Raw genomic sequence first — 142,586 nt, 5'->3', positions numbered from 1 at the left:
CTTCAATTAGGCTAATTAGGAGCCCCTTAGGGTTTCAATAAAATAAGGTTCCAAATAGTACAATTCAGACTCATTCGGTCATTCCATATATATATATATATATATATATATATATATATATATATATATATATATAGTTAAGGCCCCAGTTATGATAAAAAGTTAGTCAATTCTTTCTAATCAAGGCTCCAATTATGGTAAAAACATTATTACCAATTGAAATATAGAAAAAAAAAAAAAAAAAAAAAATTCAATGCCTAAGATATTAAGAATTCGAGAAAAAAAGAAAAGAAAAAAAGAATAATGGATAGTAAGTCTTAAAGAGGCACAATCTCATTCAATTAAAAATCTCTCTTTTTATATATATATATATATATATATATATATATATATATATATATATATAGCAACGCTGAGTGTACAACGTATATATATTATTATATTACAATGTTAACAAAATACTTATATTCAAAATACCTACATCCATTTAACATTTTAGCTATTTAGTTTTACTTTTGTATTTAAAATATTACTTTTTATCTACTTATCCTATTATCAAGAAAGAGAGTTACACTACTCAGCAGCAGCAGCTCAACAAATTTTTATCTATTTTGTTGAGTTATATGTAGAGTATTTTTTACTACAAACTTAACAAAAATAGCTTTTAACTATTTTCTTGAACCCATTGTAAATACTCTTATAGAATATAGAAGTATAAGTATACAAAATTACTCATTATTACTCATTGGGATATACTTGCTTGGCACACACATGCACAACCAATGAATCCATAAATTAAACCATGTGAACAATACTGTGAGACTTTCTTGATTTGTGAACCAGAATGGGGAGTTAAATGGAGATACCTGTCACAAAGCATAGCTAGCTATTTTCACGTTAAGCATAGCAACCTAATAACTAGTGGAGGGAGGGACGTGATGCTGCATAAATCTTCAGGGACAGGAGGAAAGTAATTATTTTTAATGGTAGGATGATGTGAAATCACTTTTGCTGTGCATTAAATGGCTGTTGTCTTTTGTCTTCAAAATAATTAAAGCAGTGAAATTGGAAGAGACTGGCCGGTGGTGGTGGTCCTCTCTCTCTCTCTCTGCCCTGCCCTGCCCTGCCATTGCAGTACAGTTTAGTAATTTACAAGTAGCCATCGCACCATTCTTGTTCATCACCAATTGCAGAGAACTTCTTCATTTTCCTGCATTCCCAATTGACAGAGGCAGGGGTGGCACCTGAGAAGCCAAAGTGGGGAACTCTCAGAACAACTCAGAAAACATCCATGAGCTCTTGTCATGTTATGTTCTTCCTCTACTTGATGATGCTCATCATTGCATTGAGCAATCTTGGAGTACATTCAGGTACTATTCACTAACAACTTTCCCTACTTTCTTCTTACTATTTAATTTACTTTTCAAAAGCTCATGAGTAATCTTTGGCAGCAGCTTCTACTAACGAGTTTGCACATTCACCACTCCATGGAGATAACAACCATTCAAGGAAAGTAAATATGAAGTCAGGAGTTTTGGTACATGGTAAAGATTCAATCCCATGCAAAAATTACCTTTTGTTTTTCTTTTTGTAAACTGTTATTTAATTACTATATTTTTGTTTTTCTTTTTTCATAAGGGGGTTGCTCGAACAGAGATTTAAGCATCTCACAAAGCAGAGATTCCACATCTGGAATCCCACGGTACATAGTCCAGATACTCAACACCTGTGTTTCCGGGTGTCCTCTTTCAGACATTCATCTCCACTGTGGTTGGTTTGCCTCTGCAAGAATAATAAATCCAAGCACCTTCAAGAGGCTCTCGTATGATGATTGCTTGGTTAATGGAGGAAAGGCATTGAAGACAAGCCAAATAATCAGATTTACTTACTCAAACTCCTTCATGTACCCACTTGCATTCAAGTCTGCCAAGTCCTGCTGAGCCGGAAATGTTGGAAAAACATGCACCATGATGAAAAATTCCACCATTTCAGGACCCCCAAAGAAAAAAAAAAAAAAAAAAAAAACCCCATCATTGTAACAGCTTTTTCAAACTCTACTACTAATCCTTGTTGGCTTCCTTATTATGATACTCTTGTTGCTTTCAAAAGTGTTGTATCATCCCTATCTCATATTCTGAAAGTCCCATCACTTAGAATTTAGACTTCCTGAGTCAAAAGCTACTCTTCATATGTCTGCATGGCGCATGGCAGGTCTGAAACAGATGTGTAGTCATTCTCACATCTGTTTCCCTTTTACCAAAGAGAGAGAGAGAGAGAGAGAGATTTTTCTCTTTATTGCCTTTTTTATTCTAGAGTTGAAGATGTGGGGTCGGTTGTGTTTGGCAATGGAATGAAAACAAAAAAAAAGGAGTGGAAGGTAACATATTTGGTTGATACGAGAGAAAAAATGTAAAAATATTTCGAATAAAAAAGTGAAAAAATTTATTTTGTAGTAATTTTTTTACTTGAATAATAATAAAAAGTGATTAATGTGATATAAAAAATAAGAATATTAAGATTAATTTTAAGAAAAACTTTTTGGGGAATGAGGCTTGGTTCGGTCGAGCCTCTTGACAAACACAGCCTGCCAAGGATGATTGGAGCAATGCAGAAGTGTCAGCAGTGGCTGGAAGAAATCACGAAATGTAGAAAGGGAAAAGCAGTGGCATAGGAATCTCTCTCTCTGTCTCTCTCTCTTAGCATAAAGGGTTACAGCTCCAGAACAGACACTGTACGTAGTAGAACACAAGAAGAATCCTGGTTATGAACTATATATGTTGTGCATTGTTGAGCTAGGTTGGATGTGTGCGAGTGGTAACCCTCTAGCTTGCTACAGTTTTGGATTGAAGAGCACATGGTTGGTCCAATGTTAGGGACCGAGGAACAGTCCTAACCCGAACACAACAATGCAAGTAATAATAACCACAAATTAAGAATTTTTCAACATAAACAAAAAAATCAATCTCACTTCAGACAAGCTGTTACGCATAAATCCACCAAGAAGACCCATGGCCAAGGATCCGGCATCTCCTGGAAACCCAATACACTCATATGGGCTTTGTGGGTGCGGTCTAATACGAAGTCCATACATACAGCGTCGTCTCCCGAACGCCCAGGCTACTTGCCCAAATCTGAGAGTACACTGGACCAAATCTTCTATACTTAATGACCATATATATATGTTATAGTTATAACGTGCTTTGACTATATGGACAACTCACAGGTGTCGAGATCCTCGGAACGGTTATGCACCATCCCCGAAAATGTTATTAATGGCCATTATGGTTTCATATCAACCATAACAGATAGGAAACATGAATCTTATCTCCTCCAGCCGTTACGCCCAGATCCCAGATTCTTCGCTCGGTCATCATAGCTGCACCAACATGATCAGCTATAAAAGACCGCATCTCCGAAGAGACAGGTACACACACTGAATGTCATACTAAGCTTTATACTAAGTTTACACAAACACTGATTTAAGCATCGGAGGAGGAATCGTCGGCCACAACCTGGTGCATCATCTTGACGTGTGTTCTTGTTTACAGGATCAAAGGAAAAGCGAACAAGAGAGAATCTTCGATTTGCCCTTGGGTCCACCATACCGGAAACTGTTCCAACAGTTTGGCGCCGTCTGTGGGAACGACTAGTCGCTCTTACAAAAATCAAAAATCCGTAGTAATGGTGAACACAAGGTCAAGAAGCCGAGCCCGCACCAAAGAACCGCCAGCCCCGGCCAATCAAAGGCCACCATTGGCACACCAGAACGCCGGAGACAGGGAGCGTATCGCATCCTTTGAAGTACAAGTAGCGCTCCTAATTCAACGAAATGAGGAGCTGCGCCGCCACTTCCCTACGCAATCACAATCAGAAATCAATCGGAATGGACATTCGGAGGAACAAGAAAATCACAGCCACCGTTCTGAGGATCGCAGCCAACAAGGTAAGAGTCATCACCACTAGCACATCAACACCTGTAGAGGTGAAAACTCCCAAAAAACGGTGGAACCTAAAAAAGTTCAACCGATAACTGAGGACCAGAAACGGTCAACAGTAGCTCTGGAAAGTGAAGTAGACAAAGCCTTAGCGGAACTAAAGATGAAGCTTGAGGCTATGGAAAAGAAGGAAAAACACAAAATTGCATTGGTGAACAAACTCTTCACCAGGATGGAGACGCCCTTCACCAAATAGGTCATCGATCACCCGCTCCCCAACAAATTCAAAACACCTCAGATCCTGAGTTATAGCGGGGTTGGGGATCCAATCGAGCACCTGGAGAATTACCAAATGCATCTGGCATTACATGCCACACTCGACGAAATTGCGTGCAGAGCTTTCCCTACCACACTTTCAGGAAATGCCAAGGAATGGTTCTGGAGTCTGATGCCTAACTCCATAAGCACCTTTGAAGATCTTGCTCGGATCTTTCTCACCCACTTCTTAGGATCCCAAGAATGGAAAAAGCCTTCTGGATACCTCCTAACACTCCATCAACAAGAAGGAGAGAGCTTGAAAGAGTTTAAGATGCGATTCAACACTGAAAAGCTGAAAGTAGAAGATCCAACTAAGGGCGTAGTATTCTCTGCTATTTACAACAGCATCTCTCTAGAAGACCAGTGGGGAGAAAGATTGCGCGGAGACAACCGAGTAACCTCTAGAAGTTATTAGATAAGGTGGAGGAATTCATCAATGAAGAAGAGACTTTGAAGGCAATGAAGTCAGCTCGGAAATTGCCAAAAGATTCGAGGAGAAGAAGAATAAGAATCATTAGGGGTCAGACGCTTCGAAGCCCTTCAAGAAAAAGTTCAATGATTACAACTTCACTCCGCTCAACGCCAACATTTCCAAGGTCTTAATGGAAATTAAGAAAGAACCGGAATACCGAAAACCCCTAGGGGTTCCACAAAATCAGAACTCGAATCGTTATTGTGAGTTCCACGAAGCTAATGGAGACTACACAGAGGGCTACATTACTTTAAGGCACCTCATCGAAAAGTTTATCAGGAATGGTAAGCTCGTTCGATTCCTAGGAGAACAAAGAAGAGTGGCCCCTCCTAGGGAAAACTACGTCCGAGAAGTGAATTACCACAATCCCGGAGATCACCGACACCAGGAACGTTATCGAAGTAAAAGTTCCAACCGTAGAAATCGGGACAAATATCCTCGGGAGAACAAAGCAAGACAAGATGAGCCCAGAAGAAGGCATGCTCGCCCAACCCGCAAGCCTCAAAACCGAGCAAATATTCTAGAAATTCACACCATAATAGGTGGATTTGCTGGAAGAGGTGAGTTAGGAAGGGCGAGGAAGGCGTACGCCCGACACTTGGAAAGTTCCCATGAAGTCTATGCTATAGGAAGACCAATGAAGCAGTCCAGGAGGAGTGCGATGGTGATTGGTTTCTCAGATGACGACTACGTAGGCATATCATTTCCACAAACATGCGCTTTGGTTATCACACTGACAGTGGCAAACCACAATGCCCATCGCATCTTGGTGGATAATGGAAGCTCGACAGACATCATTGGTCTGCGTTTAAGAAGCTGAATCTAGGACAAGAGAAGGTCGTCCCAACCAGCTGCCCCTTGATGGGATTCATAGGGGAACAAGTGCAACTAGTCGGATTGATCGAACTACCGGCCATAGTTGGATTGTATCCGAAGCAAGTAACGGTGATGATACGTTTTCTGTTGGTCGACTAGCCATCAGCTTATAATGCCATCATTGGAAGAACGACTCTCAATGAACTGAAAGCCATCACGTCAACTCCCCATCTCAAGATGAAGTACCCAACGGATCACGGAGTTGGGAAAGTAAGGGGCGATCAATGAGCTGCCTGACAATGTTACAACATCTCTATGAAAAAGTTTCCTAGGACCCTAGCCCAAAGGAGCGGCTATAAGGAGGACAGATAGCAATTAATGGGCGGTGAACCAGTCAAGGATCTTGAGGAATTCTCGGTTGGCAAGCCAGACAGGGTCGTCAAAATTGGGTCCCAGCTGAACCTAGTTATGAATGAAAAGCTTGTATCTTTCCTCCGTGAGAATTATGACGTGTTCACTTGAAGTCATGAGGATATGTCGGGTATATCGCCTTTGGTAATGGTGCACAGGTTGAATGCTGATCCCAGTTTCAAGCCAGTACAGCAAAGACGAAGAGGATACTCAGCTGAGAAGAGCAAGGCCGCTGCCAAAGAAGTCAAAAAGTTATGCGAGGCCAGATTCATTAAAGAAGTCCAGTACACCACCTGGTTGGAGAACGTAGTGTTAGTAAAGAAATCAAATGGAAAATGGAGAATGTGTGTCGACTTCACCAAACTCAATAAGGCGTGCCCCAAAGACAACTATCCTTTGCCACGGATAGATCTACTTGTAGATTTGACTTCCGCGCATGAATTATTGAGTTTCATGGATGCATTCTTGGGGTATAACCAGATATCCATGCACGAGTCCGATCAAGAGAAGACAGCCTACATGACAAACACAGATCTATACTGTTATCGAGTAATGCCATTCGGATTGAAGAACGCGGGGGCCATATATCAGCGGTTGGTCAACAAGATGTTTCAGGAGCAAATTGGGCGGAATATGGAAGTATATGTGGATGATATGCTGGTGAAGAGCATACAAGCGGCTAGCCACATCACAGACCTAGCCGAGGCTTTTGACACACTAAAGCGCTACGAGATGAAGCTCAATCCTTTCCAAGTGCGCAATCGGAGTATCCTCGGGTAAGTTCCTTAGATTCGTTGTCTCCCAGAGAGGAGTTGAAGCCAACCCCGAAAAGATCAAGGCGATTATGGACATGAAAGCACCTTAAAGCACAAAGCAGCTTCAACAATTGACGGGAAGGATAGCGGCACTAAATCAGTTCATCTCTCGCTCAACTGACAAATGCCTTCCTTTCTTCAAAATATTGAAGAAGGCCTTCTCCTGGAGTTCGGAATGCGACAAAGCCTTTCAAGAGTTAAAAGAATACTTAGTTAGCCTGCCACTGTTGAGCAAACTGGTGGAAGGGGAAGCCTTATACCTATACTTGGCAGTGTCCCCATCAGCCATAAGCTCAGCTTTAATCCGAGAAGAACAGGGAGTACAAAAGCCCGTCTACTTTACCAGCAAAGCTCTGCACGGAGCAGAGGAACAATACCCTTGGATTGAAAAACTAGCTTTCACCTTGGTCACATCCGCCTGAAGATTAAGGCCATACTTCTAAGCGCATACCATCAAGGTACTGACTGAATACCCTTAAGGAAAATCTTGCAAAAGCCAGACTTATCAGGAAGACTAGTCAACTAGGCCATAGAACTCGGGGAGTTTGACATAGAATTCCACCTGAGAACATCTTTGAAAGGACAAGCATTGGCTGAATTCTACGATTCCCCCAAAGAAAAAGAGATGCACCAAGAAGAAGCATGGGTAGCATTTATAGATGGATCCTCTACTCGGAAATACAGCGGGGCTCGGGTTGTGCTCAAAGGACCCAGTGAAGAAGAATTTGAAGTAGCTGTACAGCTGAAGTTCGCCACCACCAACAATGAAGCCGAGTATGAGACCATAATTTCCGGAATGAATATGGCTTGAGAAATGGGAGTAAATAACCTAGAGGTTAGAAGTGATTCCCAAGTGGTGGTCGGACACGTTAGAGGAGAATACGAGGCCTGAGGAGATAAAATGAAGAGGTATTTGACAACAGTAAAGGAGGTCATGGAGTTCCTTGACAAGATAACTTTCACGAAGATGCCTAAAGAAGAAAACTCGAAGGCCAATGCCTTAGCTGGTATGGGCTCGGCCACCGAGGAAGAAATCCCGGTGATTGGCCGTCCGATTCAGTAGCTAACCGAGTCTTCAATTATTCGAGTGGATCATGTTGCTTGTATAGAAGAAAAGTAAGAATGCCTGGAATGGGGTCATGATATAATGCTATTTCTAAAGGAGGGCAAATTACCATCCGACAACAAGTTGGCCCGGAAAATTCGAATCTAGGCCGCCCGCTACACTTTGGTCGACAAAGTTTTATATCGAAGAGGGTATACCCTCCCTTTACTCAAATGCTTATCAAAATATGAGGCCACTTATGTACTCAGAGAAATTCATGAAGTTGTATGCGATAGCCATTAAGGAGGAAGAATGCTGGCCCACAAGGCCGTTCGGGCGGGATACTACTAGCCAGGGATGAACCGAGATTCCCATTAAATGGTCAAACACTGTGACAAATGCCAGTTTGACAAAGCAATGACCAGCCCTCCTGAGGAACTTAGCCTGGTGTCAGCACCAAGGCCTTTTGCACAATGGGGGGGTCGACCTAGTAGGGCCACTCCTGATAGGGAAAGGAAGATGCAGATTCATCATGGTTGCCATCGACTACTTTACAAAGTGGGCAGAAGCCGAAGCATTGGCAACCATATCTACCGGTAACATAAGGAGTTTCCTTTGGAAAAGCAATTGTCTACTGGTAAGGTATCCCTCACGCCTTCATAACTGACAACAGTAAGCAGTTTGATTGCCAGCCATTCCGAAGTTGGTGTGCCGAGCTTCATATCATGAACTACTTCTCATCCCCCGGCATCCTCAAGCAAATGGTCAGGTAGAAGCGACAAACAAAACCTTGGTAAAACAATAACCTTGTCTTTCTTGACATGTTACACGATACTATTAATCACAATTAACCTTTACATGTATAGAAATGAAAATATACAATCACATATATATATACCAGGTAAAACAATAATGCGTATTCCCATTGTTCAATAATAAATTTAGAGAATAAACAATATTATTCAAACAACATCCAATCAATTGGAGTTTTGGACACTAGTTCCAACAAATTTCCCCTAGTCCCATGCATGCATCATTCTCTAGGAGAGTGTAATACCCCGAAAATAAATTAGGGTTAAGTACACTATAATTATGATGCTAGGGTTGGTTCTTATTTGGTAAAGTGTAAGACCTTAGACTTTTAAGAATTTCATCGAACGTTCAACAGAGGTACCGATACCTGTAGTACTAAAGAATCATCTTATACATGATAACCAATGAGTATAGGATTGATTACGGTGTAAAGGTTAAGGAATAATTCCTAAAGGACAAGAAAGCATTGCAGACACTGTCTTAAGAGGGAAATCTTAGATTTTGAATCCAAAGGAGGCACTCAAAAATATTTGAATGGTTACCATGACCTTCTCCTCCGAAAGAGCTTTCCTAAATGGGGTGCATGCGCAATTCCGAGACCGGTAGCAAAAGTTGTGCCCGTTTTACTAAACATTGAGCAATTAGTCAAACTGCTGAAAAGTCAACTGCGAAGCCGAGCGCTCGTTGATTTGGACTTCTGGCTGAATGCTCAAGTGGGGGACCACACGAGCGCTCATGTGGGGACCAGGTTGAGCACTCGTTGACTTTTATGAACCGCCAGATAAGGACCAAACGCCTTACAAAAGCTGTGAATAGTACACGAGCGTTCGACATTGTAGTACACAAGCACTTGCCCCTTTTCAAGACAATTCTAGCAGCTCCCACAGGCTTTCCAGCCCTATAAATACCCCTCCCTACTCGACCCTTAAGCCTCATTCTACCCCTGTTGCCCTTTAGAAACTCTACTTGAGTGATTTTGTGAGTTGTGAGTGTTCTTGAAGGAGAAGGAGAGATTTCTTGGGGGTTTTGCTTCAAGGAGGTAATCTTCTAAGCATAGCTTGTTCGTTACTTAGTTGTTATGTTGTTTAAGTATTTTTCATAGTTAGCTTAGTTGTTGAGTTGAGCTTCTAATTAGGTTGTTGTCTTTGATCTTGACTTAATCTTGGTTTAAGTATGGGTTAGCGTTTCATTTTTGTTGGGCATATTTATTTATGCATGGAGATGTTTTTTTGGGTTAAGAAGTGTTAGAAACCCTTTTTGTGGCCTTAAGACTAGTTGAGAAGGCTTAAGAGAATATTGGACCAAATGAGGTTCCACCTAAACCTCTCTGGCTGAACGCTCGCCTTAAGGGCCGAGCGCTTGCCCAAAGATGTCTCAAGGAAATGCCATCTTGGCCTGACATTCTATCGCCTCTATTTTATGTTCTAAGTTCGTTTTAACTTTTAGAACTAATGATACGTCTTTTTTCAGTATTCGAGGTTATGGAGCCTCAATTGGATTTTATGGAGGAGCCTTACAACCCAAGTGAGTACAAACTCACATGGATACTTGTTGTTACTTTTCCCGTATTACACGACTATTTTATGTATATCAAACATGCATATTTACAACTCTCACAAAATACATTTTGGAACTACTGTGAACTCTCTTTTGTGAAAACGTATGTTGATTAACAAGTTAATGATGAGACCTGTAAAACCATGCATGTAAAAGAAGGATAAGATTAATTGCATCGTATGACATAGTACACGGGTACGTGCAGGATAATGGCCATTGGCTTACTATACAGGTTAACTGTATGGTCAAATGTGTGTGTGTTATAGGGGCATTGGATCCAATGGTTGATCACTACAGGACGTACATCATTAGTAGCGTGGGACATCTGAGAGTGGACTCGGTCAGGCTGCTAGTGATGAACGGTAGCATACAATGGTTGGGGCACCGATATTGTATTACAGGTCTCTCTGGACAATGCCAACTCTACCGGGAAGGGGTAATATCTTGGGTAGACCATATTGTTGAACTATCATTAATGCTCATATTATAGCATATACATTATATCTATATTGCATACATGATAAATTGTCACCTCATAATGTTGCATGTGCCTTATAAATAACTCAGTTCACCACTTAATGATGGGTACTTCATGTGCGTTTATACTCACTAAGTCGTCGGACTTACCCTTGTATTATTTTCCTTTTTCTCAATATGTACATCTATGCTGTTATAAATAGTTTAGAAGAATATGGATACCGCAAAGCATTCGGTTATTGTGGAGGATTCGATCTGGGAGATGCTTGAGGACTTATTACAAGTTTAGGAGGGTGCTCATGGTAACAAGTACTTTTGGGTTATGTTGTAGACTTAAGAGCTTTGAGGACTTATACCTTAACATGCATGGTTGCATGTTAAGGTATAGCATAGCTCCCTTGTAATGATGATATGTATAGTATTTCAGCTACTGTGATGATCCTTGGTAGATGCGCTGGTTGTAATGATTAATTTTCATAGAATCTTAATGTTTCCGCTGCTTAGTAACCTCTCTTTTTGAGAAGTAGAGATCCTTGAGTCTTGTTCCTCATTGAATAAGAGTGAGAGATGAGCCGTTGAGTTAATTACTAGTTAATTAATATATAGGGCGTTACATGGAGGGTAGGGTTTTCCTCGCCCTAGTTGTCCACCTCTAGTGCTCGTCCCGCATGGATTAGTTCTCTCACCTTTCGTAGTATTCCATGCCTATAAATAGAGAAGCTTGGAGCTCTTGCAAGATACATCATCACTATTGTTCTTTAGTATTTACTAAAAACAAATATTCTTGAGTATTCTCGAAAATAAGTTTAAGTTTTGAAGAGTAAGAGAAAAGCTAGGTCACACTCTTGGTTATTATTAGTTATTGGTGAGAAGATCTTAAGGTTTTATAATCCTTGAAATTACATGTGTTCTTCGGAGGAGCAAGAAATAAATTTTTTTTTCCTGAAAGCCACAGAGTGGTCATAATCTTCAAGTAAGTAATTCTTGTTTTGCAGCTTAATTTTAAATAGCATCGTTCCATACCTGCTCTTCTTAAAGTTCGATTTTGGTTTGAGAATTTTTATTTTTCACTACGCAATATTGTTTTGGCACTCATATTCCTAACACACTATAAAATGTGTACTAGGACTTAATTTATGTGATCAATTCTATTTAATCACCTCAAGGAGATATTTATATCGCCAACAGAAACTATGAATCTCATATCAAGAATAAGGGTTCTCCCAATACAATGGAGCCACCCAAAATACTGAGTATTGACCATGTAAGATCTCACTGTAAATAACATTTTATGTTGAAATCCACTAGTCTCTAGCATTAACCATTTACTTGGTGTTTTGGCCATTCCTTGGCTTTTAGGCAAAATCTTTTCTTCTTGCTCCTCCAAAGCATACGTGCAATTTGAGGGATTATGAGACATTCAGATCTTCTCACTAATGACTAGCAATAACCAATAGTATGGCCTCCTCTCTTGATCTTCAGAACTTAAATTTACTCTCGAGAGTTAACTCAAGAATATTTGTTCTTCGTAAAAACTAAATAACTGTAATGATGGTGTATTTTGCAAGAGCTGCAAACTTTTCAATTTATAAGCTTGGAATACTAGAAGTGGTGGGAGAATTAGTCCATGTGGGAGTACTAGTAGGAGTGGCACATGGGCTTGTGGATTTAATCCCTAGCACATGCTCCTAGTCCTAACCCAAATACTTGGGCTTTGGTTTTATCCCAAGCCCAATCACTTATACATGTGCCTCATGTATTGTTTCTCTCTAGCCCATATTTTAATAAATGAAAACAAGCAATCCAATAAATAAAAAAGTCTAAGGGACCCAATTGGAAAAAATAAAACTAGGTTCAAATAGTCCTGACTATCTCAAGTTACAATTTAATTACAATTGATTCAACTAAACAACTGTAATTGTACTCTAGTTTATACTTTTTTTTATTAAATCAATCAATTCCTTAGACTTGCTTAATATTGACTTTTGGTTCCTCATTAAAATCTTGCGTACTAAAATTAAAGCCAAAGACAATACCACTTTAATTCTCTACCTCTTTATCCTTGAGTCATTGATTTTATTATTCTCATACTTGTGAAAGCCTTATTAAATGTACATTAGTATTTCGATATTCCATACCAAAATGCCCTCGTCAAGGACTAAGAGTAATATAATCCATAAAATCTATCTCAAGGAAAAATTTCTTATCCTTCTTAAGAAAATGACTTGAATTCCTTTTTGAGATAATCTTTCTCAAAATGCTACATATGATCACACAACGTACCGAGAATGTTGACCACAGTAAAGTCTCACTCACAAATATATCAAAGTGATCTCCATTTCACATTTGAGTATACAATCCTCTCAAGATTTAGAATCAATATCATACGAAGTCTCAGGAGTTACAGTCTTTCCCATCAACAATATTTTTTGTGAAAAAATAACTCCCATGGTCCGTTCAATGCAAAACACCTACATATCAACCCGAAGTCCCCAACTTCGCTTGATTAAGATAAATTATCAAGATTGATGTGTAACAGTCTTTGCAAACGAAATGCCCAATTCCATTATCTACTGCGAACAACTCAAGATGTAATACTACAAGGTTTATGGACTAAAACCTTATGTGATAACTCCATTACTCACACCATAGACCATATTCTATATAATCCAATGGCTTTTCACATGCACAATATATATAATCATAGTAAGCATGAAAAATATCATATTCCATATGTTCAAATAATTTAATCAATAACATCTTATATTTATTACAAACTTTAATGTTAATTGATAAAGCACGAGGATCGTGTTCCACCCCCAAATAGAAAATGCACAAGCAATAATGATAAAGATTAAAACTTGCAACGTGGAAATTGATCATCACAACCATAACACAAAAATTGGTTACGAAGTGGAAAAACTTTTGAATGAATCAAAAGTAAAAATCACTCAATGACAGCCAAACCCAAAAAATCACTATACTAAGTACCAAATTAAAAATAGTAGAAAATACTCACAAAATCTTACAAGTTTCTAGACATTGAAAGACAATAAGCTCCCTGCTTGCCTCCTAGCTAACCATCTTCATGAAATGGATCTCCTTACTGACCCTTCAGTAGACTTCTTTGCAGATGAAGAGTGTAAGGTATAGATGGTGAAATAATCAATACATCAAGAGTAGGGGTGAGCAAATACCCACCCATCCTACCCCGCCCCACCCATTTTCTCTAAGAAAAACGCAAATCTGGGTTGGTTTCTGGGTTACCCGCACTAGGTAGGTCGGATTGTGGGTTGTCCCGTCCCGCCCATAAGTAACCTAACCCTAAAACCCCAAAATATCTCCCTATTTTCTCTCATCTCACGCAACACGCCTCTTCTCCTTCTTTCCCTATAATTTTCTTCTCTTCTTCTCCTCCTAATCAAAGAAAGCAAAAGCCCTAACAACGACAACAATCCCATCAGAGTTCTCAACGACAACGAACCATGGATTGGGTCATATAGATCAGAAAAGGTCTTACTCAGCCGGTAACACAAAAAAGGTCATACTTTTCTTGTGGATGCATAACCACAAGAACTCTTCCTGGTGATCATCTCTTTCCTCATCTTCTTCTGCATCTACAAAAAACCATGCCCATAAGACAACCTGGCCCGCCCTGCACCGTCCAACCCGCCCTGCCTTACCCAAAACCCGGATGATATGGAGACTTGAATTCGGGTTCCGAATAGGGTTTTCCAAACCCGATAGGTTTGGGCCAGGTAGTCAAAAAGGCCAAAACACACCCCGAACCGACCCGTGCCCACCCCTAATCAAGAGAGGGATAACTTGATACTTTCTCAACATCCTCTCTTGGAACCAACAACTGAGTACTACTTGCTTAGGAAAACTATTTGAGACCTCCAAGAAAAATTCTCAAAAGTCTAAAGTCAATAGTAACATGAGAGAGAATATATACTGGAGGATTTTTCAGTCTTCACGTCTTAACGAAATTCAAGTCAAGTTAAGATAGGAAGATGAAAATATCTCAAATATGATATTCTGAAAACTTTGCATCTTAACGGGAGAAGAATCATATCAAGACGTAAGAAGTAAATCCTCAACATTTGTAACATCCCCAGCCTGTTAAGGCTGAGTTTGCCACTTTTCTTATTTTACAACAAAAGTTTTTGCAAAGATCTATAAGGTCTATCAGAGTACTTGATTTTAGAGGATATGATAAATGTATAAAACATTCTTCAAGAGATTTTATTACAAGCGAAATTAAAAAACATTAAATTTTAGTTGCAGAATATCATATTATTACAATAACTAATATGAAAAGGCTTTGAAAGTTAATAATTATTCTCGCCCCCCATTCCGGCCTCCTATTCCAGCGTCCTTTCTACCTGAAAATAAGAAATAAAACTGAATGAGCCCAAAGGGGCCCAGCAAGTAAAGTCCACAACCATAAATAGTTTACTCATTGTCCTCAGTTTTGAAAAAATGTTTTCACAAATATATATACAACTAGCCATAATAATATATGTATGTACGGTTGCATCTCCCGTAGCATATGCATACTATTATATTTAGTAATAAATCATCGTCATAAATCATCATCATAATGCATCATTATAAATCATCATTGTAAATCATCATAGTATATCATCGATGAAATTATATTATCATTTTCTCATATTATGGCCCATGTACACTGTTACCCTTGTGGACGAAGGTTGCGGGTCCTTATGACCATGGCACTGAACTGTGGCCTCAGCCATGCCCGACCGTCAATTAACTCTTTCTTGGTGCACTCAACGGTCATGTTGATGGAATACCACCTTTTGACATAGCCTCCTTCAGTGGTTTCGCCTCCATTCGGGTATCGGTACCGAACTCCTCTCATCCTTACTTACATTGGGGCCAAAAAATACTCTCCTCCATATATGTGCCCTCATTTCTTGGACTCATCTTTGTACTTCTTTTGATTCATTTTTATCATTATTCTTATTTCTTATAATCAACATCTTTTCACAAAATTCTTTTTCTCAAATCTTTCATGCATACCACATAACTTCATAATATGTAAATAAAAATGAATATTTACAAAAATACATAAATTGCATGACATGATAACTTTAGAAGGGGTAATGAATTTACTTACCTCTAGACTGAAGCTATGAGCAGTCTTTAAACTGCTAATTAATCATCTTAAAAAATATCTTGTTGTTCCATTCTGTTTATTCACAACAAAATTAATAACAATTCACGAAAATCAATTAACTCCAATCTACTCCTTTAGGGAAGTTAACTCATTAAAATCCAACCCAAAACATCTTATAACTCTGCCCAAAAATAGAGAATCAACTCCCAAAATTAATTCAAAATCTTCAAGAGTGAAACCACTCAATATCATCCTGATTAAATCAAAAGGTTCTCATTTAAGACCCATTACTCAACTTAAAATCAAATACCCATAGTTAAAGGAAGAAGAATTTTACCTTTGAAGAACCCTTTTTTTTTATTATTCTGCAAATCTCTCTCCTGGCCATCTTCTCAATTTCTGTTTCTCCCCCTCAGTATCTTACCCTCTTTCCCTTTCTCATGCTTCTCTGTCCATCTCTCACTTTATTGCAACATCTCTCTCCCCCTGTCTTCTCTTTCTTACATCCGTAAAGCTCCCTCTCTCTGTCTTCTTGTTTCTTGCTCTCCGTTAAGTAATAAAACAATGAGAGTAGGTGAAGTCAAGAAAATGAAAAGGAAAGTCTGGTAAAAGAAGGAAGGAAGAAAAATGAAAGGAGCAATGAGTGGTAATAAGTGGCATTGGGGAAAGTGGGGGAAGAAAGGGGTTGGTGTGCTGGTAGAAAATAAGAAAGGAAGAAAGAAGGAAGAAAATAAAGTGGATGGGGGCCTCATGGAAAAAGAGAGATGAGTGTGGAAATAGAGGAATAAATAAATGAAAAGAAAGAAAATTGTGTGAATTATGAATGAAGGGTCCGGTCCTATATAATAAGAGATGAGCATTATTAACAACACCTTGCCCACTCCTTATTAAAATTATATCTAATCTCATCTAACCATTCTCACACCCTTCTTCGTTTGCTAACACCAAATCAACTATCCCTCAAAGCTAACTTTCCTTCAAATGTATAATATGTATCATTATACCATCATATCTCTTAAAGTCACCAACTAAATTATCAAGCTATAATCTTTCCTAAATCCTAGGATGTAATGATCTCAAATAAAAATTCATTCCTATAATACTCATATAATCCATAAATTCTTCAAGAACAAATCTCATTACTTAATATAAATATTAAAATAATATTATCTTCAAATTAATATCTTTAAATGAGGATTTTAAATTTGGGACACTACAACATTCCTGTCATAACGATCAACCAACGAGACATCAAATGGGGAAGGAAAAAACATTTCGTCACGTTCGCATCTTAACGCGCCATCCAACGAGGTAGTCAGTAGCTTCTTGTTACATCTCCATTTTGACGCCTCATCCAACGGGGAAGGCGAAGAACACTTATGGTACATCCTGTTAATTCTCCATTAAGACGGGACATCCAATGAAATTTTCCTTGTGCACTTAAATGCTTACAGTCTCACACAAAGGTTTTAGAGAAAAAAAAAAAAAAAAAAAAAAAAAACAACTCAACTCAACTACTAGCAAGGAATTTTGCATTGGATAAGGCCAAACTAAAACCTAACAATCTCCCACTTTGGCCATTCAATGACAAAACCCTAGACAACACATTAAAACCGAAGATTACAACACAAGCCCACAAGATTACAAGAATACAAAAAAAAAAAAAAAAAAGCCAATCCACAACCAACCTAGGCAAGATTTGCCAAACAAGACCCAAGTATGCAAGGGTAGCCTCACAAGAACAAAACGAAACCTATTCATTGAAAAACATGAGCAAACTCATTACAAGCATCTAAAAAGACACGAAGCAAGGAAAACAAGAAAGGAGCACAACAAAGTAACAAATACCAACTGATGTGGTTTACTTAAGTATATCAATAATAAAATCCACTCGCAATAATATGAATCTTTATAGGATATGACTATATAGAGGGTGTCGAACCACAAGGACTGAGTTGGTTTTGCTATTAAGTCTATCAAGATCTATTCAAACTGAATTAAAAAAAAAAAAAAAAAAAAAAAAAAAAAGATGTTTATTTTTTCTTTCGAAATTAAATGATGAATTATAAATGTAAAATAGAATTCAAATAGAATGGAGTAAAGGATAGGGATAAAGGATAAGGAGTTGATTTCATCACTAACCTCATAACGATGGATAATTGTATTTAACAAGTAAATTTCATTCTATGCATGATATGACTTGTGTGGCAACAAGCACACATCGATGTCGTCAAGAAAATAACATCATCAAGGAATAAGCATAATCCATCTTCGGTTTGCACGGATCGTCCACCCAATCACTACGATGCAATACAAATAGTCTTCCTAGGCATGGACTATCAAATCTCTTGATTTGGCTACACACAATCAAGGAATAAGCATAACTCATCTTCGGTTAGCACGAATCGTCTACCTACATTACACTAAACTAGGGTGTAGTATGATTCGTCTTCTCTAGGCATTGCTTATCAAACCCTCTTGATTGTGTGTCAAAGAAAACTGTTGCATAACCATCCTTCTCATAATCACAGAAAATAAGAACAATTTGAGTTCAATCAAGATAAAAAGCTTTCTAAAACAAGATAAGAATTTCATCAAAATTGAATATAAACATTAAAACTAAGTACGAGCGTTTGAAATTCTCTAGGTTATGCAATCATCATACATATGCAGAAAATCCTAAAGATAAACGAAATTAAACCATTGTTCTTTGAATAGGGCAACATCAACACCCTAGAAAGAAGTTAATTGCTCATGAAGGTGCTGCAATGAGCTTCTACCATGGACATTTTCTCTCCCATCTCTCTCTCTAAAGAACCTTTTTTATGTGAAGCACCAACCCCCTTCTTTTGGCCGCATATGCATCATATATATATATATATATATATATATATATATATATATATATATATATATATATATATATATATATATATATATATATATATATGGCAAAATAGAAACCCTAATGGACTTTGTACACTTAGAAACGCCTCTCTTTCGTGATCTACTTGAATTAGGAGACTAGAGTTCTTTCCTTTTTTTGTCTCGGCTACTAGTGTCTGATGTATGCATTAAAGCCCTTTTCAAGTGTGCTTGAGCCCCTTTTAGGGGCACTGAAGCCCTTTTCCTTCACCAATTCACTAATAAGTGCCGAATATTATATATTCGAGCCCCTCGCACATATTAATCCCTTAGTTACGTTGTAATATAATGTTTTGTGTTCTTTCTTTTGTTTATAGTTATTTGCAGGTTCTTAAGGAGAAATACACTTAATTCCTTTAAATTTGGGCTTATAGAGATAATGGGCCTTGCTGTACTTTTTTGACTATAACTCTTAGTTTGAAATTGAGATTAAGGCAAGACCAAATGCATTGGAAAGACGACTCAAAGAGTAAGAATTCATTATTTCACGATGAATACCAAATTATTACGTATTGAGGGCCAAAACCGAGGTCGATGTAAAGCTATGCGGAAAAAAAAAGAGCAAGAGGAAAAATAAGAAAATAAAAATGGACCTTGGGACTCAAACAATGGAAGCACCATGTGCTGAATATAGGAAATAAAGAGTTATTGGCTCAAAGGTCAAGTGGTGGTTGGCAAGTGGTGGTTGCCATTACTTTTTGAGAGTTTGGGTGAATTAAATAAGGCTCATTTAATAAGGGGACCTCATATGGCTATAAATAGCCACGTATTTCAAGTCTTAAGGGCATCCTAGAAGAGAGCTTCATCAAAGAAACACTACACGAGAACTCTCTACACTTCACTTCCATTTTCATTTATATCCTTTGGGGGAAGCTAGGAGGGGAAAATGGGCAAGCTTTATGCTTGTTCCAGCACCCTAATGACTAGCTAACCATCTCCTTAGGGTCTTGATGTAGCCCTTTCCAAGTAGCATGGTTTTATTGTGTTTTTTATTGGGAATTTCTGCATATGTGTAATGGTTGTATAGCTAAGAGGAATGCATTTGTATAACACTTGTGAGTAGCAACAACCATGAGTGTGATATATTGTGATTGATCTAAAATCTTATTTCAAATCATTCTTATTTTATGTGATTTTGAGTGTTATGGTTATGCAACGATAATCTTTGACACAAAATTAAGAGGGTTTGATAGGTCATGCCTAGGAAAGATGAGTCATTCTACACCTTAGTTTAGTGTAATGTAGGTAGATGATTTATGCCAACCGAAGATGAGTTATGTGTATCCCTTGATTGAGAGTAACCACATTGAGAGAGGTGATACTGCATGCCTAGGGAAGACGAGTCATACCGCAATTAGTGGTTAGGTGGACGATCCGTGCCAACCGAAAGATGGATTATGGCATGAGCTCTTGATCATGGTATTTTCTTGTCGACTTTATTGGGTGATTGACAACCACACACGTGTCATATTATGCATAGAATGAGATTCCCATGTTTAATATGATTAGCCCTTATTACGAGGATTGTGATGAAATCAATTCCCTACCCTTCATCCTATTTCATTTACTTTTTATATTTCTATATTTACATTTTGTTATTTATATTTCAAAAACCCAAAAACAATATATTTTCCTTGAGTTGAATTAGTGTAAGTATTGATAACCTTGACAACAAAACCAACGCAAACCCTGTGGGATCGACACCCTCTCATTAGACTTATCCTACAAAGATTCGTCCTATTGCGAGTGATTATTTTTAGGGAAAAATACAATTTACCCCCCTGAACTATCCACCCATTTGCACTTTGACCTTCAATGTTTAAAATGTGACACTTGACCCCCCCCCCCCCCCCCCAAACTTTCAGATTGTTGCAATTCAACCTTTCTGACTTTTTTTTTTTTTTCCAAAATGCCCTCATCCCAAGTTATAAAAAAATTAAAAATTAAGGGGTGTCCGGTTTGGGGTGGCAAAGCCACCCCTAGGCCCAACTAGGGTGGCCGGCCACTCATTATTATTATTTTTTTTCAACTTGAAAAAAAAAAAAGAAAAAAAAAAAGGTCAGAATGGTTGAATTCAACAATTGGAAAGTATTTTTTGAGGGGGGGGGGGGATGGGGGGTCAAGTGTCACTTTTTAAACATTGGACGTCAAAGTGAAAATGGGTGGAAAGTTCCGGGGGGTAAAATGTATTTTCCCCTTATTTTTATTATTGATAAGCCATCACACAAAAAGGCCACATCACTCACTAAGATGTGTTCCAAGCCCGAGATCAATGGAATTACTTGCATTTTCTCTAAGAACCTGAAAATACTAAAAAACACAAAAACAAAAAAAATAAAAATAAAAATAATAAACAAAAAACAAAAAACAAAAAACAAAACAAAAACAAAAAACAAAAAACAAAAACGAAAACTTATATTATAATGAAATTAATCAATTAACATATTCGAGCTAAAATACTTGAATGTGCATCATTCGGGACTTATCAAAAACTCTCCCCTTTTTTGTCATAATGGACAAAGGGATGATAAGCGCCGAATGTTGCACATTCAAGCCCCTTAATTTACATATGTTAATTCCTTAACATTGTTATTTGTTTGATTTTGTTTTGTTTTTGTGTTTCAGGTCTTATTTGACAAACCATTGAAAATTGGGCTTAAAAGCACACTTTGAGAAGACCTTGAAGATATGATTAAGCTTAACCAATCATGGTTAAGTTTAATCAAATAAAGGAAGGGATTAATTTGGAATTTCGTAAATTGGAGTCAAAATGAGATTGGATTCAAATTTGGATTCTGCATATGTCCTGGTATTTTGGCCATAACTTTTAGTTAAAATATCCGATTTAGGTGATTCAAGTGGTACTGGAAAACTAACTCAAATTTATACAAATCATTGTGAAATAGCATTTTCCTAATTCTGAGCGCCGCAATTCCAAAATCGCCCCTCAAGATAGGAACGCAATTCTAGGAGAATCCTATTCCGATTTTGATTTGGTTTTCAGTCTCCCAATTGGACTGGGAGACTGCTCTCCGGTTTTCTAGGGTTTTAGGGTTTTCCAAATCCCTATAAATAGGGCTCTAAACATTGTAAACAGACACACCGCTTCCTAGAGTTAGAAATCAGAAAATTGTCTTTGGAGCTTAGAAGAGTATGAGCGGCTAAACCCCTTCGTGGGGTGTTGATGTAACCTTATCCAAACACAATGGTTTGATTGTATTTAATTTCTAGATTTTCAATTTATGCATGTTGATTGTATAACTATGATGATTGTTACAGTTGATTTATGTTCTTCATATTAAATGCAATTGTTCTTAAATTCCAAAATCAATATTTGTGAAATTCTTCTCTTGTCTTAGAAAGTATTTTACTTTTATTGATCTCAAATCATTCTTGTTTTCTGTGATTATGAGAATGATGGTTATACAATGGGTTTAATTGACATATGATCAAAATAGGGTTTGATAGGCCATGCCTAGGGAAGACGAATTGTACTACACCCTAGTTTAGTGTAATTTAGGTAGACAATTCATGCCAACCGAAGATGGGTTACACTTATTCATTGATTATATGTATCCTGTTATAGAATTTGATAATTTATACCTAGGGAAGACGGGTCGTACTGCATCTTAGTGGTTAGGTGGACGATCCGTGCCAACCGGAGATAGATTATGCTTATTCTTTAATAAGGTAGTTTCTTGTTTATTTATAACATGCATAGAATGAATTTCTGGGATTAATTATGATTAGCCATTGTTGTGCGAATAGAGGTGAAATCAATACCCTACATTCTCTCTCTTATTTTATATCTCTTTTATTTTCATGCACTTTAGTTTTAAAGAAAATCAAATCAAATATCTTTTTAATTAAGTTAATTTTAATCTTTCAAATTTTGATAATAAAACCCCTGCAGTCCTTGAGGTTCGACACCCTCTCTATAACCGTATCCTACAAAGATTTGTCCTATTGCGAGTGGTTATTTTTATTATTGATATTTTTGGACACAAAAATACCACATCAATTTTTGGCGCCGTTGCCAGGGACTGCTTAACGGTTTTATTGTCAAAATTTAAGGATTGATTTTAGCTTAATAATTTATTTTTCTGCTAATTTTAATTATGTTTTGTGTTTGATTTTTATTATTATTATTATTATTATTTTTTTTTTTTATAGAAATTGCAAACAGGTCCATAAGCAGCCTTCTCTGTGACTGCGATCGAGCGCAGGTCGTGTGCGATCGAGCGCACAAACGCACTCCAGCAGGATCCAAGCCAGCAGCGCTTGAGCCCCTTACTCCTGCGCTTGCACCCATCTGCGGCAGTACGCTCGAGCGCACCCTGCCGTGCCGATCGAGCGCACTTGCGGCATCCTGCATCCAGAATCCTAAGTGCACACTAAGGCCGTTTGTGAGCTTTGTTTGTTTTCTGTTTTTTTTTTTAGCTTATTTCTTTTCTGTTCTTTTCAAATTTCTGTTTAGTTTATGAGAGGTCGTCGTTCTTTGTCTTTTCCATTAATTTCTTGTGACCTTGAAATTGAACGCACCCTTCGACAAATTAGATCCCAAAAGAACTCTAATTTGCTAGAAGAGCATCCCACTAAGACCATGGGGGATGGTAACCACGTAGCATTGCAAGATCACTATCTTCCTACCACTTACACTACTCCCCCATGTCTACGGTTGCCGGAAATTACGGCAACCCATTATGAAATTAAGCCTAGCACTATACGAAGTTTACCTTCCTTCTTAGGGCTTAGCACTGAAAATCCTTATGAATTCCTCAGTGATTTCGAAGCAATATGTGAGACCACTAAAATGAATGGATTCACTGAGGATGCCCTAAGGATGCGTCTTTTTCCTTTCTCCCTCAAGGAAAAAGCCAAACATTGGTTTCAATCCTTAACACCTAACTCTATTACTTCTTGGGCTCAACTGCAGCAAGAATTTCTTAAGAAATATTTTCCCATAAGAATGACTAATGATACTAGGAGAGTCATCACTACCTTCTCCCAGTATGAGGGAGAAGATTTTCATGAGACTTGGGATAGGTTGCAGAGCTTGCTTAGATCATGTCTACACCACGCTGTCCCGAAATGGCAGCTAGTGCAATGTTTTTATGATGGCCTAACCGAGTCCAATAGAAAAATGGTGGATGCATCATGTGGGGGAACTTTCATGTTAAAAAGTGAAGATGAAGCATGGGCTATGTTTGAAAATTCGAGTAACAATTCTCTTCAGCAGGTTTCCACCAGACGAAGGGCACCAGCACCTAAAGCACTCAAGACAGAGAGTTTGTATGAAGCAGGCCATTCCCCAAACATAGCCAACCAAGTAGTTGAGGCTATCACCAAAAAGCTAGATCAAGTTTTGATGACTGCTGGTTTTGTTCCTAATACTGCCCAAATCCACACACCACATGAATCTTGCTCATTTTGTTCAAGTCCTATGCATCATGTCAATAACTGCCCTCTTGTTGGAAATTTTACTGATGTTGCTAATGAACAGGTTAATGCAGCTTTCTCCAAACCGGGTAATGATCCATACTCCAATACCTACAACTTCGGGTGGAGAAATCATCCAAATTTCTCATGGAAGAATTCAAATTCGGGCAACTCAGCCCCAGGGCCATACAATCAAGCTCAATCCAACATGCAGCCTTACCAACCTCATTCCACTTACTGGCCTCCACAGCAGCACTACCAGTCTCCATCAGAGTCTAATTTTGAGGATCGGATTCTAAAAGCAGTGAATGAGCTGACTAGCGAGATAAAGCAGTCAATCAAATCTCAAGAGGAAAGAGTAAACTCACATACCCACTCCATTGCCAAGCTAGAAGCTCAAGTCGGACAACTTGCCAATGCCCTCAACAGATGGGATGAAGGAAAGCTTCCAAGTCAGCCAGTGATCAACCCTAGGGGACTATACATGGTAGAAGAAATCACATCTCATCTGGAGCAAGTTCAAGCCATCACCACATTGCGAAGCGGAAGACTGGTTGACAATCATGTGGAAGAAAAGAAGGATGAGCAAATTGAGGCCCCACAAAATCTGCATCAGGACAAGGGTAAACAAGTAAGCATTGAGGCATCTTCATCATCTGCCCCCACTCCTGAGGTACCATATGAGCCTAAAGTCCCATTCCCAGAGCGGCTTAAGGCACCCTCCCACTTTGGGAAACAAGGAGAGAAGATACAAGACATGATGGAAACCTTCAAACAGGTTCAAATCAACATCCCACTCCTTGAGGCCATCAAGCAAATTCCAGCCTATGCAAAATTTTTCAAGGACTTGTGCACTCAAAATAGGAAAAATCAAAAGCACATTCCCAAGAAGGTCATTCTCACTGAGCAAGTAAGCTCTCTGATTCAGCATAACACTCATCCAAAGTTCAAAGACCCTAAAGCGCCTACAATTTCATGCGTCATCAGAAACACTGAGATTGAGAGAGCTCTCCTCGACTTAGGAGCTGGTGTTAATTTGCTTCCATACTCGGTATATCAAAAACTGGGCCTAGGGAAATTGAAACCGACAAGTATTGTCTTGCAATTGGCTGACCGCTCGATCAAGAAACCCTGCGGGATTGTGGAAGATGTCATTATCAAGGTGGACATGTTCTACTATCCACTTGACTTTATAGTTCTGGACACAGAACTGGTCCCAAATCCAGAGAAACAAATTCCTGTCATCCTTGGGCGTCCTTTCCTCGCCACAGCCAATGCATGCATCAATTGCCGGATCGGAGTAATGAAGATCTCTTTTGGGAATATGAAGATCAGATTGAACATCTTCAATGCCTTCCAGAATGCGCCAGATCAGAATGCATGTTTCTTCTTGGATGACATTGGAGAAACTGTTGAAGACCCACTTCCTGATCCTCCATCTGGAGCTCCATCATGGAGAAACCCACCAGAGCCTATGTCTCTCACTTCAAGTACTCCACCACCTGATGACAACCCCACAGCGGACATATTTCATCCAGAGGTTGCTGAAGTGGATTTCATTGGGGTGAAATTTTTTTTGGCAAATTCCCTAGCTACCCCAGTTTTTGAGAACTCCTATAGAGACAAGAGGTTGATCATGAAACCAGTTCGGGACAAACACCCTGAACATCGTCATGGGGAGCATCAAGACCTATTAGCTGGGAGAAGCAGTTTCGGGATGTTAAGAAGAATCATCTTCCTTGTGGAGTGCTACATGATCATAAAGAAGAAGGGATGGAAGAGCTTGATTGGACTTCTGAAGGATCGAGGTAAGATCCTTCGGGACTCGGAATTACATTGAGAAATACCTCATAGGATCAAGCGCAAGCCCTGTGCGCTTGACTCCTCATTCCACCAGGGTACATGATCTCCATCCAGGTTTACTTTATCCATTGTTGTTTCATTCCTTAATTATATTTTTGCAACAATGTGTCCACTTGATTGGTATTTGGTTGGAGTATCACTTTGTTTTTCAGGACATGTGTTTTTGCATTCAAGTTTGGGGGTGTGATAAGCGCCGAATGTTGCACATTCAAGCCCCTTAATTTACATATGTTAATTCCTTAGCATTGTTATTTGTTTGATTTTGTTTTGTTTTTGTGTTTCAGGTCTTATTTGACAAACCATTGAAAATTGGGCTTAAAAGCACACTTTGAGAAGACCTTGAAGATATGATTAAGCTTAACCAATCATGGTTAAGTTTAATCAAATAAAGGAAGGGATTAATTCGGAATTTCGTAAATTGGAGTCAAAATGAGATTGGATTCAAATTTGGATTCTGCATATGTCTCGGTATTTTTGCCATAACTTTTAGTTCAAATATCCGATTTAGGTGATTCAAGCGGCACTGAAAAGCTAACTCAAATTTATACAAATGATTTTGAAATAGTATTTTCCTAATTCTGAGCGCCGCAATGCCAAAATCGCCCCTCAAGATAGGAACACAATTCTGGGCGAATCCTATTCCGATTTTGATTTGGTTTTCAGTCTCCCAATTGGACTGGGAGACTGCTCTCCGGTTTTCTAGGGTTTTAGGGTTTTCCAAATCCCTTTAAATAGGGCTCTAAACATTGTAAACAGACACACCGCTTCCTAGAGCTAGAAATCAGAAAATTGTCTTTGGAGCTTAGAAGATTATGAGCGGCTAAACCTCTTCGTGGGGTGTTGATGTAACCCTATCCAAACACAATGGTTTGATTGTATTTAATTTCTAGATTTTCAATTTATGCATGTTGATTGTATAACTATGAGGATTGCTACAGTTGATTTATGTTCTTCATATTAAATGCAATTGTTCTTAAATTCCAAAATCAATATTTATGAAATTCTTCTCTTGTCTTAGAAAGTATTTTACTTTTATTGATCTCAAATCATTCTTGTTTTCTGTGATTATGAGAATGATGGTTATACAATGGGTTTAATTGACATATGATCAATAGGATTTGATAGGCCATGCCTAGGGAAGACGGATTGTACTGCACCCTAGTTTAGTGTAATTTAGGTAGACAATTCGTGCCAACTAAAGATGGGTTACACTTATTCATTGATTATATGTATCATGTTATAGAATTTGATAATTTATACCTAGGGAAGACGGATCGTACGGCATCTTAGTGGTTAGGTGGACGATTCGTTCCAACCGGAGATAGATTATGCTTATTATTTAATAAGGTAGTTTCTTGTTTATTTATAACATGCATAGAATGAATTTCTGGGATTAATTATGATTAGCCATTGTTGTGCGGATAGAGGTGAAGTCAATACCCTACATTCTCTCTCTTATTTTATATCTCTTTTATTTTCATGCACTTTAGTTTTAAAGAAAATCAAATCAAATATCTTTTTAATTAAGTTAATTTTAATCTTTCAAATTTTGATAATAAAACCCCTGCAGTCCTTGAGGTTCGACACCCTCTCTATAGCCGTATCCTACAAAGATTCGTCCTATTGCGAGTGGTTATTTTTATTATTGATATTTTTGGACACAAAAATACCACATCAAGGGATAGAGGATTAACACACACAACAGATGTAGAACCACAACAAAAAGAAGAACCAATAAGAATCCACTCACTAGGAGATGCAAGGGATGTAACTGAGATATAAAGAAACCAACATAGACGAAAGGGAGACAAGGGGGGCAAAAGGTGAAATACGTAGTTACTAGGACAAGGTAGAAAAAGTAAGTGTGTAACACCACCAAATCTGTCCTTGACTAGTCTGGTAGGGTTACTAGCAATTACCTCGATTCGGCTAACTAGTAGCTAACTGGGGAACCGCCCCTCTTCAGCATAATCAGAGTAAATGCATAAAAATGTAAAATAAATCTGAGGAGTCTAAAATCATCACAAAAACATGTATCATCGAGCATAGACATGGAGCTATTAATCGAAATACAAATATTCTAGTCAAACTTGATTACACAAGGTAGGTCTCCGACTCATCTTAATAACCCGGAGTGGCGGTTTTGTCACATTCCTTATATTAGAAAGAGTTTTCTTACAAGTTGTAATAATCGTGTAAGTTTAAAGACTTAGTAAGTAAACCTCACAGTTGGATATGAAATGAGCTAGTTATTGATGAATAGAAATAAACGTGCATTTTTAATAAAAATTTAAATGAGGTGTTGTCTCTGTTAATACACCATAAATTATTTGAAATGAAGATGTATAATTCCAGTAGCAATCACCTATAAGTTTTAATGTAGAAAAACTAATGTTTTAATAGGTCGTAACTTCTACCCAAAATATTACCCATTCTCAGCAAGGTTGGCGCTATCCCAAGGGACCTGTAGTACAATTCTGGTGCCCCGGCCATTGTATGCTACCATCCATATACTAGTAGTCCAACCGAGTCAAACCTCGGGTGGCCCACCCTACTAATAATATACGTCTTGTAGTGACCCACCAATCATGGTTGCGCTAGTCACGAAACAACCATTGGATCCAAGACCCATATAACACATTCACACACATTTGACAATAGAATCAAGTATATATAGTAAACCCATAACCATTATATCGCACATACCGGTGTACCATATCATACGATGCATCTTATAAAATCAGTTATTAGGACAATTACTAGGTTGCGTAAAAGGTAAATATGTTCATATCACACGCATGCTCGGTCAGTTGACATATCAAACGTTTTTAAGTAAAACAGTCGTAAGTATTTACTTACCTCATACGCTCACTCGAGTCTTCCGACATTCCGAATCCCTGCTATAACGAAACATGGCTTTTGTTATACGCAGTGCTAGAGGGTTTACTAAATATACAAAAGGTCCTAACCGAGTAGGTCTAGCTAAAAGGTCACAAAACCCTACTTTCATGCATTCTAGGCTCTGATCGAACATTCTGTCCAAGGAGCGAACGTTCGGGCAGAGTAAAAAATGCAAAGTTTGGGCTTCTATCCTCAAGTCACCCTCTTACAACTACATCGTAAGCTCTAAACAAGTTCATAGCAACATAGTAAAGCATGATATACAAGGAAACCAAGTAAACAATAAGAGCTTCTAAAACATTTGAAATCCACTCTTTTCTTCTAAGGAGAAATGGTACACAAGTCATGACATCTTTAAAAACTCAAAGAAAACAAGGATAATAACAAGATAACATAAAAGCTTGATGAAAGGTCAAGAGTTACCTTGAAGATAACAATAATCCCCCAAAACCTTCTCCTTTCCTCTTAAAAAAATCTCCTCCCACTCTAGGGTTAGTGTTTTTGGTGTAAGGGAAGGCTAAGGGACGAAGGGGTGGTATTTATAGGGGTGAGGAGGCCTGCTCTCTTCTACAAATGTGGACAATAGGTTAAAAATAATTTTCAGACTGTCACCGAACATTTGGGTACTATAGGCGAACGTTCGGTGTACTATTACACAGTGGTTCTAGGGTTGCAGGTGGAACGTTTGGTCAATACCCAGTGTGTTCAAGTTTGATCAACGAACGTTTGCTGTGGTCCCCTACCGAACATTCACACTAAGGACATAGTCGAACGTTCAGTGTGGTCCCCTACCGAACATTCGGCCAGATAGTTAAGGTTGGGTTTTTAGGGCTATTTTCAAGTAAGGGCTTAATTAAGGGTTACAACATTCATTTGAAGGTTTTAAAACGAGTTTAATAAGCTCAAAGGTTTTAAAAAGAGTTTAACAAGTGGCAATCTGTATTGGCGTGATGGGTTCGAATTGTGTCAAGGCATAACTATAAAATTATGAGAAATGCTACTGTTTTTCTTGTGGTTTCTTCTGGTGCATGTTCTTCTTATCCTATGTGGATATTGTTCTCTAGAAAGTATATTTAGAAAGTAAGACTAAGGGTTTTTTTTTTTTTTTTTTTGAAGAAAACAATATGTATGTATGATAAGGAGAACCACATGAAGAACCGTAGCATTTTTCTAAAATTATATACGAAAATTTTAATTTAATCTATTTAATTAAATGTGTCAAACCTCTCAACTTCAATTCGTTAATTTCATGTTAGGCTTGCTGGTTGTGTCAACATTTGTCAACTCTTATATCACATGTTGAGTTGCGTCATATCGAGGCATGGCTATAAGTTTATATATGTCAACTTTAACCTGATCTCTTTAATTAAATACGTCAAACGTCTCAATCATAATTCGCTTATTTTGTATTTAGTTCTGTTGTATTCAGAAATTGCATTAAAAATTTAGCCCGGGTTAATAACTTTTTTGGTACCTCAGTTTTCACTTTTTTATTTTTTCCCCCCTAAGTTTTAAAACATGACAAATTTAGTACCCAACCTATGGGAAAAGACAAAATCAATACCTCCGTTAGTTCCGTCAGTCCCATTTAACAGAATTTCCACGTGTCGCTTTCAAAATATGCCACATGTCTTAAAAAGTAAAAATAATTAAAAATAATAATAAGAAATAATAATAAAATAATAATAAAATAAACTAGCTGGACAATGGGCGTGCTCCGGCGTGAACTAGCCGGACAGCGCTGCCGTGGCCATACGTGGGTCATTTTCTGCTTCTCCGCCTCTCTCTCTCTCTCGCCTCACTGTCTCCGTCGCTCTCCCAACTCTCTCTCTCTTCCTTTAGGTAAGTTTGAGAGGAACCAAATGCTGAGGACATGTATGGTATTAATCTTGATTTCCCTTTACTGTAAGTGCAGACAATACCCAAACCGTAAGTTTGGATGAATCTTCTTCTTCCTCATTCCTTGCTAGTGCAGACAATACCCAAACCAACATTCCAACTCGGCCATCTGGGTTTACAGAATCATTTTCGTAGAAGCTTTTGTAGAATCAAAAGTTTGCAGAATCATTTTCATTCTCATCCAAACAAGTACACAACCAACCAGACGACCCACAAATCTTTAACCACCATAAGCCATTTTTCCAAGAAAACCCAACATATTCTCAAATCTCAATTCAGCCACCTACCGAGAACTACCCAGAATTCAGTCATGGCAGAGAACATAAAATCAAACCCAAAGTTGAATCAACAACAAACTCAATCTTCGACACCCATTCGGCCAAGAATACCCAGAAAATCAACAAAGCACCCAAAACAGTAAGAAACAGAGCAAATCAACCCCTTAGAAACCCAAAACAAGGCAAATCCACCACAACCAAAACAGAACAATCGACCAACCGACCAAAACACCACAAAAAAAAAAAAAAAAAAAAAAAGGACAAAACCCAACCCAGAAAATCAAACAAAAATAACCCAAAATCAAGCCTCAACTTCAACCGGCTAAGACTCGCCTAGGTTACCGGCGTGGATGAGAGAGAAAGAGGTGACCCACCGGTGTTTTCCATCCTATGTCAATCCAGTGGGGGTGGGTTTGGCCGGTTGGGTGATGGGTTTTTCGGTTGCGTTCGCGGTATCCGGTGGCCGACCGTCTCCCGTCAGTGAGGGGGAGAGGGAAGAGGAAAGAGAAAGGAACAAAGACGAAGAAGGCAGCTCGTGTGTTTTAAAAAAAAAAAAATTAGGTTTATTTATTTATTTATTTATTTTAATTATTTTTACTTTTTAGGACACGTGGCATATTTTGAAAACGACACGTGAAAATTCTGTTAAATGGGACTAACAGAATTAACGGAAGTATTAATTTTGTCTTTTTTCATAAGTTAGGTACTAAGTTTGTCATGTTTTAAAACTTATGGGAAAAAAAATAAAAAATAAAAGAGTAAAAACTGAAATATCAAAAAAGTTATTAATCCAAAAATTTAGCCCGAACTAAGTTGTGGGCCCATTAATTAGGAAGCCCACAATAACAGTTGAATTCCCTCCGTTAAACGGATAAAAATATCTCTCGCTCTCCCACTCGCTGTGTCTCTTCTGGGTTTTAGCCTTTGGGATGGCTTTGAGCTTTTCCTGCAACTCTAGAATCTTCCCTCAGCATCAAGGTCGCTTTTTTCTTCTTCTTCTTAATCATTTTTCATTCATTCAATCATTCTCTTTCTGTCTAAAATCTCTATGGTTTTGAAATTCAGTGAGAGTGAGTCCTAAGAGCAACAAATGCCTTGACAATGTTAGAAACCTCGTCAAAACAGTTGGGATTCCTTCAGTTTCGTCTTCTCCGCTTGAATCTCTCCGAAAGGGCAACTGGGTCAAGCTCATATGCGGTGCAAGCTTCGAGGTATCTACAAAACCCTCAAACCCCACAACCATTTTCCATTTATATCGCCCTCTCACACTTCCTTTCCTCTCTCTGCATAGGATGTTGTTGATATCAGGAATCTTTCCCTTGTCTACACTCTAGCCGGAGGTGAAAACTATTCAAAAGTGTTATCTTGCTTTGGGGTCGCCAATTGTTAGATTAATAATGGTTTTTTGATTGAAATCATTGTTACTATCAACACGAGAGATATTGTGTTAGAATAATGGCTCAGTGATTAAATTTATTGTTTTTCATCGGCTTAGGCATATGGGACAAGTGATAATTATCACCTACCAATTGTTTTTGTGTGTGCGTGTGTGATATGAAAGCAAATTTGAATTACGTATTTAGACAAATTGTTGTGCAGTGGATTGCATTGACTGTGCTGCTGATGCGGCAGTGGTGAGTGCGGTGAATGATGGAATTGAAGCTGCTAGAGGGATCGTGGGCCTAAGAAGACCTTGGGTAATGATCAGTGTCAATGATGACGATGACCTTCACTTCCGAAAGGCTGGTATATATGCCTCCTTTCTTTAGTTTAATTGGTATTTATTTTCATCAGCATCACCCAATTAGGAAGGGAACCAATGTGGTATAATTTTATACTATGAAGTGTGCTGTCAGTCTTTAATTTATTATTGGATATGATTTGCATGTCTTTTTCTACATTATATATACCCATTATCGTATCATTTCACAATCAGACTGGCTTGATACAGAAGATTTTTGGCTGATGTATTAATTGATTCGGGAATAAAGTAAAATTTCAATTCAGCTCTGTCATGAAGAGTCTCATCTATCAAAATGAAGACAATACTTCTCTTTATTCAGTTTTTGACTATACGAGCAAAGCAGTAGGGTCAATGAATTTAGTGATGTCACGGGTCCAAATATATACAGATAAGATAAGAGGGATATAGTATAATTTTGGTTTATGCATACAGTTTGAATAAAGGAAAGCCTGATCTATGAGGTTGAGCTCAGGTGTTCAGCAGTTGGGATGAACTTTGAGTTGGTCTTGGTGGGTGATAATCTTATCAGTTAATAGAAGAGAAAAAAGGCCTAATCTGTGAGTTCTCTTTGCAACATTGTTTGAGCTAACCTCAGGCAACCCTTACAGAATTTGATCCAGAGGATTGTCCGCTTGACTGTTCAAGGCCTTGTGAGGTTGTTTGTCCTGCTAGTGCAATATCACTAACAGAAAGAAACTCAACAGTTGAAGTTTCCTGTGGTACCAATACACCTGGATTTAAGGTAGTTTACTTGATTTATTTCATTAGGCTGAAAACCACACACGCTGTTGTTAGTCATGGATCACATTTGGCATTTCTAATCAACAAAAATGTGCAGGGTGGAGTTATAACTGAACGCTGTTATGGCTGTGGTCGTTGCTTTCCAGTTTGCCCCTACGATAAAATAAGTGGGTGTTCTATTTCTTTGTCTCGGTGCTTCTTTTCCTCTACGTTGGCCTCTCTTTATCTTTTCTATGTTATTCTTTCTGAAGCCTCAGTGAAGACTCCAATCCAAATTCCATTTCAATTCATAAATGTGTATTTGTCCCTCTTCTAGAGTGTTTTTAATTCAGATCTCTTTCGTTCTTCTCACGCCCAATCTGATAAATTTGTTTAGGGTTGGTTTCATATATAAGAGATACTACTGCTACTGCTGAGCTTATTAAAAGAAATGGTATTGATGCTTTGGAGGTACATACAAATGGAAGGTACTCTTTCATTATTATATTAAACAAATGATAATACAAAAAAGAAGTATAGAATTTTGGTTGACGAGTGGAGAATAGGTATGGAATCTAGCCGTTTTATTCTTTCAAGCATTTGTAGCCAAACTGTATCCTCTTTAGTGGCTCAGCTAAAAGAATGGAAAAATATCCCCTCAAATATACTTCATAGCAATTCCTTGTGTAGCAGAAAGCCCTTTCCCCACCACACCCCCCACCCCCCCCCCCCCCCCCCCCTCAACTTATTGTGCATATCCCAATGTGACTTTATTTAATTGAGTTTTATTCAAATCTAGGCATTCACATCATTCACACCCTCCCTGAACTAACCCATGTTTTTCTGTAGGCAGACTGCTCTTTTTAAAGAACTTTGGGATGGATTGGGAGATTCAATTGCATGCCTTAGACTAGTAGCAGTAAGCAAGGGACCTGTCCCCTGTTGTCTTAAGCTATATTAATGTTAGATGCTGAGCTGTAGAGCATTTTGATGTTGAGTATCTTGAGGATTGTGAATCAATACTTTCTGGCTCCAGGTTAGCTTACCTGATGTTGGGGATTCAACCATATCTTCGATGAACACCATGTACTCTATTATGCAATCTCATCTCAATTGCTTCAATTTATGGCAGGTCTGCCTCTCTTACCCAAAACCCATTTGAACGACTTGAATAATTTTCAAATGATATCATCATGAATCCAAACTATAGTTTCTCTTACAAACAATCCATCTATCTAATATGGTTCATGAACTGAAGTTGGATGGCCGCCCCATGAGTGGAGATATTGGACGAGGTGCCACAAGGGAATCAATTACTTTCGCCGTTCAATTGGCTGCTGTAAAAGAAAGGCCTCCTGGTTTGAATGCAAATTCTCTTAAAAGTTTTTATTTACCCTTGGTATGGCTGCAGTTCTTAATTTACTTACTCCTTTCAAATGGTAGGTTTTCTTCAATTGGCAGGCGGCACCAATGCTCACACAGTCGACGGGTTGAAGAAATTGGGACTTTTTCAAACAACATCCTTTGCTAGTAATTTTATCACCTTGTTTCCTACATACTTTTTTCTTGATGAGCTCTATAAGTTGTTTTCTCTTTCCTTCTTTTGACCTTTCCCTTCTATTCCTAGAGAACTCAAAGGATGAAAAACTTACAGCTGGTTCGCCTAGTTCATTGCATGCTTTAATCGGCGGCATAGCTTATGGTGGCTATGCAAGGAAGGTTGGCCATATTTATATGCAGTGTCGTTTTTTTTGTCTTTTTCTTTCTAGTTCAATACATTTTCTAAGCTCTCTTTAAAAGCTTTGTCTCACTGCATAAATGAGATAACTTTTTCTATTCAAAATTTGGTAAAATTGTTTAGTATCTCTGTTCAGATTGTTGGAAGGGTCTTGAGTTCCATGCAATCACAGCACGGTGCTACTCATATTGAGGATTACCCAGAGCATCTCTTGGAGGCACTTAGTGAAGCCCTTGCTTTAGTTGGAACTGTCAAATGTTATGATCCATTCTAACACTCATCAGTGGTATTAATCCTTCTTCCTATTATTATTAGTATCTGGAGGCTTCAGTGTTACTTCAAAAATTCTTGTCAATCTATGAACCAAAATTGAAGAACAATGTTTGTTATCTATTTCTTTTTTGGTCCAAATGTATGTTGTTAGAGTTGTTATTCTTATAGCTTAAGAGTATTCTAGTAATCATGTTATATTGAAGAAAAGAACAATCACTGTGAGTCCATGACAAGAATAATCACTGTGCTATTAAAATTATTCCAACCACTTTTGTCACTTCTACCAAAAATGATTCCAACATGACGGCAAAGTATCTTGACCTAAATCACACCACCTTTATAACTTCAACACCAAACTTTCCCTCACCCCAAAAGCCATGTCCAATCCTCTAAGCCCAACCTCCAACTTCTTCTTCCTCATCTACACCTTAACCATCCTCTACGTGGCCTACACCTTCCCAAGGCTCCAACCCAAGCAAACCAACCTCGTCTTCTATGTGCACGACTACTTGACCGGCAATGACATGTCAGCAGTCACTGTGGCAGGCCAAAGAGGACCCACCTCCAGCATCCTACACTTTGGCACGATGATAGCTGTCGATGATCCAGTAACCGTGGGTCCCAGCATTGAATCGAAGGAGATAGGCAGGGCTCAAGGCATGTACGTTAACTCTCAGTTGGATGGCAAAGGGTTGCACATGGTTTTCTGTCTGACTTTCACTGATGGAGAATTCAAAGGAAGTAGTTTGGAAATTCAAGGGGCTGATATTTTTTCAATGAAGGAGCGAGAATTTGGAATTGTATCGGGGACGGGTTATTTTCGGTTTGTGAAGGGGTATGGGATCATGGAGACCGAGTTCATGGACATTGCTAATCTTAGAGCTGTTCTTAAGCTCAATGTAACAGTCAAGCATTTCTAGAATATAAATGATATTGTTACTAACGATTGAAAGCTATCTTAATATAATTTTCATCTTTTACCCTCCAACATGTATGCTATAATACAAAGAATGATGGAAGGACTTAATCAATTATTTTTTCTCCCTAATTGTGGGGTTGACAATTTAAGTCGCGACCCGCGAAGCCGACATAAATACGATGCGTAATTTTAAGGTTAGGGTTTAGGTTAAACAGGGTCGAATCATAAATGAGTTAACCGTTTAATAAACGTGTCGTGTTCGAGTTGACATAAACGAGTTAGCCAGGTTGACACGAATTCGACACATGAACCCATCTTGCTAGCCCTACCTAATTGTGCCATAAAATAGTTGATCGGTTGTAATAATGGATGCTTACAAAAAAATTAAATAAATAAAATAAATCTTGATCTGATGGATGCAAAAGGGTTGCTCTACTAAATTGCCACGGAAGAGTAGAATTGTTTTGTAGCTCACGTCATGCAAAATACAATTAAATAAGTAATTTCAGTCGCATCAAGAGCTTAATTGGGTGCTAATCTTGTTTTTCAATGATAAATTTGAAAAGAAATAGATGGAGCTTGAGAAGTAAGATTTCTCTTTCCACAAGCACCAACAAGTAAGTCCATGAAAATGGATGAGGATATTGAAATGACTCTCTTGCTGTTTTGACCAAACAGTAATTATTGTTTGGTTTGGTAAAGCCGAAGCACAACCTATTCCTAATTGGACCCTAGCACTATTTAATTCATATTTTTTTTATAAAAAAAAAAAAAAAAAAAAAAAAAGTGGTTAATTTGGTAGGAGAAGTGCTAAAGAGCCAAATAAATAAACCCAGAAAAATTTCTAAACTGACATGATAAGGGTTTTTTAATCCCTTGTCTGTCATTCACGATTTGCCACATCTGTTTGGAAATTTTTTTATGTTCATTTGTTTGACTCATTAGCACTCTCATTTGGTAGTATGAGGTAGGCAGGGTCCATTGGCTTGAATAGTTAAGCACATCCTAGGACGGCTTGACTAGAATCTTGGTTTATAGCCATAAATTACATCGCCTTTTTTTTTTTTAGGTCAAGTTAAATCTATTAATATCTCATTATATAAATTATACTAATAATAATTAGGTCAAGTCATTTTATGATGATTAGAGCTATTTTAGTGATTCAATTTGGGTCTATATTGTTATATAACACATAATTGGTACAAGAGGTTAAAGAAAGCTAATAATATGTAGCTTTAAAATTACCATTACATTTATGATAATATTAAAAGTCACATGTTAATAGAATACGAGAAAGACATTTAACAGTACTCATATTATGAATAGTAAAACAACAAAACCTACAAAAGTACCTCATCCAAGCGACTACCAACTAATGAAGGACCCATAATGCTTATAAACACATCCATCTCTCGCTCTTTAGTTGATGTGGGACGAAGCCCCTTTTTATTCTCTTTCTTTTTTTTTTTTTTTTTCCTAGACAATACTTGAGGGAATGAGTGAAAGGAGAGAAAGTGACATTAGAGCTGAATATGAAAGGATATGATTATAAGCAGGACTCACAAAAATACTCAATTCAAATAGTTACTGACGGGAGAAATAATAATAATAATAATAATGGATGACGAGCCATAAATTGAGTATTCACATATGTTTCATTGACATAATTAAGTTTAGTCTTCATCAAAGAAAACATATATAATGGAATGAAAATGGCAAAATGCTTTACACGCACTTGTATAATTGACTCATATTTGTTTGTGAGCGTGTAAAAGCTAAAGGAAGACGCAGCCAATTATGAATATGAGAATGAATAGATTGGGTGTGGATGTGAAACATGCATTTGAATACGACTGTGCAAGTGGGTTGATTTAAGCCCAATGCTTTCTTTCACCATCACTAATTCCAAAGCTTCAACCAAACTAATTAATTAAATAACACCTTTAAACAACAAATTCATTCCTTCACTTCAACTACTCACTCCTGCGAGTATAATGGGCTAAATCAAATTTATTATCTACTTTTCTATTTTCCTTTTTCCTTTTAAAAAATAAAAATAAAAAATAGAAACTATTTGCCAAGGGATGGTGGGCTACCAAGTGGCTAGAAAGGGTAGAAGTTTTTTCTTTTTTCTTTTTTATATAAAAAAAAGAAAAAGAAAGAAAGTAAAAGAGAGTCGGAAAGATGTGACGGTTGACGAAGAAAAAAAGAGTGAGAGATGTGAATGCCTGGTGAAGAGAAAGAGTGAGGAAAGGGAATTAATTAGGATCCTCTCAATTTCATTTGAATTGAAGAATATCTAATTAGTTATAGTGGAAGAGTATTTTTGTTCATTCAAAAAGTGAAAAAACAAAAATACCCTTCACTATAACCATTTGAACTAGAGAGGATCCTATTCCGAGGAAATGTTTCTTTTTTGGTTAACAATGCCATGCATTTTCTTAAGTCTAGAACTCTTTTTTTTTTTTTTTTAACGTTGTTTTGGGAGTTTTTTTCTTCTTTTTACCCACTTTTCAGCATGTTGAACACCCCTCCCCCTATAAATACCACATCTTGCTCCACCCTTCGGCCTTCATTCATCACTCTCACATCCCATCAACCCTAAACCTAGAAAGAAAGAGAATGAGATTTTGAAATTGTTTGTCATTCCCAAGGTAAACCCATCTATACTAAGCTGATTTTCATGCTCCTTATAAAAGTTTTAGATTGCCATGATAAGTATGTACTATTATTCTCCTTAGAAAACAAAAAGGTTTTCAAGTTTTTAAAACACCTATTATTTTCTTAGGTTTACATGTTGTTATGGTTATTATATTCTTATGAACCTATTAGGAGCTTAGGGTAAGATTTCTTAAATGATGGTTTAGAAATAGGAAGCTTACATGGATTATCGCATTTTGACCGAACGTTCGCTCTCAAGTCCGAATGTTCAAACAGTGTTTTGAATGGGTAAATTAGGGTTTTATAACATTCTATCTAATTTGCCTCCCGGTTATAACTCTATGTATTTACAATAGGTTCTCTAGTACTGCGTGTAATGTTAGACTATGTTTTGTTAGAGCAATAACTCGAAATGTCCAAGGATTTGAGAAAGCCAATGAGGTAAGAAAATACTTATGATTGATTTCAATAAAAACGTGTGATATGTCAATTGACTGAGCACTTGTATGTTATGAGCCTTATATTTATTGCTTAACTGGGTAAACGATTTAATAATTGATTATTTGCCTATTTGTAAAATGAAATTATGTACAAATGAATATCTTCTAGACAATGAAAATTGCTACGAGGAGCTGATTAATTGAAAATTATCATAATAATTAATCAAGAAAAATGCTATTGCTAGCAATTAATCAGCTTCACTGTCAGCTTAATACATTTCTTAATAAAAGATTTGGTACCCATAACATTTATCACAACAATGCAAAAAAAAAGCAGTTTCTCATTATTCTAATTTGATAATATAGGTTGGTTTGGACAAATAATAATATTAGACAATCAATCAGAACAGTGGTTACTTGATTTGAATAATAATATATATATATATATATATATATATATATATATATATATATATATATATATGATTTCAAATTCTTTCAATGAAGTCAAGGTTTAAGGCTTGAAGATAATAGTAAATAGATGCTTTAGATTAGATATTAACATTTGATTTGATTATGAGCTCATTATTCCAATTTTTTTTCCAATGCGGAACGTACGCCCAATGGGGCTTGTTTGATAATAGTTTTTAGAATTGCTACTTAGGGCTTCTTTGAAATTGTGTTTGAGTGACTTAAAAGTGCGTTTAATACTCAAAAAGTCCGTTTGAAGAACAAAGTATTCGTTTGGTAAGAAAATTAAAAGCGCTTTTAAGGGTTCAAAAAGCCTAAAAATTATCAAAACGCACTTTGACAAAAGCTTAAAAATGAGGTTTTAGCCCAAAAAAAAACTTTTTAACTTAAAAACTCTATTTTTCAAACGCAATCTCAAATATATTTTAAGTTGTTTTAACGCTTAAAACAATTTTTACTTTTATGTATGTCACAACTAAAGGTTCTAAAACCTAACATTAAAATTTGAGTGGAGTGTTAGGTACAATGTCCCCTTAACGTTGGTTACCCGGCAGTTAGACCAAAATTTGCCCTACGCCTTGAACACGACAGAAACAACGGAAAAGTGTCACTTTTAACTGACGTTGGGAGTCTTTGATCTCACGAATTTCTTTTGTTTTTGTCAACTCCATTTCATTTTTCTCAGCTATTTTTGGTGCAATATATAATTCCTTGTCTTAATGGACTCTAGAAGAATTTTTTTTTTTTTTTTTTTTTGTTATTGTGTGTGTTTTCATAGAGTAACAACAAAAGAAAACAAACGAAGCAAATTCTCCATTACGCTCCATTTGTTTAGATTTAAAATATTTTTATATGTAAAAAGTTTTCAGTCGTAACCATTTTTCAAAATTATTAAAAAAAAAAAAAAAAATTGTTAAAACAAAAAAAAAACTTAAAAGAAAAACGAGATGATCAATAATTGAGAATCTCCACATATGCCTAATTAGTATTAAGCGCCTTGAATTCTCATTGATGTCCTGGTGGGGCTGAGTCAGGATATGGCTCAATTAGACTTAAGGGAGCGTTTGCGGTTTCCACCGTCTATGTCCCTCCTATGCGGCTCCCAGCGGGTAGGTGCTACTATGATCACACCCGAGGAGGATAGCGACAATTAGTCTCTCTAAAATAGCCTACCCTTTTTGCTCAAGAAAAAATGGTCTCTCATAGTACGCCTAAAAATATGTGACAGATACGCAACAGATTCTTAAATCTCTCAGAAGATGGTAGTGTCTACATGTACGAAGAGACGCCATACAGCCGCCCATTGGCTAGCTCAGGTGGCAAAACATAATTTCATGGATAAAGTTTGGTTGGAGGATTCTCTTGGTTGTATCCTACACTTTGGCACGATGATAGCTGTCGATGATCCAGTAACCGAGGGTCCCAGCATCGAATCGAAGGAGATAGGCAGGTCTCAAGGCATGTACGTTAACTCTCAGTTGGATGGCAAAGGGTTGCACATGGTTTTCTCTGTGATTTTCACTGATGGAGAATTCAAAGGAAGTAGTTTGGAAATTCAAGGGGCTGATATTTTTTCAATGAAGGAGCGAGAATTTGGAATTGTATCGGGGACGGGTTATTTTCGGTTTGTGAAGGGGTATGGGATCATGGAGACCGAGTTCATGGACATTGCTAATCTTAGAGCTGTTCTTAAGCTCAATGTAACAGTCAAGGATTTCTAGAATATAAATGATATTGTTAGTAACGATTGAAAGCTATCTTAATATAATTTTCATCTTTTACCCTCCAACATGTATGCTATAATACAAAGAATGATGGAAGGACTTAATCAATTATTTTTTCTCCCTAATTGTAGGGTTGACAATTTAAGTCGCGACCCGCGCAGCCAACATAAATACGATGCATAATTTTAGGGTTAGGGTTTAGGTTAAATGAGGTCGAATCATAAATGAGTTAACCGTTTAATAAACGTGTCGTGTTCGAGTTGACATAAACGAGTTAGCCAGGTTGACACAAATTCGACACATGAACCCATCTTGCTAGCCCTACCTAATTGTGCCATAAAATATTTGATCTGTTGTTGTAATGGATGCTTAAAAAAAATTAAATAAATAAAATAAATCTTGATATGATGGATGCAAAAGGGTTACTCTACTAAATTGCCACGGAAGAGTAGAATTGTTTTGTAGCTCACGTCATGCAAAATACAATTAAATAAGTAATTTCAGTCGCATCAAGAGCTTAATTGGGTGCTAATCTTGTTTTAGCAAAAATAATACAAAGTTAATGAAAATGTTAACAACTGGTATGTGATGCATTAAAATTTGAAGCAGGCTTATTGAGTGCAAGTGCAGCTATATATTGAAAGAAAACATAATCAAATGGAAAATAAATAATACAAAACATTTTATGTGGTTTAATTTATGACTTATGTCAATAGGATGAAGCCTTAAGAACTACATTATGCTTTTATTCCGTTGATGAATTTATAATACAAAAGATTTTATGTGATTCGGTCTATAACTTACATACACAAAATAATAATACATTCAAATCTGATTTGATTTGATTACAATGAATGCTATAAACAAACCTTAATAGAATCATATCTTGGAATATATTCCACTTAACTATACTGAACTTTTTTTTTAGTAATCTCTCATTTATTTATTTTTTAAAAAAAATTGTAGATTCAATGATAAATTTGAAAAGAAATAGATGGCGATTGAGAAGTAAGATTTCTCTTTTCACAAGCACCAACAAGTAAGTCCATGAAAATGGATGAGGATATTGAAATGACTCTCTTGCTGTTTTGACCAAACAGTAATTATTGTTTGGTTTGGTAAAGCCAAAGCACAACCTATTCCTAATTGGACCCTAGCACTATTAAATTCATATTTTTTTTTTATAAAAAACAATAGTGGTTAATTTGGTAGGAGAAGTGCTAGAGAACCAAACAAATAAACCCAGAAAAATTTCTAAACTAACGTGGTAAGGGTTTTTCAATTAAAAAAAAATGCAATTCTCTCTCTATTGTCTGCAACTCACGGTCTGCTACATCTGTTTGAAAATTTTTTTAGATTCATTTATTTGACTCACTAGCACTTCTCATTTGGTAGTATGAGGTAGGCAGGGTCCATTGTCTTGAATAGTTAAGCACACCCTAGGACAGCTTGACTAGAATCTTAGTTTATAGCCATAAATTACATGGCTTTTTTTTTTTTTTTTTGGTATAAACTAAAAATTGATAGGTTCATTTTAACGTAGGTCAAGTTAAATCTATTAATATCTCATTATATAAACTATACTAATAATAATTAGGTCAAGTCATTTTATGATCATTAGAGCTATTTTAGTGATTCAATTTGGGTCTACCTATTGTTATATAAAACATAATTGGTACAAGAGGTTAAAGAAAGCTAATAATATGTAGCTTTAAAATTACCATTACATTTATGATAATATTAAAAGTCACACGTTAAAAGAATACATTAAAGACATTTAACAGTACTCATATTATGAATAGTAAAATAGCAAGACCTACAAAAGTACCTCATCCAAGCAATTACCAACTAATGAAGGATCCATAATGCTTATAAACACATCCATCTCTCTCTTTAACGGATGTGGGACAAAGCCCCTTTTTTTTTTTCTCTTTTTTTTTTTTTTCCTACACAATACTTGAGGGAATGGGTAATAGGAGAGAAAGTGACACTAGAGCTGAACATGAAAGGATATGATTATAAGTTGGATTCACAAAAGTACTCCACTCAAATAATTACTAACGGGAGGAATAATAATAATAATAATAATAATAATAATGGATGACGAGCCATAAATTGAGTATTCACATATGTTCCATTGACATAATATAAGTTTAGTCTTCATCAAAAAAAAAAGAAAAAAAAAGAAAAAAAAAAAACATATATAATGGAATGAAAATGCTTTACACGCACTTGTATAATTGACTCATATTTGTTTGTGAGCGGTGTAAAAGCTAAAGGAAGACGCAGCCAATTATGAATATGAGAATGAATAGATTGGGTGTGGATGTGAAACATGCATTTGAATACGACTGTGCAAGTGGGTTGATTTAAGCCCAATGCTTTCTTTCACCATCACTAATTCCAAAGCTTCAACCAAACTAATTAATTAAATAACACCTTTAAACAACAAATTCATTCCTTCACTTCAACTACTCACTCCTGCGAGTATAATGGGCTAAATCAAATTTATTATCTACTTTTCTATTTTCCTTTTTCCTTTTAAAAAATAAAAATAAAAAATAGAAACTATTTGCCAAGGGATGGTGGGCTACCAAGTGGCTAGAAAGGGTAGAAGTTTTTTCTTTTTTCTTTTTTATATAAAAAAAGAAAAGGAAAGAAAGTAAAAGAGAGTCGGAAAGATGTGACGGTTGACGAAGAAAAAAAGAGTGAGAGATGTGAATGCCTGGTGAAGAGAAAGAGTGAGGAAAGGGAATTAATTAGGATCCTCTCCATTTCATTTGAATTGAAGAATATCTAATTAGTTATAGTGAAAGAGTATTTTTGTTCATTCAAAAAGTGAAAAAACAAAAATACCCTTTCACTATAACCATTTGAACTAGAGAAGATCCTGTTCCGAGGAAATGTTTCTTTTTTGGTTAACAATGCCATGCATTTTCTTAAGTCTAGAACTCTTTTTTTTTTTAACGTTGTTTTGGGAGTTTTTTTTTTTTTTCACTGAAAATTGTTTTTGTGTTTGAATTATTTGTTAATATTTTATTTATAAAAATAAAAATAAAAAATAAAAAATCTTTCGAAGTAATGAAGTAGATGCACTTCTTTTGTCTATTGTTCAGGCCACGGGGAATGGGACAAAGTTTTCCTCCAAACTAGGTTAGAAGAATTTCTTTTAACCTAGTCTATAAAGATGATATATGTTCTTTTTTTTTAATAACATGTGCGATGCACATGAGTTTTTAATAAAATCTATTCAAACTTTGTCACTGCTATTGAGATAGATATATGTCATTTTTATAGACTAGGTTAAAGAAAATTCTTTCAACCCAGTTTGAGGAAAACTTTGTCCGTTAAAGGGGCATTTTCTTTCAAGGTGGGCAAACTGTCAAAAATCTTAAATATTATATTTTGGGTAATAAATTTTTAGGCAGACCAATAGGTCATTTGCCTCCTCTTGATCCTAGCCCTTAAAAGTAAGCCAATATATATATATATATATATATATATATATATATATATATATATATATATATATTGATGCAGGTAGTGTAGGAAAATGAAGTCACTCAATTCAGAAGTTGCTAGATACGTAGTAAACAAGCTAACAATGGAATTAGGATTCCACCCGTCATGGAAGCTGTTAGTGATATCTTTAATTACAGCTTCTTTATGGCGTGTGTCTATATATATATATATATATATATATATATATATATATTCCAAAATGATTAGCGTGTGTTGAGGGTTTTTTTTTTTTTAGTTTATAAAAGTATTATGATTTGAATAAAACAATAAAAAAATTCAACTTTTGGCTTCTGACCGAACCTTTAACCCTGGTTGACTACCAAACGTTCGAACTTAACCCTAGCACGAATGTTTGTACTGCAACCCTAAAACTATTTGGTAATAGTACACCGAACGTTCAAGCATAGTACTGAGTGTTCGATATCAGTCTAAAAAATAATTTTAATCCATATATTACCCACTTTTTCAGCATGTTGAACACCCCTCCCCCTATAAATACCACATCTTGCTCCGCCCTTCGGCCTTCATTCCTCACTCTCACATCCCATTAACCCTAAACCTAGAAAGAGAGAGAATGAGATTTTGAAGTTGTTTGTCATTCCCAAGGTAAACCCATCTATACTAAGCTGATTTTCATGCTCTTTATAAAAGTTTTAGAGTGCCATGATAAGCATGTACTACAATTCTCCTTAAAAAACAAAAAGGTTTTCAAGTTTTTAAAACACCTATTGTTTTCTTAGGTTTACATGTTGTTATGGTTATTATATCCTTATGAACCTATTAGGAGCTTAGGGTTAGATTTCTTAAATGATGGTTTAGAAATAGGAACCTTACATGGATTATCGCATTTTGACCGAACGTTTGCTCTTAAGTCCGAATGTTCGAAAAGTGTCCAGAATGGGTAAATTAGGGTTTTATAACATTCTATCTAATTTGCCACCCGGTTATAACTCTATGTATTTACAATAGGTTCTCTAGTGCTGCATGTCTATGTATTTACAATAGGTTCTCTAGTGCATCATGTAATGCTAGACTATGTTTCGTTAGAGCAATAACTCGAAATGTCCAAGGATTTGAGCAAGCCGACAAGGTAAGAAAATACTTGCGACTGATTTCAATAAAAACGTGTGATATGTCAATTGACTGAGCACTTGTATGTTATGAGCCTTATATTTATTGCTTAACCGGGTAAACAATTTAATAATTGATTATTTGCCTATTTGTAAAATGAAATTACATACAAATGAATATCTTCTAGACAATGAAAATTGCTACGAGGAGCTGATTAATTGGAGATTATTATAATAATTAATCAAGAAAAATGCTATTGTTAGCAATTAATCAGCTTCACTGTCAACTTAATACACATTTTTTAGTAAAAGATTTGATACCCATAACATTTATCACAACAATGCAAAAAAAGAAGAAGCAGTCTCTCAATATCCTAGTTTGATAATATAGGTTGGTTTAGACAAATAATAATATTTGACAATCAATCAGAACAGTGGTTACTTGATTTATATATATATATATATATATATATATATATGATTTCAAATTCTTTCAATGAAGTCAAGGTTTAAGGTTTGAAGATAATAGTAAATAGATGGTTTAGACAGATATTAACCTTTGATTTGATCACTTTATGAGCTCATTATACCAATTTTTTTTCCAATGCCGAACGCCCAGTGGGGCTTGTTTGATAACACTTTTTAGAATTGCTACTTAGGGCTTCTTTAGAATTGCGTTTGAGAGATTTAAAAGTGCGTTTAACACTCAAAAAGTCTATTTAAAAAAAAAATTACTCGTTTGGTAAGAAAATTAAAAGCGCTTTTATGGGTTCAAAAAGCCTAAAAATTGTCAAAACGCACTTTGACAAAAACTTAAAAATGAGGCTTTAGCCCAAAAGTGTTTTTTAACTTAAAAGCTCTATTTTTCAAACGCAATCTCAAACATGTTTTAGAGCATGTTAGAGATTGCGTTTGAGGGACGTAAAACTGCTTTTAACACTCAAAAAGCCCGTTTGAAGAAAAATGTTCTCGTTTGGTAAAATAATTAAAAGTACTTTCAAGGGTCCAAAAAGTCTAAAAATGGCTAAAAAACACTTTTGGCAAAAGTTTAAAAATGAAACTTTTGCCCAAAAACTTTTTTTAACTTAAAAACTCTATTTCTCAAACACAATCACAAACAAACTCTTAAATTGTTTTATCACTTAAAACAACTTTTACTTTTATGTATTACACATCTAAAGGTTCTAAAACCTAACATTAAAATTTGATTGAAGTGTTAGGTACAATGTCCCCTTAACGTTGGTTACCCGGCAGTTAGCCCAAAATTTGCCCTTCGCCTTGAACACGACAGAAACAACGGAAAAGTGTCACTTTTAACTGACGTTGGGAGTCTTTGATCTCACGAATTTCTTTTGTTTTTGTCGACTCCATTTCATTTTTCTCAGCTATTTTTGGTGCAATACTTCCTTGTCTTAATGGACTCTAGAAGAAAAAATATTTTCTTTTTCATTTTTTTTTTTTTTTTTTGTTATTGTGTGTTTTTCATATAGTAACAACAAAAGAAAACAAACAAGGCAAATTCTCCATTATGCTCCATTTATTTAGATTTAAAATATTTCATATGTAAAAAGTTTTCAGTTGTAACAATTTTTCAATTTTTTTTTTTTTTTTTTTTAAAAAAAATTATGTTAAAAAATAAAAGCTTAAAAGAAAAACCATATGATTAATAGGGAGAATCTCCAAATATGCCTAATTATTATTAGCCGCCTTGAGTTCTCATTGATGCCCTGGTGGGGCTAGGTCAGGATATGGCTCACTTTGACTTGAGGGAGCGTTTGTGGTTCCCACCGTCTATGCCCCTCCTATACGGCTTCCAGCGGGTAGATGCTACTATGATCACGCCCGAGTATAATAGTCACAATTAGTCTCTCTAGAGTAGCCTACCCTTTTTGCTCAAGAAAAAAAAAATGGTCTCTCATAGTCTGCCTAAAAATAAGTGATAGATACGCAACAGATTCTTAAATCTCTCAAAAGATGCCAGTGTCTACATGTACGAAGAGACGCCATGCCACCCATTGGCTAGTCCCCGGTGGCAAAACATAATTATATGGATAAAGTTTGGTTGGAGGATTCTCTTGGTTGTATCCACAATGTAATTTTGATGGAACAACTCTATCATTGATTTGATATATGATAATCCAATTTATTCTCGAAAAATATGCTAATCAATGTCCACATAAAAAGTGTGAATATAATTTTATAAGAAAAGGTATTTTAGAAAAATCGGTTAAAATCTAATTCTATTCCAGCATCTTATTATGTTGTACCAAACCAAACTGTGAAATGCATATTAATTAAGGATTCAAAAATAAATAAATAAATTTAGTTTTTCTTTTCTAATATATATATATATATAAGGCTCTAATAAATGGTAGGTACAAAATATGTGAAATTGTCAAGTACTAAAGATATGAATAGTAACTTTCAAAAAAAAAAGAAAAAAAAGAAGACATAAATAGTAATCAAAGAAAGGTTAAAGTCAAAGAGATCGCCGTCAATGCATTCATTGATTCATAATACATCATTCTTTTTTCAGATTTTATTTTGTTTCTTAGGTTCAAAAGGAATTCTATTTTTTGTTTTATTTTTTTGAAAAAATTACAAATTACAAACTAATATTACCTCTTATTCATCAATTGAATAAGAGCATAATCTAACATCTAGGGCTTTATCTTATACACGTAAGTTACAGACCGAACCACATAAAATTACTTGTCTCTTTTATTTTTATTTCCACTATTCTCTTTTTTTTTTTCTTTTTTTTTCTTTTTTCTTTCAATGTCGTCCACAATTTGTCCATATCTACTCCAATTCCTGCTCGTAGATTCCACAAGCTTCACTACCTCAAGTACATCGCTTTTCAAATTGATATTTTGTAGTCTCAAATCCCTACTAAACTCTACAAGTACATAACCCTCATGGCCTCTCACAAAGTTAGAGTTGAATTATTCAAAATTAAAAGTACAAGGACAAAATTAACACCCATATGAAAGTCTAAGAATAATATATATTTTTTTCTTCTTATTTTTCTGAGATGAGCAGAAGGAATTAATGTCAGCTGAGTTAGTTTTACATGCAACTTTAATATAGTGAAAGGACAACTTTAGACAACAACTTTGTGCAATTACGTGTGGGTGGCTGGAAACTATTACACCAAATTAATAATACAAACACTTGATGTCTACTTCAACATGAGAACAAGGAGTGGGGAATTATTTTGGCAACTTGTTTTTCACGTTTTGACTTAGTGTCCAAAAATTAGAATGTCTTCATTAAAATTAATTAAGTTTGACCCTTCGTTTGATTTCTTGTCCTATAATTTTTTGATTCCGTCCCTATTTATAATCTTGTTAAAGCTAAGGGTTTTTCTCATGTATAGTTGTGGGTCCAGTTTGACTTTAAAGCTCTCAAAAAGTTTCACGAGACCTTCTAGTTTTCTCGTGATCCTACGTGGATATTGTATTCTAAAAAAAACTTATCCCACCGGCCCTCATATTTATTTGAGAAATGATTCACGTCAATATTTTTCAATCTTTTTCTCATCTCATCTTACAAACTCAATAAATTAACTATTAGATTTGTAGAATCATGTGAACTTTACACAAATTCAATGGTGAATTCATCAATTCACTATGAAGATGGTTAAAAGATGGTTCAAAAATAAATGAATTCTATCATTTCTCAATTTATTTTAGAAAACAATATTCACAGAGCATCTTCAGCAATATTATGTATTTTACCTAATGAAAAAGTACAATTATTTACTTTAACTATTATTTTTTTCACTACACAATCCAAAAGATTCTTTATTTCATTCTCGACTTGCTTTAAAATATTATTTCTCATTCTTTTTTTTAATTATATTATTGCCAACACTTAATTAAAGGGAAAAATAAACACATATATAGAAATCATTCATAAAAACAAAAATAAACACATATGAGGAACATTCATCTCACATGTAGGTACTAATTCTTAAAATTAATAACATAAATAAAATTTTTCATCCAACTGCAATTGATTTGTTTCCATGAAATAAATTTTTTCTGCATTCAATTTTTTCATCCAACTGTGTGAAGAAATTTTGTGAGCGAGAGAGATAAATTTTGTGTAAAGAAATTTTGTGTTTGAGATAGAGACGTAGCAGATGCGAAGAGGTGTTCAAAAGAAATAAAAAATGTTGGGTGAAAAGAGGCGAAATAAAGAAATAATAAACAATATTTTATTCATCTAGTGTGCTACAATGAATAGTTCCAAATTGTTATTCATTGTAGCAATGTAGCTATTCTAGCTAATGGAAGGTTACTCTGTTGGAGCTCAAAAAAAGAGCAATAATAGCTAAATATAGCTAATATTAATCTTTTAGTTAAGCTGCAGGAAATGCTCAGGATCAAGAAACCACTACCTAAAGGAACCGTAACATTTTTATTTTCACAAATACTGGGTAATTTAGGAATCGTGAGTTCTAAAGATTGACACGAAGTCAAAAACGTGCAAATCAAGTAAAATTAGGTTTAGTCTTTCGGTCATACTTTCTTTTTTTTTTTTGACAAATTTTTTTGATTTTGTTAAGAAAAAATTTCAAAATTTTGTAAAGAAATTTTTTGATTTTGACCCCAGTTTTCCTGGCTCCATCGTTGGTTATAAACTCGACTTATCAGTAATCATAGCTTGAAGACGAGAATGGTTAAAACTTAAATTTGGGGTTTCAAATATCTACGATTTTTGTTTATTTAGCTGATTTTTGTTTCAATAATATATATAAAAAAATGTTAAATATTTAGAAATAGTGATTTTTTGCACACCGGCGTGCTTGAACAGTAAGCATGCTGGTGTTAAAATATTATTTTATTTTACTATTTAAATATTATTTTTATAATATTTTATAATATTTTAACACTGGCGTGCTTACGGTTTAAGACGTAGGTGTGGCAAAATTTATTACTCTTTATATGTCTATTTTTGAATTTCTACAAGTTGCATTGGCTTATTCGTTCAAAAGTCCACGTTGACTGCTGGCGTCTTGGGTGAGATTGGCTGAAGTAATAGCATGCTTGGAACTTATATCATTTTCTATATATCTTTGTTGAGAGATGCATTTAAACATGCCCATTCCCTTTGACTTGGCACTAGGGATCAAAATGAAGAGATTGATGCAATTTGATACGATTAATTAGTAAGTTTCTCAATGCAATTCAATTATAGACGATATTAGCAAAAGAATTATTCAAGTTCAACTATATAGCATAATGCTTCACTTAGTATTCATTTTTTAATAAAAGATTTGGTATCAGTAACATTTCTCACAACAGTGCTAAAAAAGCAGTCTCTTGATATTCTAGTTTGACAATATGGGATGGTTTAGACATCTAATAATATTAGATAAGCAAACATAATGGTGGTTACTAGTGGGGCATGGGATGGCATTGAACATTAATACTGTCACAAACAACATCTCCATCAGAAAATCAAATTCACCGCACATGAAAATTCAGGCCCCATATTGCAAGTGAATGCAACTACCCATAGCAAGTTTCACTTTGGAGCCGACTAAATGGGATATATATTGGACCACAATGGAATTTGTTATTCAAGGCTTTAGTCGACCTACAATGACTAATTTCTAAAATGAGTAGTCTACCCTATATAATTTCTTAAATCCCCACTTGATAAGTTCAAATAATTAGATAGTTGTGATATGGCATATCAATATTTACTATTTTTAAAACTCTATCGGGGTGGTTGTGGCCAACGGCAGGTTGAGTAGTGGCAGCTAGCGGGTAGGGTTGGCCGTTGGCCGACCACCCTTAAAGGTTTGGTTAAAGCTAGGAGGCAGAACTAAAATTTGATGTTTGAGGGTAAAACTAAAAAAAAAAAAAAAAAAATGGAGGTGTAAAATTCTAATTTTTAAATGGATTATAAATTTATAAGGGTATTATTAAAAAATATTGGGGAAAACATGTTGCGGCGGGGGTTGGGCTAAAGTCCCCAAGCCATCGTGTGGTTCTGCCCATACCTATTTCGTATATATATATTTTTTAGAGGAATATGTATTCCTTATTTTAAGAGAATAACTATTAGGCACCAGACTATAATTTTAGGTTCGGGTGACAAAACTGAGAAAGAAAAAAATCATTGGAAGGTAAAAAGTTAAATTTAGAACAATTTGTTAAACTTTTTAAACATTTTTATGGGACCAGACTGCCCTCAAGCTCTAAAGTGGTAATAATCTATTAAGGAATACTTAATTCTTAATGATAGTAATAGTGCCGCAACTAAATAAGAGAATAAGTATTCTATATGGATAGTTATTTTGTTCCTCGGTCTATTTGTGCGTGTCAAACCTATCGTAACATATTTATTAGGAAAAATTACAGTTTACCCTCCAAAGTTGACAACGTTTTTCAATTTAAAAATTAAAGTTTCAATTTTTGCAATCCACCCCTACAAAGTTTCAATTTTTTTTTTTCAATTCAACCAATATTATCCCAAAATTCCTATATTGCCCCTATTTTTTTTTTTAAAAAAAAATTTTATGAAAAAACAAAATTTGGGGTGCAAAAATGGCCAAATGGCCTAGCCACCCGGAATTTTTTTTATAAAAAATAAAAAAAAATAAAAATTAGGGGTAATATGGGAAATTTTGAATATAATTGGTCAAATTGCAAAAATTTGGAACTTTGGGAGGTTAGATTGCGGAAATTGAAACTTTGGTGTTCGAATTGAAAAACGTTGTCAACTTTAGGGGGTAAACTGTAATTTTTCCTATTTATTATATTTGAATAATGATAAATATTGGTGTGATAATACTTTAATTATTTAATTTAAAAACAATAATAATAATTTTTTTTTTTAAAAAAAAAGAATTACATTCGACATAAAAAGATTTTAGTCCATGAAAAATATAAACAATCTATTGAAAAACAAAAGCTTTGCTATTGACTCAATTCAGTCATGCCGTGACAAGAAAGAGTCGTCCTCCATTGGCAGCCTCAAATCAATTTCCATTTGACATTTCTCACTTATTTATTTATCTATTTATATATTTTTCTATCAGTGTTGGTGGCATTATCAGTTCGTGCTTAACAACCAACGTCTGGATCCACCTACCGCAACCAAAGCATAATAAATAAATAAAAACTAATTTTGTAATTGCCATTTTATTATTATTTATTACAACTAAAATCAATCGTAGCAGTGCGAGCTAACAACCAAGAGCCACGTGCGTAGCTCACCCAGGGGTAGCTCTCCTTTCCAATCTTCTCTATATAAACCACCCTACCCGCTCCTCCGATTTTCCAGCATTCCCATTTCCGATTCCCGATACGACAATCCCACCACTTCTTGCTAACTCGCCCGAGTCAGCGAGTCCCTCCCTCAGCCTTCTCCGCAGGCAGGTAGGATTTCCTTTCCCATTTCCCATTTCCCGTTTCCAAATTCCCACCTTGGTTTCCAGTTCTCACTCTATGGTTTTTTTTTTTTTTTTTTTTTTTTTTTTTTAACGGTTGACCGGGCTCTGCCTTTTTAACGACACGGGTCCTGATCTTAGATCCGGGATTCGAAGTCCTGTCTCTATTTGAATTTGAGTTCCGTTGCTTGTCGAATTCTGATGCGGGTTTGTCGATGTCTTCGAGGTGGAGCGAAATGCTCTGTTTTGTTAGGTAGTGAACTAATTTGTAGGTTCGAATGTAGTTGGGCTCGTATGAAAAGTGTGAGAGATCTGCTACTCTTTTTTTATTCGTGGCAAATAGTGTTCGTGTTCGATTTTGGAATTTAAGGTTGTCGGATTCTATATAACACACATTTTGCGGGTTTGAAATCAAAATTGAGATCTGGGTAGGGCATAGTTTCAGGTTAGGTGCACCTTCCTTACTTGAAAAATACAGCATATCAAGTTTGGTAGAAATGCGTGTTTTTTAGTTTAATGTTTGGTGCAACTAATTCTTGATTGTATACTGCGGTGGATTCGTTTGATCCAGTAAGAGATGTGTATCTATATATGTATATATAGTGTTTGACGCAGCTAATTCTTTGTTGTTGTGCATGTGGATCTGCCTTACAAAGTACGATACTATTGTAATTTAATAACAAAACTTGTTGGAATCTGTTTGGCTTTATTCGAGAATAATAGTAATGGGTTAGAGTAAGAGAGTGTCTCATGCACCCAATTGAGAATTAGACTGATCTAGACAAGTCTGATCTTAGGTGGTTTTGTTGTGATCTGGATAAAGTGAAAAGTTGTAGATTTCCTTGTATATCTGGTAGACCTTCCTGAAATAATATCATGTTCTTATGTGTGTAACAGGTTCCTTTGACTCTACACCATGGCCACCGGGCAACTATTTTCCCGCACGACACAAGCTTTGTTTTACAACTACAAGCAACTCCCGATTCAGCGGATGCTTGATTTTGACTTCCTTTGCGGTGGGTATTGAATCCCTCCTGTTTTACTTATTTCAAGAGGGATATAATGATATAAAGACTGAATTTTTCACTAGTGTGGATTAGATTTCGTCTATGTTAAGTTGGCTTTTTGGTGTTAATGGGATGTTCATGATTGTATCTGTAGGGAGGGAAACACCATCAGTTGCTGGAATCATTAACCCTGGTGGCGATGGATTTCAGAAACTGTTTTTCGGTCAGGAGGAAATTGCCATCCCTGTGCATTCAACGTATGACATGTTTCTCGCTTTTTGTTTATATGTTATACTCTTCTTTTCATTATTTAAATTTGGACTTAGGATAGGTAACCTTTAAATGACTTCGATCCAACTGGTTTGACTATCACCATATGTAGTATTATATTTCTAGTGATATAATTACCCTGAAATAAATTGCTTTGACTATCACACACAATGGCTGCTTATGTTTTGTTTCTTTTGTTTGGTTGTTTGTTTATTTTTAATTGTTCTCCAATATAATAATTTGCTTACGCATATCATGTTACTTGCATAAACTGAAAGAATTACTTGATCTTGATGGTTTCTGCATAGACAAATTATAACTGGTTATAAATAATTGAATACTGTTTTACTTGCACATAGGGTTGCTTGCGGTAATTGTGGCCTCTTAAGAGAATCAATGACTGCATCAAAGATGTCATTCTTTAGTCTTGAATTTGATGTTCAATTGCAGTATGCCCACAAAACAATTAGTATAATCAAAACACATGATCTGTGGTTTATATCTGTTACATCTCCATGACATGTTAGAGAATACAAAGAAGCTTACTTGTGGGTTCTGAACAATAAACTTCAACTTTTGAGTAAAATTTTCTTACTTTCATGTCAATTTCTTTTGCAGTATTGAGGCGGCTTGTGCTGCACATCCTACTGCTGATGTCTTTATCAACTTTGCATCGTTCAGAAGGTTCGCACTCATTAAATTAACAATGTTGTGGAGTGCAGGAATTCTTTAGTTGTACTTTATAATTAATTATATACTGATGAATATGCAGTGCTGCTGCTTCATCCATGTCCGCATTGAAGCAACCAACCATTCGAGTTGCGGCTATCATTGCTGAAGGTGTTCCAGAGTCGGACGCTAAGCAATTGATAGCATTTGCACGTGCAAACAATAAGGTGAGATGAATGCTGCATTTTCATATAAATTGAACTAACCAGGTAAAGAGATTAAACAAGTGATACTAATTTATTGCTGATGTTGCAGGTTGTTATAGGCCCAGCTACTGTTGGAGGCATTCAAGCTGGAGCTTTTAAGATAGGTGACACTGCTGGAACTATTGATAATATAATTCACTGCAAGCTCTACAGGCCTGGATCTGTTGGTTTTGTCTCCAAATCTGTATGTAGTCGCTCCAGCACTTTCTGTCTCTTCATTGCATGTATACATCTCACATTGTGGACCATTCTTTGCCCTATAGTCTTGCGAAACTTACCAGTAATAAGTACATTTTTCAGACTGCTCAATGGTTTTCTTCCAAGAAATTTAGAAATATCATCATAGTTTTCTTCTGTGTTAAACCAGTTGCATGATATGTTTAATGATTCTCAAGTTTGTTCTTCACCTTCAGAATTCTGTATCTGATGTGAGATTTGAGTTTTTCTGTATTTGTCTTGTATCCTTAAACTTACAATTTAACCATGGAAACTCATTTCTACTGCATATCCTCTTGATACAGATGTAAGTAATGATGCAAAAAATAGTCTAGTGCAATGTTTCTGTTATAGGAAATATAGGAGTGAGCAGTATTTATACGGCACTCGAAAAGTGCAACCTGTTCCAATCCTTCAAGCAAAGTCTGCTACTTTATTTGGCAGATGGACTTGTATAATCTGTTAGTTGTTGAGTGGAAAATTTATTTTATCTTAAAATTCAAGAATGCGATTTAACATCTTTTGGGAGGAGTTGCCAAATTGTGGGTCTCATACTCATCAATATGACTGGAACTTCCTCCAGACTTACTTAATTTGTTTTCATGCATTGAACATATTGTCTTTGGCAAGAATATCACATGTATGCTGATGGTTAGAAATTTCTTACAATTGCAGGGTGGGATGTCTAATGAATTATACAATAGTATTGCCCGTGTTACTGATGGAATTTATGAAGGTAACCCATAAATATGCTGGCTGTATTGTTTAGTTTTAACCTCATGATGGCCTTAATCTATGTGGATTTTGGCTGTAATTTAAACTTTGATGTGTTTTTGGAACTGCTTTAGGCATTGCAATTGGAGGAGATGTGTTCCCAGGCTCCACTCTTTCTGATCATGTTTTGCGGTTTAACAACATCCCACAGGTATTATCACTTTGATTTACTCCTTTTAGGTGCTTGCCAAACATTTGTCTCCTGTATGTGTAGTTTTCCTCTTTGACAAGTAATAAATCATCTAATCCTGCACCAGCATGCTATTTACATTCTGCATGATCAAGTCCCTTCTCTTTCAGGGTCAGAAATTGATGTTCTTAATATCATACCTAAGCAACTTTCGGTGGTGAAAAGTTGCAGACTCTGTACTTTGACTGGCATGAAAGCTGACAAATTTTATAACATTGTCACCAAGTTTTCTTGTGTCGGACACTTTGCATTTATTGTTATCCTTCAATCTGAGGTTTTTAATCTACCTCAGGTTAAAATGATGGTTGTTCTCGGGGAACTTGGTGGACGAGATGAGTATTCCCTGGTTGAAGCCCTGAAGCAGGGGAAAGTAAATAAACCAGTGGTTGCTTGGGTTAGTGGAACTTGTGCACGACTCTTCAAGTCTGAAGTACAATTTGGTCATGCTGTAAGAAACTACCCAATTTGTCTTTTACTGATATCTTTTTAATGCTGTAGTCTGTAAGGACATAATGATTATGTTCCTCGATATTGTCTAAATCAGGGGGCTAAAAGTGGTGGTGAGATGGAGTCTGCTCAAGCAAAAAATGAAGCACTAAGAGAAGCTGGAGCTATTGTTCCCACATCATATGAGGCTTTAGAAGCTGCAATTAAGGAAACGTTTGAGAAACTGGTTAGTTTCTGTGTATTATGAACTTTTATCAGTCTATAAGTAACCCCCCACCCAAAACAAGGTGTCTTGATATAAGTTCCTTTCGATCTGCAACTAGTTATATTTATGTGCTTCTTATTTATATTTTCTGATAGGTTGAAGAGGGGAAGACTACACCAGTAAAGGAAATTGTGCCTCCTCAAATCCCTGAGGATCTTAACACTGCCATCAAGAGTGGGAAAGTTCGCGCCCCAACTCATATTATTTCCACCATCTCTGATGACAGGGGTACCTTTTGAACAAATAATAATTTGGTATTCATGTTTTTATGGCTTAGATATCATTGGCCCTAAATTTTTCTTTCAATCAATTTGTAGGTGAAGAGCCCTGCTATGCTGGTGTGCCAATGTCTTCTATTGTTGAATCGGGTTATGGTGTTGGTGATGTTATCTCTCTTTTGTGGTTCAAACGCAGCCTTCCTCGTTACTGCACACATTTTATTGAGGTAGGTTCATAGAGTTTTTTTTTTTTTTTTTTAATTATATATTTGTAATCGTATTTGCTTAAACTGCTCACTTGATTTAGCTGATTGTCCTGTTTGTTTTCCATTTAGATAAACACTTAATTATGCCAGCAAACTTTTGTTTTCTTGTCATTTCACCAATACGTTTGACTTTGGTCAGATATGTATCATGTTATGTGCCGACCATGGTCCTTGTGTCTCTGGTGCTCACAACACTATAGTGACAGCAAGAGCTGGAAAAGACCTTGTTTCCAGCCTGGTCTCAGGTACATAGTTGCCATTTGATGGTTCTCTCACTGAAGTTACTACTAAAAATTACTGACAGGACTGGATCCTGTGAGCTGGTTTTGTAATGGAATAATGGCTGATGAACTTGTTAAACAGGTTTGCTTACAATTGGTCCCCGATTTGGTGGTGCCATCGATGATGCTGCTCGATACTTCAAGGATGCTTATGACAGGGTTAGAATTGATGGGGATTACCAGGAACCCTTTATTAGTTGATTTTAAACTATAAAGGTCTGAAAATTCTAACTTGCTATCCTTTTGCTGTGTTTGTCAGGGTTTGACACCTTATGAGTTCGTTGAAGGCATGAAAAAGAAGGGCATTCGCGTACCAGGAATTGGGCACAGGTATAGGGGTTTTCAACTCAGCATCTCTTTCAAGTTATGAAAAAACTAGAAACCATGAAGTTAACAAATTTTCATGCTTGTACTGACTATATCACAGATCTGGGTTTTGAAACTCTTTTTCTTTTTTTTTAATGGGCATTTTGAAACACTTCTTTATTTGGTGTGGAAAAGGATTAAGAGAGGTGACAACAAAGATAAGAGAGTAGAGCTGCTACAACGGTTTGCACGCACGCATTTCCCTTCTGTGAAGTACATGGAATATGCTGTGCAAGTTGAAACATACACGCTCTCCAAGGCAAATAACTTGGTGATGAATGTAGATGGTGCCATTGGGTCCCTTTTCTTGGATCTACTTGCTGGCAGTGGAATGTTCACCAAGCAAGAGATTGACGAGATTGTTGAGATTGGCTATCTGAATGGGCTGTTCGTGCTGGCTCGCTCCATCGGTCTGATTGGGTGAGTTGGATTACACAAAAAACATTTCTTATCTAGAACAAAAAACATTTCTTATCTAGACCATTGGGTTATGTTTTCTGTTGCTTATTAAGGTACAATCAAATTCTTGACATTGAGACATTTATCTCCTTGTTTATCCTCAAGTGTGACATGGTAGAGCTCTATGGTCCCATAACAGATTAGATGGTCCTATGTTCACCGAACATAGACATGACCTTTTTTGTCCCAAAAGCATATACGTCCATAGCTTTAGGTATCTAGCTTCCATTATATACCTTGGTGTAGTCAGGCAAAAATAAGTGGAGAAAAGAAAGAAAAAGAAAAAAAGAAAAAAGCACTGTGAAACAAGCTTACAGTGATGGTTCAGATAACTTTAACATGTCTCATACTTCTTTCTTACTGATTTTGGCCATTGTCCAAAAACAAGCTTACAGTGATGGTTCAGATAACTTTAACATGTCTCATACTTCTTTCTTACTGATTTTGGCCAGTGTCCAAAAACAAGCTTACAGTGATGGTTCAGATAACTTTAACATGTCTCATACTTCTTTCTTACTGATTTTGGCCATTGTTCAAAAACAGGCACACCTTTGACCAAAAGAGATTGAAGCAGCCGCTATACCGCCACCCATGGGAGGATGTCCTCTACACCAAGTGATGGCACTTTGCGTTTGCGTTGACCTGCGCGCTCAACTAGGCGTTTTTCTCTTCCAAGTTTCTGCAATCTGCTGAAATGGTTGTCCGAATATTAGACTAGTGTTTGTACTGCTAATGCCAAGCTAATGAGTATCTTCATTTGTAAGTTGTATCAAAAAATTCATAAGAGTGAACCCCTCAAATCATTTGTTAAACAAAGCTACGTTTCCTCTAGGAAATCCTGCTTTTGGTCCTGTTCTCAGAAAGAGATAATGAGATGTACCTGAAATCGTGCAGAGTGCTTGTCATTCTGGTCTCTTCATTTTGGCTTATACTACTAGTAATTCTAAAATAAGTAGGGAAGATTTCATAAAATTCCCTTTGAACTTTCACGCTTTTTTAAATTACTTTCAGGAATTTTTTATATTATTAATTGAAATGGTGGATCTTATCCCTTCCCATGTCCCACACATAATATATCTGAAAGAGAAGAAGGTTGAATGTAGCCATAGGCCCATAGCCATTAGCCATGTGTGCAAAATGGCATCTACTTTGAAAACTCATCAACAGAAAAGTGATACATAAATAATTAAATAAAGTTGAAAGCCGAGCCGAATCCAAATTGTGGTAACCAAGCGGACATCTGGCAACCAATGGCAATCTCTGGTCTTAAACCAACCGAGATAGGATATTCTAATTCTGCTTCCGTGTGAAAATTGAAATACCTTTGGCTTCTTCTGTTACGTGGCGAAGGGAGACTTGTTTATGCATTTTTGGGTGTTTTTGTTTTTATTTAAATAATATTTTAATGTGACATCAAGATAAAAAAATAATAATAAATAAAAAAATTTAAAGTATTTTATGTTTTAGTTTTTTCTATTCACCAACCGTTTCAACTTACTAATAATATTTTAAGGTGGATATTATTTTTTAAAATTTGAGTGAGAAATAATATTCACTTTTTTTTTGCTTTTTTTTTTTTTAAAAAAAATAATAATATTTACTTAAGCTGATGAGAACACGTAGCATTCTTCTAAATCTTACTACTCAAATTACTAATAATCGGAACAATAAATTGCTAATTATTGAAAATCGTTTTGGAACAGTAGTTTCAACTTTGAAATGGAAGACAGAGTAGAACCCATGTACTTCCTAGTTCTAGACAACTACAAGTTAGTCAAATGATCATTTCAGTTTATTTGAACTAGAAAAAATCCAATTAGTTTAAAAAAAAGGGTAAACTTATTTTTTATATATATATTTTTTTGATAATTTTTCTCTTCTATTTACCCCAATTAGATTTAAATAGGAAAAATTACACTTTACTCTCCCAAAATTTTGGGCGATTTTCAATTCCACCTCTAATATTTCAATTTTTGCAATGCATCTCCCAAACTTTCAAATTTTTGCAATTCGACCAATTTTATCCCAAAATTCTTATATTGCTCATATATATATATACTTTGGTAAAAAAAAAATTGGGGGTGCAAAAATGGCCAGATGGCAAAGAGGTGGCTACGGCCACCCCGATTTTTTTTTTAATTTTTTTTATAAAAAATTCGAAGTAATATAAGAATTTTGAGATAAAATTGGTCGAATTACAAAAACTTGAAAGTTTAAAGGTGCATTGCAAAAATTGAAATATTATAGGTGCCACAAACTTTAGAGAGTAAAATGTACTTTTTTTAAAGAAGAATCCAAATAGACTAGAGAATATCCAAATTGTCCGAGGAGGAAGTGTTACCCAAGATAGAGAAATATGTATACTATTTATAGAAAGTAAAGTTCTCGAATCTCGACATCATAAATAAAACTTTAACAAAACCGGAAAATTTGAATAAACTAATAGTAGATATGAGAAAGAAGAAGAATTTTATATATAATATATAAAAAAGACCACTCACTTGACCACCAATCAAAATGATCTAACATTCCCCCAATGGATCTTCCAATACCCAATGAAACGGAAAAGAAAATGACGAAGAAAACACAAAGCAAGAGCAACAATACAACGGCAAAAGCAAAACAGAGGAAGAACTTATCCAGGAACATCTCCTGTCGTTCTTCACTCTTCTGGACAATTTTTTATTTTTTTTGGTTGGGTTGGGTTTATTATTGAGCTGTCAGCTTTTCTTTCAGCTGTCTCTTTCATGTTAGTAGGAGTCAGCTGCCCCAGTGGATTGGTTAGTCTCCTTCATCTTTTTTGTTTTAATGATAAGAAAAACCAGTTCTCACTTCTCAGTCAAAAAAGAATATAAACCCAACCCAAAGCAATTTTTTTTTTTTTTTTTTTTTTTTTGGGTTTATTTAGCAGGATAATGGAAAGAAAAGGGTATCGTCGAAAAAAGAAGAATAGGAACAGCAACTTGAGCGACACTTTTTACTGAAAACAAAATTGTACGACCAGCTTCCTTTCTGATCAAGACCCAAAATTTCCCATTTCACCCCACTGAGAATCTTGATCCCCAATGCTCATGTGGGTTTCTCCCAAATCGCTCTCTTTCCCACTCGCCACTACCTCCAAACCAAACAAGCAAACAAACACAAAACTGTGAAAGACAACAAGACCCCAACACGCCAACAACCCAGCAATGGCTTCAGGTAGCAGAGGCAACAACAACAACAAAAACAGCAGCAACCAATTAGCTCAGTCCTCGAACACAACGAGCAACATGAAGCCCCACAACGCCGAGTCCTCCATACCCAGAGCCATTGAACAGTACACCGTCGACGCTCGGCTTCACGCCGTGTTCGAACAGTCCGGCGAGTCAGGCAAGTCCTTCGACTACTCTCAGTCCGTTAAAACCACCACACAGTCGGTACCCGAGCAACAAATCACAGCCTACTTGTCCAGAATCCAAAGGGGTGGCCATATCCAACCCTTTGGCTGCATGATTGCCGTGGACGAAGGCACTTGTCGCGTTATCGCTTACAGCGAAAACGCACGCGAGATGCTCGGTCTCTTGCCTCAGTCAGTCCCGAGTCTCGAGAGGCCCGAGATTTTGACAATTGGGATTGATGTGAGGACGCTCTTTACGCCCTCGAGCTCGGTTCTGCTCGAGAAGGCTTTTGGAGCTAGGGAAATCACGTTGTTGAACCCGGTTTGGATTCATTCCAAGAATTCCGGGAACCCCTTTTACGCGATTTTGCATAGGATAGATGTGGGGATTGTGATTGATTTGGAGCCTGCGAGGACAGAGGACCCTGCTCTGTCTATTGCCGGGGCGGTGCAGTCACAGAAGCTAGCTGTGCGGGCGATTTCCCAGCTGCAGTCGCTTCCCGGTGGGGATATCAAGCTCTTGTGTGATACTGTGGTCGAGAGTGTGAAAGAGCTTACTGGGTATGATAGGGTTATGGTTTATAAGTTTCATGAGGATGAGCATGGTGAGGTTGTGGCCGAGAGCAAGAGGCCGGATTTGGAGCCGTACATTGGGTTGCATTATCCGGCCACAGATATTCCTCAGGCTTCGAGGTTTTTGTTTAAGCAGAACAGGGTTAGGATGATTGTGGATTGCCATGCCACGTCAGTTCGGGTGATTCAGGATGAAGGGCTTATGCAGCCTTTGTGCTTGGTTGGCTCCACACTTCGTGCTCCCCATGGTTGTCATGCTCAGTATATGGCCAATATGGGCTCAAATGCCTCATTAGCAATGGCAGTTATTATCAATGGGAACGATGAGGAAGCTGTTGGTGGGCGGAGTGCAATGAGGTTGTGGGGCTTGGTTGTTTGCCACCACACTTCTGCTCGATGCATTCCCTTCCCTCTCCGCTATGCTTGTGAGTTCTTGATGCAGGCGTTTGGACTCCAATTGAATATGGAGTTGCAATTGGCTTCGCAATTGTTGGAGAAACATGTTTTAAGGACGCAGACTCTCTTGTGCGATATGCTTCTTCGTGACTCGCCTCCTGGAATTGTTACTCAAAGTCCTAGCATTATGGACCTTGTCAAGTGTGATGGGGCAGCCCTCTACTATCAGGGGAAGTACTATCCACTGGGTGTCACCCCTACAGAGGCGCAGATAAAGGACATAGTGGAGTGGTTGTTGGCTTTCCATGGAGACTCCACAGGTTTAAGCACAGACAGTTTGGGTGATGCTGGGTACCCTGGAGCAGCCTTGCTCGGAGATGCTGTTTGCGGGATGGCTGTTGCTTATATAACTAAAAGGGATTTTCTATTCTGGTTCCGATCCCACACTGCAAAAGAGATCAAATGGGGTGGTGCCAAGCATCACCCAAAGGACAAGGATGATGGGCAGAGGATGCATCCACGTTCTTCGTTCAAGGCATTTTTGGAAGTGGTAAAAAGCCGCAGCTTGCCATGGGAGAATGCAGAAATGGACGCTATCCACTCTTTGCAGCTTATTCTGCGTGACTCATTTAGGGATGCTGAGGCAAGCAATTCTAAGGCTGTTATAAATGCCCAGCTTGGGGACATGGAATTGCAAGGGATGGATGAGCTCAGCTCAGTTGCGAGAGAAATGGTCAGGTTGATAGAGACTGCAACTGCTCCTATATTTGCTGTTGACGTTGATGGCTGTATAAATGGGTGGAATGCGAAGGTTGCAGAGTTGACTGGGCTCTCTGTAGATGAAGCTATGGGGAAGTCCTTGGTTCATGATCTTGTTTATAAAGAATCTGAAGAAATAGTAGACAAGCTTCTTTATCACGCTTTGGGAGGTAGTCTATTTACATCTAATGTCTTTCTCCCTGCCAATTAAAGAAATTCAATAAGGGGGTGTATTGGCTTCCTGCTTAAATGTTTTGTTCCAGTTCATTTTGTACTGCACAGAGAAAGCCCTGCTAATTAAAACAATCATACAAATTGAGTTCTTTGCCATGGAAAATAGTTGCTAGTATGTTGCATTATATTTTTTTAAAAAAAATTTCATCTGCAGATAATCAAATGCATATTAAAGATTAGATACAAAGCAAGAAGTTACTCGCTTTGACTATGTATACTCTGATTATGTTAACTTGAAGAGTTTGTCCATACACCTCAGCAATTGAGCATTATATGCTAGCCTCTCTTCAACCATTCTCTCCATATGACTAGTTAAAGTTCTAATCTGCCAAAGCGTAGTTATTTCTGATGTTGTGTTAATATATTTGCATTTTATCTTCCTTATATTAGGATATTTGATATTGTCCCTTATGATTATTATATGTAGCTTTGACTAAAAGGTTGAAGAATTTACATTATTTTCTCAATAACAAACCTAGTGGATGCCCTCTCATGTGGTTGCTGATTACTTTGTTAGCCATTGGACATGGACAGTGGCATGAGTGTCAATGTCCAATATAGGTATGTAGTGCCAACACAGTGATTTGAGGAATAGAGTCCTCAACATAATGTTGGTGTTCAGAAATGGTGTCCTGTGCCAAAATAAAAGAGAGGCTAAAGTATTAATAACCTTGATTCATGGGTTGGAAGGTCTGAATCTTATTTTTTTAGCTTGGAAGGGATCTTCTATTTATTGGTACATAGTCTTGGCTTTGAAAGGGAGTTGGTTTTGGTTACATTGTTTATATCACTTTAGTTTAATTAATGCAGGTGAAGAAGATAAGAATGTAGAGATAAAACTGAAGACCTTTGGCCCTGAGAATCCTAAGAACGCTGTATATGTGGTGGTCAATGCTTGCTCCAGCAAGGATTACATGAATAATATAGTTGGAGTTTGTTTTGTTGGTCAGGATGTTACCGGTCAGAAAGTGGTGATGGACAAGTTCATCCACATACAAGGTGATTACAAGGCTATTGTTCACAGTCCCAATCCTTTGATCCCTCCCATATTTGCTTCAGATGAGAACACTTGTTGCTCAGAGTGGAACACTGCCACCGAAAAGCTCACTGGGTGGGCCCGAGGGGACATCATGGGAAAAATGTTGGTTGGAGAGGTTTTTGGCAGTTGCTGTCGGCTGAAGGGTCCAGATGCTTTGACAAAATTCATGATTGTCTTGCACAATGCAATTGGAGGGCAGGACACAGACAAGTTCTCATTTTCCTTCTTTGATCGGAATGGGAAATACGTACAAGCTCTCTTGACAGCAAACAAGAGGGTAAATATGGATGGCCAGATTATTGGTGCCTTCTGCTTCTTGCAGATTGCTAGTCCTGAGCTGCAGCAAGCTCTGAAAGTTCAGCGGCAACAAGAGAAGAAATGTTTTTCAAGAATGAAAGAGTTGGCTTACATTTGCCAGGAAATAAAGAATCCTTTGAATGGTATTCGTTTTACTAACTCGCTTTTGGAGGCTACGGAATTGACCGAAGATCAAAAGCAGTTCCTTGAGACTAGTGCTGCCTGTGAGAAGCAGATGTTGAAGATTATAAAGGATGTTGATCTTGAGAGCGTTGAAGATGGGTGAGTTTTTCTTAAACAAATTATTTTGATTGACGAGTTTTGGATGCCTGTAGCAATATTTTGTCACTTGGCTACTAAACTCTTACTCAAAGTGTGCTTTTTCCATCTCTTGCGTAGGCTTTCGCACTAGTGCGCTCTTCCGTTGCTTGTTTGTTTACAAGTTTATTTCATATACAATGTGAACTAGTCACAAGTTATTGTCATCTCTCTATTGACGCCACCAGGAATCTAAATCTGATGTGTGTTTCAACCAATTATACTACAGCCAGCTTGATATAAGGCACTTCCCTATAATTGTGTCTTTCAGTTAAGTCCAAAAATGTATTAATATGGATGGGTGATAACCTTAACATTTGTGTAGATGTAATACTCTGTGATGTGCAATAGTTTTTTTCTTTTTTTAAAAGCAAGATTATATTGAACATAAAAGAACAAGTACACAATGAGGGGTGGGGGACCCTAACAATCATCCTAGTATAGTCAAAACCCAAAAAAAACATAAAAAGATTGCGAATGAGCCAAATAATTGGTCCTACCCAATGCTTCTTCCCACATATGCGGAGAAAGGGGTCATTGGAAATGGCAGTTTTTAAGGCAGTCCTAGGGATAGGTAGCTTGGAGAGCTCTTACTGCGGCGACAAGAAACCTTGGTAGCCACAGCAAGGAAGATTGCACTAAGATCAACTGGAGCAAAGCCATTGAAGAGGAGCTTCACTTTGATGTCCGACAAGGGAGGTGTCCCGCTATTGATGCTTAGGGGACATTGGATTTGGATCTATCAATCTCCATAGGCAAAAAGGGGGTACCGCTATAGAGAAGCTGATGAGGGAGAGGATGTATGGGAGAGCAAAGAAATTGATGTGTGAAACCAAATTGCGGTGGAGGAGAGCGATGTGGCGTGGTGCAGAGGCCGACGAAGGTGATGGGGTGGCGCGTGGACAAAGATGGAGGCAGTTGGGTAGTAGATCTAACTTCCAAAATACAAAAATAAAGAGAGTGAAAAAGAAGAGAGGGGAGCAAGGTTTGGGGGGAAATGGAGGGAGGAGGCAAAGCTCTTCTATTACGATCCTAAGTCATACATGACTTAAGTGTAATTTTAACTATGTGTATATAAGCTCTTGGGCTCCCTTCCCTTGCAAGCCGGTATTTTAAGGTGAATTTTACTTAAAGTTTGTATCATTTAGTATTAAAGTCAGGCACCGTGTCACGGGTTTAAGTCACAGAGGGGACTTATGGGATAGAGTGGGTCACCGTGGATGTCGATTGTAGAGCTTGGTGGTATATTAAAATATTAAGTGTCCCACATGGCTTGTACAATCTCAATTATGTGTATATAAGCTCTTGGGGACCTTCCTCTTACAAGTAGGCTTTTCAAGGTTGAGTTTTACCAGAGGTTTGTACAATTTTCCCTCCACCTTGAGTACTTACAAGGGAGGGAGAGACCTCTCACTTAGAGGGGAAAAACTCTCACACACAGAGGGAGAGGGGAGAGCTTCTCTCTCTAAAGAGTTAGAATGTTAATTTGCGATAGTTGGAAGATTACAAATTTTGGGCATCTCAAAAAATCTACACGTGGATCTTGGTAAATAATTGTGTATTATCCAAGTAAATTAAATTTTTATCATTCCGTGTCATGCATTGCGGTCTATAACCTTGCTTAAGGAGAGGAAACATTGAGTCTATTTGTTCAAATGTGTAATGGCTTATGGCTTTAAGAATCGCCAACCACATTCTCTAATGTGATTTCTAGTAATAATGGTTGTGTCACCTTGCTTCTCCTTTTCTTTTTCTTTTTCATTGCTAACTTTTTTTTTTTTTCATTGCTAACTTTTAGCTTTATAAAAACATGCTTATGAATTGATCCACCCCAAAGTCATTCTTGTAGATTCTCATTTGGGTTCTTACTTAGTTCAGAAGGTACTTGCTTGAAGTGGTATGTACCATGATGATGTTGTCAATCTAAATCTATTGACTGCGAGTATTACTTGATTGATGTTAACTCATCAAAACTTATTCCGCCTATAGGCTGACTACATGATCTTTTTCTATCATTTGACTTTATGATGCTGTCAATTGTGTGTGTGTGTGTGTATAGTAGGCTTTTCTGCTAGGATTTGTCAAAAGTGGGAAAGTGGCGAAATGTTCGTGTTGAGAGAATAAATAAACATCATTTCCTTTTTTTAAAATTTGCATTATATTTCTGGCCAATTACATATTATAGCTTTTGATTGAAAATAATGTCTTTTATTTTTAACTTGTGTTCATGCATTGCTATCATGCTTAAATTCATACTTGTATTAATATCAAAAGTTCAGCATAATTTTGTTAATGAGAAAACATGACTTAAGTTTCTAATTTCTTTCAGAATAAGTTCATTGGAGCTTGAGAATGTAGAATTCTTACTTGGGAGTGTCATAAATGCTGTTGTTAGCCAAGTAATGATATTGCTGAGGGAAAGAAATTTACAATTGATTCGGGATATTCCAGAAGAAATCAAATCATTGGCCGCTTGTGGTGATCAAGTAAGAATTCAACAGGTGCTTGCCGATTTCTTGTTAAATATGGTGCGTTATGCACCATCTCCAGAAGGTTGGGTAGAGATTCATGTTCGTCCAAGCTTGAAGCAAAATTCTGATGGAATCACACTTTTGCACACAGAATTCAGGTATGTTGACTTGCATTCATTTTGCATTTTTTTCAAAAATATTTTGATGGATTAATACTGATTTATTAAACAGCAACTATGTAAGTTGTCTTACTCTTTATATATATATATATATATATATATATATATATATATATATATATATATATATAATTGAAATGTTTGTCTGTTTGGGAGCAAATAAAATTGTGCTGGTTTTAATAAATGGTCTATGGGATGAGTTGGTTGGTGCTTTGCCAAAAAGAGTGCAAACCCAAGTGTAGGCTATCGCAAGTAATAATTCTCGGTAAGTACGAGGTCGATCCATAGGGAATGGTAAAACACTAGAGTATAATTCTTATTATTGTGAAGAAAAGTAAAAAGATTTGATTTTGGTTTCCACTAAAAAGCAGAGCAATGGAATAAAACCTAAATTAAAAAAAGTAAACCATGAAACTAAGCTAAATAAATTGGTGTTGGAGAAAATTATGGGAAACACTAGGATTTCAAGGATCCACCTAGCATTATATTACATATTCCTGAGACATATAATTATAGCTCAATTAGGTAGAAATTCAATTCTCATAATCAAAAGATAAAGCAATAAAGCACTCTAAAAAAATAAATTAAATTGAATATGGTTTAATCAAGAATTGGATTTTGATAACATGACACAATAAATTAAGCATTTATTATAAATTTGAATCATATCAAATCAAATAGAATAAGCATTTGATATAACGAAAATAATAACAAATCAAAATAAATTTGCTCTCATGAAATTACTTTCAAATTAAAATTATCTCTGACATTCAATTATTGAACTATGAAGAATAACAAATAAAATAGTCTCACAATGCATAATAAAAATACTAGGCTTCACTCCTAGCCCTAGCTAGATATTTAGCCACTCAAGTCTATGAAAATAAATTCCATTGTCAAAGTGCTAAACATTAACAAAATAAAGAGAATAAAATTCGGAGATAAAACACTGAAAGTCTTTGAGTCCCGTTGTCTATCTCCTTTCTTTCTCTTTCTTCTTTCTTCTCTTTTTTTTTTCTTTCTTCATTGTGTTATTTCTCTTCTTTTTCTTTGGTCCCATGTAGGAGGTTTTCTTTGTATTTCTTTTCTTCTTTTCCTTAGTTGACTTGGTCTTGTTTTCTTCTTTTGGATTGCACGTGGGCCATTTTGTTTGGCCATTCAACTTTCTTTCTTTTGTTTAGCTTCTCATGTTTGGGCATTAAAAGTCTCTTTTTCTTTTCATTTTTCATTCCTTGGCTTGGCTAGATAATTATGACAATTCCTACAAAATACAATTTCTTGCATTAGAGTATCTTTTATGGTCAAGATTAATAATTGAACATTTTTCCACAATTGAATCTAAAATGTAGGAATTAAAATAGAACATAGTATGATAATGCTTATTTTAATAGAGAAATAGGCACTTTTAAGCTACTATCAGTTGGTTTGATGAGTCTGTGGGAGAGGCTGTGGTGTATGGGGAGACATTTTAACATAGTTCAGTATCCTTGTGAAAGATCAGGCGACTCTAGACAAACACAAGCGATGGTGAAATTCTCAAAGTTCATTTTTGAGCAGGGACTCATGGATATTCCATTGGTAGGGGGGAAGCTTCACTTGGTCTTATAGTCAGGCTGTTGAAGCATGGTTAAGAATTGATAGATTCTTGCTATCTATGGAGTGGGAGGAATATTTTCCAAATGTGACTCAGAGACGTCTTCCTCGATTATTGTTTGATCATTTTCTGTTGATGTTAGATTGTGGAGTAGGGAGTAGGGGTGGTAGATCTTTTAAGTTTGAAAATATGTGGTTGCAATCAGAAGGTTTTGTAGAGAAGGTCAAGATGTGGTGGGGATCGTATAATTATGAGGGGAATCCTAGTTATGTGTTAGCACAAAAATTGAAAGCATTGAAAATTGATTTGAAGAAATGGAATGAGGAGGTTTTTGGTGATGTAGGGATGCGAAAGAGGGAGATGGTGGAGGGTCTTTGTGCGTTGGATCTACTTGTTGAAGAGAGATCATTAACCGAAGATGAAAGAATTAAGAAAGAAGATTATTCTAGAGAATTGGAGCAAAGTATCTATCTTGAAGAAGTGAGTTGGAGACAAAAGTCAAGGGCTCTTAGGTTGGGAGAGGGAGAGAACAATTCAAAGTTTTTTCATCGTTCGGAAAATTCACATAGGGGAAATAATTCGGTTGAATCCTTAGTGTTTGATGGGAATATGACTGATGATTCAGTAGTAATAAAGGATCACATAGTGAACTTCTTTAAACAATTATATTCTAAACGGTTTATGTGGCGGCCAAAGATGGATGACCTTTCATTTCTTTCCATTGATGATGGGGGGAGAACTTGGATGGAAATAGAATTTGAGGAAAGTGAAGTGATGGAGGTGGTGAGAAACTTTAATGGAGATAAGGCGCTAGGACCTGATGGATTTTCTATGTTTTTTTTCCAAAAATGTTGGGAGGTTTTAAAAGAGGACATTATGGTGGTGTTGAAGGAGTTCCTTAGACATGGAAGATTCGAGAAGAGTTTTAATGCTACGTTTGTTTCTCTTATTCCAAAGAAAGCTAGGGCGGTGGAGATTAAATATTTTCATCCTATCAGCTTCGTGGGTGGGGTTAACAAAATTATTTCAAATGTTCTAGCAAATAGGTTGAAGTTGATATTGGGGAAGATTGTCTCAATTTCTTAGAATGCGTTTATTAGAGGTAAACAAATTATAGATTATGTTTTGGTGGCGAATGAATGTTTGGATAGTCGACTTTGCTCTGGGGAACTAGGTATTTTATGTAAATTGGATTTGGAGAAGGCCTATGGTCACTTTAATTGGGAGTTTCTATTATATTTATTGATTGATGCATCTTTGGGGAGAGATTGCAAGGTTGGATAGCTCATTGCATTTCTTCGATTTGGTTTTCCATTCTCATTAATGGTGCGCCCTCTGGTTTTTTTAGTAGTTCACGTGGTTTAAGACAGGGGGTCCATTGTCTCCACTTTTGTTTGTGAGTATTAAATATGGTAGTATAAGGGGAGATTGGTGTCCTAAGGAGGTTGGGGGGCTCTATGGCGTGGGAGTGTGGAAATGTATAAGGTGGGGTTGGGATGGTTTTGCTCAATATGTGAGATATAAGGTAGGAGATGGATCTCATGTGCTGTTTTGGCATGATGTTTGGTGTGGGGAGCAACCTTTAAAGGTCTCATTTCCGTAATTATTCACTATCGCTTGTGGCAAGGATGCGTGGGTGGCGGATAATATGCAGCTCCAGAATGGAAACATTCATTGGAATATTATATTTACTAGACCGGTGCATGATTGGGAGGTGGAAGTGGTTTTGGGGTTCTTTGAGTTGTATTCTCAAAGAGTAAGGCATGGAGGTGAAAATACAATTTGCTGCATTCCATCTAAAAGGAAAACCTTTGAAGTTAGGTTGTATTATCAGGTATTATCGGATAATGTAAGGTCCAATCTCCCTTGGAAGAGTATTTGGAAAGTTAAGGCTCCCTCGAGAGTAGCGATCTTTGTTTGGACGGTGGTTTTAGGGAATGCCTCAACTTTGGCTAATTTATGAAAGATGAATTTTATTGTGATGGAGTGGTGTTGTATGTGTAAGAAGTGTAGGGAGTCTATTGATCAGTTATTCTTTCATTGTGAATTTGCAACTGAATTGTGGAGTGCGCTTCTTCAGCTGTTTGGTGTTGATTGGGTTATGGCTATAAGGGTGAGTGATTTGTTGGGAAGTTGTAGGGGACAATTGGGAAATCGTCATGCTTTGCAAATCTGACAGTTGGCTCCTTTGTGTTTAATATGGTGTCTTTGGCGGGAGCGGAACACAAGGAGTTTTGAAGATTATGTGAGTGGTTTACTAGAGATAAAGAAGATGATGCTACAATCCCTGTATACATGGAAAGTGGCCTGGAATAATTTGAATGTCTCTAATTTTTCTGAGTTTTTGGAGTTGTGTTCTTATTTTTCTATAATTTAGGGATTCTTATACTTCTCGTGTTCTAGGGTTGCATCCCTTTGCGTTTTAAATGAATATACATCTACTTATGAAAAAAAAATGGTTTTCTTGATTTGTTCACTCCTTTTGTCTCCCACTGTCATTCAGCATTCCTTAGAATCAATTTAGTGAGGCATACTCAGGTTGTGGATCATTATTTGTGTTCTATGAATCTTTCTTACAAAAAGAGCACCAGTCCTGTCAATTTATCTTTGCTTTAAATCTACCAGAAGTTGGGCACTGATTCAGCCAAGTTGAGCATTCAATCAGAACTGAAGTGGTTGACTCATAATGTGAGTTGGGCAAAATCATTTGAATACCACTTATTATGTAAGTCGTCAACTTATCCAAAAACATGATGTTTTATAGCGGGATTTTTTGCATGTAATATCCCCACCCACCCCCCTAACCCTCACCCTGAAGAAAAAAACAAAAATCGTGTTATCATGGCAGGGTTATTAATATTATCTCGCTGGTCTGATAAGCTTAGAGGTCCTCCGAGGCTTGCGCACACTATCACATCGTTCTTTAGATCTGTGTCATCAACAGCTTGTCTTCATGGCTTCTTAGAGCAGCTAATAAAGATGAGGATGTTTTGGTGGAATCTTTAAGCCTGTTTCAGTTCTTGTGATTTCATATATCAGCAATAATTTTTCCATGCATGTGGCTTGATTTATTATAGATTGTTTTCCATGACTTTCAAAAGAGGGCTTGGACTTACCTAATCTGCCAACACTGATATCCTACCAAATTCTTTAGGGTTGGCCTTTAATTTGACCTAACCAGCCAGAGTTGCATACCTGATATAGGAAGTTCTTTTTTTTTGGCAGAATTTATTATATAGATTTCTTAGAGAAACAAATAATAATTGAGCTTCAAGCAAGTTGATTACTTGATATTGGGTGAACAAACTTGGATGGGCATATATGTACTTATGATTCCTCTGTACTTTATGTTGGCATAGCCCAACTTACATATCTGCTTTGTATTTACTTTTTGATTTATGAATTCTTTATTGGCAATTTATTTTGTAAGAAAAGAATATATATGGAAGTAATTGGTTATTATTGCAACTTCTCTTCCTTCTTACTCTCAAGTTTTTATATTAAATATAAAAACATTGCAAAGTTTTATATTAGAATAATGAAAATTGGTTCTTGGACATTAAGTGTTTGAAACTTGAAACAACGGCTCAGAGAATGTATAACCTTTGCGAGAAGAGTTAAAAGTGTAGAACAGACAAATAGTGAGAGTTGTGAAAGAAAAAAAAAGGAGGAAAATAATTAAAAAGGAAATGAGATCCTAAGTTACATGGAGTAATTAAGTTATCTTTTAGCCTTCTCTGTCAAGGGTAAAGACATATTTCACCTTCTCTTGATTTTGTTTTTGGTAAAGATGCCTTTCAAATGGCAATGAAGTTTATGTAATTGTTTGCTTTCCACTTAACTAATATTGCTGATGTTACTTGTGAAGGATGGTATGCCCTGGTGAAGGTCTCCCTCCTGAATTGGTTCAGGACATGTTCCATGGCAGCCGATGGACGACTCAGGAAGGCCTGGGGCTGAGCATGTGCAGGAAAATTCTAAAGCGCATGAATGGTGAAGTCCAATATATCAGAGAGTCAGAAAGATGTTATTTCTTAGTTGTTATTGAACTTCCCATGCCTCGGACAGACTCAAAGACTGTTGACTAGGTTGTCAGGATCATTAGAGAGGCCCAAAACTTGAAAGCTTTCTCAGATACTTCTTCTTCTGGCATATACCCTTTTTGATGGCTCGCATAAACCAGCACTTAGGAGGCTTACACTTGCAGCAAAGCCACTTGATCCAGTTGATTGGTATTCAATAAAAGATTGAGAGCATTTAGAATGTTAGATCCACCTTGCTGTTGGGCAAAAGGATCAGCAACCTACTAATATAAGGCAAGTGGGTGCCATTTGAGATTGTTATTGAAGATTTTCACTGATCATGAGAAGCAGTTGCCGTTGTGGACTTGGTTGGATTGACTCGCATATTTCTCCTTCCATAAGCATGTGTTGTACTTATTGTTTGTACTATATACATATAAATATATGTATTCGAGTTCCCAAAATAAATGTAAAATATTATCCTCTGCTTCAGGCGGCAATTGTTCTGTGTAATAAAGCCAATAGTCGTGTTATAATTGTTGAGTTTTATGTAATATGTTGGTTTTTGAACTTGGTTTGGAGCAGCATGCCAGCAAGGTTTTAATATCTTTCTGGGAAGAAGTTTTGATACCAAACTGATGTTTATCAAAATGAATGTAAAACAAAAGATCACGATGTAGGAGAATCTAACATGAATTTGTTTTGGGGTTTAGGATATGTGAATGTGTGATTTTTTAGGGGTGAAAAGGCAGTTAGTAAAATTCATAAATCGCTTAGGCATTTAACTGGCGGTTAGCAATTAATAGCCTCAATAACTGTTAATAGTTTTTTTTATTATTATTTCAAAAAAAAAAAAAAAAAAAAAAAAAAAAAAAAAAACCAAAACTACGTGGTTTATATGGTAATACCCTATTACATATGACATTATTTCTAAATTTATATATATATAAACACAAAAACGACATCATGTATTATATATGTGTGTGAAGGAGGGTTAAGGGTTCGCAGTTTTTTTAAAACAAAATACCGTTAACCGTAACCGCCTAAGCAGTTAGCAATTAGTGGGTGGTTGATAACCGTCCGCCTTTTTAACCCTAAATTTTTTAATGGTTTAACATAAGAAAAAGAGTTCGAATGGCTGTACCTAGACGGCTAGACTATAAACAGTAACTATTTGAACCTTCTGTTTTTTTCAAGGTTGTTTGACAGCTATTTGATAATATAAAAAATAAAAATAAAATCATATTTAAAACTGGTTGGAATTCCAAACACAATTGCTGAAAAAAAAAAAAAAAAAAAAAAAAAAAAAGACAGATTTCCTATAAACATCACACAATCCTCAGGAGCAATAGTTGCTGAAAATTTCATCATAGCTATCTTTCAAAGCATGTGAAAAGGAAAGAGTGTCAGTGTGGATGGACATCAGCAAGTGCTCCATCCATCTCTGTGGATAGGGCAGGGGGGGATGGATGCTCCACTATCCTCAACAATGGGGGATGCAGCAGCAGCAGCTCTACTAAATTAAGTTGACCAACAAAAAGATAAGTGTATTAGTTGTAGCAACTGAGATGGTTTGCAATTCTTTTTTGGACTCTTCTTGGAGCTGCCATCAAAAAGTTGCTTCATTGGGATCAAAATATAGCTGGATATTTATTAGTTTCTACCCAAATATTTTTAATTATTATAATATATTGTATAGTTTATTGATCAAGATAATATATATATATATATATATATATATATAAGGATGTTGGAGCTCAGATCAGTTTAGGCTTTTATTTATTTATTCTTGTTAATGAAAAAAAGTTTAGAGGCGTAATTAATGGAAGTGTGAGTTGTTTCTCCTCCTTATTGATGATGCTAAGTTATCCAGCATTTAAGGACACAGAAGAAGAAGAAGACTTGTCGCTGTCCCTTTTGTCCCCATCACTCCCAGCTTTTGTGTGCGTGTACGCCCACAATTATGCCCAACTTCCAATCAGATAAACAGAAAAAACACACCTCATAACTCTCCACTCTTTGACGTGACAATAAAATTTATTAATAAATTTATCTAAAATTTAATGATAATTTTAATGTCACATCACAAGTTATAAAATTGATACAACACAACATTTCTTGTTAAAAAAAAGAAGTGGTTCCAAGAGAGAGAAACTGCTCTCTTGCTTCCAAAGGTGAAATCGACCTCTAAACTCGAAGAAGATAAAGTCAAATTAAGCTTGAAAGGGGATCTTAATATGTTCTTTTTTCTTTTTCTTTTTATCTTTTTTTTTTTTTTTTTTTTTTCTGTTCTTTCCTTTTTCACTTGAACTAGAAAATCCATGCATAGAAGAGTTGAACTTAATTTGGTGTCTTGGTGAAGAGACGAGAGGCAAGCAAAGGTTGTTTTTTTTTTTTTTCACTTTAATGGTATATACACCACCATTTACATGATGTAGACAGCTTCTAGACAACAGCCCTGCAATTCTTTTGGAGATATGCATGAAGCATTTCATACATATCAACTTCTTATGACTAATTACATCCATTATCTAATAAACCTAATCTTTTCCAACTCTGTAAATCAAAGAGGGAACAAATTGGTAATCGCAGCCAATCTAATGAATCATATGCCCCTGTATATTAAGAAACATACCCGAAGAATCAATGATTGGATATTGTACTCCAAGCTAATTGGAAACTACAATAGGAAGGAAAGCACGCATAAGTGACTTCATCAGGTGTACCAACGAAAAAATACTTTGATGTCTAAATCAGTGTTTTAATGAGGAAAAACACTTTGATATCAGGATAGTCGAACTATAATTTTCCGTAAACGTTCTTTTGGGATTGTTACTCTTATTGTTCAGGGTCTGATCGGGTTTGGCTTGCTTGTAGTGTAACTTGTAAAGATGAGTCTTATTATGTCAACCCTCAGCTTGAAGCTAGGAATGTACAAGCATAGTTGTTATAACCGTCCAATAACCGCTAATTGCTTATAATTGTTAACCGCATATCTGTATAATCGCTTTGTAGGCGGTTTTAGGGGTATGGGTAATCGGTTAATAACCACTAACCATTATATATATATATATATATATATATATATATATATATATATATATGTTTTGGTGTTTTTTGTATTAATTTTAGATTTGCAATGTTTTGGATTTGTATTTGGATTTGAAATGTTGGTATTTTAAGCAAATCACCCCTCACACTTACATACTACTATTTAATTTCTTATTGCAATTTTCTTTCAAGCTTTCTTCATCTTCTTATACTTGTTTATTAGAACACTTCACCTATTCTTAGTTGAGCACCTCGACGAAGTAAGGAAAAACATGCTAGAACAAATGAAAGAATGCCCGGCCTTGATGCATGTTATATATATATATAACCTCTAGTATTAAGAGTAACGTTAAATTAGGTGTTTTAACAAGCGTGTATGCTTTTATATTTAAAATAAAAAACCTAAAATTATTTAAAATAAGCCAAAAAAAGACATAAAGAAAGCCAAAAACACTATAAAAAGCTCATATATAAAAAACGGTTATCAATCAGTATATGTCGGTTATAAAATAATTGCTAACTGCCAAAGTGGAGTGGTTGCAGTTATTAAAATACAATAACCACCTTAAGCAGCTGCAGTTAACGATTTTAGCTAATATGTGGAGTCCTTTACTTGCGGGATTATTCTAGGTACACCATTGTCCAAATCTTTCTCAATTATCCGTTCAATCATTTTGAGAGACCAAAAAAGGAAGAAAAGAAAAATCATGAACAAATTTGCGGTTGGGGCATTCTCTATCAAAACTAGAATTGGAAGATGGAGATGGAGCTTAGAATGAAGGAACAGAAATTGACCAATAGGAAGAGCTTCTTGCAGAAAATGCAAAAACTTGCCTAAGAAAACAACTTCAAAACACGCAATAATTGCCGTGTAGTGCACGCTCCGTGTGTGTTGGACGTAAAGAGAAGAATCAATTAATATATTTAGAATGATTGGCCAAAATTCATCACGCGCTAGTTTGGCACGTGGTATGTCCCACAGTGTGGTGTATAATTTCCACTTGCTCTTAATATAGTTAGAATCAGGTGATAATGATGAGATAAAAAGGCAGACATAGAAAGAGAGAGAGAGAGACGGAGAGAGTTGAAGAATAAGCAAAAGCAAAAACTAAAAGAGAAAGAAGGTTGGGAAAGATAGAAAGGAGGAGAGAGAAAGAGAGAAAGTCAGAGATAAGCCCTCAGAGAGATTCATAAATCTCCATACTTTGAAGATTATCGACTGTTATCAACTGGGTCTACTTCAGTTACTCGAAATAAAGCAAAGAAAGCCATTGAGAGTGTGCGTATATATATATATATATATATAGAGAGAGAGAGAGAGAGAGAGGGAGAGGCCGGTGGATCTCCTTGATGTGCTGTTATCACTTCCACCAAGTGGGTATTGCGGTGTGAGTCAGATAGAGAGAGAGAGAGTCCCAAATCCCCAAATGGGAACCCCACCAGCAGAGGAGCTTCTGAGGAAGATCCAAGAGCTCGAAGCCGGTCAAGCCGACCTCAGGCAGGAGATGTCAAACCTCAAGCTCTCCGGCGATGCCATATCCGAGCAACAACAGGACCACCACCAGAGGTCCCACTCCGTGTCCCCACAGCGCTCGACCTTGGCCTCCTCTGGTCCGCGAAGAAGAGGTGGCGCAGCTGGATTGGACTCCGGAACGGGAGCTTGGAAGAAGGGTTCGGCGTCGTTTCGGCATTCGTCGCCGCTGCAGAGGGAGAGCCGGAGCCATGAGCCGGTGAATGTTAGAATTGGTGGTGGTGGTGGACCCTCGGCCGTGAATTTTACTGATAGGCAGTATTTGAATATCTTGCAGTCTATGGGACAGTCTGTCCATATATTTGATCTTAATGGACGTATAATTTACTGGTTAGTGGTTCATTCAAGTTCAACTCGATTTTATTTTTTTATTTTTTTATTTTTTAAGCTTTTGATGCTTCTTTTATTGGTTTATGCATTTGGGTATTGTTTAATGTTCCTTTTTTGTTCATCTTCATACAATTTATTGGTGAGTAGCTCAATTGTGAGGCTTGTTTTGCAGATTTTTTGATGGGTCCGTTCGTTCGGTATTTCTTGTTTCATGAATATTGGGAAATTTATTGTTGTTTTATTTCACTGTATATTTGCTCTTATTGTGCTGGGTTTTTGGGTGGTTATTTGGTTTGATGCTTGTTGCAAATGTAGATTGGTAGTTTTTTGGAATTGAGAATTTGAGATTTACTCTTGAGTTTGATTCTGAAATTGGGTTGGTCTGATACCAATGATAAACCATGAACTTGCAAAATTGCAGTTTATTTACTTACTGAATGTGTTTATTTACGTAAAGGTGCTATATGTCTTGTTGATTAAATAACAGTTTGCTTTCATTGTGATTAATTTTCCAATCTGGTCCATTTGGGAATGTTCAATTTTTGCAGGAACCGTACCGCTGAGAATCTGTATGGTTATTCAGCAGCAGAAGCGCTAGGCCAGGATGCCATCGCGCTTCTAATAGATCCCCAGAACTTTGCTTTAGCAAATAATATAGTAAATCGAGTCAGCATGGGAGAGAGCTGGACTGGGCAGATTCCTGTCAAGAATAAGATGGGGGTGAAGTTTTTAGCCGTTACAACCAATACTCCCTTGAATGATGATGATGGTGCTTTGGTTGGGATTATTTGTGTATCAACCGATTGGCGGCCCTTTCAAGAAATGAGGGATTTATTGTCAGGTGTAAACCACTCAGAACCAGATCGGCCCCGAACTGGTGCCACAATCACGAATAAACTTGGTCTTGATTCTCAGCAGCCTCTGCAAGTTGCAATTGCATCAAAAATTTCTAATTTGGTTAGTCTATTAGTTTTTTCATGTTCCTGTGATTTATTATGATGTCGCATATCTTGAATGTTAAACTACCAAAACAGGCATCCAAGGTGAGCAACAAAGTTAAGTCAAGAATTCGGACGGGTGAGAATAACACAGATCGTGAAGGTGGGAGTGGAGATAGTCACTATTCTGATCATGGTTCGCTAGATGCAGTTCTCTGTGACCATAGGGAGGATGCAACTTCAAGTGGAGCAAGCACACCCAGAGGAGATGTAACTCCATCTCCTTTTGGGGTATTTTCTCACATTGAGGAGAAGTCCCCTGGAAAAGCCTCCAGAGATTCTGGGGATGAGAGTGAAGGAAGACCGGCAATTCACAAGATCATAACCTCCAAGGCGGAAGCATGGATTGGTAAGAAAGGGATATCATGGCCATGGAAAGGGAATGAGCGAGAAGGTTCAGAGGCAAGGAATTCCCGTTTTGCATGGCCCTGGTTGCATAATGATCAAGAGAATGAACCAGTTCATCAGAAGAGTCCCTCTTCTGGGCTAAAACCAGAAAGCCAGGCGGGTGAAAGTAATCGGCCTGGCAATAATGAGGCGTCGGGTTCCTGGTCCTCATTTAATGTTAACAGCACAAGCAGTGCCAGCAGCTGTGGAAGTATCAGCAGTAGTGCTGTTAATAAGGTGGACATGGATTCTGACTGCTTGGATTACGAAATCTTGTGGGAGGACTTGACAATTGGAGAACAAATTGGGCAAGGTAATCACCTATTAAGCGAACAGCGTGTCTTGTGAAGTATGGATTCTGTTTGTTTTGATTTACTGTAATTTTCGTTCATGCTGGTGAAACATGTGACTGATTGGCCAGAATGTCAATGTGTATGCAGTTATCCAGATTTTTATCTTTCCTAAATTTCTCGTTTGAATTTATGCTTCCTTATCTATGAGCCTATGCCATGATGTATTGCTTGGTCCTCTATCAATCTGACATTTTTTGCTGTATTTTCCACTTCTACAGGTTCTTGTGGAACTGTATATCATGGTCTGTGGTATGGATCAGTATGTTCCTTGTCCTCTTGCTTTAATCAACTTCAATTTTATGTGAATGCACAAATACCAAACTGTGAGTCCAGGTTATGTTATTTGAGACGAGATGCTGAAGCTTTGACTTCCAACTAGCTGAGTCCAGGACTTTTGTGTCCATAGATTATGCCTAGGGTTTCCAGCCTGCATGTTTTGCATGATAGGATAAAGTGTTATACAAATTACCCAAGTCCTGTTTAATGTGCATGCCTGGACGCCACTCTACTCTTATAAAATGATGATGCTTGTGTATAAAGTGGGAATTTTTTTTTTTCACTTTTAATTATCTTTTTCTATTAGAAAAAACAAGAAGGCGAAGGAGATTGTGACTTTTATTATCTGTTTGTGGTTCAAATTGTATCCATACTACTGCAGGATGTTGCTGTCAAGGTATTCTCCAAGCAAGAATATTCAGATGATGTAATACATTCCTTTAGACAAGAGGTTTGCTTTCAAGTTATCCTGTTGTTGTACTTGCTTATGTAACTGGGACATAATGACATATTAGCTTGAATCTTATTCATATGTGAAGCCCACTCCATATCTGGGGTTCTTTACTACACACCAACCTCCTTTTGAGTAAACACTGATGTTAAGATATGGTTTTGTTTCTGAAGGTATCTCTTATGAAAAGACTTCGACATCCAAATGTTTTGCTATTTATGGGAGCTGTAACTTCAGCTGAACATCTCTGCATTGTTACAGAGTTCCTTCCACGGTTCATTCTCGACTTCCCTTTTTGAAGCTCCATATTAATGATGTTTTGATTTATGTTCTTCATGTTCACCTATGTAACAATATCCATAATGGGTGTCTCTTATATATTTATATTCCATTGATGCAGTGGAAGTTTGTTTCGCTTATTACAGAGGAACACAACCAAATTAGATTGGAGACGGCGGGTTCATATGGCTTTGGATATAGTAAGTATCGAATACTTTTATGGATTTCTTTTTGGCTTTAAATTGTCAGTGATTCTTTTTGTGGGGTTCTCAAGCATTATGTCTGCTTTGTTACTTTTTTCTAACTTTTGAGTTGCATGAATTTGTGTCAATGTGTCGATCTTGTAATATCTTCCTCATAGTGGTTCATGGACTATTACATTGTTTAATCCTTCTACAGGCCCGGGGCATGAATTATCTTCACCATTTCAATCCACCAATCATTCATCGAGATTTGAAGTCATCAAATCTTCTAGTGGATAAGAACTGGACTGTGAAGGTCTGCCTTTTATTATGTTTATAAAAATATTGATTAAATAATTAAATTAACAATTTTCCATAAATTTAAACTTTTAAGATAAGTAGTAATTTAATATGGTGTCAGAGTAATTGTTATGAGTATGAACCATGACTTAGTAATTTATCTTCCATTTCAGTTTAATATTCCATTTTATGGATCTTATTTGTTGAAGGAGAGTTTGAGTCCAAAATGAATGGGAGTGTTAGAATATTAATTAAATGATTAAATCTACTATTTTCTATTTAAGTTAAGCTTAAGGAAAAGTGGTAGTTTAACAATGTGTTTATTTTCTTTTCTATCAAGGCAAAGCATAATCTGGTCAGTTGTCATCTGAACAGGTTGGTGATTTTGGTCTCTCACGTCTTAAGTATGAAACATATCTCGCAACTACGACTGGGAAGGGAACGGTATCTGCTGGCACCAATTGCTGTCTTCTTTATTATTTATATCTTTCTAACCTGTCTAATTTATCTTGCATAAGGCTGCATAGAAATTCTCTGTTGACATGCATACTGCTTGCTTTTTTTTTCTTTTCTTTTTCTTTTTTTTTTTTTTTTTTTCTTTTTTTTTTTTTTTAATTCTTTGTAGCCTCAATGGATGGCACCAGAAGTTCTTCGTAATGAACCTTCTGATGAGAAGTATGTTATAATCTTTAAGCTGGGTCAACATTAAAATTGACTCTGAATCTTTTGATTCAAGTGTTTGTTTTCTTTGCTTAAATGTCAAAAATTAAACAGACAATTATTGTTGCCTCTTTGGATAAATTTAGGTCTGATGTATATAGCTATGGGGTGATATTGTGGGAGCTTGCCACAGAGAAGATCCCTTGGGATAATCTGAACTCAATGCAGGTATTGTCTTCATTTGAAAAATATACCAGGACATTCTATTGAGGTGAAAATCATCATTTACATAATGTTATGCAAGTTAAAATATTGTGTTTACACTTCTATTCATCTCTGTTTTATCCGTGAAAGAATCTCTTTTCATATGTGACCAAGCTAAACTGTTGTCGCAAGATAAATTCCTTCAGTACTCAAAAGTTATACCTTCACTGGCTAGGAGTGAAGTTGGGAATTTTTTTATATGCCATTCTCTAAACAATGATAATGTGCTGCACATATGAACAACAACTTCTTTAGGATACTTGCAGGTGATTGGAGCTGTTGGGTTCATGAACCAACGGCTAGAGATTCCTAAGGATGTGGATCAACAGTGGTCTTCTATAATTGAAAGCTGCTGGCACAGGTGTTTATAATCTTTATGCACGTCACTTAATTTGATTTTCATTATCTAGCCATTGATGAACTTTCATTATAAGCACTAGTACCCGCAAAAGAACAACCTGGAGTAATTTGTCATTTCAACTATTGTCTGAGTAGTTTGTTATGATGCTTGCACATTCCTTTACGTCAATTAATTGACTTGTGTTCTGGGCTAGGGCCATGCCACTCTATTATGCATCGCCATAATATTATTTGATGATAATTTTTCTTGCTGAAATTAGCCTCATAGGGCCTTTCTGTAACTGTCTTGAATGTGCTCATGCGTGATTTGAAGCTATGGACCTTAAAGCTTTAAATAAAAAATTCACATAACTAAACCCAAGTATTTGGGGTTGGCCTCCTATTAGTAAGTTTACGTATCTTAGGTCAGTATGGATTCCGATAGGAACATGATGGCGTCAATGATCAAATGATTTGTGTTCTTCTTGATCTTGTCTTTTATGTAGCTTCTAGTCATGACAACATATTCTATCATGGACCAAGTTTCAAATATAGCTAATTTGGTGATGTTCAACGTTGTCAAAACCAGAGATGCAGCATGCCGACCAACATTCCAGGAACTCTTGCAAAGGCTTAGAGAGTTACAAAGACAATATGCCCTTCAATTCCAGGCAGCCCGGTCTGCAGCCGTAGATAGTGCCCAAAAGGAACTGTAGATACAAACTCATTATGCTTTGGATTTCACTCTGACCATAATGCTGCCGGCAGCATTTTTTGCACCCAATACCGGCCAGCATGTGGTGCCACAGATTGCCATGATCAGCCCTGTGGTATTGGAACCACAAGGTCGAAACGCAGAAAATCTTGGCTCACCCATTAGCCAGATGAAGAGGGAAAAATAAGAGAAGTATTGGTTGTCATCCATGTGAGCTACCTAATTTTTGGTGGTGATATGGGTTGGTTGTGTGATGTTTGTTCATTGGCTTGACGTCAAAGGAGAATCTTCATAATGGTGCAGTGTGCTGGTCGGTCTCATGTGACCCAACTTTGTGGTTTTATATATGGAGAATGTCAGAGCCACTTAAAACAAAAAAGCTTTACAAAAAGAAAATTACAGTTTCAGGTTGTGAGTAAAAAGAGTGCAATCAGTGACTTTCTTCATTTTTATAATTACCAGGAGCCGGATAGAATGTAAGCCACAAAAGAGTTTGGCAGAGCTGCAGAAGCAGAGTTTAGATGGGATGTTGTCTTTGTTTTCATTCTTGTTGGGTCTCTATTTTGCCTTCGGTATCTCAAGTTTAGGTACCCTAACATGCAAAGATATTCTAATTTATTGGAAGTACACCAGAAAAAGAAAAGCAACCATTGTGAGATTATGGCATAACTTCACATCACGCCCTAGCCCCTAGGGCTTTCAAGTGAGAACAGCAAATATCGACGAGCACTGTTGCGACATTTTCATTGGGTTGTGAATTTTTATTTTATTAATATCTGGGTCAGTGATAATTTTCGGGTTTGCATTCAAACCAGTAATCAGAATGGTTGAACGACCCTTAAAAGTGGCTTCAAGGGATGGTTCAAACCACTGGGCGGCCGACCGCCACCCAAAACTTGCCTTCAGCTTGACGAATTTACAAGGTGGCAGTTTCAAGAGATGGTTTGAACCAGCCTCAAATGCCTTTAGAGGCGTCATACCACCCTTTTTATTTATTTCTCTCTGAAGTTTTTCTTATTGTGTCCTAACAAATAGACAATTTATATAGAATGATGCATTTGACATGGGAGCATGCCATGAGGACTTTATAATAATTTTTTTACCCCAATGATAAAAGTGCAAACCTCGTAGGCTAATTCAATAATTGAGCCTAATGATAACTATTGATATCGGCTTGAGAATTTTCACTTCTCTGATATTAACCGAGTAAAACAGTATTCACTATTCTGCAAGCAGCACCGAAACAAAACTTAGTCAATTGGCATGGTGGAAAATACATCTTTCTGAAGCAAACATGTTTCGTTACAAAGACACATGCGTTTTGATGCTTTGTATTGATAAGATAATATAGCTGGAAGTGTTCACTATTCATATACCAAAAGCACGCAAATGATTGCCGCAAAATTTGAAAACCCATACTCTTGGTACATTACCCACAAATGCCTTTCTATCTAAGCAAATGTCGAATGGCAGCAACAGCATCACCTTTGTGCTCACGTAAGGTTCTCTCAGCCACCTTTGGGTCCAACTGTTCTCAATATTGAAGAAATAAACATATTGTATGTAAGTATTTGGCAGTCGGAGGGATGTACGTTAAACAGCATGAAAAAAGTATAAAGAAAAAAAAAAGAAAAAAATGTCAACTAACCTCTAGTTCATTTGCAATTATGTCAACATCCGCTGCCCTGATCTTAACTGCAGCCAGTTCTTTCTCTCTGCAAGGAAGAAAATGCCATCTTTGCTTTGGAATACAGCAACACAGAATAAGTAGTAACAAGCAACAAGCAAGGTAGAAATAGAGCGGAGGAGAGGGTGAAATGATATTTTAAATAAGGCTTCGTTTGGTGCACGGAATAGTTATTCCATTAGAAAGGGGAATAGCTATTACTCGGAATGAGAGAGTAGAATAGAATAACTAATCATATTCCTTTGTTTGGTGGCAACACGTATGCTCTCATTGGAATTGTATCAAAATTACTAAAATTCTCAAAATATATATAATAAACTAATAATAATTAAAAAAGAAAAAAAAAAAAAACTGAAAAAATTGCGTTGAACATGGTTTTATATCTTTATTTTTTTTGTTATTTCTTTGGGTTAATTAGCGAAGCCTTTGGGAATGGATGTTATGGACGATGTTCGTCTATGTTAAAAAGCAATACGTTCTAGTATAGATATGAGTTCTTCTAGTTCCAGTTTTAACCTAGAAATTAAAATGGTTCTTATTTGAATATATTAATTCAAATGGTTCTTGAAGGATTTGTTTTGTTTACTATGTATTAGAAATTAAAAATAATTTATTTTCTAGCTTTCTTGTTTTTAGGTTTGCAGAAAATAATAATAATAATGGGTTTTTTCCAAAAAAAAAAAAAAAAAAAAAAAAAGAACTATTTCATTCCTCAAGAAATAGCTATTTTTCTAATTTTTTTTTAGAGAAATAGGTATTCCTCTTCATAGGGGAATAGTTATTCTCATGGGAATGGCTATATCAAGGAATAGCGCATACCAAACTGGCCTTACAGCTTAAGGTTGCACACCCCTAACAAAGTCAAATAAAAAAAAACTTGTGGATTAGATCTGTATTAAGTAGTGAAAACGAGTTAAGGTGTATCGATAGCACTTAATTTTCAGCCATGGTACTAAATAAGCCTGAGATTCCAAGATGTTACTCTCAAAGGTATATTAACAATGGAAAACACAATGAAAGAAAAAAGAAAAGAATTCTGATTCAGACTGGGAAACCAATATTTTGCTACAAATCAAAATGGGATTGGTCAAACATAATCTCATCCATTTAAATTGTAGACTAAAGCATACATATATACATGTCATCTATACCATCACACACGGTGGTCTCAATTCTAAATGGCTGCACTAAGATTTGACAAGTTCATACATGCTTACTATCTGGGTCATTGGCCTGAGCATATGCTCAAGTCGCACTCTGGTTTGGCTCAGATGCAACTATAGCAAATACTTCAAAGTTTTACCTTGTAACACTAACTTATTATGAACATCTAATAAATTTAAATTCCATTCATAGATATTGTTCGGAGCTGTTGAGAATGCAGATAGAGCCACAATGAATTTCACATTCAACAAAAACAAAGGAGAAATTCAAACACAAAACTGTTCTAATAATCCAAAAATATTCACTATAGTATAATTCCACGACTACAATACACATCCTTTTGAATTAATTCCTTAGCTCGCAACCAAAAGCAAAAGCCAGAGAACCCAATTCGTACCTCATTCTCGCAGCGTTCCAGTCCGCTTCCCCTGATGCAGCGATCGACGCCATCGCCTGCCACGTCATCCAACAAAACCATGTGAAAAAGCACTAGAACTTCACACCTTCCATCGCACGTTTCAAGAATTCATTTTTTTCCCTGCATTTTCTTGGCAGCCAAACAGAAGACGAGAGAGAGAGAGAGAGAGAGAGAGAGAGAGAGAGAGAGAGAGGACCTCTTGGACGCGAGTGGAGTCCAGCTGGCGATCTTCGACGCGGTCGGTGAGCTTGTCGAGGGCTTTGCTCTGTTGCTGCAAGTCCTTCGAGTCCACCACTCTATCTATCCCTCCGTCGTCTCCGCCCTCCATTTTTTTTTCTTCGATCGATTGCTCTCTGTGCGAAGCCAAAATGTGAGAATCTCAAAACCCTAATCTAAGCTCTGGTGACTGCTGTGGACTTGGATAGCGTCATAGCTAAGCGAAGCAATTTGCGAGGAAGAAGCCCATTGATAATAGGCCAAGCCCATAGGCTTGAATCCACATCCCCATATCTCGGCCCAAATCGCATTGATTAGTCGTACAATGATCATCCGAGTCAAACCAACTGGACAAGGGAAAATGATCTTCTCCATTTTATTTATCTATTTTGTGCATTTTTAGAGCATCTCTAGCAGAAATAGGCAAAATAGCTACTGAAAAAATATAATTTTTTACTTTAACTACTCATTTTTTCATACACTAATAGATTCTCTATTCTGCTATTTATTTTCTTTAAATACTATTTTGTGTTTGAAAGAGTGAAAGAAAGAGGAAAAAAGGGAGATAAAAATAATAATAAACACAGTTTATAGTGTGAATAATGAATTGGCTAATCAGCCTTTTTTTTTTTTTTTTTTTGACATGTCCACACAAGGGAGGGGAGAGGGGGGATTCGAACTAGTGACCTTCGCTTCATAAGGCGTGGTTCACAGCCGATTGAGCTACCCCTTGGGAACGGCTAATCAGCCTATTTACAATTCATACTAGAAGAAAAAACTGTAAAATAACTATTATGCTAGAGAGGAAAAAAGGTTAATAATAGTTAAATGTGATTATTATGAAGGATTTGTCTATTTTCTTAGAGATGCTAAAGAACAAATTTGTTCAAAAAATTTATCTTAAAAAAAAAAGACAATATTACCCTCATAAATACACTTAGGCCTCGTTTGGTTCGCGGATTGTCTAGTCCATTGGAAAAGGATTAGCTACCACTGGGATTAGCTACCACTGGGCATAGATTAGTTAGTCCTATTCCTTTGTTTGGTTGTAACGCTGGAATAGACTACCTAATCTTATTCCTTCGTTTGGTACAGTGCAATATGTTGGTAAATAGAATTGTATTGTGATCTTATTTCCTAAAATACCCTTATAATATAAATACAATTTATATTATTACGGACTTTCATTCTTTTTTTTTTTTTTTTTTTTTTTTTTTTGAAACATAAACAATTTTACTATATATATATATATATTTTTTTAGTTATGTCATGTATATATAATTTTATATATATATACACGCTTGAACAGGTATGAATAACCTGTGTTCAAGTGTGTGTATATATATCAGTGTGATTTTTAATTCAGTTATATATATATAACTGAATTAAAAATCACACAGAGAATCAAAAGAAATAAAAAAACAGAAGAAAAATAAAAAAAAATCAGAAACGTTTTGGGTATATATATATATACACACACACGCTTGAACATGTATGAATAACCTGTGTTCAAGCGTGTGTGTATATATATATACGCTTGAACACAGGTTGTACGCTTGAACATAGGTTATATCTATATATATAACTGAATTAAAAATCAAACTGAGAAAGTATAGAGAAAGAGAGATGGAGAAACAGAATAAAAAATAAAAAATAAATTTTTTTTTTTTTTAAAAAAAGCCTAAACAGAATCAAAGAGAAACGATACAGAGAATCAAAAGAAAAAGAAAAAAAAAAAAAAAAAAGAAAAAAAAAAAGAGAAATGTTACAGAGAAAAAAAAATCCAAGAAATAGAGAGAGAATGAAATAACCAAGAAACAAAGAAGAGAAATCGAAGAGAAGAAATGGGGAGAGAGATCGCTTGCGCAGAGAAGAGAGATCGTTGCTCTTTGAGAGATGAAGATCGTTTTGCAGAGTCTCCTTGAGAGACGTGGGTGCTAGAAGGGTGGGGTTTTTGTGGGCAATTTACACGATAATTTTAATCCCACAGGAAAGGATTAGCTAAGCTACTCGTTTTTGAGTGGCTTAGCTAACCCCGTGTATATAGGATTAGTAATCCCATGGGAATAGCTATTCCCGGGAATAAAGTGTTACCAAACAAAGGACTAGCTATACCTAGTATTAGCTAGTCCAATTCAAGGGTCTAATCCGCGAACCAAACGGGGCCTAAATACACTAAATAGGTTAGTAAAGTGCATGATTATAGAGAAGAATTGGACAAATGACGGTGCGGGGGTAGTGTTGTAAATTATTGAAGTAGTTGGGAAGCTGGGAATTTATTTATGATTTCACCGGCCATGAGGCGTTCGTTTTCAAAAAAGTTGAATTTTGCGTCATTTCCACAGCAATTGCATTTGCATGCATTAATGTTGTCCCTCAGTACTTGCACTATAAAGCCACTGCTGCGCCATCTGCTAAACGTACCACAAGACAAGTGTTCCTAACTACTTATATATTTCCTTCATTTGTATTAGACAAAGATGGGGAAGCTTTCTAAGTACGTTGGTGTGTTTGGTGTGATTCTGGTATTCTTGGTGATTGGGCTGGCAGAATGTCGGAAAATTGAGAAGGATACATTTTCTGATGATGGAATAGGAGGTGGCTTGGGTGGAGGTGGTGGTGCGGGCGGAGGTGGAGGCCTTGGAGGTGGTGGTGGTGCTGGCGGAGGATTTGGTGGTGGTGCAGGAGGGGGTCTTGGAGGTGGGGGTGGTGCAGGAGGAGGAGTTGGAGGTGGTGCAGGTGGTGGCGGAGGAGTGGGAGGGGGAGCTGGAGGTGGTGCAGGTGGTGGCGGAGGAGTGGGAGGGGGAGCTGGAGGTGGTGCGGGTGGTGGTATAGGAGTTGGAGGGGGTGCAGGAGGTGGTGCAGGTGGTGGCTTTGGAGGTGGAAAAGGTGGCGGTGTCGGAGGGGGTGCCGGAGGTGGAGTAGGTGGTGGTGCTGGTGGTGGTGCAGGCGGTGGTTTTGGAGGTGGAAAAGGTGGAGGTGTTGGAGGGGGTGCCGGAGGTGGAGTAGGTGGTGGTGCTGGTGGTGGTGTAGGAGTTGGAGGGGGAGCTGGAGGAGGTGCTGGTGGTGGTGCTGGTGGTGGTTTTGGAGGTGGAAAAGGAGGTGGCGTAGGAGTTGGAGGGGGAGCTGGAGGAGGTGCTGGTGGTGGTGCAGGTGGTGGCTTTGGAGGTGGAAAAGGTGGAGGTGTTGGAGGGGGTGCCGGAGGTGGAGTAGGTGGTGGTGCTGGTGGTGGTGTAGGAGTTGGAGGGGGAGCTGGAGGAGGTGCTGGTGGTGGTGCTGGTGGTGGCTTTGGAGGTGGAAAAGGAGGTGGCGTAGGAGTTGGAGGGGGAGCTGGAGGAGGTGCTGGTGGTGGTGCAGGTGGTGGGCTTGGAGGTGGAAAAGGTGGAGGTGTAGGAGGAGGTTTTGGGGGAGGTGGTGGAGCTGGAGGAGGTGCTGGTGGGGGATTTTGATGAGAGAACTGAGCAAGCTTAGAAGCAACATTGTATTGCATGTAATACTATGCTTGTGTATGGATGTAGTACTTACTAATTAACAATTGAGATAAATAAAGAGCTACAACATGGCTACTACCTCTTGGTGCAACAATACAATTTTCTATGCAATCATTTAATCAGAATAAAATTAATTATCAACTTGCTGCACTTCCGGTTTAAATGTAGCATTCAATGCAACAAGAGAACAAGAAACAAATATCTATTTGGTTTTTGAATTTAATACGAAAAATTACAATATATTACTCCATTCGCATTGTACATTCTTGATACTATATTGGTAGCCCAAAGCTGCATGCCATGCACCTAGATTCAACTATATAGGCTAAAAGCAATCGCGAGAAAGTATCATAAAAAATCATGTAACTCAAACATGGAGTCTCTGCACTCCATTCATATGCCATGATTTGTTTCTTCATAGCCACACAGGCAGCCATTCTTTGCCATCAATATAATCTATAGTGAGGAATGGAGCAGCTTCCTTTTCAGTGAGTTTTTTAGACCAAGGAGCACGCTCTTCTGACTTGGATCCTGGTCCATGGCACTTGAACTCGGCGTGGTGAAGATTCCTGTTTCAATTTACAAGCTTCCATCAAAATCTAGCATTAAAGGAGAATCTATAAAGGGCAATTGCAGGGGATTCTTACTCTGTGGTGCCATCATAGCTCCAATTAGTCCATCCCTTTCGCACAATGGTTTTAGAGAGATATGTCTTTGCAAAAATCACTCTGGAATATGCACCTTTGGCTCTTCCCAAGTAGACACCACCAATGCCATACACCTTTCCTTTGACAAACACAAACCCACTATTCTCGTTTGCACTTTGCCTATTTTGAGCTGTCACAGATCCATGAATCTTCACCCTCTTGTCTGAAATCACAAAGATCTCACAGCTCTGCATCCAAAATTGTAATATTAATAATGCTATATATGGACAATCAAACCCCAAATATAAGGTGAATTTGAATACTTACATGGAAGATTGATCTGCCACGGCCAAAGATAAAGTCGATTGAGCCTTGGATGTAGCAATTATCATAGTAATGCCTGCCTTTGTAATCAAACAGAGTGTTGTGTGTACTGTAGAATGCACAGTGATAAAATGCAACTTTGTCTGCAGCAACAAATGCTGCCACTGACTGATTTTGTGAGGTATAAGCAACCCCAGTGGGAGCTTCATTCTACATTGTTGAAGACAAGAAAGAAGAAGAAGAAAAAGTTAATCCCATAGTGAAAACATAATTAAGCATAAATAATTCATTAGTTTAAGCTTTTGGGTTGAAAGTGATTATATATATATATATATAAGCCTTGGAAATGGCTTATCAAATTCTTTTTTTTTTTTTTTTTTTTAACAAAAAAAATTGCGAATTCCATCTCAAACTAGATGAGAATTTGCAATAACATGCATGGGAACCTGTTATGAGGGATGAATAATCAACGAGAGTGATAGGTTTTGATATGGTTTGGTAAAATAATTCGAGGAATTTGAACCTCCTAATTTTAGGGTAATTCAAGGAACTTGCAAGGAATAAATCGAATTATATATCCTACCAAACCCTACCAAACTTATCGCTCTCGTTGATTATTCATCTCTTGTTATAGAGGTCCGTAATAGAACCAAATAATTCTTTCTTTTTATTTCTGAGTTGTCAAAACAATCACTAACACATCAAATGTTAGATGTCATTTCTAAACATAAACATAAACATAAACACAAAAAATAAAAAATAAAAAATCCAGATTGATTAATTGTTAGATATGATATAAGTTTGAAGAAAGATTAGACAAGAAGATGGAAGTAATGAATGGACCTTGAAGCTAATCCCAAAGGCAATGAAGTTGGGGGCTTCGACCCTAAAAGTTGCAGATGCCACGTTTTCATCAGAGCTTTCAGCCCATACAATTGCCGATCTTCCTCTCCCATTCCCTCTCAAGAATATATAAGGCTTGTTCTTTGGTATGTGCACCTTTTCTCTGCCACTCAAAATAAACAAGCATTAATTCATGGCAATTTATAATTATAATTATAATTACAAGCTACGTAGAGGAATGAATATATATGAATATATTTCACCTGTAGACCCCTTTTCTAAGATGGATGATAACCCACTGAGAATTCCCTTCAGGGACAGAATCAATGGCGGCCTGGACAGATTTGAAGTCTCCATCCCCATTAATATCGACCTTGATAGTGCGGTTGGTGCCAATTTTCTCTGTCAATAAAGGGGAGTTGATGACCGTTTGGGCGTCCAAGGAATGGACAAGAGCAGGAAAAGTGATAGAGATGACAGAGATGATGATTGCAAAGGCAATGGAACAAGAGGAAGAAGACATGATGGCTCAATTACGTGACACAAAAATTTGGTTAAGGCCAATGGGGGGATCTTTAAGTGAAGACTCTCTCTCTCTCTCTCTCTCTCTCTCTCTCTCTCTCTCTCTCTCTATTTTGGAGGGGTTTTCAACAGATTCTTGTGTGGTTCACATGCACCCTTTCATTTGTTCTGTTTAATTATGGCTTCTCTTGTTTACTAACAATAACACCAGTTTCCCACCATTTTAAGGGTAGGGGCCGTAGGGCACCATTAATTCTTGGCTGGGTGATGCTCTATGTTTCATGATGTGGAAGGGTTTGATTGGTCTAGACCCATTTACTATAAACTATTAACTCCACGTTATTTGGGCTTTAACTAATCTCAATATCACAGGCTCATCTAATGGACCCTCAAATCATATTTTCTTATGGTTGAGGTATATATATATCCTTATTAATAAAATGCACAAATTGATATTAATCGTCCAGAGAAAGTGGAAAAAGGCCCCCTCAATGGGTGGATAAAATAAATTGGGACGCAGCTATTGATGTTCATAATAATAAGATGGGTGTGAGGGTGATAGTCTGAGATGTAGAGGGTTTTGTTCTGCCAGCCATGTGTACCTTAATATCTTTCATCTCAGATCCAGTAGTAGCGAAAGTTGTGGCAACTTGGAAGGCATCAGTTTTTTGTGGAGAACTCGTGATCCAACAGGTATATTTGGAGGGTGATATGCTTGAAATTGTGTTAGCCTTGCGTCAAGAAGAATCCAGATGGAGCCAATATGGATAATTGATTGAGGATACCCGAATCAATTTGTAGAGTCTTTTCAATCATGATTTGTAAGGCATGTCTGAAGGGAGGTCAATGAAATAGCTCATCGTCTTATACAAGCAGCTATCTATCAAGGCTTAGGACAAGTTTGGATGGAGGATTGTTCCACTTTTATCAAAACTATTGTACTTGTTGATCAAGTGTTTTCTTCTTGTTTCTTATGAATAGAATGAAGTCTCATTTAAAAAAAAATAAAAAAAAATAAAGGAGGACTAAATACCTTTTATAGGCTAAGTTTTGAGAGCTTTGCAAGCATATATACTCGTAGAAGAAGAAATAAATAAATAAAAGGGTTAAATACTAAATTAGTCCCTAGGGTTTCACAACTTTATTTTTTCCCCCCTGGGTTTTCATTTTTATCACAGGAGGTCCCTGTGGTTTTGATAAGTGACCAAATTAGTCCATCCGTTAGTTGACCGTTAGTTGACCGTTAAACTGGACACGTGGACCAATCAGACGTCGACACGTGGCACATATATTAATTTTTTTTTTAATTAAAAAAAATGTTTTTTTTTTTAAAAAAAAATTAAAAAAAATATATTAAAAAAAAAAAAAAAAAAAAAAATCGGAAAAAACTGGGGGTGGCCGAGCCACCCTCTTGGCAATTTGGGGGTGGCTCGGCCACCCCCTTTGGCCATGGGGGTGGCCAGGCCACCCCCATCTGGCCGGATGGGGGTGGCCGAGCCACCCCCTGGGCACCAGGGGGTGGCTCGGCTGGTGGTTTCGGCCACCCCCAAGGCTCCATGGGGGTGGCCGAGCCACCCCCAGTGGGAACCGGGGGTGGTTTCGGCCACCCCCTTGGGGCCCAAGGGGGTGGCTCGGCCACCCCCTTGGGGCCCAAGGGGGTGGCTCGGCCACCCCCATCCGGCCAGATGGGGGTGGCCATGGCCAAAGGCCACCCCCAAATTGCCAAGGGGGTGGCTCGGCCACCCCCAGTTTTTTCCGATTTTTTTTTTTTTTTTTTTTAATATATTTTTTTTAATTTTTTTTTTAAAAAAAAACATTTTTTTTAATTAAAAAAAAATTAAAAAAAAAAATTAATATATGTGCCACGTGTCGACGTCTGATTGGTCCACGTGTCCAGTTTAACGGTCAACTAACGGTCAACTAACGGATGGACTAATTTGGTCACTTATCAAAACCACAGGGACCTCCTGTGATAAAAATGAAAACCCAGGGGGGAAAAAATAAAGTTGTGAAACCCTAGGGACTAATTTAGTATTTAACCCTAAATAAAAACCCTAAACTTGTAGACAAAGGAAAATATTTTAATTTTAAAATAATATTCAAATATTATATATATATGTTTGATTCTTGTTATTCTTGCTCTAATATTTTCTGCCAAGATATTTCAGCTGAACTATTGATTCTCCATGATATATATTCAGCAATCATTTGCTCATAAAAAGAGGAAAAGAAAAAGCTCCCATCAATGAAATTTTCTTCATGTACGTGGTAACCATTTCTTCTCATCTGTCAAAAAAATTAAACTATTTTCTTCACAGTACCATATGGTACTGTTTTTCACAAAAAAAAAAAAAAACTCTAAGCTCATTCAACCTTTATATCACATCAATCAATTTCTTTCTCATTTCTCCCTCTCAAAACTCTTTGCCAAACACATAAAGTCTTCCAAGCATGTGAGAGGATGCTCATATCATTGACTGAGATGCACATGGTTGATAGTTGGCAGTCATTTTCAAACCCATAATGAATCTCTTAATTTCGCCTTTTGGGTTTAGTAAACTTTTTTAATTTCCATATAAAGAAATCATAGAGAGCAGGGAACATTAACATCTCAACCAATAATAGATATATATAATATAAATTAATAAAGAATGAAATGGAGATAGGGTGGAATCAAAGGAAATTAAATGTTGAATTTGACCTGTGATTATTGAGAGAGAGAGAGAGAGCTCATAGGAATGGTAAGGTTTCTACAAAATGTATGGAATATAGGTTTCACCACAAAGAGTTATAGAAAGATATATTATCAACCATAAGATGTAGGGTACCCCATAGGGCTAGGCCGAAGGTTGCAATTTCTTGCTGTACAAACTTAATCATGGTGATGGTGGTCATTGCCTTCTATCCACATTGTTTTCCTCTATTAGATTGCAGCATTTATTCAATTCTGAGAATATTTAAGTGAATTAAATTACAATAATAACAACATGGTAGATGGCTTTTAAAACTTGCAAGTTTAATGCAGAAGGATTTTGGCTTTAGTAAATTCAATTTCTTACTGCATAGAACAGTAGAAGTTACATATATCATCATGCATGACACGTTGAGGCACATGGCACCAGAAGTTATAAGCCAAGCTATTTTCCTAATTAATCTCTTACTTTAAGTACAAAACGTTACTATCCCCTCAATCAATGCTTTTTTTTTTGTCCTGGGCAAAGGAATTAAGAACAAAAACACAACATTAATATACTACAGACTACAAAAAAAGGAAAAAAAAAAAAAAATGAAGAAGAAGAAGTATATGGGTGAATAATACTGCAAATTTCATATCAAGAATAGCAGCCCTAGCTTTACCTTCAGATGGATCCTCAGGTAGGGATATAAACCACCCTTATTCGGTATCCATATCGATAACGAATTTTAATAATCGTATTCGCATCCGCATTTTGCAGAATTCACCCATAACTACACACGTGCGAGCGGGTTTTTTTTTTTTTTTTTACTAATCGCCTGTGATATCCGCTTAAGCTATGAACTTAATTTATATGGACTTTTAAAAAAAAAACAGGAAAAGCAACTAAAAGAAATGAGTGAGAATCATGGGATCAAATTATATTAAGAAAAATACTTGGATATAGAACAACTCTAATCTAATCCGTTATGTTATTAGATGCAAAGAGATTTGAGTTAAGCGGCTAATGTGATTCTCTCCAAAGAACCCCAGAGAAATGGCCATTAAAAAAGAGATGTGTTATATATCTTCCTTGATCCTTCTTGACTATTCTCCCATTTTTTAAAATTATTATTGAATCTATGAGGCCACGTGGGACTGTGGGTCTCACACATATATAACGGGCATAAGAAGCTTAGTACTCTTCTTCCTGAAACTGTAAAATTTTACCCAACTCTAGTTCTAACAGAGAGGGTTTTCCACACAATTCTTAGGTCAAGCGCTTGAGAATCTCTTGAATCTTTGCTTTCCACAGTTTCCTCTCAATGCAGTCTTAATTACTTTGTGAAACAATTGGTCAGGTTGTGTACGTATTCTAGGACAGGGCCAAAAAGTCCTCTCTTGACCAATTTTAGTCTATGACCTAATTAACTCATCCCTTCCCCAAACTTTTAATTACCGCTACCTAATTAATCAACCCATATTCCCATTTCTGATTTCTATAATTAATTCCTATTATTGTCTATGCTTTTACAACTTTTTAATTTCCAATGCTACCCCATCAGACTCGTTAACATCAATTACTGGATGGGGCAATTTGCTCTATCAAAATAATATCACTAACACAGTTAGGAATTCTAGAATCCTATAGCCTATCAATGACATCAGTAATTGCTAACTTGGCCAGCCTATGAGCTGCAATATTAGCGGATCGTTTCACATGAACAAATTTCCATTGTAAGAATGAATGCAAAATCGAACGAGTGTCAATGCCCGATATTACTCCAGTTGATGTCCTTGCATCCATTACAAGCTTGGCATCTCCTTCCAAGATCACTTTCTGCAGTCCCATAAAGTTGCACAGCTGCGCAGCATGGTAAGAGGCAATTGTCTCTTCAGTTTTTGGCTCCATATATAACTCCCCACTTTGTAAAACTCCTTGCTGTCAACACCCTCCAATTGTGATCCCGCACAATTACTCCCACACCCACCTGGCCTGCGTCCTTTTGGAGGGCCACGTACATTCCAATTTACCTTGCACCACTCCACGGGTGGAGGAGTCCATTTCATTTCCGTCTCTGTGAGTATGGCCGAAGAGGTGGGGATACCAGTCCGGTGTAGCTGTATGTAGTCCTTCCTTAAAATTTCCATTTCCTCCATTAGCTGATTCGGATGAGTGAAGACCCCTCCATGAACCACCTTGTTCCTTCAAAACCAGATTTTACGAGCCAGACAAACAAAGGAAGCAAACTCCTCTATCCCACTTCTCTGAAGAATACTCTCTGCCACTTGCATGAAACCTGGTGCCAAAGAGGAACATTTCTTGAAAATACTTTTGCTAGCTCCCCATACGTCCTCCGTTGCTGGGCACGCCCATAATGCACGGAACACAGTTTCTGCAGCTCTCTCACAAATAAGACATAAAGGGCCCTTCACAATCTTTCTCCTTAGAAGATTATCCTTCGTTGGAAAAGATTTTGACAAGCCCTCCACATAAAATTCTTCTCCGCATTTTGGAGAGATAACTTCCATAAAATTTTCCAGATTTCGGATGGACCCTTCAGGAAGTCTACTACGTTACATGTCCTTGGCAAGACTATGTTTTTACAACTAATTAGTCATTCAAGTAGATAAAAGTATTCAATAATATAGGATAATTAACTAAGTTCTTTAGTTTTTTTTTTTTTTTTTTTTTTTGAGAAAAACTTCATTGAAGACCCATGAACTTTCACCCGTTTTAAAATACCCTCCTAAACTTCAAAATCTCTCAATTTAGTCATCTGAACTTTCAATTGCCCTCAATTTGAACCATTTTGTCGATTTTGAGCCGTTAAGGAGGGAGGGGTCCAAATTGAGAGCAATTAAAAGTTCAGGTGGCTAAATTGAGAGATTTTGAAGTTTAGGGAGGGTTTATCAAATTGGGTGAAAGTTCAGGAGTTTTTAGTGAAGTTTTCTCTTCTTTTTTTTTTTTTTTTTTTTAAGTGAACTAAGTTCTTTAGTTAGTACTACCAAGGGCCGCTCGATCAAGAAATTTGTGGCTTTAGGTGGGTCCCTTTCTATATTTGAATATTAAATAATATTTAAAACTGTTATTCTCACTTTTTACTCTTAATCTTTTTCAAGTAACATGTAGAATTTATCTAATGAGACATTTAATTTTAAGAGATGAGAAATTTTAATTTGTGTTGAGCTACATATAATTAATTATTTTTATGTTTACTAGCTTAGGAGTGTCATTAATGTCACTTTCCATTTTTCTCTTCTTACTTTTTTTTCCTATAAAATTTCAATTTATTATTTTTATCGTAACTGAGGCCATAATAAAAGAGCATTGACTAACTTCATTGCCATAATTAGAGTCTTAATATTATTTGTTTTATAAAGGAAACTTAATTTATTTGGAGGGGCTTGGAGCCTTATGTTATTGGGGACTGAAGCACTAATTAAGAACTAGTACTACTGTGGTGCTTCTCTGCTTATAAATAGTGCAAATTTATTCACAGAATTCAAATTCCCATCTGAATAACATGGATTTGAGAACCATAGCTTCAATGGTTCTTATCTTTTTCCTCAGGTTTAATGGGGTTGAAGGAGGAGCTCTCCAGTACAACTTTTATGAGAATTCTTGCCCACACCTTGAAGACATTGTCAGCACTGGCCTTCATCCCATCTTCCTCACTGATCCCACCTCAGCTCCTGCTTTGTTGAGGCTCTTTTTCCATGACTGCCAAGTTCAGGTCTCTCTCTCTCTCTCTCACGCATGCTGCACGTGCACAGACATATCTGGTTTTTTTAACTTTTTGATTTACTGTCATTTTCAAGGGCTGCGATGCTTCCATTCTGGTTGATACGGTTAAGGCAAACAGGCTATCAGAGATGACTTCAGCAAAGAATTTTGGAATCATGAAGAGGGATTTAATCGGCAATCTGAAAACATTGGTTGAAGATGAATGCCCCGGACAAGTTTCATGTGCCGACATCCTCGTACTGGCCGCTCGTGAGGCGGTTGCTTTGTCCGGGGGCCCACTGATAAAGGTTCCCTTGGGACGGCGGGATTCCTCCGCTGCTCCAAGTTATCAACTCGCCGATTCCCTCATCCCTCCTGCAACTACTGGGGTCGATGAGATGCTTCGTATTTTTACCGGTAAAGGAATGACCGTGGAAGAATCTGTCGCCATTATTGGTAAGTATTCAATGAAATCATCATATACCTTTGATGCTCATGCATAATAAGTAAGTATAATATTTATTACCCACATGCATATGCATATGATATCCCTATACATATATACATATGCATGTGGGTAATAAATATTATATAATTACTTATTAAGTAAACATTAGCTTGCTTTAATAATTCATTAAATGCAAACAATTCTTTAGAGCCACATTCCAGGCAAAAGCTCGAGTCTTACTAAGCTCATGTGGAAATGGCGTTTTGCACGGGAACATAGTTTTCTTTCAAACTGGGTTAGATGAAGTTTATTCAACATAGCCTATAAAAATAACATGTATTTTCTATATGTGAGAAACACATGATTTTATTCAACGACAAAGTTGGAGGAAATTTTATTCAAAAAGCATATTTTTTTCACATGTTATTTAAAAAATGTGTTTCTTCCATGAAAAGTAACACGTGTCATTTTGATAGATTAAGTTGGATGAACTTCTTCCAACTCAGTTTAAAAGAAGACTTTGTCATTAATTTGCACGGTATTTTAGAAATCTAGTCGAGATGAAGCTCCGAATCTAGATGCACTTGCACATTTTTGCCTGCTTTGGCTTTCTCCCACTTTGCCTATAAACATAACTGTCTTTAGGAAAGATTTTGTAGTATTTGAAAATGGTACGTTTTGAATATTGCAGGCTCACATACGCTAGGAATTACACATTGTTTAAACATTCTGAATCGTCTTTACAAACCAAAAGGTGTCGAGGATCAAGGAACATTTGAAGCATTCTTGAGGTTAACTTGTCCTAAAGGATCTTTAATCTCAAACTTAACTTTTGTTCTTAATGATATTACCCCGACACTGTTCGATCATCATTATTACATGAATGCAATGGAAGGCCGTGGTGTGCTGACAATTGATGCTGAAATGGTAATTGATCCCCGGACGGCTCAAATTGTGGAACATTTTGCCACCAATCAGGATGATTTCTTTCATGCATTTTCCACTGCCTTTCTGAAGCTCTCTAGCTCAGGTGTGCTCACCGGGGATCAAGGTGTTATAAGAAGGAAATGCAATGTAATAGACTAATAAGAAGTTTTCCAACAGTTTATTTTTCATGTATATATATATGATTATTGGCCTTCTCATTTGATGTAGCTCCATGTACTTGGAAACTTTGCTTCAAGAAGCTCAACATCTTTTGGTCATGAACAATTTACATATTCATTACTTTTCTGCAAGATTGTCTTTGGGGGTGGTTTTAGCGAGATTAACTTATGTAAATATCCTTAAGTGAGCCTAGTTATATAGGTTTTATCATGTCAACAGTACGTACTTTGATAAAAAATTGAAATTTACTGTGGATCTTATTAATTTTAGTGTATTATAAAAATGTTCAAATTTTCAATTAAATGGATTAATTCTAGATTTATTTGATTTGTGACTGTTCTAAAACTGATCAACATTTAATTTGTGAGAAAAGTTTTGAGTTTAGATTAAGGATTAGAGCTCAATAATGAGTTGCAAGCTTTATATATTCAATGAGAACCATAGGAGAGGACAAAAGGGTCCTAATCTTTTAAGCTATCATGGGTAAGCTGGATTTTCTAGGAAAATCTAACAAACTTGACTAATGAAACATGAGCTACATTAGACTCAACAATTTGATAAATATTTGGTGAGCTGCTACATTGTTTACTTACCAATGTTAAAAATAATAAAAATAAATAAATAAAAAACGTTTTTTAATCTCTAATATTCTCTCTCTTCTCAATAAGAATAAAAAAATTATTAAGAAAAAATATTTAGAGATCGATGTAATTGTTATGAAAAAGTGAATATATATATATATATATATATATATATATATAAAACTTCTTAGCTAAAACAAAAAATAAATTTGCTAAGTCGGACGTAAATGCTCATTTGAAATATGAAAAGCAAGGTTGCAAATTGTTTGGGCCAACTAAATTTCAAATTTAAGGCTGGGCTGAACTCTTGGGCTGACTATAAGTTGCCCACCTTGTGACCCGTGGGTGAGCAATCCAAACCCACATGGGTCTGGCCATGACCCACGTTGGGTCTCGACCAGAGACCTACTTTGGGTCACGGCTGCGGCCCAACCGTGGGCCAGCAAACCCGCTTGGGTTTGGCCTGTTGACCCACTCTGCGTTGCAGCCGTGACCTAGCGTGGGTCTTTGCCCGAGACCCAACGTGGGTTTGGCCTAACCCATGTGTCTTTTTTTTTTTCTTAAAAAAAAACCAAAATCAAGGACATTTTGGTTTTTGTAGGTATTATCGTTATAAGTTAATGGCTAAATCTGATAGAGGAGTTCAAATTGACTGCAATTGAAAGTTAAAGGTTCAAATTGAGAAGTTTTAAACATTGGAGGATCTTCTCAAATCGCATGGTAATTCAGGGATTTAAAGTAAAATTACCCAAAATATTTTGAGGGTTTTATTCCATCAAAATAACCACCTACGTATATTGAATAGAAAACTCAAAAAGTTCTTATAAACCCATGCATTGTATTATGTATATTTTCATTAATAACTAACTAGCTTCATTGAAATTATTGCCTCAAAATTTGAGTGGACCTTACGATTTACAGAAAATAAAAAATGTAAGAGTTACTATAACTTTTAGAGAATAACTTGGATTAGGTCGGGGTATTACCAGAGTGTTTTGCATGCATAGGAAACATGCATTTAAGTTTAAAATACTAAAAAAAAATAGAGGAAATTCCACGTACCTTTCTCAAACTACCACCAAATTGACAATGTCCCTTCCAAACTATTAAAAATTGTCAATGTTCCCCCCAATGACGAAACTACCCTTAGTAAAATAAGAACAATAAATACTAAAATTTCTAGAAAAAAAAGCCTAAAACTAAAATAAAATAAAAACCCAAAGGGTGCCACATTTAAAATTACAAAAAAAAAAAAAAAATCCTTTTCATAAGAAAAAATTAAAAAAATTCGATTTTTGTTTTGTTATAAAAATTAAATTTTTTTTTTAAACTATTTTAAATAAAATTTTCTGTTTTTAAAAAATGAACAATTTTCGTTTAAGAAAATAAAATTTTTCGTTTTCTAAAACAAAATTTTTTTTTAAAAAAAAAATTTGTTTTTTTAAATAAAAATTTCTGTTTTTTTTAAAAAATCATTTAAAAGAAATTTCTTTTTTTTTAAAAAAAATAATAATAATAATAAAATTTTAGTTAAAAAAAAAAAATTTCTTTTAAAAAAATCCTTCTTTTTAATTTAAAATTTTTCCTTAAAAAAAAAATTAAAATTTATTATTATTATTATTTTTTTTTTTGAATTTATATGGGTATTTTTGTCTTATTGAGAAATATATAGAAGCTTTTTTCTTTTTTTTTTTAATATTTTTGCTAGCTTTAGGAGGACATTGACAATGTTTTGGTAGTTTGGGGGGACCATTGTTAATTGGGGTCATAGTTTGAGAGGGTATGTAGAGTTTACCCTAATAATATAACTATTCACACTAAATAATTTTGTTCACTTCACAAAATGCCTTGTTGACAAAACTACCAGAGCTACCGTTTTAGTTGGTTTTGGAGACTTCGATGTTGGGGGCTCGGAGGTGAGGGAAGGAGGGTTCCGTGATGAGTGTTGGGCTTTGGAGTATTTCTAAAAGTCTATTTTGTGTCACTCTAAGAATGAGGTAACTTTTAAAATCATACTTTGATCAAAATTCAATAATAATCAATAACAGGGCTAATAGTGATTTTAGAAGCCAAATAATTCTTGGAGTGACATAAGAGTGACTTTTAGCATTACTCTCGGCATTAAGTTAGAATGAATAAAATAGTCAATGATATTGATTTGAATTAAAGATATGGTATTTTCGTATTTATTGTATTTGATATTTTTACTAGATGTGTTAAATTTCTATTGAAGACTGTAAAATGAGGTTTTACACCACATTCTGGTAAAAGGGACTCTAACTTTTATTATAAAAACATTTTCAATTTAGTGTGACCATTCATAATTGATAAAATAATTAAAAATTAATAATCCAATTTTTTTTTGAAATAATGAAGGAAAGAAATGGCCATCAATTTCAGGAAATAAATGATGGCAGTACCGGAGACCTAACATGTATGGCCTTTGTACTATGCCATCTTCTCTGTTTCTCTGTTAAATGTGAAGCTCACAGCCACAGGAAATGACAATGATCCCTCACTCAGGATGTGAACCTTATAACAAATTCACTGGGCTAAACTACGGCGTGCAAAATTAGTCCTTGTCATTAATTTGATTTATAATTAGTTTATTGTGATATCAAAATGAATTTAAAGGTTTTTGAGGTATGCCAAAAAAATAATTTAGCCTCTACAGTCAAATTCCGTTCACTAATTTAACATGTTCCGTTAGTGTGACACTGACTTAAATATGATAAGTATCATAATTTTATTAGCTCTAACGTTTCACGCTTTCATAATCTGTTAAGTCAGTAAACGGAATTTAACTATAAGGATTATTTATTTTATTTTATTTTTTGACATACTTCATGAACCTTTGAATTCATTTTGATACCATGTGAAGTTAATTGCAAATCAGGTAAACTACTAGGACTTATATTTACATTTTTCCCTAAAATTATTTGGATGGTGCAAAAATAAAATTAATCCGAACAATTAACAATAAGATAAATAAAATGCAATAAATAAATTAAAATAGAGCAAGAAAAAATCTCACAAAGTTATAAAATCACACAATAGCGTTTTCCTTAAAGGTTGATTTCGTGCCTCCCGGAGTGTTTAACTCGGTGCGATCGGATCTCTTGACACACAACCTCTCAGGATTAGACTATAACATCTACATTCATTAAGAACGCACTTCCAAATAAAGAAGGTCAAATAAACAACCCTTTGATTGAATTGGAAGATGACAAAAAATGAGTAGATCTATCACTCTCTTTAGTAACAAAGGAACAATTATGGAGCAGAAAATAAAAATTCACTAAAGAGTATAATACTTTTGGAATGAGATTTTGTCAAAATTGAACACTTTCTAATAGGGCTGTAAATAAATCAGTCAGTTCAACAACCCACTTGATACCCGATCAGTCTAGCTCGACTTCAACTCGAGATCAATACTTTAAAAACCTGCTCGTTACTGTAGAAACTCGTTCAATTAATAAATGATACATACTCAACTCGCTCGATAAAAGTCAATAGGGGCTCGTGAGCTCAGCCCGTTTAAAAGCTCGATCTGATCATTTGCTCGACTAATTATTAGCTCGTCATATATATATACATTACTAAAAATTAGTTATATAAATTTAAGTACGCATATTAATAATTAAGTAATATATGTTATAGGTTACTTAATATTTATGTGTATGTATTAGTTTTTTTTTTTTTTTTTTTTTGAATCAAAAGTAACTCATCTTATTCTCAATAGTAGAAAAACCAAGAGCTGTAAAGCTCTATACAAAAAGAGCCGATTGCCCTAGTGTAACAACATCCAGAATGGAGTTGGGTGTATCTTCCAGCCAAATTCTCTCACCTTCCTCCCTGATGGCGGCCTTAGCTAACCTGTGAGCAGCCTCATTCGCTACTCTTTTGACATGGCGAACTTCCCACGTTCTGAAGGTCTTCCTTACTTCCTGAATATCACCCACAATATGTCCGTATTTGCTCCATGAGGGACCCGTGTTGGTGATGGCATCAACTACTTGCTTGGAATCCCCTTCTAGTATGACATCGAAGAAGCCACTGTCTCTACTAAACTCCACTGCTACTAAAGCCCCCATAGCTTCTCCCACAACTAGTTCCTGAATAGAGTTTAGCGTTTTGCTCAAAGCCGCTAAAACCCGTCCTCTATCGTCTCTTATAATTACTCCAAAACCCAGCCGATTCTGTTTTGAATCTGTCGCAATGTCCCAATTGGTCTTGACTTTACCCATTGGAGGTGCCTTCCATTTCTCCTCCTCCATTCGATCCACGACAGTAACATTCATCCACCCAGCCTCCTGAATCTACTGGAAGAGCTTTAGATTCTCCAACGCCTTGCTAACAATAATTTTTGGGTCGGTGAAGTCTTCCCCGTGTACCACAGCATTCCGCCTATTCCAAATGCCCCTAGCAATCACTGCACATAACTCAACATCCTTCTTGCTGCAGCGTTCCAGAATCGTTTCAATAATTGCTTCAAAGTCTCTCTCCATGGATAAGCTTTTTTGGATTCGGACATTACAGCATCCCCATACGTCCTGTGCTGCAGGGCATGACCACAATGCATGGGCCGTGGACTCAGGTTCTCGTTTGCACAGATCGTATAAGTCATTATCCAACACCCTTCTCGTCATCAGGTTAACCTTGGTTGGGAGAATCTTATTGCATGCTCTCCATAAAAAGGATTTCGTGGGATTTGAGATCTTCATCTGCCAAATCGAATTCCATAGATTGTTACCTCGTGTACTATTGGATCTTTCGCCGATGGTTCTTTTCTTTTTGTCCATCTCTAGATAATATGCACTCCGGACCGAAAACTCTCCCGTGCTAGTTACCCGCCAATAGAGTTTGTCACTTTGATTGTAGCGGCTAATGGGCAGTGAACAAATGGTGTTTGCTTCAGTTTCACAAAATAATTCCCTTACTATCTGAACGTTCCAACTGTGTGATTCATGATCAATTAACAAGCTGACCTTTGCATCATGGTTGAGTTCTGGACAGGGAGATTGGATTTGGTAAGATGATGGTCTTGGTAACCACCTGTCCCCCAAGATGTTCACTGATTTACCATCCCCGATTCTCCACATCAAACCTTCTTCGAGCAGATCCATTGATGCCATAATACTTCTCCATGCCAACGAGGGTCTATTCCCCAGTTTTGCTTTCAACAAAGTGTCATTAGGATAATATTTCGCCTTTAGGATTGTAGAGACCAAACTGTCCGGATTTTGGAGGATACGCCACCCTTGCTTAGTAAGGAGCGCTTTGTTGGAACATACTAGGTCCCGAAAACCCATTCCTCCTTGTGATTTTGGCCGTCCCAATTTCTCCCAACTCATCCAGTGAATTTTCTTCTCATTTTCCTTGTGACCCCCACCAAAACCTTTGCATAATGGAATTGATCTCCTTTCATAAAGATTTCGGTAGCAGGAAAATACTCATACTGTAGGTGGGAATAGCCTGTACGATCGCCTTCAAGAGAATTTCTTTTCCTGCCTGGGATAAGAACTTGGTTTTCCGGTCATTGACTCTTTTACTTACACGATCTTTAATTGATTGGAATTCTTTTATTCTGGATTTTACAACCAAAGCAGGGAGATCTAGATATTTGTCATACCTTTGGGTAGCCGGGACTCCCGCTAATCGAGTAATCACTTCTTTGACCTCAATGCAATTAGTTAACATACTATCTAGTTAGTTCATAAACTAATATATTATCTAGTTACTTAATATTTAAGAGCCTAGCTCGAGCTCGAGTTGAGCCCGGCTCGACTCGAATTGGCTCAAATAGCATTCTTAATGAGCTTTAGTTTGAGCTCGCCCGAGCTTCCAATGAGCTAGTCTTAAATACACATTTCATAGCTCGGCTCGAATCAACATCTTCGGAATGAATCAGCATTAAAATCTTAAAGCTTGAACCGCCCTCATTTCTAATATAGACGTGATGGGATGTTGTTTCTTTTAAAGATCATTACCATATAATCCATGTATTAAAAACAAACGATCAACACATGACCATGCATTGAAAACAAATGGTTTTAATGTAATGAAACCAATGGTAAAAGAGAATGAAGCTTGTAAAAGTTTAAATGCCCAAATGGTCATAAACCGTATATCTAATTTTTTTTCCCCCCCATAAAAACTCATGATTGTATTTGAATGTGAAACCGTTAAGTATTTGCAGGTAACAATAAAAAAATTAATAACCAATGGGTAGAAAGTGAAAGTGTTTGTAATACTACAATACACCTAAGAGAAAGACTCTTAGATTCACTAAGATATCCTAATTTCCAAACTCTATGTACCTCATCTTTCATTCATATATAAATAAATAAATAAAATAATAATAATAAGTAGCTCATCTTTCTCCATATATAGCCGTTCCCTCGACAATTCGGGAGAGGTAAATGAGTAAACTTTGGGAGGTTTAATATTCTCTAATAATGTAAATGAACCACTCCCTCAAGCAATTTTATTTTATTATATAGATTTCCTTCTTTTAACATACATATGCAAATGCTTCTTTTAACGTTCACGTGGAATAATACAATCAAGGAAATCTTTTATCCATAGTTTTTCAGACTGTAAGGAGAGAGCTAGTTTAGCGAGTTTGTGGGCTTCCTCGTTTGCTTGCTGTGAGACATGCCCAATCTTCCCAACTTCTATTTTGCATCTTGCACCACTGTGCCATAACTACCCCACCAATTGTCCTTTCTTTTAAAAGCCTGAACTATTTCAAGTGCATTCCTTTCCTGATGAATTTTCTGCCACCCCATATTGGAACACAGCTCAACTGCTCTCCAAGCAGCCCAAGCTTCCGCTGCGGTTGAATCTTGGATAAAAGGTTTTGTGTCACAGTATGTGGCCAGCACCTGCCCCATGTGGTCTCTACTAATTAGCCCAATCCCCATTTTCTTATTTTTCAAGTCCAAGGCAGCATCCCAATTCACCTTTATAAATCCTGTCCTTGATACCTCCCATTGCCGCTGCATATTATTTGTTCTAGGGACCATGGAATTAGTTCTTCGCACATTCTCTGCCTAGGTAAATTCGTGAAGCTAATTCCGAGCTTGTTGAATCACCATTGTAGGGGACATCATGCCTTTTCCAAAAAACACACCATTTCGTCGAAGCCAAATATGATGCGCAACAGCAGCACATAATTGCAACTCAACGTCATTCAACTTCGTCAATAAACCCTTAAACAAAGTCCAGAAATCTGCTTCTTCATAATTACACATTTGCAGCATCCTTGGGCATTCCAACCACACATCCTGTGCCGCAGGGCAGCTCCATAGGGCATGGGCAATTGTCTCTTCTATTTGAACACAAATCGGGCAGCATGAATCTAAAATAATATGTCTTCTATGCAAGTTACCTTTGGTTGGAAGGATATTTTGGCAAGCTTTCCATAAGAACATCTGCACTATCCTTGGTATTTTTAGACTCCAGACCTTCTTCCAAACTTCACTGGCATCCCCTATTGATGAGCTTGATCCACTCTCCCTAGCCTTCATGGATTTCGCAAGATGGTAAGCACTGCGAACCGTAAAATTCCCCTTTCCAACTTATCCTCCATCCGAGATGGGCAAATGACCATCTTATAGATTTGTACATCTTCCACATCCACGAAAATTTTGTGAACCAACTAAACATCCTACCAACGTGTGTCAACATCAATTAGTGAGCTTACCTTTGCATCACAAGGAAGAATAGCAGCTGGGGATTGAATAGTGTGCGTTGTGGGAGTAGACAACCATCGATCACCCCATATCTTTATGGATTTGCCATCTCCAACCCACCAAATTAGCCCTGCCTCCAAAAGCCTTTTTGAGTTCCAAATGCTTTGCCATGCAAACGAAGGCAGGTTGCCCAAATTAGAATGCAAAAAATCCCCATTAGGGTAATACTTAGCCTTCATAATTTGAGCTACCAAGGAATTTGGCCGTTGGAAAAATCTCCATCCTTGTTTGCTAAGAGGGCCTAGTTGAAGCATTCAATGTCTCTGAACCGCAAACCTCCTTGCTTCTTAGATAAACCCAATTTTTCCCAACTCAGCCAAGGTACTCTTACTAGGTTATCTTTGTGCCTCCACCAAAATCGCAACATCATGGAGTTCAAACTTTTACATAAAGACTTAGGGAGTTTAAATACACTCTTGGTGTATGTAGGGATGGCCTATATGGTAGCTTTTAGAAGCACTTCTTTCCCAGCCTAGTTCAAAAACCGCTCATTCCAACCATTTAAGCGCTCCCAAACTCTCCCTTGGATCTTCCTAAAAGCTCACTCTAGATCGTCCAACTAATTCCGACAACCCCAAATAATTTTCATAACTTTGGGTGGACGGGATTCTTGCTTCCAAAAGGATTTATGCTTGGGTTCCTTCAGGGGTGTTCTTACTATGGAAAATGGAGGTCTTGTCCCTGTTGAGTCTTTGCCCCGATGCTCGTTCATATTCTGTTAAAATTTCTTGTAACCTGCTCCACTTCCTCATATTTGCCTTACAAAAGAGAAGGTTGTCATCAGCAAAAAATAAGTGACTTAACCATACCCCACCTCTTGTAATAGGCAAGCCAGAAATAGTCTTCTTCAATTCTTCTCTCCAAAGCATATGACTTAACCCTTTAGCACACAAAATAAATAAGTACAGAGAAAGTGGGTCGCCTTGCCTGAGACCCTGAGTAGGGGATATATTTCCACATGGTTTGCCATTGATTAGTACTGAATACGACACCGTACGGACACAAGTCATAATCCACCGAAGGCGTCTGGCTGGCAAGCGCCCTTAATTAGGGGCGCCTGCCATCTAGGTGCCCTTATTTAATGGCGCAAGGCTTGCAAGCGCCCTTAATTAGGGGTGTCTGCCAGCTAGGCACCAAAATTATTTTTGTTAGCGCGCGAACTTAATTTTCCTTATGATTCCCCAGCTCTTGCCTAGTACTTTCCCCCTCAATATTTTCCCACTCCCCGTATAGTATCTTTAATTCAAATAAATCGTTGGCCACCCCCTCCCCCGCCCTCTTTTTTTTTTTTAAAAAAAAAAAAAAAATTATATATTTAATATATTTATTTACTTTTAAATAAGAATGACATGTATCATCATTCTATTGGTGATGACGTAATACACTAATGGAATCCGTTAACTATTTTGACGGAATTTGATTACAGGAATTAAATTATTATTGTGGCCTATCCTGATAATTTCTGAATTAGTATTATTTTTGTTTTTATATCACATAGATGAATTTTTAATCTAGACAACCACATTAACTGATTTTGCATTTATATATTTTTTATTTTAAGCCTCTTTTAAATGTTTTTTTAGTTTTTAGTATATGCTTTTTATTTTTATAAATAAATTTATAAGTATTTTTTAATTTTAATATATTTATATTTTTTGCTTTTGCAAGCGGGAACTTAGGGTCAGTTTGGCAACCGGTTTGGCCTAGACACTGTTCACCATTTGACCGGTTGACCATTAACTTTGAATTTTCAACCTCAAAATTTCACACCCTTTTGACCATATTGCCCCTTGCGCTCCATCCTTCAGTTATTGAATTGTTTTTCCATGCAAATCCCACGGAACCAGGCCAGGCGTCCCCCCTACGCGAGCATCCTGAAACAGCTTTTTTTTTTTTTTCCTTGAAAATCCCCTTGCCCACCGAACCAGGTGTCCTCCAATTCGCGTCGATCAACACGGCTTCTTCTTGAGATTTCATGCTCATCAATCGAAACCCACTTGACATTCCCTTCCGAATCCTCAAAAACCATAAAAATAGGACCCGACCCAATACCCCAATCCTCGATATCCTTCTTATACTGGCCAGCCCAATTCTCTAACTTATTCCACATTACAGATTCACTCAAACGTTTTGACTTGAATTCCTCCCTTCCACCATTTTCAACTCTATCAACAACACCACCATGATCAGAGTCACTTTCTTTTGCACCACCAAAATTTAAATCATCTTTAATACCGCTATCATCCAAACCAAGATTCGGTTTTTGGAAATCAGAGCTGCGTTTGTAAGTAATGGGACTGTTACGCACCTGTTGATAATCAACGAGCTTCTTCCTCAGCGAGTTCCGGGGACTCGTGGGTCGACCAAAATTCGCAAGCACCTAGAAATTGCTGCTGCTACGTGATGGTAAATAGATTGGAAATGACGTGTTCTTGTAGAAATTCGAGTTGGGGATGTTGTACCTAAATGGGGTCCTCTTGCTCCATGCTTTCATCGAGAATTTGGGAGAGAAAGGTGAAGTTCCAAAAAGAATAAGAGGTATTTTTGGGTTTGGAGAAGTGAGAACCTCCATGGATTAAGACAGTTGAAAGAGAGTGAATCGTAAGGAGAGGTATTGTAGAGGCAAGGGAATTCTCTTCTGTAAATCAGAACCTCCATGGATTAAGACAGGAAAGAAGAATACCCAAATCTTTTTCTTCTTCTTCCTCCCTGTGCGTTGGCTGGAACTCTGATTTACAGAAGAGAAGCTCTGCTCCTTTATAACGAAGGAAAGGGAGTTCACCCTTTTCTCATAGAGGGTGCACGAGGGAGGGAGAGTGGGAGAGGGAAAGGTTTTCCGACAAAGAGGGTGAGCGACGGAGGGAAAGCGTGTATGAGAAGAGTTTGTAGGCTGGAAAAGGAAATAAATGGGTAAAAAGGTAATTTTACAAATTGGGTTTGGGGGTCACGTGTTGGAAGGCATGAAACCAGATGTTGAACAGTATCTAGGCGAGCTCCAAACTGGTTGCCAAACGCTACCTTAATTTTCCCTCTGATTCCTCAACTCCCGCCCTAGCTAGTAGTTAATTTCTCCCTCAATATATATTTTCCCTAGCCTCTCCCTACGCGGCCCACCAGTCCCTCCTCTCTGCGTCGAATATAGATCCTTATCTCTCTCTCTCCAGGGCCCAATGACCCGTGCGGCCCCCTAGTCCCCCCCCCCCCCCCCCTCTCTTCATCTCCATATCCCTATCTCTCTCTCCGGCACCCAATGACCCACCCGGATGGCCAACCCACCAGCCATCTTCTCCAGTCAAAACCAGCCGGCCTCTCTCTACGGTGCCAGTCCCCCTTTCTCTCCATCTCCATATCCCTATCTCTCTCTCAAGCACCCAGTGACCCGTGCGGTTCGCCAACCCACTGGCCATCCCCCTCTCCATCTCCCCGATCGATCGACGTATCCTCCCTCTACGACGCCCAGATAGTGCTCTCTTTCTCTCTCCGGCCGGCGATTATTCCGCCGTTACTAATCCTATAATAGTGAGTCTCTCTCTGTCTCTGTCTTTGTTTCTCTTTGTCTCTGCTGTCCCTTTTAGTTGTCGATTTGGGATTGTAATAGTCAGATTTTTTATGTATTATGATTTTTAGGAGAATTAGGGATTTTAAATTCAACAAAGTTTTCTATGCTTTAAGGAGTATTAGACGATTCTAAAGTTTTATCTGTTTGTTGGATTACTGGGTTGTGTAATTGTGTTTAATTACCTACTTGTTCTATGTTCTCGTTATTGTATTGAAAAGTGTTGGATCGAATCTACCCTATTTGCTGCTCCCTTCCACAAATTCTCTCACTCACAATCTCACTTAGCCTTTTTCTTGCCTTCAATCAAGAATTCATGATTGATCAGTAGGGGGAAAGAGATGTCAGATTATATTAAGAAATAAGTAGGTTGGTTGGAAAATAATTGTAACCCTTATCTACCATGCAGTAATTCTCCTTCAACTTTTCTCTATATTTTCCTTCCAACTAATAGAAAGAATTCCCACATCGAAAGAGAGCTGTGTAGGATCAAGGATAGATATGCATATATTAGAAAAACATTATCCAAAAAAGTTGTATTTTAATGTACGTAGAATATTTAATTGAAATTAAAAGTGAATGTTCTACGACGTCGATTACCATACAATAGTCGTATAGTAATGTATTAAATGAATACTTTGCCGGATTCCCAAGTGACGAATCCTTGAATGTTTTGATCAATATATAGTGTAGTGTGCATCATTCAAGCAAAAAATCTTATGCCTGGGCAGTATTGATATTAAGCCTGCAAAAAGCAATGTCTTTCATGAAATTCAGATCTCTATTCTCAGTTTCGTGTTTGGAATTAGTGCTTAATTCATCTAGATAGAAGTCCAGTTAACATCATTGTAAAAACCTACCTGCCCAAAATAAAGATAACGAGATAGCTGTAAACTCTACTTATTCACCAATACTCGAATGTCAGATTACTATTTTTCTTAGTGACCTCATTAGCCTTCAGCAAATAGAAATCCGTATGAAGCAGGACCTAGAGTCACTGATGATACGAAGATTCTAAGAAGCAGAAATTTGTACAATTCCAAGTTCAGAATCTAAACAATGTGTCTTTATACCAAAAGTAAGAAAAGGTAAAAGTGGCTGATATAATTTATCCATTGATTGACTATGTTCTTTCACAGTAGTTTAAACATATAAAATTTTAATCATTTGAGAATAAATTATGGAAGTAGGGAAGATAGTTTGTAGAGAGGGTAAATTTACCTTCACTTCTTCATACAGCTTCTTCTCCCAAGCATATAGTCTTCCTAGGGTTAGTGAATGGCTTCTTGAAGTCATTCCTCCATAGTCATCAAAGAGGCTAGTCTTAAACTATGTCCATGCTGAAGAACTTCTCGAAGTGGATGCTCCAAGACTCTTACATGAAGGTCTAGATGAAGTGGACCGGTTCCATGTAATAGCTTGGATGATTTTTGTTGAGTCCTCTGAACCAAAGAGGAACAAGCATTGTTTTTGTAAGGTAGGACTTTTTTTTATTAGCAAGTAATCAAGATATCATTAGAAGCATGGGCGTTCCCAGGTACATAAGAGAAAACACCTAGCTACAAGGACAAAAACCATAAATTATGATAGCTAAGCACCAAAGGAACGAGCAACATAAAAATGTGTACTCCACATGACACCGAGTGTCCCGGTGTTGTGAGAGCAAGATCATCAGTTGCTAGTCGACCGGGTAATTAATTAACCTTAATTATATTATATTAGTTATATTTATATTTTCATGATTAAAAATGTTACTTCCACATTGTAGTTGACTTAAGAACATATATATGATTGCGAAATACACATTTGCATCTATTTATATATAGGTGAGAATGGATTAACAAATGAAGATGAGCATCCAATTGATGCAAAAGGTGACCATTGTAGATCATCACAAAGTATGTATAGATTTTCATATCTTAGTCACTTGTAATATAATCCAGTTATATATAGGTTTGCGAGAGCATCTTCTATGTGGTCATGGCATAAAACAAGGGTTTTGTACTATTCACTCAGAGTATGACACATCATCATTGAAGGAAAATTGCAAGAAAAATATATGTGAACAAAATACTGGATTACTTCTCTCACAACCATTTGAACCACCACTCGCCTCCGCCTTCCGCGGCTTCCGCCGCAACCGATGCCTCACACTGCCTTCGTCTCTCTCTCTGCCGGCCACATGGGGGTGGCGCCGGCACCCCAGCCACTTTTGGGGTAGCGCGTGGCCACCCCCATGGGCTGATCCTCCTCCAAGGCTGCCACCCTTCTAATTTTTTTCTTTTTTTTAACTGAGAGAAGAGGAATTATTCTGGTATTTTGTTCTCATTTTAAGTTTTTATACAAAGCTAATATGTCAGCTGCTAAATGGTGGGCACAAGACAAGGGTTTTGTGCTTTGACCGCATAGAAGTTATTCTCTAGGTTTGCATTTTCAAAATAGTTAGATATAGGTTTGTAATTTAATTTATTTTTTTTTTGATCATTTGCAGGTAATCGTTAAGTAACGTACATATACTTGACTTGTTAGGTTGGGTACGTATTTGACGCCAAATGATAAGCGAACCCGTTAATATATTTTATTTCTTATGCAATATACAATTTTTGTAAACTCTTTTAAGAGGTGGTACACTTTGTGTTTATGATATCGTTTAGGGTATTTTATTTCATATATATGGTACAATTTTTGTTAACTCTTTAAGAAATGGTACACTTTGTGCTTATGATATCATCATTTTGGATTTAGATTTCTTATGAGATATGAGATTATATATATGGATTATTAGATATGTATTATGAGATATGTATAAGATTGATGAATGGAGAAAATATTTATGGATTAATCCAATATTTATGGAGAAAATACGCAATACAATATTGTATTGCGTATTGTATATCAGGAGAAAATAAAAAATATATATGAATTGCTTTAATAAAACATTTTCTCCATATGTTAATTATTAGATGTGCTTCGTGGTGTGGAAACGCTCCCATATAAAAATAGGAGCACTTGCCCACCTGAGCGCCCCAATTTAGAATGGGGGCGCTTGCCTAAAAAAAGGGAGCACTTGCCTAGGAAGCGCTCCATTTTAAAAAAGTAAGCTGTAATTTAAAGTAATTGTATCATATGACACATAATTTATATATGCATGTGTCAAACGAAAATTACATGACATTAATTGATTGGTCTAATATGATATGTGAATTAATTGAATGGTTAATTTACGGAAGAACTTGGTTTAAGGGTGTATTTGGCATTGCAATTTCATAGACAAAAAAATGTGATTTTAAATCAAATCGTAAAAAATAGATTGTTTCGCATTATGTTTTTAAAAAATTGCGATTTGAAAAAGCAAAAAATCTGCGATTCAAATAGCAGGTAATAAGATTTTTTCTTTTTTAAAAAAAAACTTACAATTTTAAAGGTTAAACTACGATTTTAAAGATTAAATTGAGAATTTTTCCAAATGCTTTACTAGCGTTTTTAAAAATCACACACAATTTTAAAATCACACTGTTTGAAATCGCAAATCCAAATACATCTAATTGTCAAAGTTGAAAACCTAAAAATGAAGTTGAAATGAGATGAAAAACTAATTACGTCCTTTTTTTTTTTTTTTTTCCCTCAAGAATTTATTGAGGTAAAATCCATAGTACCCTTTTATGCCTAGAAGCCTGCCATCCCCTTCCATCTTTTTCCAGCAAAGTACGCTTTGAAGCTTGAGTAATTCCGTGACAACCCTAACAAGAAAACAAGACGCCATTATGATTATGAGATCCGGTAGAATTTGGAGGCAAGAAATTTGAAAAAACTCACGAAACCCATTTGCATGCAGTGCGTAGCCATAAATGCTCCTTGGCTGTCATCTTCTCTGTGCTGCTGTAAGGGGGTGTTTACTGGCAGTGCAGAATTACAGGGGATATTGTGGCAAAATGAAGGAAGGTTGAAGATGATAATGGAGAAAAAACAGAGTGCAGTAATATTAAAGACAAGCTGCTTCGAGAGAGCTACTCTCCATAGACTCAGGTAATACAATATTCCCCCAAATCTCCCCTTCTACCCCTCTAGTCTAGCCCTTATATCCAGCATTCTGTTAGAAAGGATTCTAACAGAATTTCACCTATTCACACAAGCCGACAAATGACAGCATGAGGGGATATTACAAACACAACAGCGTGAATACAAACATAAATTCAAGGTAAAATGACAAGGTAAATAAAATAAAGCATTTAAATGATAAGGGATGCCAGCTGTGCAGAGCAATCTTCTAGAGTCTTCCCCTTCCTCTTCACACGTGTCCTGCCACTAAGTGACTCACCACCATGACCCAGCTCCACCAACAGCACCCATAACAAGTCTCCCCCCTTCAAAGCACCTTGCCCACAAGGTGCAGGTATTGATTGTGTAAATTCCAAAGGTTCTCCCAAGTGTCATCCTCAGACGGAGCACCCTTCCAGTGAATCAAAACTTCGGTAACAGCCTTGCCCTTCTTTTTTATCAAACGCCGATCCAAGATTAGTTCAGGTTCGAGCTTGAGTTCTCCATGCATATCAACCGGAGGCAGTGTTGGTAGTGGTGTGGAGTGTTTGCCCAATTTTTTCTTAAGGCATGAAACATGGAAGACAGGATGGATGCGTGCATCAGGAGGTAAATTCAGTTTATATGCGACAGAACCAATCTTTTTCAGAATTTGGAATGGGCCAAAAAATCGAGGAGACAGCTTCAAATTTGTTCGCATAGCAATTGATTTCTGTCGATAAGGCTGCAATCTAAGGTAAACCCAATCCTGTTCCTGGAATTCTCTCTCTGTTCTTTTCTTATCCGCTTGGGTATTCATACGGTTTTGGGCTTGCTGCAGGTGTTCCTTCAGAATAGTAATGACAATGTTGCGATCTTTGAGTTAAGTGTCTACTGCCATGTTTGCTGAGGTGCCAGGAACATAAGATAAAAGGGAGGGTGGAGGATACCCATAGAGAGCCTCAAATGGGGTCAATCCTGTAGAGGAATGGTGATTGGTATTGTACCACCATTCCGCCATAGGAAGCCATGTGTTCCATTCCTTAGGTTTGGCTCCTGCATAACACCTTAGATATGTCTCTAAGCATTTATTTAGTGCTTCAGTTTGCCCATCAGACTGTGGGTGATAAGCAGAACTGAAAGCAAGGGATATACCCTGAAGATGAAAGAGCTCTCTCCAAAAAGTACTAGTAAATGTAGGGTCTCGGTCAGAAACGATTGTCTTAGGCATGCCGTGTAGCTTGAAGATGTGAGTCAAAAAAATATGGGCCACCTTAGAAGCTGTATAAGGGTGAGAAAGAGATAGAAAATGGCCATATTTTGTAAACCTATGCACCACGACAAGGATTACATTACACCCATAAGAGGGCGGCAACCCCTCTATGAAATCCATCGAGATATCCGACCAAGCTCTAGATGGAATGGGGAGTGGCTGTAGTAGCCCAGCAGGATGAATTGTCTCATGTTTGTTGACTTGGCATACCTCACATTCCTTGACTACCTTCTTGATGTCCTTCCGCATACCCTTCCAATAAAAATCCGTCTTGGCTCTTTGAACAGTTTTGTGGTAACCAGAATGGCCAGCCGTGGGATTATAGTGAATGTAGTCGAGGAGTTGTAGTTGGAATGGAGAACCTTTAACAATCGACAGCCTCCCCTTCCTCAAAATCAGCCCTTGTTGTAAGGAGTAACCTTTAGGCGCAGAGTGGCCTTGTTGTAAGGCAATGAGTAAGGCCTTTGTCTCATGATCTTGTAAATAAGATTCCTTCAATTCAGCAACCCAAGATGGAGTTGGAAAGGAGATGAGGGAAATGGATAATTCCCCCTCTTTGCTTGGCTCTTCAAACCTCCTTGATAAGGCATCACCTACCAAGCTCTCTTTCCCCTTCTTATACTCTATCACAAAGTCATACCCTAAGAGTTTGGAAATCCACTTCTGTTGGGAAGGTGTACCTACTTTCTGCTCCAAGAGAAATTTGAGTGCTTGCTGGTCAGTCTTCACCTTGAAGGATTGTCCAAGTAAGTAAGGACGCCACTTTTGGACATCCGAGATCAATGAAAGGAGCTCTTTTTCATATGTGGAGTGATACAAAGCCTGCCCTTTCAAAGCCTTACGAAAGAAAGCTATAGGATGCCCACCCTGCATCAAAACTACCCCTAGGCCTGTACCATATGCGTCGCACTCAATAGTGAAGGTTTGAGTGAAATCCGAGAGTTGCAATACCGGAGGACTTGTGACAGCCTCCTTGAGTTTGTTAAATGCTGCAGTAGCCGAGGGGGTCCAGGAAAAAGAATTCTTCTTGAGGAGATCTGTGAGAGGGGCCGCTATCACCCCATAACCCCGATTGAATTTTCGGTAGTAGCTCGTCAATCCCAAAAATCCTCGTAGGGATTTTATGGAATGAGGAAGTGGCCATTGTAGCATAGAGTCAAGCTTAGATGGGTCAGCCCGTACACCTTGGCTGGATATCAAATGACCCAAGTAGTCAATCTCCGAGACGCCGAACCTGCATTTAGAAGCCTTAGCAAACAGATTGTTAGTTTGTAAGATACCCAAAACTGTTTCCAAGTGTGTTAGGTGCTCTTCCAATGACTTACTGTAGACCAATATGTCATCGAAGAAAACCAAGACAAATTTCCGTAGGAAAGGCTTGAATAGGTCATTCATTAAACTTTGGAATGTTGAGGGTGCATTGGTGAGGCCGAAGGGCATGACAAGAAATTCATAGTGCCCTTCATGAGTCCGAAATGCTGTTTTAAGCACATCCTCCGGTCGGACTCGTATTTGGTGATACCCGGATCGCAAATCCAGCTTAGAAAAAATTTGAGCCCCAAAGAGCTCATCCAGCAGCTCATCGATGACGGGAATAGGATATTTATCCTTGATGGTGTCCTGATTTAAAGCCCTGTAGTCGACACACATACGCCAACTTCCATCCGCCTTACGAACCAACAAGACCGGGGAGGAAAAAGGACTTTGGCTAGGTCGAATAACCCCTGTCTGCAAGAGTTCTTTCACAATCTTTTCAATTTCTGACTTCTGAAAGTAAGGGTACCTATAGGGTCTTACACTAATAGGTTGTGTCCCCTTAAGTTGGATTTGATGGTCCTGACTTCTAGGTAGTGGTAACTCCTTAGGTTCCTCAAAAACCTTCTTAAACCCTTCCAATAATTCCCTGATCTGAACAAGGCAATCTAGAATGTCAGAGCCCACTACTTGAGTCAAAAGTTGTAAGAAGAACCCCTTATTCTCAGAATTAGAGGACCTTAGAAATTGGTGGCCATCTTCCATAGTTAAACCCGTAGGGTGTAAACCCTTGAACAATGTGAGGTTAGGACCATGACCAAATTGCATTGTCATGCGAGAGAAATCCCACAATATAGGTCCTAGGGTTCTTAACCATTCCACTCCCAACACAACGTCACAACCGCCCAATGGAATAAGGTAAAAATCTGTAGTAATGGAATGACCTTGCACCCTGAGAGAAACAGATTTACACATACCCTCACTCAAGATTGTTGCCCCATTCGCTACCCTCACTTGTAGATTGTGTGGTAGAATTAAACCCAAAGAGACCTTGTTGAACACAGATGTATCGATAAAATTATGAGTGCTACCCGAATCGATTAAAATCACAACCCTCTGATTTTTAATGACCCCCACTACTCGCATAGTATTAGGGTTCAATGAGCCAGATATAGCATTTAACGAAATTTCAGGTTCTAACATCTCATGAATAATAGGTTCTGACAAAGGTTCTACCTTATCAGAGGTATCATAGAAAATTTCCTCGGTCTTGTCATCAACAAATACTTCAGTTCCATGCAAAAGATAAAGTTTAGGGGCCTTACATTTGTGAGTGGGACTCCACTTTTCTTCGCAGTTGTAACATAAGCCTTTCTCTCTTCATTCGCGCATTTGAGCTGGTGAAATTTTCTGAACAGGTACCAGAGTTGAAGCTTTGGATGTCGAGGAGTATTGAGACATCTGAGACCCCCCATGTTGGCTGGAAGAAGCTCCAGGCGGTCCCCATTGTTGCCGACTATAGGAAAAGGAAGAACCTTGAGGTTTAAAGGTTCTGCGGGAGCTAGACAGATACTCTTCTTGCAACTTAGCCAAGCCAAAGGCTGCTACTAGAGTGCGAGGTGCCAACATCCTCAAGGGAAGACGAACCTCATCTTTAAGACCACTGAGATAGCAACTCAGTTTATATGCATCGGAGAGTCCACGGAGGCGATTAGAGAGAGACTCAAACTGGGCTGTATATTCTGCCACCGTAGAGGTCTATCGAAGCTTGACCATGGACTCCATGGGATCGTCATAGGTTGGACCAAATCGAGTGAGCAGAGCTTGAAGAAAAATATCCCAAGTAGGGAACTGACCTGTTTCATCTGAGTCCTGGAACCAAACCAGTGCCTCACCTTCCATGTGAAAGGAGGCGATTCGAATGCGCTGGTACAAAGGAGTCTGGTAGTAGTCAAAAAACTGGTTAACCTTATAAGACCAGCCTGCGGGATCTTCACCATTAAAGCGAGGAAAATCAAGACGAATACCCCTGGTACAAATCTGTCTGTCTCTGAAATTATCGTTATCGTCATCCTCCTGGAACCATCTCTCATCTCTTTCTTCCCTACGATCATTGTCATGGACACGCCTCTCTTGTCGTGCGTCTCTGCGGGGTGGTTCATGTCGTCAGTCTGGTGGGGGCTCAAGGGGTTGATTAGTCTGGTTTGCCAATACAGTACGAATCATCTCAGTGAGTTCATTAAGTTTCCCATCCACGGTGTCATTGACAACTTGCTGCTGAGTCCATTTATCTTGGCATTCTTTCACCAAATCTGATATTTGAGCTAAACGAGTGCCGTCAGCTATGGAGAGAAAAAAATTGGTGGTATGGAAGCAAATGAAGGGAGGAATGGAGGGCTCTGATACCAAATGTAAGGGGGTGTTTACTGGCAGTGCAGAATTACAGGGGATATTGTGGCAAAATGAAGGAAGGTTGAAGATGATAATGGAGAAAAAACAGAGTGCAGTAATATTAAAGATAAGCTGCTTCGTGAGAGCTACTCTCCATAGACTCAGGTAATACAATATTCCCCCAAATCTCCCCTTCTACCCCTCTAGTCTAGCCCTTATATCCAGCATTCTGTTAGAAAGGATTCTAACAGAATTTCACCTATTCACACAAGCTGACAAATGACAGCATGAGGGGATATTACAAACACAGCAGCGTGAATACAAACATAAATTCAAGGTAAAATGACAAGGTAAATAAAATAAAGCATTTAAATTATAAGGGATGCCAGCTGTGCAGAGCAATCTTCTAGAGTCTTCCCCTTCCTCTTCACACGTGTCCTGCCACTGAGTGACTCACCACCATGACCCAGCTCCACCAACAGCACCCATAACAACTGCAGGAATAGAAAAATGATACACTGCAAATGCATCCCCTTTTAAAAAAAGAGGCGCTAGACAAGCGCCCCAATTTCTAGGGACCGCCCACATTCTAAATTGGGGCGCTTCTTAAGCAAGCGCCCCCTTTTTTTTAAAAAAAGGAAACGCTCCTTTTTAAAAGGGGGACACTTGCCTAAGAATTGGGGCGTTTCTCAAGTAAGCGCCCCCTTTTTTTAAAAGAAGGAAGCGCCCCAATTTAATATGAGGGCGCTCCTTAGGCAAGCGCCCCCTTTTAAAAAAATGGGATGCTTGCCTAAAAAGGTGGCCGCTTGCCTAGGAAGCGTCCCCCTTTTTTTAAAAAGTGACGTTTTTCAACACCAAACGTCCCATTTTTTAGGCACTTTTTAGTAAAAAAAATGTCTCAAACTTAAATTCTAATCCCCATAAAAATTGATGTGTCTTAAGTGCCCCTAATCAAGTGTTTCGAAATCAATAGAGACGTTTTTTTGGCAAAAAAAAGCCATAAATAACCATGTCACTAAACCTTGTTTTTTTTTTTTTTTTTTTGTGGTGATATATACCCCTCTTTTGGCAAAAAATTGTTTTCAGCTTATATATAAAATTTTGTTTATTGATAGTATATTTGTAATTTAAATAATTGTATCATATGACACGAAATTTATATATGCATGTGTCAAACGAGAATTACGTGACATTAATTGATTGATCTAATATGATATGTGAATTAATTGAATGGATAGTTTACAGAAGAACTTGGTTTAAGGGTGTGTCTGGCATTACAATTTCATAGACAAAAAAGTGCGATTTTAAATCAAATCGCAAAAAATAGATTGTTTGGCATTACGTTTTTAAACAATTGCGATTTGAAAAATCAAAAAATCTGTGATTCAAATAGCAGGTACTAAGATTTTTTTTTTTTTTTTAAAAAAAAACTTACAATATTAAAGGTTAAACTGCGATTTTAAAGGTCAAACTTAAAATTTTTCCAAATGCTTTACTTGAGTTTTTAAAACTCACACATTTTAAAATCGCACTTATTGAAATCGCAAACCCAAATACACCGAATTGTCGAAGTTGAAAACCTAAAAATGAAGTTGAAATGAGATGAAAAATTAATTAAGTCCATTTTTTTTTCTTAAGAATTTATTGAGGTAAAATCCATAATACCCTTTTATACATAGAAGCCTGCCATCCCCTTCCATCTTTTTCCAGCAAAGTACGCTTTGAAGCTTGACTAATCCCCTGACAACCCTAACAAGAAAACAAGACGCCGATGATGAGATCCGGTAGAATTTGGAGGCAAGAAATTTGAAAAAACTCACGAAACCCATTTGCATGGAGTGCGTAGCCATAAATGCTCCTTGGCTGTCATCTTCTCTGTGCTGCAGGAATAGAAAAATGATACACTGCAACTCCATTGCCCAAAAGGCCTTTTGATTTTTCTGGCCGGTGCTGCCATGTTAAGGGAGCCGTGTGCATTAAATTGCCAACATGTCGTTTGAAAGCCAAGCTGTCGTTAGGTGATGATAAGTTGGCAGCTGGGAAAATTCAAAAATGTTTACCCACAAGTTTAGGGCAGAGAGAGATCTTCTGCAATTTCTTTGAGAGGATAGGTTTTAAAATTTGGTGAATCCAGAACATTTCTCGCATCAAATGGCTTGAAAAATACTATCTATTAAAAAAAGTAACATGTTACTAATGAGAATTTAAAACATCTTTGGGATTGTGTTTAAAAAATAGAGCTTTTAAAGTCAGAAACCGCTTTTAGCAAAAGCTTTCTCATTTTTAAACATTTGCTAAAAGTGTGTTTTAACTATTTTTACAGTAAAAAAGTCGGAAGAAGTACTTTTGAATTTTTTTACGAAACATGCGAGCTTTTATTTGGCACAACTTTTTTGTTATAAAAGTATATTTTAAACTCTAAAACGCAATCTCAAACATGCTCTTAAACTTTATATTATAGAAAAATAGCAACTCCTTTTAATAAGTAGCATTTTTCAAGCATTCCATAGTAGATTTACATCGCCGTAATCTATATTTCACATTGAATGCTTAACAACAACTTTACTAAATTAGCAACTCCTTTTAATAAGTAGCATTTTTCAAGCATTCCATAGTATATTTGCATCGCCGTAATCTATATTTCACATTGAATGCTTAACAACAGCTTCTTTTTTTTTCTTTTCTTTTTTTCTAATTAAAAGGTTGGGAAGGAGCGACCAGTGTAATTTTCCCCCTTGGGCGTTACCATCAGGGTCCCCACCCGCTGTGCAATGTTCGGTTTGAGCTATAACTACTGCCGGGGAAGGCGAGCCCGTCACCACAACCGCACCAAGGTGCAAGCCGGTAAAGCCCCTTCAAAGTAGCATCTGGTTCACGCATCTACTACCGCAAGCGGCTTCGAACACGCGACCACTAGGATGAAAGGAATTCCATTACCAACTCGACTACCACCTTGGTGGTAACAACAGCTTTACTATCACGGGTTGTAGTTGAATGGTGCAGCGCATTGAATACCCAATCTCCTAAATCTAACAACTGCGCTATGTTTTCCCCCATACTGAAGCCTTATGAGGATAGGGATATATTTTTTCCTCTGAGGTACTTTGTGGAGTAATCTTTACATGAGATTGTGTTCCTCAATGGCTTAACAAGGTGTGAAATATACATCTCAAGTGATTTAGGAGAAACGGTCAACTGTTTTGTTTGATCTTTCTAGTGGTTGCCCATGGTTAAATAAATATTCTCATTTCATAGTTTTGTTTTGTTTTTTTTTTTGTTTTTTAAGTGAGAATGTAGGCGGAGGAGACCAACTGTAGCTATTTTAGCTAGGCATGACCACATTAGTACCTGTTCGTGGACAGTAGAATTACAGGCTCTCCTTCAAGTTCGACTGAATCATAGCCTGATCAAATCTCATCACGATATCAATAGGACCCAAAACGGCTAATACTAATAGAATTGAATACTCTTATTTTTTGAGTTGAATTCTCATCTTAATATATACTTAAATCACTTCGAAGATTTTCTTGAGGACACCGGTGGATGGGCATAGTACTTTTATTTAAATGGTTAATATTGTTGACCTTTTTATTCTTTTAGCCAAATTCATTGAAAGGCCCACTTCTATAGATGTCCTTTTCCTTCTCGATTGAATGACCCACTCGGCTTTAACTGAGTGTTCTCAATCATTAAATTCTTCAAAAGCTTCTCTTGCCTCTTATAAGTTAGTGAAGTTATAGGTTAAAGCAAGTACAGCTTAACAAGTTTACAACTGAAAGAGCAAAATATAGATTTATATTGTTGATCGTACTGCCTGTAATGGGTTTCTTCTTGGATAGACAAATGACTGCTGAGATTGTGCCTGGAATATTGACTGTCTCAATCCTTGTGGGGATCTGCTTTGCAAAGAATATTCCTGCTAGTTTTGTTTTTGGAGATTCCTTGGTTGATGTAGGAAACAATAACTACATTGTTTCACTCTCCAAGGCTAATTTTCTTCCCAATGGGATCGATTTTGGAATGCCTACAGGACGATACACAAATGGAAGAACAATTGTCGACATCATAGGGAAGTTTATTATATAGCAGTAGCACCATATATATATATATTCGAATGCTCAAAGCATATTTTCTTAGCAGGTCAGGAATTGGGTCTCAAAGACTTCACTCCTCCCTACTTGGCTCCATCTACAGCAGGGCTTGTACTTCTGCAGGGTGTCAATTACGCCTCTGGTGGAAGTGGAATTCTTAATGCCCCTGGAAAGTTCTTTGTAAGGTTTCTCCATGCTTGCTCAAGTTATAAAGCTTTTTCTTCTCTTTGTCTGTGAATCACATCAAATCTAGATGGCGTTTATCTTGCTATTCTCACAAGCAGCTCAATGGAGTGTGTGGATCAATGTTATCCTATCTTCCTTCAATACAGAATTCAAAAGCATGACTTTGAACTCATGCGTTGCAGTACAACTATCACTACAAAAATTTTGACTTTCGTGGCCGTCGTTAAAAGTTTAAAAATTGTCGCTAATAACGTTTACCGATGACTAGTTGTGGCAGTTGTTCCGTCGAGAAATGTTCTCAGCGACAACTTTTCAATCATTGTTAATAATGACATATTAGCAAGTACGACTTTTGTTGTTGCTGATAATGTTAGAGATCGTCGCAAATAGCGAAAGAACTTAAACCAGAGTGTCGCCGCTTACTATATTTGTACATGATGCATAGGGAGGCCCAATCAACCTGGACGCACAGATGGATAATTTTGCAAACACAAGACAAGACATAATCTCGAACATTGGTGCTCCTGCGGCTCTAAAATTGTCTGGAACATCCTTGTTCTCAGTTACAATCGGCTCAAATGACTTCATCAATAACTACCTGATTCCTGTCCTCTCAGTTCCTGAACAGAAGTTAATTTCACCGGAAATGTTTGTTGACACCATGATTTCCAGATACAGACTACAACTAACGGTAAACTTTTCATGTTCATGTCATGTTTCTACTATAATAGTTCAATTGAAATGCACTCTATAACATATTTTTCTTCTGTTAGCAGAGACTCTACAACTTGGGTGCTAGAAAGATTGTGGTGGTAAATGTAGGACCCATTGGGTGTATACCATATGAGAGGGATTCAAATCCATCTGCAGGAGACAATTGTGTTAATTTGCCGAATCAATTAGCTCAACAATTCAACACCCAGTTGAAAAGCCTTGTCACAGAGCTCAGCACTGATCTGCAGGGATCACAATTTGCCTATGCAGATGTTTATCACATTGTACAAGATATCCTGCAAAACTTCATATCATATGGTATGATGCTGCTGTAGACTTTTACTGCTAGTTTACAGGTTTTGTTGATTAGATTTTGATGATCTTGATCCTTGCTTTTCGTTTTAACAGGTTTTGAGAATGCAAATTCTGCTTGCTGCTATGTTTCTGGGCGGCATGGGGGATTGATCCCCTGTGTTCCTCAATCAAAAGTTTGTGGGGACAGATCAAAGTATGTGTTCTGGGATCCATACCATCCGTCTGATGCTTCAAATGTCATCATTGCCAGGCGTCTCTTGGATGGTGACTCCAATGACATCACACCAATCAACATCAGGCAACTTGCTGGATTGTGATCTTAAAGATTGCAAAGAGCTTTCAAAGGATGAGTTGATAAAAAGTTGGTGCATAGGATGGGAGATTTCGTACTCTTTCTGGGACATTAAGAGACGTAGTTTATAGAAAGTTTATTAATCATTTGTAAAATAAAGCCATAGAAAAAGCATTTGATGTACCCCCAAGAATTTTGATTACTAGCTATAGTAAATTCCTATCTTCAATAGGAAGTGATGCCGGACAAGACAGAGTTCATTGGGTTCTATAGTTTTATTTAAATTGTATTACTTAATTGAGTTGGAATTTTGTTTTATTTAAAGGAATTTAAGTTTTTTTGTCTTTTTTTTTTTCTTCTTAATTCAATATTAGGTTTGGCTAAAAGTCGGTCAAATTAGGATTATTGTTGAGTCTATTTAAGTGAACTATTATACTCCAATGGAGACAGATTTGATGAATAAGTAAGCAAACATATTTGGTTTGAGTCATCTTCCTCTTCTTCTTGGTGGCGAGACTCCACCAGATTCCCCTCTTCTTCCTCTTCTTGACGGTGTAACTTCACCAAACTTCTATTTTCTTTCTCGATTTAGTTTTCTTCCAAACTGGGTTGGAGGAAATTCCTTCATCATATTCTATAAAAATGACATGTGTCCTCTACATGTGAAAAGCATATGCTTCTTGAATAAAATTTCTCCAACTTTGTTTGGAGGCAAAGGCTGTTCTTTCATAAATCCTTTTGTCCTACATCATGATTCAAACATGTTGTATTAGGTTGGAGAAAATTCCTCTAACTCAGTTTGGAGGAAAATTTTGTACATATTTGTTGATGCACAGTTTTCCGAGGAGGAACGTGGCACACTCTTCGAGTGGTATCGCAATGTCCGAGGATGCGTCGGGTCTTCACACAAGAGCAAACAATAGGGTTAGAGTCCCCGGTAGTCTCCCTACGGGGATACTCCGATGCCTAAGTCAGTGAATTGAGAGAGAGAAAATGTAAGCAACAATAAAGCTGGATAGCAAGAGTTGCGATTACCTTAGCACTGATAGGTGACTTGTATTTTATAGGCATGAAAGGAATTTGATTTCCTGCACGTCTCGGATCCCTATCCCTTAATATTTGTTGTGCAGGTATTTGAGAGAGAGATGGGGTTTTAGCTGCTCCGTGATCTTAGTAACCTGAGATCACGGGATAAGTGATATAGCTTCCACGTGACGTTAGGTCAGGACGTCCGAGTAGTACTCGGTCACATATGCACAGCTCAGGCTCTGACAGCTGTTATGCATCCTGATCGATATAGATGATCTTTTCTAATTTGAATGATGGCCTATCCCATTTATATAGGGTTAGTTCATATATTGATAGCGAGTCTATGATCTTACCAAACGTAGGATAAGATCATCTGATTTAATATAATATAAATATATCTCCACGGTAGAATGACCGACATGCCCTTCGGCTATTGACTATTTTGGCCCATGAGTTGAGTCTCGGACTAGGCGTCCAAGACCTCATCGGGCTAAGCCATCCAAGGCCTTGGCAGGTCTGCATACTCGTTTAAAATCTTGGGTTCAGGGCTCGTTGGGCCTTATAAAGCTGATCCATAACCCAACAATATTGTACGGTGGATTCATTTTCAATTCTATGACAAGTTGTCGGTTGAATTATCAATTAAAATCTTGCTTACGATGGAATCTCACGTCAAATAATAACAACAAAAGTGAATGAGAAATGTTATTTATCTATTTTCCATCTATCTCTTATTCAATCCATCGCTGCCAATAATTTTTTTAAAAAATCCACTATTAAATTTATAGGATCCAATAACAATTTTTTTTTTTTTTTTTTTTTGGTTAAAAAGCTAAATAGAAAAAGGAGGAATAACGGGTTTCAAAGTCAAAGTTTAATATCAAGGACAGAACCACATATAACATATAGTCCTAGGGTGTCCCTTAATTTAAAATTTTTCTCTTTAAAAAAAAGTTAGGGGAAACTTCACTTACCCCCAAAAAACTTTCGCGCTTTTTACAAACACCCCCCATTGTTCAAAAACTCTCACTTTTATATATCAAATTTTTAGTTTCGTTCACTTTGCCCCTTCCGTTAGGATTTTCTATAAAATCCTAACGGAAGGGGTCGCACGTGCTGCGCATATGGGAAAAACTTATTGAAAGCCCTGTTTTACCCCCAACAGCACCACATGTACAAACACCCTTAGGGTTTATTTCTCAAAATCACTAAAACCAAAAGTGAGTTCGAGAGCCGTCTTCGTGAAGAACCCTAACACTGTGGGCCGATGACCATTGAAATCCTCAATCCACCTAGTGACTCTAAATCACGATTCCACCCAACTAAGCCAATTCCAACCCTAAATCACATACGAGAAAGTCATTTCAAGACCCAATTGAAGTCTCGTGTAGTTGCGTTTGAAGCTTCGTCCGTTAGCTATCTTCTTCGTCACTACCGTCTTTTCCAAGTATAGTCTCTTTTGTCAAATGAAGTTGATTGTTTTATTTATAGGTATGCCGAGTTTACCATTGTGGTCATTGTTGTCTATTTGTGGGTCATATGCTTTTATTGTCAAAATTTTGTCAAAAAAAAAACGATTTGTGCGTCATATGCTGCTGGTGGGTTGAACAAAGAAAGTTTCCACTTTTGTTGGTTGAATTGATTCTAGCAAAATGTTAGAGCTTTTTGCATTTTTTTAATTGGCTACTGTCGGTTGAAGAAAGTTGACTGTCTGTTAGGGTTTGTTTGTTCAATGCTTTTTGGAATATTCTGGATGGTTTAGCAAAAAGTCACTCATACTTAGGGTGTAGCAAAAAGTCAATGCATACTTAAGGTTTAGCAATAATTCACTGCATACTTAGGGTTTATTTGTCACTGTTTTTGGCATGTTGTGGGTTTAGGGTTTAGGGTCACTAGTTGGAAAATGTCACTGGTTGTTGCATATTGTTTAGGGTTTAGGGTTTAGGGTTTAATATAATATAGTATATTAATTATATCAATCGGCCCAACTGTCGTATAATATTTGCACAATTGTTAGATCCCACACACCCCCATAGTGCTCGTATTAATTAACTATGTTACCATCTTTTTGAATTTATAAAGTTGTTATGTATTCACTATTCTTAGTGCTCTTCATTTTCTATCTTTTCCCTAGATATTTTTTTTTTCATATATATATAGAAAATCATATGAAGCTCACCCATAATAACATTAGGGTTTGTCATCCTTAAAAGCATGCATAGTTTTCATAAGGTTCTTGCATATTGTTGTTTTGTGTTAATGGTTTAGGGAAGATTCTATTGTACATATGCAGTCCCCTATGTTGTCTAAGTGGTTGTTGCTGCTGTCGTTGTATAAGTGGTTTGGCATGTCCACCCAACTAAAAAAGCTACTACATGTTCCCACATCCCAACGACGTGCCCTAACTAAACTTCGTAATAGCCAATCCAATGTAAGGCCTTATTATTTATTGTATGTGCTGCTTTTAAATTGATCTAAGGCCTTGTTATTTATTGTATATTCTGATTTTGAATCCAATGTAAGGCCTTGTTATTTATTGTATGTGCTAATTTTGAATTGATCTAAGGCCTTGTTATTTATTATATGTGCTGATTTTGAATCCAATGTAAGGCCTTGTTATTTATTGTATGTGTTGATTTTGAATTGATTATCTGATATATGATTTTATCTAAAATCTGCAAGCAGGTCCTGCAGTTAGAACCAAGAAGAAATTGTTGGGGTTAGCCACAAGATCAAGAGCTGTTGGTGGTTTAAGGGTAGATGCTGCTAGTGTTAGGAAGCCTAACTGCAAGGGCATGCTAGTGATCGATATCACGGGTGAGCCAACTGGACCACCAAAAATTCCAAGAGGTGAACCACTATGTGCTTGGGGACTTCCATAAATAGGTGGTTTGACCTTTAGGTTTGCCCCCCTCTAATTTTGACATACCCAAATCCCAAGTGGCAGCAAGTGACACAATTCCACCTGGAGGTAAACAAAATGCAAAAAGGGACAAGGGGAAGGGGAAAGGGAAGCAGAAAATATGGCAACCATGGATGTTTGTGAGTTGGTGTGTTTTGTGAGTTAATGAATGTCATGTAATTATTTTGTGACATGAAGATAGGCCCATGTATGTGCTGTTATTATTTTGTGACACGAAAACATGCATATGTAATTCTAATATTTTGTATTCACCATATTAGCCAATGTGGTGGCTTTTTGAATTGTAATTGTGGATGATGGTAAATGTCAATGATAATGTTTTTGAATGTTTGTGAGTTGGAGTGTTTTGTGAGTTAATGAATGTTATGTAATTATTTTGTGATAAGAAGACATGACCATGTTTTGTAATTGTAATATTTTGTGCTCAGGGTGTTTGCCAATGTGGTGGCTTTTTGGATGGTAATTGTAGCACCCCAAATTTTTAAAGTCTATTTTAGAGATATTTATTTGATGATGATTATTTTAATATTCATAGTAGCCAATGATTTTAATTCTTGAGGAATCTATGGTGTTATATGACTTTACGGAAAGTGGTAATTAGAAAATGGTAATTTGTGGAATAATACAATAGTAATTGGTAGAAAGAGTATCATATGGTAGATAGAATAGTGATGGAAGATAAAATAGTAAATGGTAGATAGAAGAGTAATGGAAGGTAGAATAGTTAATGGTAGATAGTATTTGGTAGGTGGAATAGTAAAGGGAGGGTAGAATTGTAAATGAAAGGTAGAATAGTATTTGGTTTTTCTTATAAATATAGCTTCTCCCTTCACAATTTCACCACTCCTCTCTCTTCTTTTCCATATATTCTTCCTTCTTTCACTTTCTACTCGGTCCTCTTTCTGAGAGTGCTTACACAGAGCATAGAGAGAAAGGGCGAGATAAGCGCTACAAAAAAGAAAGAACACGAGAGAGAACGAACTTGAGAAATTAGTTTCAGAAAATATACTAGTGGTGTTAGTCGGATTGGAGCAACTAGATTCTTCAGACCACTTTTAGCTTCAGTCTAGAAGTAAGATAATTCACTACCCCTTCTAAAATTACTTCATGTCATGCTATTTAAATATTCTTGTATTAAACTATAAATAATTACTTTATTTACCATCATGGAGATATGTTACATGCATGAAAGATTTCTAAATGAATTATTTAAAAAGCATTTATTTCTTTTAAATGCTTTCTAAATACAGTAAGTTTATATTTGGAAAGGTTTTCATTTTGAGAAAATAAATTTGAAAAATGATGATGATTATAAGAAATAAGAATGGTGATAAACCCTCATATATGTTGCCCAAAGATACATCAAGAGAAGTACAAAGAGAAGTACAAGAGATGAGATAAATGTTTATAACATGATGGCACATGTATGGAGGAGAGTATTTTTGGGCCCTAGAGATAAAGAAAGAAATGAGTTTGGTATCGATGCTTAAGATGGAGGCGCAACCGCTGAAAGAGGCTTTGCCCGAAGGTGGTTCCATCACTTTTTCCATGCTGAGTGCACCTTTAGTTAATCGGCTGGCCGAGGAGAAGGGGCTGTGGCCACAGTATCTCATCCCAGGTCACAAGGGCCGTGAAACCCTAGTACACGAGGGTAACAGTGTACATGGGCTCTATTATGAGATAATAACTAAAAATAATTGCATTGATGATTTATGATGATGTTTTATTGCTACTGGGTATGTATATAATTTATGTGACTTTCAATTTCAAAACTAGGAACATATATTTTATGATGTTCCAAGTTTTAAAACTGGGAACAAGGAGTAAAACAATTCATGGTTGTGGATTTTTCTTACTGGACCCCTTTGGGCTTATTCAGTTTTACTTCTTGTTTACAGGTAAAGACCACACTAGAATAGGAGGCCAGAATGGAGGCGGGAACAAATATTAATTTTATAATATTTCTGTATCAACTATTTGTAATAGGTGTAATAAGAAATGTGGTCATAATTTGACATTATGCAACTAAGAATTATCATTTTTCGAATTTCACTATTTATCATATTTTGTGATAAAAATTTTATATGTTTATCATATCTTTTAAAATTAAGTACTCTGATAGGCCTTATAAATCTTTGCACCATTTTAGAGAAAAAGTGACAAACCTAGCCCTAATTGAGTTGGGGGTGTTACAGTAATTGTGGATGATGTAAATGTCAATGGTAATTTTTTGTTCACCACAATATAATAGGTAAATTACTATAAAGTATGCCACGGTAATTGCGCATTATGACTATTTCGATTGATGTTAATGTATGTAAGTTACAAGTCTTACACAATATAATAAGTCAATTACTTTTCTTACACAAAAACAGTAAGTAAATTACTTGTCTTTAAAAAAAATAAAAAATAAATAAATAAATAAAAACTAGGTAAATTACTTGTCTTAAACAAAAGTAGTGGGCAACACCACATCACAAAATACATTGTACCATAAGGTTTTCATTACACATTTCACTCAAGATGCATTGCAACAGTTTTCATTACGTATTTCATTACATGCTCAGGGTAACATCAACATTGAGGAATATCTATCAGACACGGGATAAAACATCAATACAGCAAGTAGAATAAATGAACATGCTAAGGTAAACCGGTACATCATCTCTTTTGCATGAAATTTGTTCTTATGCATTTGTAAATACATTTCAAAATTAATAGATGCAACCTCCATTTTGGCCTTATATTCAACAACTTCAATCATGCATTTCAAAATTTCATTCGAGATTTTTGTTCCAATTTGCGCACATTCGGTCTTCAAATTCTCGTGCCACTCAAACAGTTTTGAAACCACTCACTTACCATGTTGACAAATACCTAGATTTACTCATTCGAAAAAGCCACATCCACGGTTGTCTGAATTCTACACAATTAGATCAATATAAATAAAATCTCACACAACTATTATGATACCATAAGCCACCAACTCTATTTCTGGACAAAATAGTGTATCTGGCTTCAACCAAAAATGCTTCATTCAAAATCCTTCCTAGAGTTTCAAAATCAATTAAAATATATCACAACCAATTTCATGAATAAACTAAACCCTAAACCATACTCAGCTATCATGATCATTTAACCAAAAACATTGAACCAAACCACCATACTCAACTATCATGACTATAACCTATATCGAACCAAAGTACTCAGCTAAAATACCCAGTTAAGCAAAACAATTTCAGAAAATACCTAGCTAAGAAAACAAATTTCAGCAAATACGCAGCTCAAATACCCAACTAAGCAAACAAATTTCAACAAACACCCAGCCACGCAAACAAATTTCAGCAAATACCCAGCTAAAAATTGTACCATCCCCAACCGAATGAAAATACCCAAAGCATATAAAATAGTCCATAGTTGCGAGAAAAAATAAGATCAAGAGCTGGGTTGCGAGAAAAAATGCCAAAAAAATCTTACCACATAATTTCCACATGTGAAAAACCTTTTACTGAAATTCGGTAGCGTGAATGCTGTTAAGATGTGTGATCTCCTCCCACATTTACACATTGGATTGTTGGTTCTTGTTCCTGCGTCGATGACTTCACTGACTTCACTGCGTCGATGAAATCGTTAGCCCGAAGAAGACAAACAAGAAAAGAGGGGCTGCCCGAAGAAGAAGAAAAAGAAAAGTGAGGCTTTCGGTATGTGGGTATGAACGAAAGAAAGAATAAGCAAATAATTAAATGGTGAAGAGGCAGGGAAAGATAGAAGAGGCTTCAATAAAGTTTCAGGGGTAAAACGGGGCTCTTAATAAGTTTTCCCCACATACGCGGCACATGCGACCCCTTATGTTAGGATTTCACATAAAATCCTAACAGAAGGGGCAAAGTAAATGAAACTAAAAATTTGATATATGAAAATAAGAGTTTTTTAATAATAGGGGGTGTCTGCAAAAAGCACGAAAGTTTGGGGAGTAAGCAAAGTTTCCCAAAAAAGTTATTATGTATTTTAAAACTTAAAAATTAGGGTCGATCCTATTAAAATTAAGCTTGACCTTCATTTATATTTTAGCCTTTCCATAAGAGAAATATTGGTTCCCTCCTTGACCAATATGATATTAATGGATTTAAATTCGTTATTTTAAACTTTAGATTTAGCATGTCCTAACAACGAGACTCCCTAGTTCCTTATCTCAAGAACAAGGCCATTGACTAAAAAGAAATTAAAAAAAAAAAAAAAATTTGTAATTACAACCGACCTAGGGGGGAAATTAAAGGGTTTTTAATTTTTTTTACTTATAGTCCCTAAAAAAAAATAATTGGTAAATTAAATTTGGAGTTCCCTCTCAAAAGCATTCTCTAAAAGTATTTTTAAAAGAATAGTTAAATCTATAATAATAGTCAAATTCATTATAGGTACTTTTTCATCTCTAGTAGAATAGACAATTTAATTTTTTTTTTTTTTTCATCTAGTATGAATAGTAAATAGGCTGATTATTTTGTCGGGAATTTAGATATAAACTTCTTAGGTCAACGCACCTTCATTAAAAACTCCCTATGTATTTTTTTTGAAAATTTAGTCACTAGGTCAATCAAAACTACAACAAACTCCCTACCGTTAAAAATTTTTAACACCCGTTGGGATGGTCGTAAGCCACCCTAGGGGTGGCAACCACCCCCAAGTGGTTTGGGGTGGCCTGCGGGCCACCCCAAACCCCCAATGGGGTGGCCGCGAGCCACCCCTTGGGTGGTTTGGGGTGGCTCGCGGCAACCCCTAACCACCGATGGGGTGGCTCACGGCCACCCCATGGGTGGAAAGGGGTGGCCCGCAAGTGGCTTGGGGTGGCCCGCAGGCCACCCCAAACCACCTGGGGGTGGCCGCAAGCCACCCCAAGGGTGGGCAAACCACCCCTAGGGTGGCTTACGGCCACCCCATAGGGGTTGGGGGGGGGGGGGGGGGTGGCTGAGGGGGTGGCACTCAGCCACCCTTAAATTTTTTTTTTTTAATTTTAGATTTAACTTTTAAAATTAATTTAATAAAAAATTAATATTTTAATCAGGTAAAACGGAGAGTTTTGAGTAGCCCTAACGGGTGTTAAAAAATTTTAAGGATAGGGAGTTTCTTGTAGTTTCGATTGACCTAGAGACTAAATTTTCGAAGAAAAAAATACCTGATGAGTTTTTAATGAAAGCGTGTTGACCTAAAGAGTTTATATCTAAATTCTCTATTTTGTCAAATCACACTATTTACACAAAGTTTATAATGTGAATAGTGTGATTAGCCTATTTACTATTCACACTATAAATTTTGTTTATTATTTTTTTTCACACTTTCTTTCTTTTACTTTATCTCTCATCCTCTTCCTTTCACTCGCTTACACAAAATAACATTTTAAAAAAATAAAGAGTATAAAAAAGAATTTGTTGAAATGCGTAAGAAAAAATAAGTAGGTAAAGTAAAGATTTATATTTTTTCAGTAACTATTTTGCCTTCTACTAAAAATGTTGTGTTGAGAAAGATGAGCGGTGAAACCGATGAGTAATTCTAGATGCCTTACTTGTGTCCTACTAGGAATGATGTGGCTATTAAAATTACTATTGGGCTTTTGATTAACCATTATTAAATTTTGATCAAAAAATAATTTTAATAGTCACATCATTTTTAATACGACACCTAAAATTACTTGAAACTGATAGTTCTAGAAATTGCTGTAGGAAGAAGACAGAGATGGATTAGGGGGATGTGTCTGATATAATTCCTTCCGAAATTGAAAAAGTATGTGATAACTTCACACAAAAGTTCACACAAAATTTAATTCATAACTGACACAAAAATGTCCACATCTCCAATCAGGCTAAATTCATTGTTTCGGCAACTCGGCGAAATATTCTGGGCCCACACCATAAATTAGTGGGCAGTCCGGTCCAAATGGGACACACCCAAAAAAAAAAAAAAAAATTACATTTTCTAATTTAAAATGTGATTAAGAGCATCCACATCAATCAAGTTATGTAAAATTTAATTAAATTTAACTTTTAAAATGAACTTAGTCACTTTTTAAGACTACCAAATAATAAATTTTTTAAATATTTCTCTACTTTAACTAAATATTATTTTTTATTATAGAACTAAATTATTTTAATTGCTATGAAACTCTTTATTTTATAATCACAATCTAGGACTGACAATTTTGACACAATTCGCGAACCTGATACAAATACGACACGAAATTATTGAGTTTGGGTGACCCGTTACACCCGCCTTTATTTATATATAATCATATAAATATATATTAATTAAATATATAATAAACATCCAAAACGATGTTGTTTTGGTGTTAAACACCAAAACGACATCGTTTTGGAGGGAAAATAAGTTCTCCTTCCCTGCCTCTCAATCTTATTCTCTCAGACTCTCACGCCGCCCCTTTCTTTCTTTCTCTCTCTTACACTTGCTCTGATTTTGTTTTTCATTTCCTGTATAAATATGTCTGTGAATCTGTGATATGTTTTTCATCAAAGGCAACGAGAGAGGCTGAGAGAGCTCGTGAGGGAGGAGGCGGCACCGTGGGTGATTGAGCAGCACCAAAACTAGCAGTCTCTTCCGTGGTAGGTGAAATCAACTTCTATAGTTTCGATTCTCAGATGGGTTGTAAATGGGTGTTTAGTTTTCTGGGTGTTTTGGAACGATTCGGAGGGGATGAAATTCTTGAGGGATAGAAATAGAAATTGTTGGAGGGGAAGAAATCGTTGGCGCCAGCAGTCAATAAAATAATCTAATAAAATAAATAACATTTGCTTTTTGTCTCTTTAGATTTGAAGAGAAGTTTTGACAAATGTTATATTTTAACATTTGATAGCTAGTTTGATAAATGGGGTTTTTTTGCAGATTTTGTTAAATTTTTTGACAAATGTTAGAAATGGCTAGTTTGATGCGGATGCTATAAGTTAGTGTATTATAATGGAATATCACTCTTTAAGCCCTGGATTTAAACACATAAAGGACCAAATTGTAAGGGCAACTTTGAGGTGTTAAAGTCAGGCAAATGAGCCGGTCGACCGAGCTCGCGAGTCCTTTTGAATAGAACATTAGCGTTGGCGTTAGCCTAAAGCTCTAATACAATGAAGAAAATAATAATGAAATAAAAACAAAAACAAAATAAAATAGAGACAAACAATTTTTATGCGATTCTATCTATGACCTATGTTGATGCACAGTTTTCGAGTGGTGATGTGGCACGCCTTCCGATAACCGCTGCTGTGTTCGAGGAGGCGTGGGCTGCAGATAGCAAACAATAGGATCAAAGCTACGAGCGGTTGGTCTGGTGGGGAAGCTCCGATGCCTAAGTTAATATTTGAGTGAATAGAATATAAGTAAAAAAGAGCTAGAGAGTAAGTTGCGATTACTTCAAACTTGAGTTGTAACTTGCATTTTATAGGCGTGGAGTAGTTTGTTGTTCTCCGTACGCTTCGGCCCCCATATCCCTGAATACTTGCTATGCAGTTATTGGCGAAGGATATGGCTTGTTAGCCATTTTGTGATCTTAGGGGCCTAAGATCGTCGGATCAGCGGTTTTGTCTTGTTGGCGCTAGATAGGGATGCCTGAGTATTTCTTGGGCATACGTTTCTATGTTTAAATGCTAACAGTTGATCCATTTTCTGTTGAGAGTAGATATCTGTTTAAATATGAGAGATAAGACTACCCCGGTTGTATAGAGATAATATATATATATTTATTATGTGAGATGACCGATCTATCATCGGCATAAGACCATTATGCCCCGTGAACTGGGCTGACGGAGCCTTCATGTGGGCTTAGTCTTAGCGAGTTTATTCATTAGATTTGGGCTGGGTATGTTCGGCTTTACGTGGCCAATCCATGACCCAACAACCTACGTCCACAAGATATAGCCCTAAGGACAGAATTAGAGTCTTAGGGGGCGTTTGGCAACAGCCTTGACCCAGGCCTCAACACTGTGTTTGTCTTTTTCCTTATATGTCTTTACACTTTTGCCCTTATATTTCTCCCAAACAAGTCAGTGCGCAGCGTCCGTTTATCCCCAGCTTCTCAAAATCCTCCAGCCCGCTCCCCATCTCTGTGGCTTCTCCTGAACGACTGAAGCACCCATCCCCTTGCGAATATTACCAGCTGTCGTTTCACCCCCCACCCCTTCCGAAAATACAGCCTCTCGTTCCCGTTTCACCGTGGCTTTAGACGTGAGCTCTGTTTCAAGCAGGGGGAAAATCAGCGCGCAACAACAAGGTAAGAGCCTAAATTTCCGTTTCTTTTTCTCCCCCTGTGTCGTTCTTTTTTGAATTCCTTTCGCTTTAGTTGCTTTTTCCTCATAATTTGGGGCCATCGTTTCTGGCGTTTCGGTGCTATTTGGTGTCTTGTGAGGGTTCAAAAATTTTAGGGTTTAATTTTGTTTAGGGTTTCCATTGTAGTTATACCCATTGGAAGATGGTTTTTGTTTGGAAATTTCGGATGTGTTGTTATTTTGTTGATTTTGGGTTCCAATAATTGTGGTTGGTTGTAGTGATTTCGGTTGTTGGTGCTATATTGTACCCACATTCAGTTTTATGATAGGATTTGTAGTTGTTGATTTTGGGTTGAAATTGGTGTAGGTTCAATTGTGATTTTGGTTGTCCGTTTAGCTAGATATTTGAAAACTTGGAACCTGTGATTTGTATTTGTATTAAAGGAATGAAAGGACGCATAGCGGAGAGGTCAACAATATCTAACATACACAGCAAAACTTGCCTTGGTCTCTACAAGCAACTGTGAAAAACGAAACCCAAACTTTGGACACAAATGTTGTGGTGTCTAATTTTCCTCTTTCTCAATGGGGCATTCATAAACAGGTTTTCAAGCAATTTATTGTGATTCTGCCAACATTTATAAGGAAAAACCAAAATACAATTCTACGCAAGATAACGAAAAACCAAACCTACAAAATTAAATTCTACAGAACCATAACAAAAAGTTATATGCAGTACCTTGGATCGTGATCGTGTGCGTGGAGCCGTGGCTAGAGCTCTTCTCCACCGAGACTGGCGTCTGGCTTCACGGGCAGATGAATTTCTGGATGGGTGCTCTGGATTTTTGGTAGGCGAAGCCTCTAATATACCTGAGGAAGACAGCTGATCAGGTCCAGGCATTGTGGGGGGACCTGATACGCATGGGCTGGACGCGTGTTAGGGGGGGAAATTCTGCAAACTAAGCGCAGGGGGGTAGGGGCGAGAGAAATCCCTGGGTTTTCCCTCGCCTACTTCGGACGCGTGGTAGGGGGAGAAATCCTGCAAACAAAGCGCAGGGGGGTGGGGGGGCGAGAAATCAGAAATGGTTTTCCCTCGGTCGGAAGCGTGTTAGGGGGTGGGGGAAATTTTGCAAACAAATCGCAGGGGGTGGGGGGGCGAGAAATCAGAATGGTTTTCCTTAGGCAGCTTCGGATGCGTGTGAGAGGGGGGGGGGGGAGAAATTTTGTAAACAAAGCGTAGGGGTGGGAGGGGCGAGAAATCAGAAATGGTTTTCCTTAGGCAGCTTTAGACGCGTGTGAGGGGGGGAGAAATTTTGCACACAAAGCGCAGGGGGTGGGGGGGGAGAGAAATCAGAAATGGTTTTCAACAAGGCAGCTTCGGATGCATGTGAGGGGCACTGTGTTGGGGAGACACTGGCCTTTTTCCTTTGCTCAGCGTGGGAAAGACACAACACCGGGCCTGTTTCAATCAGTAAGAGGTAGGGGCAAAATGGGGAAAAGTGGATAAATTGTTACCCCAAAAACCGAGCCTTGACCCAGACACTGAACAGTGTCTGGGTCAAGGCTGTTGCCAAACAAAGCCTTAATGAACTAGAGACTATCCAATTAGTTATATTGAATGAGTATTTTTGTCCCATCAAAAAGTGAAAAGACAAAATTATCGCCCACATATATAGCTAACTGAATATTCTCCAGTTCAAATAAACCAAAGATGATCATGTTCCCTAAGGACTATATTTGCTCTTATTCAATGGATAAATTTACAATACAAGAAAGTCCATATTTATAAAAGTTTGAGAGAATACAAAACTGTATA

General features: G+C 37.0%; 11 protein-coding genes and 3 pseudogenes across 13 annotated transcripts; 11 read left to right on the top strand and 3 right to left on the bottom strand.

Moving 5' to 3' along the window:
* The first annotated feature begins 1,291 nt into the window (after window positions 1–1,291).
* Window positions 1,292–1,940, top strand: LOC148587683 (TPD1 protein homolog 1-like). Its single transcript, XM_088512505.1, has 3 exons — window positions 1,292–1,370; window positions 1,452–1,544; window positions 1,639–1,940. Exons 1-3 carry the CDS (start codon window positions 1,292–1,294, stop codon window positions 1,938–1,940), a joined length of 474 nt encoding a protein of 157 aa, XP_088368631.1.
* Window positions 1,941–4,113: 2,173 nt separating this feature from the next.
* LOC148587682 (uncharacterized) lies at window positions 4,114–5,545 on the top strand (annotated as a pseudogene).
* A 26,440-nt stretch (window positions 5,546–31,985) lies between these two features.
* Window positions 31,986–35,689, top strand: LOC132167048 (uncharacterized). The gene is made up of 13 exons (XM_059577941.2): window positions 31,986–32,085; window positions 32,173–32,318; window positions 32,399–32,447; window positions 32,707–32,853; window positions 33,460–33,593; window positions 33,690–33,759; window positions 33,969–34,059; window positions 34,421–34,490; window positions 34,608–34,703; window positions 34,830–34,929; window positions 35,015–35,101; window positions 35,199–35,290; window positions 35,446–35,689. Exons 1-13 carry the CDS (start codon window positions 32,037–32,039, stop codon window positions 35,581–35,583), a joined length of 1,269 nt encoding a protein of 422 aa, XP_059433924.2. The 5' UTR covers window positions 31,986–32,036; the 3' UTR covers window positions 35,584–35,689.
* Window positions 35,690–35,821: 132 nt separating this feature from the next.
* LOC132167049 (dirigent protein 11 pseudogene) lies at window positions 35,822–36,564 on the top strand (annotated as a pseudogene).
* A 4,768-nt stretch (window positions 36,565–41,332) lies between these two features.
* LOC132190513 (dirigent protein 11 pseudogene) lies at window positions 41,333–41,856 on the top strand (annotated as a pseudogene).
* An 11,754-nt stretch (window positions 41,857–53,610) lies between these two features.
* LOC132181512 (ATP-citrate synthase beta chain protein 2) lies at window positions 53,611–60,396 on the top strand. 2 transcript variants are annotated; one of them, XM_059594775.2, is made up of 17 exons: window positions 53,611–53,782; window positions 54,695–54,813; window positions 54,959–55,061; window positions 55,693–55,758; window positions 55,847–55,970; window positions 56,059–56,193; window positions 56,901–56,961; window positions 57,074–57,150; window positions 57,482–57,637; window positions 57,734–57,862; window positions 57,997–58,129; window positions 58,219–58,346; window positions 58,525–58,630; window positions 58,749–58,825; window positions 58,926–58,996; window positions 59,168–59,452; window positions 60,035–60,396. In XM_059594775.2, exons 2-17 carry the CDS (start codon window positions 54,714–54,716, stop codon window positions 60,108–60,110), a joined length of 1,827 nt encoding a protein of 608 aa, XP_059450758.1. In that variant the 5' UTR covers window positions 53,611–53,782; window positions 54,695–54,713; the 3' UTR covers window positions 60,111–60,396. The 2 variants fall into 2 exon arrangements, with proteins under 2 accessions (XP_059450758.1, XP_059450750.1); XM_059594767.2 differs by having other exon boundaries at window positions 53,612–53,786.
* A 2,007-nt stretch (window positions 60,397–62,403) lies between these two features.
* On the top strand, window positions 62,404–75,296 carry LOC132176189 (phytochrome B). The gene is made up of 4 exons (XM_059588329.2): window positions 62,404–64,765; window positions 65,640–66,447; window positions 68,813–69,112; window positions 74,596–75,296. The coding sequence occupies exons 1-4, from the start codon at window positions 62,680–62,682 to the stop codon at window positions 74,813–74,815; spliced, it is 3,414 nt and encodes a 1,137-aa protein (XP_059444312.2). The 5' UTR covers window positions 62,404–62,679; the 3' UTR covers window positions 74,816–75,296.
* A 3,567-nt stretch (window positions 75,297–78,863) lies between these two features.
* LOC132175088 (uncharacterized) lies at window positions 78,864–85,526 on the top strand. Of its 2 annotated transcripts, XM_059586909.2 has the most exons (13): window positions 78,866–79,661; window positions 80,210–80,618; window positions 80,696–81,359; window positions 81,618–81,658; window positions 82,058–82,126; window positions 82,300–82,400; window positions 82,527–82,605; window positions 82,805–82,903; window positions 83,263–83,331; window positions 83,513–83,562; window positions 83,694–83,775; window positions 84,078–84,172; window positions 84,740–85,526. In XM_059586909.2, exons 1-13 carry the CDS (start codon window positions 79,228–79,230, stop codon window positions 84,864–84,866), a joined length of 2,319 nt encoding a protein of 772 aa, XP_059442892.2. In that variant the 5' UTR covers window positions 78,866–79,227; the 3' UTR covers window positions 84,867–85,526. The 2 variants fall into 2 exon arrangements, with proteins under 2 accessions (XP_059442900.2, XP_059442892.2); XM_059586917.2 differs by lacking the exon at window positions 84,740–85,526 and having other exon boundaries at window positions 78,864–79,661; window positions 84,067–84,166.
* Window positions 85,527–86,105: 579 nt separating this feature from the next.
* On the bottom strand, window positions 86,106–88,539 carry LOC132175100 (DNA-binding enhancer protein-like protein). The gene is made up of 4 exons (XM_059586929.2): window positions 88,331–88,539; window positions 88,114–88,169; window positions 86,514–86,580; window positions 86,106–86,393 (listed from the first exon to the last, which is right to left on the bottom strand). Exons 1-4 carry the CDS (start codon window positions 88,460–88,462, stop codon window positions 86,313–86,315), a joined length of 336 nt encoding a protein of 111 aa, XP_059442912.1. The 5' UTR covers window positions 88,463–88,539; the 3' UTR covers window positions 86,106–86,312.
* A 2,214-nt stretch (window positions 88,540–90,753) lies between these two features.
* LOC132165146 (uncharacterized) lies at window positions 90,754–91,919 on the top strand. Its single transcript, XM_059575644.2, has one exon. The coding sequence runs from the start codon at window positions 90,831–90,833 to the stop codon at window positions 91,797–91,799; it is 969 nt and encodes a 322-aa protein (XP_059431627.2). The 5' UTR covers window positions 90,754–90,830; the 3' UTR covers window positions 91,800–91,919.
* A 76-nt stretch (window positions 91,920–91,995) lies between these two features.
* Window positions 91,996–94,269, bottom strand: LOC132165139 (Pectin lyase-like superfamily protein). Its single transcript, XM_059575635.2, has 5 exons — window positions 93,919–94,269; window positions 93,656–93,818; window positions 92,816–93,022; window positions 92,489–92,736; window positions 91,996–92,410 (listed from the first exon to the last, which is right to left on the bottom strand). Exons 1-5 carry the CDS (start codon window positions 94,176–94,178, stop codon window positions 92,257–92,259), a joined length of 1,032 nt encoding a protein of 343 aa, XP_059431618.1. The 5' UTR covers window positions 94,179–94,269; the 3' UTR covers window positions 91,996–92,256.
* A 6,058-nt stretch (window positions 94,270–100,327) lies between these two features.
* LOC132168229 (Peroxidase family protein) lies at window positions 100,328–102,112 on the top strand. Its single transcript, XM_059579352.1, has 3 exons — window positions 100,328–100,588; window positions 100,674–101,034; window positions 101,718–102,112. Exons 1-3 carry the CDS (start codon window positions 100,379–100,381, stop codon window positions 102,110–102,112), a joined length of 966 nt encoding a protein of 321 aa, XP_059435335.1. The 5' UTR covers window positions 100,328–100,378.
* A 4,369-nt stretch (window positions 102,113–106,481) lies between these two features.
* LOC132190696 (uncharacterized) lies at window positions 106,482–106,991 on the bottom strand. The gene has a single exon (XM_059605777.2). It carries the CDS (start codon window positions 106,989–106,991, stop codon window positions 106,482–106,484), a length of 510 nt encoding a protein of 169 aa, XP_059461760.2.
* A 19,751-nt stretch (window positions 106,992–126,742) lies between these two features.
* Window positions 126,743–128,643, top strand: LOC132168088 (GDSL esterase/lipase At4g16230-like). Its single transcript, XM_088513925.1, has 5 exons — window positions 126,743–127,029; window positions 127,101–127,233; window positions 127,685–127,930; window positions 128,016–128,271; window positions 128,362–128,643. The coding sequence occupies exons 1-5, from the start codon at window positions 126,782–126,784 to the stop codon at window positions 128,583–128,585; spliced, it is 1,107 nt and encodes a 368-aa protein (XP_088370051.1). The 5' UTR covers window positions 126,743–126,781; the 3' UTR covers window positions 128,586–128,643.
* Window positions 128,644–142,586: the final 13,943 nt, after the last annotated feature.

Source organism: Corylus avellana, chromosome 2 (assembly GCF_965113065.1).
Source record: "Corylus avellana chromosome 2, dhCorAvel1.hap1.2, whole genome shotgun sequence".
Taxonomy (NCBI): domain Eukaryota; kingdom Viridiplantae; phylum Streptophyta; class Magnoliopsida; order Fagales; family Betulaceae; genus Corylus; species Corylus avellana.
Note: the sequence above shows the minus strand (reverse complement) of the source record. Positions and strands in the feature narration are given on the sequence as shown.

What these genes read in the sequence shown, in the direction of transcription:
- LOC132176189 (XM_059588329.2), top strand. Translation starts at nt 62,680, where the DNA reads ATGGCTTCAGGTAGCAGAGGCAACAACAACAACAAAAACAGCAGCAAC. An exon ending in TCTTTATCACGCTTTGGGAG is followed by an intron (nt 64,766 to 65,639) that starts GTAGTCTATTTA and finishes TAATTAATGCAG; the next exon opens with GTGAAGAAGATAAGAATGTA. An exon ending in CTTGAGAGCGTTGAAGATGG is followed by an intron (nt 66,448 to 68,812) that starts GTGAGTTTTTCT and finishes AATTTCTTTCAG; the next exon opens with AATAAGTTCATTGGAGCTTG.
- LOC132168088 (XM_088513925.1), top strand. Translation starts at nt 126,782, where the DNA reads ATGGGTTTCTTCTTGGATAGACAAATGACTGCTGAGATTGTGCCTGGA. An exon ending in AGAACAATTGTCGACATCAT is followed by an intron (nt 127,030 to 127,100) that starts AGGGAAGTTTAT and finishes TATTTTCTTAGC; the next exon opens with AGGTCAGGAATTGGGTCTCA. An exon ending in ATGCCCCTGGAAAGTTCTTT is followed by an intron (nt 127,234 to 127,684) that starts GTAAGGTTTCTC and finishes CATGATGCATAG; the next exon opens with GGAGGCCCAATCAACCTGGA.
- LOC132190696 (XM_059605777.2), bottom strand. Translation starts at nt 106,991, where the DNA reads ATGGAGGAGGAGAAATGGAAGGCACCTCCAATGGGTAAAGTCAAGACC.
- LOC132167048 (XM_059577941.2), top strand. Translation starts at nt 32,037, where the DNA reads ATGGCTTTGAGCTTTTCCTGCAACTCTAGAATCTTCCCTCAGCATCAA. An exon ending in TATGCGGTGCAAGCTTCGAG is followed by an intron (nt 32,319 to 32,398) that starts GTATCTACAAAA and finishes CTCTCTGCATAG; the next exon opens with GATGTTGTTGATATCAGGAA. An exon ending in ATTGCTTCAATTTATGGCAG is followed by an intron (nt 34,704 to 34,829) that starts GTCTGCCTCTCT and finishes CATGAACTGAAG; the next exon opens with TTGGATGGCCGCCCCATGAG.
- LOC132175100 (XM_059586929.2), bottom strand. Translation starts at nt 88,462, where the DNA reads ATGGAGGGCGGAGACGACGGAGGGATAGATAGAGTGGTGGACTCGAAG. An exon ending in ACTCCACTCGCGTCCAAGAG is followed by an intron (nt 88,170 to 88,330) that starts GTCCTCTCTCTC and finishes ATGACGTGGCAG; the next exon opens with GCGATGGCGTCGATCGCTGC. An exon ending in TGGAACGCTGCGAGAATGAG is followed by an intron (nt 86,581 to 88,113) that starts GTACGAATTGGG and finishes TCTTCCTTGCAG; the next exon opens with AGAGAAAGAACTGGCTGCAG.
- LOC132181512 (XM_059594775.2), top strand. Translation starts at nt 54,714, where the DNA reads ATGGCCACCGGGCAACTATTTTCCCGCACGACACAAGCTTTGTTTTAC. An exon ending in TACTGATGGAATTTATGAAG is followed by an intron (nt 56,962 to 57,073) that starts GTAACCCATAAA and finishes GAACTGCTTTAG; the next exon opens with GCATTGCAATTGGAGGAGAT. An exon ending in GGTTTAACAACATCCCACAG is followed by an intron (nt 57,151 to 57,481) that starts GTATTATCACTT and finishes AATCTACCTCAG; the next exon opens with GTTAAAATGATGGTTGTTCT.
- LOC132165139 (XM_059575635.2), bottom strand. Translation starts at nt 94,178, where the DNA reads ATGTCTTCTTCCTCTTGTTCCATTGCCTTTGCAATCATCATCTCTGTC. An exon ending in CTTAGAAAAGGGGTCTACAG is followed by an intron (nt 93,819 to 93,918) that starts GTGAAATATATT and finishes TTTGAGTGGCAG; the next exon opens with AGAAAAGGTGCACATACCAA. An exon ending in CCTTTGGGATTAGCTTCAAG is followed by an intron (nt 93,023 to 93,655) that starts GTCCATTCATTA and finishes TCAACAATGTAG; the next exon opens with AATGAAGCTCCCACTGGGGT.
- LOC132175088 (XM_059586909.2), top strand. Translation starts at nt 79,228, where the DNA reads ATGGGAACCCCACCAGCAGAGGAGCTTCTGAGGAAGATCCAAGAGCTC. An exon ending in TTCATATGGCTTTGGATATA is followed by an intron (nt 82,606 to 82,804) that starts GTAAGTATCGAA and finishes ATCCTTCTACAG; the next exon opens with GCCCGGGGCATGAATTATCT. An exon ending in CTACGACTGGGAAGGGAACG is followed by an intron (nt 83,332 to 83,512) that starts GTATCTGCTGGC and finishes AATTCTTTGTAG; the next exon opens with CCTCAATGGATGGCACCAGA.
- LOC132165146 (XM_059575644.2), top strand. Translation starts at nt 90,831, where the DNA reads ATGGGGAAGCTTTCTAAGTACGTTGGTGTGTTTGGTGTGATTCTGGTA.
- LOC148587683 (XM_088512505.1), top strand. Translation starts at nt 1,292, where the DNA reads ATGAGCTCTTGTCATGTTATGTTCTTCCTCTACTTGATGATGCTCATC. An exon ending in CAATCTTGGAGTACATTCAG is followed by an intron (nt 1,371 to 1,451) that starts GTACTATTCACT and finishes AATCTTTGGCAG; the next exon opens with CAGCTTCTACTAACGAGTTT. An exon ending in GTCAGGAGTTTTGGTACATG is followed by an intron (nt 1,545 to 1,638) that starts GTAAAGATTCAA and finishes TTTTTTCATAAG; the next exon opens with GGGGTTGCTCGAACAGAGAT.
- LOC132168229 (XM_059579352.1), top strand. Translation starts at nt 100,379, where the DNA reads ATGGATTTGAGAACCATAGCTTCAATGGTTCTTATCTTTTTCCTCAGG. An exon ending in TCCATGACTGCCAAGTTCAG is followed by an intron (nt 100,589 to 100,673) that starts GTCTCTCTCTCT and finishes GTCATTTTCAAG; the next exon opens with GGCTGCGATGCTTCCATTCT. An exon ending in AGAATCTGTCGCCATTATTG is followed by an intron (nt 101,035 to 101,717) that starts GTAAGTATTCAA and finishes TGAATATTGCAG; the next exon opens with GCTCACATACGCTAGGAATT.